Source organism: Lampris incognitus, chromosome 1 (genome assembly GCF_029633865.1).
Source record: "Lampris incognitus isolate fLamInc1 chromosome 1, fLamInc1.hap2, whole genome shotgun sequence".
Taxonomy (NCBI): domain Eukaryota; kingdom Metazoa; phylum Chordata; class Actinopteri; order Lampriformes; family Lampridae; genus Lampris; species Lampris incognitus.
Window position 1 is genome coordinate 14,301,796 of NC_079211.1, and position 144,179 is coordinate 14,445,974.

At 44.9% G+C, this 144,179-nt stretch overlaps 7 protein-coding genes and 1 pseudogene across 7 annotated transcripts in view; 5 read left to right on the plus strand and 3 right to left on the minus strand.

The window, feature by feature from the left end:
- slc7a2 (solute carrier family 7 member 2) overlaps positions 1-8,495 on the minus strand; it is a 17,375-nt gene extending 8,880 nt beyond the window's left edge. Inside the window, exons 1-4 of the mRNA XM_056282799.1 lie at positions 8,291-8,495; positions 6,310-6,704; positions 6,026-6,181; positions 2,703-2,868 (exon numbers count right to left, since the gene is read on the minus strand). Coding sequence (XP_056138774.1) covers positions 2,703-2,868; positions 6,026-6,181; positions 6,310-6,679 — 692 coding nt within the window. The 5' untranslated portion in view covers positions 6,680-6,704; positions 8,291-8,495. The remainder of the gene's footprint in view (positions 1-2,702; positions 2,869-6,025; positions 6,182-6,309; positions 6,705-8,290) is intronic.
- Positions 8,496-19,812: 11,317 nt separating this feature from the next.
- mtmr7a (myotubularin related protein 7a) lies at positions 19,813-32,542 on the plus strand. The gene is made up of 14 exons (XM_056282432.1): positions 19,813-19,990; positions 20,314-20,436; positions 20,820-20,982; positions 21,129-21,286; positions 23,344-23,472; positions 25,944-26,078; positions 26,401-26,533; positions 28,350-28,459; positions 28,796-28,921; positions 29,537-29,586; positions 29,684-29,884; positions 30,293-30,427; positions 30,692-30,818; positions 30,936-32,542. The coding sequence occupies exons 1-14, from the start codon at positions 19,967-19,969 to the stop codon at positions 31,281-31,283; spliced, it is 1,962 nt and encodes a 653-aa protein (XP_056138407.1). The 5' UTR covers positions 19,813-19,966; the 3' UTR covers positions 31,284-32,542.
- A 1,318-nt stretch (positions 32,543-33,860) lies between these two features.
- On the plus strand, positions 33,861-47,737 carry cnot7 (CCR4-NOT transcription complex, subunit 7). The gene is made up of 7 exons (XM_056287327.1): positions 33,861-34,016; positions 34,646-34,772; positions 35,041-35,234; positions 36,043-36,204; positions 43,221-43,365; positions 43,538-43,648; positions 45,897-47,737. The coding sequence occupies exons 2-7, from the start codon at positions 34,656-34,658 to the stop codon at positions 46,026-46,028; spliced, it is 861 nt and encodes a 286-aa protein (XP_056143302.1). The 5' UTR covers positions 33,861-34,016; positions 34,646-34,655; the 3' UTR covers positions 46,029-47,737.
- Positions 47,738-49,163: 1,426 nt separating this feature from the next.
- Positions 49,164-61,297, minus strand: zdhhc2 (zinc finger DHHC-type palmitoyltransferase 2). Its single transcript, XM_056284679.1, has 13 exons — positions 61,135-61,297; positions 56,975-57,001; positions 54,935-55,029; positions 54,001-54,121; positions 53,794-53,863; positions 53,649-53,681; positions 52,872-52,992; positions 52,340-52,472; positions 51,410-51,536; positions 50,035-50,127; positions 49,799-49,914; positions 49,570-49,648; positions 49,164-49,472 (listed from the first exon to the last, which is right to left on the minus strand). Exons 1-12 carry the CDS (start codon positions 61,259-61,261, stop codon positions 49,608-49,610), a joined length of 1,104 nt encoding a protein of 367 aa, XP_056140654.1. The 5' UTR covers positions 61,262-61,297; the 3' UTR covers positions 49,164-49,472; positions 49,570-49,607.
- A 1,022-nt stretch (positions 61,298-62,319) lies between these two features.
- Positions 62,320-78,977, minus strand: micu3b (mitochondrial calcium uptake family, member 3b). The gene is made up of 14 exons (XM_056285323.1): positions 78,745-78,977; positions 77,419-77,566; positions 75,662-75,693; positions 75,280-75,358; positions 72,888-72,935; positions 72,685-72,767; positions 72,521-72,592; positions 71,532-71,573; positions 68,525-68,613; positions 68,121-68,292; positions 66,134-66,242; positions 65,866-66,023; positions 64,851-64,919; positions 62,320-63,741 (listed from the first exon to the last, which is right to left on the minus strand). Exons 1-13 carry the CDS (start codon positions 78,820-78,822, stop codon positions 64,851-64,853), a joined length of 1,179 nt encoding a protein of 392 aa, XP_056141298.1. The 5' UTR covers positions 78,823-78,977; the 3' UTR covers positions 62,320-63,741.
- Positions 78,978-79,922: 945 nt separating this feature from the next.
- Positions 79,923-81,002, plus strand: fgf20b (fibroblast growth factor 20b; the record flags this gene model as incomplete). Its single annotated transcript, XM_056276343.1, has 3 exons — positions 79,923-80,199; positions 80,416-80,519; positions 80,757-81,002. Coding segments are annotated over 3 exons (627 nt in total), but the record flags the coding sequence as incomplete, so codon positions are not given.
- A 31,344-nt stretch (positions 81,003-112,346) lies between these two features.
- Positions 112,347-114,314, plus strand: LOC130109442 (adenylyl cyclase-associated protein 2-like; annotated as a pseudogene).
- Positions 114,315-142,470: 28,156 nt separating this feature from the next.
- hrh2a (histamine receptor H2a) overlaps positions 142,471-144,179 on the plus strand; it is a 19,994-nt gene continuing 18,285 nt past the window's right edge. The window contains exon 1 of the mRNA XM_056291050.1: positions 142,471-142,529. The gene's annotated coding sequence lies outside the window, so the exon portion shown is untranslated. The remainder of the gene's footprint in view (positions 142,530-144,179) is intronic.

Below are 144,179 nucleotides of genomic sequence, written 5' to 3' on the forward strand. Positions count from 1 at the left end.
TCCTCACCCAGCTGGAACAGAGCACTATGATCTTCATGCTGAGGGTGATGGCTGCCTCCAACATGTTAACATGGGCTCCCCAGCAGGTCAGCAGGTCCAGGCCAATGATGCGCTGGTCTTGGATGTTGGTGATCCAGAACTTGTGCACCAGCTCTTGGTCACCAGCCCGGACTTGCAGTGAATTCTTGCCTCTCATGCCAGTCTTTTCTCCTGTCACTGTCATCAGTTGGATGTTGATTGGTGACCATGCCACCAATAGAGGGCTGGTGGTGCCCGGGAGGACGCAAGGTCACCCAAGGGAAATGGTAGGATCAACTGTAAGGCAGTCAAGATACAATCCTTTGGTGTGACCTAGGTGGCCAACCAGTTTGCATCGGCCTTGAGGGGGGGCTGGAGACTGGAGTGGCAGTCCCGTCACTAGGCCACTCCGCCGTCATTTCCCTGCCAGCCGGGTGACTCTGGCTTTCGGTACTGGTGCTGGGCAGTCATGGGCTATGTGACCAGGCTCATCATACCGGTAACAGCAGTCAGTCGGCCAGTGTGGATGTCGCCTGGATGTTGGAGGCCATCACTGAGACAGCTGTGGTTGAAGCCGAACTTGGTAGACCCCTTCTTCCGCTTTGTCTTCATCGTCGTTGGCCAACCTGACGTGTGGTCAGAGAGCGGGGGCCCTCTGCTGGGTAAGCAGTACCACCTTGGCCTGTTCAGCTTCAAAGAGAGCCTCGCTGAGGGACTGGGGCATGGCGAGGCGTACATGCTGGCGCAACTGCTCTGGCGTGAGCCCCCGCAGGCAAGTGTGGAGGGCCAGTGCCTCTTGGGTGGCTGCGTTGAACTGCGGGTAACCGTGCTGGGCATATAGCTGCACATCTGCAGCAAAGTTACCCAGGCTCTCTCACTCCTGGCAGAGGCAGCTGACTAGCTGCTCCCTGCTCTCTCAGTGAAGGGTCGTTGCCCAAATCACCTTTCCAGAGCCATGGTCAGGGCTTGGAGGTCCCGCTGCTCTGCTGGGGCTAAGTCGAGGAGCACCTGCAAAGCTTTTCCCTCTAATGCCAGAGCCAGGTGGACGGCAGCTTCCTCGTTGCTCCATCCACTGTGCCATGCCGCAATTGGACTTGCGAGAGGTACGGCTCTAGCTGTGTCATCCCGTTGTACTTGGGCAGCTTGGCCAGTGTTCTATGTGCAGCATCCCTCCCGCTCACTAGGGTGCGATCGGTGGTGGTGGGCTGCAGGCGTTCCCTGATGCTGGTCCTCCTGGCCTCTGGGGGGCGGTGGTGCTGCGTTGTACTGGCGCCATCAGGATGGGCTGGAGAACGTCCATTTCTGGCAGGCTCCGTCTTTTGCCACGCCAGGTTTTCCAAGTGCCAACAGGTCTGCTCAATGTCCCACTTCAGTCTCTGGATCTCCCTCTCCATTCTTCAGCGAAATCCCACTGCTGACACCAACTTGGCGAGGCCGGCGTGGGAGAATGAGTCGAGCGGCAGGGATTTCTTTTTAATGGCAGCTCCCGTGTCCCCATACACTGCACAACCCCAGGAGTGCCCTTTTATTTACACACCGACCAGAACTAACATTACAACAATCTCCCCCTGAGGTCATCACTGGAGTCGTCAGTCCAAGTCACGGTCCTACAGTCAGTCAGTCAGTAAACAGTCCTCTCCCCAGTCCGAGTCAAACCCCCAACATGAGCCAAACATCTGAGCACATAAAATTCTAACATTTTCAACCCAAACATTAACAGTCCCATGAGCCCCTGCGCTCCCTCAGTGCAGAGCCGCCAACAGTCAGAGCGACTGCCTCCTCCAATAGCTAAGATACTTTAACTGTTCAACTCATAACATCACACTGTTGATGTCATTGCACATTTTTTATTTTGTATTGCTGATTTTCTGGAAGGTTTTCTACTGTTACTATCAGGTGAATGCACTGTATGTTGCAAATATTGCACTATAGCATATAGTATGACTTGCACCGCTGCTTTATGCTGGCCATGGGAAAATAATTTCCATTTAACACTGATATACACAACTAATCACTGGTTTGACCCATATAATTTGGTCATACTCCAGCTCATCTGAGAACTGGATAGAGAGATGGAAATCTTTGCCAATCACTTCAGCAGTAATATCATCTCTAATCCATTTCTATTTCGGGGCGTCCCAAGATCAGCATACCAACTGTGATGCAGAGCGTGCTTGCCTTCACTTTTCTGTTTGAAAGAGGCCTGATTTATACATTCTTTGTGGTAGCGTCTCCCTCACTATTGATGCTTCCACTGTTTCGCCATCCCCTTGCAACCTTGCGATCATCTTAGACCCAGCCTTTCACTGAAACTTCACATCAACCGCATGTTCAAATCTTCATGCAACGCCAACATGTCCTAAATGTAAAAACGTTTCATTCCCTTTTAAAAAGGGTAGAAATGGGCGTGTTACACTGCATCAAGTTTGAAAGAAAGATGAAGAAAAATGTCTCAGTAATAGTAGATCAGATAGTTTTGTAAGCCATTTTACCAAACTGATATATACTTTTGTGCTGAGAGAGGGATTTCTGAGAGATTTTGAGTGGTTGGGTGCAGGTGCTGGGTGTATACAGGATGGAAACTGGGTTACTGGTGATTTGCGTACTCAGCACCTCATGGACTCACTCCACAGTGTGGTGAATGAAAGCAGCAGAAATCTCCCGGCGGTGACGTGAACGGTTACCTCGTTACTATGGTGACGTTGATGAGAGATTCCTCTGGTATCTTCCAGTTGAGCGGGTCTCCTTTGACGAAGCCAGAGATGATGACGAACATGAGCACCAGCACGTTGATGGAGGTGAAGACTTTATTCACCCAGGCTGACTCCTTCACGCCGAACGACAGGAGTCCTGGCAGAGGGAGGGGAGGGCATCACAAAGTCATATTTTTAGAGTCTTGCACAAGGACACATCAGCAGAGCAGATTTTTTTTGCTGACACAGGGGCTGAAGAACAGGCTGTTTACTCTTGAAGTGCTGGCTGTAGTTTATGTGTACAGTATAATGGTGTTTCTGCACATTGAGACGGGTTTAAGCTGGTTTAAGACACCAGCATTTTACGTACGGGTATTCTACTTTTTAATGTACAGCACATTTTACTCAAAATTCATGCATCATCTTGCATTCTTTTTATAGTAACCCATTTTCTGAGTATTTTACTATCAAGGGAATCTGATAATGACCACTACACTATTACATTCTGTAGTCCTCGTGAGGCGCTTTGCCCTCGTCAACCCCTTTCTAGCAGAGGTGTAAAAACCAGGTCCAGAAAGTAAAAATTCAAACCATGTATTTGCTCCACTCATGCACTACACCAGCAGATTCCAGTCAACACCACCCCTCAACTAGTGAAATCAGCTGGTTTAGTAACATGGTTGGAGCAAATACACAGTTTGGACATTTACTTTCTTGACCTGGATTTTACACCTCTGCTTTCTAGTTGCACAGTTTTGTTATTTGTTATGATCATCAGCCCAGCATTCAACACAAAAGGGTTTTCACATAGGTTTCGGGACAACTTTGATTGACAGCCCCCAAAATGGACAAAACAAAAGCAGGACAGAACAGTGGTTCGCATTCATAATGGTGGTAGTTCTTCCTGTGTGCTGCCATCCTTGCCACGTCAGTGGCAGGATGGCAGCACATTAATGAGCAGTTCCTGCACCAGGTATCTTTAAATATTCAGTGTCCATTTTCTGCATTATTTTACAACATGTGACCCTAAGAAAAGGAAATAGGGGAGGGATGTCTCCGGGTCACACTGGTCTGAGTTAATCGCTGCATTGGCACACTTGCAGCTAAGACATATGACTTTTTTGTTTTATTTTTTTGCTTTGCTTGGAAAGCTGTTGTCTCTCTCCTCTATGGGAGTTTCATTCAAACTTTATTAATGTAGCACGAGCCATGCATCAAGTGCAACTCCACGTGCTGAACATAAAAAGTGGAAATAAGAGTTAGTTAAGAACATGAGTTTAAATAAAAAGCATGAAAATGATCTGTGTTACATACACATGGTGTCCTGAAAAAAAATGGCAAGTTCTATTGCCAGTTCCTGTCTCGGTATCCCTCCTTAATGCGTACAGAGACGCCCTCTTTTCCGCCTCTGTGATTTGGGCGAAGGGTCTTGCTACCCAGACCCTTCTCCACAGTTTGTGCAGGATGTGGTTGAAACCATTCCCGAACATGGATAATAAAAAATAAAATAAATAAAATGCTGGGATTGTTCTGCTTTGAAGGAACCAGTCACTATTCTGGTGGTCTGGACTTCAAGTGACTGCACTCCTTCAAAACGCTGACAAATTCCGTACACATGAATTCACGAGCAACATGTTGGTGATTTGGGGAAGTGAGCAATGAAGAAGTCTCTCGTCAAAATGCTAACAAAAAATGTTGACATTTGGCGGCGTCCGGGTGGCGTGGTGGTCTATTCCGTTGCCTACCAACATGGGGATATCGCCGGTTCAAATCCCCGTGTTACCTCCGGCTTGGTCGGTTGTCTCTACAGACACAACTGGCCGTGTCTGCAGGTGGGAAGCCGGATGTGGGTTTGTGTCCTGGTCACTGCACTACCGCCTCCTCTGGTCGGTCGGGGCGCCTGTTCGGGGGGAAGGGGAACTGGAGGGAATAGCGTGATCCTCTCACGCGCTACGTCCCCCCTGGCGAAACTCCTCACTGTCAGATGAAAAGAAGCGGCTGGCGACTCCACATGTATCAGAGGAGGCATGTGGTAGTCTGCAGCCCTCCCCGGCCCAGCAGAGGGGGTGGAGCAGCAACCGCGACGGCTCAGAAGAGTGGGGTAATTGGCCAAGTACAACTGGGAGAAAAAGGGGGGAAATCCCCCCCCCCAAAAAGTGGACATTTGTCGACTTCATGGTTGCCATTATAAAGATGAAAGGAACAAGTATAGTCTGTTTAATGGTACTGTAAAACAGCAATATGATTTAGATTTGGAAAAACTATACCAGCTAGCTTAAACACCTCCACTAGCTCTGTACAGATGAAGAGCGGTAGTTGCAAAACCAGGCTTCTGCCATAGCTGGTTGGCAAACAGGCGAGCACATCGCGGTTGGAAACTGGGTTCTTTGCAAAACTTTGACATTGCTGATGGAATGAGTCAAACATGCCTCGACGGGAGTGCAATCAAATTCTTTGTTTACATTATCCACAGAGAAATCAAACTGTTCCTGGTGCTGCTCGGGGGAGGTTGTCTGCAGCACAAGGGGTGTGGAGGATATAGGCTGGGTATGTCTGACCAGATTTGGTCGGCATGTATCAGAATACTGTAGAAGTTTATCCTGTCCCTTGGGCCAGCCATGGATATTATGTCAGCTATAGAGGCACACAGCATTTAAGCGAGTTGGGAGGACAACCTCGCCAACCATCCTTCCTTCAGTCGGGGTGCAATAGAGGAGCGGTCATTTCTCTGGCGAGAGGCCAGGCAGCAATAGCCTAGAGATCACTTCAGATTTCAATAGCCTAAAGATTACTTCACATGCACTAGACTGGAAGGTTGCCAGTTTGAAATCCCTGGACTGGTTACGACAATCTGAGCTGAAAAATAAATGAGTATCAACTCTAACTTTCATCAGCAGCTCCTTGAGAAAGGGACAGAATTATGAATTGCTGCTCAGTACTAAACAGTGGAGGGCTGTGGTTGGACTGGGGAGGCTCCTCGGTCTGAATGTTTGCAGCCGTATGAATGTGAAAGGGTGTTTCTGGGCAAAAGGTTAGAAAAGAGGGTGGGTAACCAAGGGTACTGCCGCTAGTGAACTGACACAAACCTGATATTCAAAGTGAAGCAGCCTGGCAAGAGTAGCACATGTGTCCTGCCTCTCATTAAGCACTTATCGCGAAACGTTCTGCCATCTCTTTATTGCATTAAGCCGAACGTCGCTCATATGAATTCATATTCTGAAAAATGTACCGCTAAAATTTTCCATTTTATTTTTTTGTGTGTTTTTTTTACCCCCCCCCCCCTCTCCCCATGCAGTTTTTATTGGGTGCTTTACCAGAGAGCAGTAGAATAAGGCAGACGGCGAAGAAGTCAGGATACTGGGCCAAACCAGGGGAGTTCATGCTGAAGTAGGTCTTACAGAACCTTTCTATGTGTCCTCCTATCAGCTCATCAAAGGTACCGCTCCACGCCCTGGCTACCGAGGATGTGCCTGATGAAAAACAGAAGCGCAGACAACATTAGGAGCCTGCAAGGATACAAAGGGCAATGCAATAATGTGAAGATACAAGCGTGATAACTTGGGGACAACATCTGCACACTGACAGGACACAAACGTACCAATCACATAGGAGAGGATGAGGTTCCATCCAGTTATGAAGGCCCAGATCTCCCCCACAGTGACGTAACTGTAAAGGTAGGCAGAACCGGTCTTGGGAACACGGGCGCCGAACTCGGCGTAGCAAAGGCCGGCCATGACGGAGGCCAGCGCCGCGATGAGGAAGGAGATGACGATGCTCGGGCCCGAGTTGCCCTTGGCCACTTCTCCGGCTAGGACGTAGACCCCTGCCCCCAGGGTGCTGCCAACTCCCAGGGCGATAAGGTCCATGGTGCTCAGGCAGCGACACAGCTTGGAGTCCTCCAGGCTGCTCATGTCAACCACTTTCCTGCGCACCAGGGAGCGGCCGAACGACAAAACCTGACCCAGCATGCTTCTAACTCCTGTCTTCTAACTCCTGTAGAAGCCAACAGACAGGGAGAGAGTGAGAAAAGCAACGGGGATTTGTGTATGTGTGTGTGTGTGTGTGTGTGTGTGTGTGTGTGTGTATGTGTGTGTGTGTTTGTGTATGTGAACATGTCTGTTCTATGACAAGTATGTGCTTGCACGGTTATGTCTGTCTGAGCGTATTTGACTGGGGGGGAGAGCTATGATTTAGCATTGTGGTATGTGCATTTATGTGTGTGCACACAAGTGCTACCAAGAAAGACACACACACACACACACACACACACACACACACAAAAAAAAAGGGAAAAATAACCTTATGAAGAGTGTAATCTTTCAAAAGAGTCAGACTTTAACGGAGGAAAAAAAATGAACCAGCTTCGCTCGGCACACTGGTTACTGCAAATATTGATGTTGGTATCAATATTTGTGTAGGGGCCCACATTTTAACGTTCGTAAAAAAAATGCACAAAACTTGTGAAACCATGTGCCTTTGTGCACATTATGTTCTGGTAAACACCTCTTTCAACGTTTGAACACCTCTTGCGACTCCAACCCTAAAAAAAAACTAAACAAAAAAAAAACAAACAAGCAAACCAATAAAAGCAGCAATTATATAACTTGAAAAGAAAAAGCAAAGGTGGGGTTTTGATAGTCCATTAACCCTACAACCCCAAGCATGCATGGGTCAGGAACACAACCCAGTTCGCCAAATCTACAGTGTGGTGAAGTTCTTAATTGCCCCATATTAACCCATTGTCTGGGGTTATGATGCAGATCCAAGTACTCACAAGGCTGCATTCATGCGAGGGCCGTGAATGTACCAATATGACACAATAAGGTCATTCCGGTAACCTTCTTCACTAATTACCGCATTTTCAATATACAGCGACAACAAAGAAGAATCTGCAGACATTCTCCCATATTTATCCCTTCACGAATGCACAACTGTCCACTTGCATTAGTATACTGTCTGGGGTGTGACCATATTTCCTTTCTAAGAAAATACTGAATTTCCATGAATTCAGTACAATCAATGAGCAAATAAATATCTCCTCTCTCGGGTGAACAGTGTTCGTTCTGCTTTCTGAAGCTTAATCCTCCCCTTTCAGCCGATACTTTTATTATCGTGGTATCAAACCGGCACTGACTACCGTTCAAATGTGCATTGATTTCCATTGAAGTGTGGATTTTCAAAGCGAGACGGATGCAAATGAGTTCTTGCTTCTTACAGCTCATTAACATGACAATTTCAGCTCCGGGATACAGTTGAGCTGCGCTACTTGCAGGGGAGCCACATGTTCAACTAGCTGGACATTAATGGGACACTACCACACCCGCTGTAAACCAGAGGGAAATGAAAATAGTTTGAAGAGACCTTCAGAGATCAAATTATTTCAATTTCATGGCAGCTTATGTCAAAGCAAGTGTAGCATTGCATCAAATCCCAAGTTTGAAGTTTAGTTGCAGTAACTTCATGTACAGCATTGTTGCTACTGTAATTGAAATTATCACTCAGTGTTAGTTTTTCTAATAAGATAAGACATCGACTAGTTGTTGGACCATCATGCATTAGCTCTTAAAGCAATAACCTACCTGGCACAATGTTGGCTGACGGGCACACAATGAGTTCTGATGACTGAACAGGAAAGTGATTAAAAGCTTCGGCGCGCCTCTTGCAGATCTGGGTTGTTGTATATATTGCAGGTAGCCTCACCAGACCAGATGAACAAGGAGCACAGGCAAAACTCAAAGTCAGTCTCAGGAGTGCATGGGCTGCAGCCTCAGTACTATGCCCTTCCAGTCTGCTCAACTCTTACTTACTCTACTGGCATGTACACTGTACAGAACGCAACTTTAACTCCTCCCCTCTGTCCCCAGTGCTCCTCCTCCGTAGGGTCTGCCCCCGTCATGCCCCTGGAGCCAGCCACCAGGCCTGCCCCAGCCACTGGAGTGACGTCCCATGGGCAGGGAAGAGAAAAGGGAGGAGGGGAGACAGATGGGAAAAGGTTGGGGGCATTTTTGCTCCATGACTGTGGCCCGGGGGAGCCAATAACTACACAATGAGCCTAATCTATCTAACGCCAAAGGAGGAGAATGAAAAGATCTCGCATTCTGTCTCTCCTCCGCTATAGAAATGGCAATTTCTAATGCATATGCAGGCCAAACAGATCCCAGCTGCCTAGGTACTTACTGACCACTGATAAATGGTTAGGCAACTGACGATGACAAACATTGAAACAGACACTTGTGTTTACCCAGTGCAGCCCGGAGGAGTGCTGCTAAAAGCATGTGTGCTGATTGGTCAATGAAGGGTGGACGAGCGACAGTACTGGGGGTGAGTCCTCTTAATGGAACACAGGTATTGCTCAATGTTCCCCCCGCGCTATTGGAGTCATGGACATGACAAAATCAATAGCACGAACTCACCGCGGTACAGCTCCAAAAAAAAAAAAAAACCCTGGCGTCTCCCGAGCAACTTCGCTTACAAGTTAGAAGATTTGGCTTCTTCCGTGCAGTCACCGTTCTCTGTCAAACGGTGCCTCGGAATTACAAATAAGCCTGCAAGTTGAGGGAATTTCTGCCGAGACCAGCTCAAACCAGCTTAAAACCTCAGTGGGAAGGTCGCAGCTGGCCCCCAGTAACTCTGCCCCGGCCCACAGACCAAAGACAAGAGAGCATAACATAAGCCAGCTCTATTCCTCTCCCAGCTTGTCTGTCCAATCAAGCAGCCAGCACTCCGAGTATCACGGCCAATCGCCCACCAAGCCTTGGCTTGCTGGGGCCAATTATCTGACCCGCATGCTGATGGGAAAGCAAATGCCATCTTTAACGGTAGGCAGACTGGGAATACCTCTGCCAATGCAAGCAATTTGTCTATCACAAACACCAGCAGGGACACAGAGGTACACAAACACACTTGCACAAACGTATGCGCACACACACAGTTAGTCTGAATATGAGCCTGTGAAATGTCTTCAGTAAGAATATAGATTAATATTCCGGTACAGTGAGGACCGCTGTTGGCATCAAGGAGTTGCAATGACGAAGAGACTACGTTTCTCATCTGCCGGAGGACGTGACTGTGAAAAGCGAAGCGCAGCGCAGCAAACCGCAAGGTAAGGGAATTGTGCGCATGTTAGAAAATGGGTTGAAAATATATTCCAAAAAAAAACAAAAACAAAACAACAACAACAGAATATCTATTTAACCTACTCCCACGTTCTGCTTTTAGCCTTGTATACCTATGTATCTGACAAGGTCCTGTGTACTTGGTGATTAACTTACTCATCATCCAGGAAAGTGCTCATGTACTCTATCTTGTACTTCACTGTATTGGTACACTATAGTCTCACAATAAAACCACATTATGTTGGCTGTGAATAATCATGGGTGAGATACCAGTGACGGCAATGCTAGACATGTGGGCTCAGATCATCAGCCTGTCACCCCAAATTAATGGCAAATGCCAACTAAAATGCACAGCTTTGGAGACTCCCTTTGTACTATCCAAAAACTACACTGCGTCTATACACGATTATGTGGAGCACCTGTTGAACTTGTTTTTTCAGTGAAATTGTTCACTTCTAATTTTCATGAAAAGCAGGAGAAAGATATGGAGGTAGACCATCAAGATGTTTACATGAAGGATTTCCTCAATACGATGATGATGCTTTTCTACTGCAGTCCACGGGCTCTACACAGTGCCGTCATCTTTCTTGCACACTTACTTTTTTGTTAAAAATGCTAGGAGAGGGGGAAAAGGGGTTTTCCTTTGGAATCGACAGTAAAAGTCATGCCATTTAAGGTGATTGTTGTAACCATGGCATGGATGGAAAAGAGTCCGTGGCTAGCCGCGTTTCATTGTTGACATGTACTAATTGTGTGAAGCCAATTGAATACATTTGTCCTCCAATAGCTGACTGACCCAGCTTCGAAAATGTGGATGTGGTCAACAGATTGAGTGTTGTTTGCCAGGGAGGCACTGGACTGCTCGCTCCACTTAGCACTAGTGTCACCAGGAAATGTTGGAGTGAACAATTACAGATAAGCCCGTCAACAGCTCAAAGTGGAAGCATTTAGAGACATCTGTTGGCCCACGGTGACTTAAAGTTCAAAAACAGCAACCTCCGGGTCATTATGAAGAACTCGAGTACTTTGAATGGACGTGTCCAAGTCATCTGGACTGTATACAGTAGGAAACGATACTTGGGCTAAAGGGCAATGGAGGTATCCAACCCCTTCTTGTGAACCACTGTCAAATGAAAGAAAAAGGCTAAAGCTGTTAAAAATAAGACAATGCAAAAGTGTAACACTAAAGTGCCCTGCAGGAGAGGTGCAATGCCCTGCACCCCCCGTGAGAGTATTCCAGAAAATGCTTAAGTTTAGGATGTGACTCAGCTCTTGCGATCATGTATTAAAACTGAAGTAACGAACTATGCCAGTTAAACAATTAACACTATAAACTCAACTTTTAAGAAGAATGATCAGTTTAATCTTTTGGATATATACTGTGTATTCCGTACGGATGTGGCAAAATATGTAGGGTCCGATTTGAACAGAGCAGAACTCTCACCATGTGTTCTGTGTCTACAACGTACAATGCCTCCTGAATTTAACATAGTCTACCAAAACAAAGCCACTAAATATTAAATTTTAAGAGCTGTCTGGGCACTGAACCCTAAAACATTGCCTGTCTTCAGTTTGACTTAATACCCTTTTTATTAGGTAGTAAGAAGCAGTATTATCTGTGGATGTATTCGACATAATTGAGGCCGATCCCCCCCCCCCACACCCCCACCCCCTACAGTAAAAGGGATTTCCTGTCTATCTAGGTCCATGTACAAGATTTGTAGTATATATATATATATATATATATATATATATATATTCCAGTGAGTCAAGTAAATTCTTTATGAGAGAGTACAAGCCTGTTTCATGCCATAAACAATCATCAACTGTATATATATATATATATATATATATATATATATATATATATATATATATAGCGGGTTGTTTTTTTCTTCTCAAAACCGTCAGTGGTGTTATTATAAGTGCAAAACTAATGAGGAGCAGAATATCAATACCGATGCAGGAAAAAATTTATTAAAATTTTTTTATTGCATCTGTATGCCCATGATTCAATGCCCCATACATGGTTACTTGAGTTTTTAGCACTATACAAAGCCAACAGGACACTAATAGCCTTCATTAAAAACTAAATGTGGCTGTGGAAAACAACACTACAGGCAACACACAGGTAACCATCAAATATGGCATATACCAAGGTGATGCACCATCCCCGCCGTTGTTCTGCATAGGCCTGAACCTCCTCAGTCATCCATCCATCCATTATCCAAGCCGCTTATCCTGAGTAGGGTCGCGCGATGCTGGAGCCTATCCCAGCAGCCACTGGGCAGCAGGCGGGGAAACACCCTGGACAGGCCGCCAGACCATCACAGGGCCGACACATTCACACCTAGGGACAATGTTAGTTTGGCCGGGTCACCTGACCTACATGTCTTCTGACTGTGGGAGGAGGAAACCCATGCAGACACGGGAAGAACATGCAAACTCCACACAGAGCATGACCTGGGATGACCCCCAAGGTTGGACAACCCCAAGGTTTGAACCCAGGACTTTTTAGCTGTGGGGCAACCGCGCTAACCACAGCACCACTGTGCCACTGGACAATGATAATAATAATAATAATAATAATAATAATAATAATATAATAGAGTCAGTCAGATCATCACAAAGAGTGGATATGGATACAGGTTCAGAAGTGGAGTTACCATCAGCCACCAACTATACATGGATGACATCAAGCTGTATGCCAGGAATGAGCGAGACATTGACTTGCTGAGCCACCTCACCAGGATCTACAGCAATGACATCGGGATGTCATTCAGACTGGAAAAGTGTGATCAAATGGTGGCCAAAAGAGGCATGGTGGCAAGGACTGAAGGGGCTGAATTGCCAGATGGCAGAACAGACATACAGGACAGTTACAAGTACCTGGTTCGTCGTCGTCATTGTTGGCATCTCTCGTGTCCCAGGATCCATTCCAAGAGATAGAAAAAAAAACTCTTGGAGCCATTCGCTAAAGCCTTGATTAAAGTAGTGATCAGGTCGCAACGCTGGTCCACACTGCTTGGCCTGGGAGGATCTAGTTCCATGGCAACACAAGAGTGAAGACGATGGGATCCACCACAGGTTGCACCCAAGTGATGATCGGACTGGGAGTCCGGACTGCCCACTTGTTAGGCACTTACGAGCCAGGGATGTGTGGGATTTTTATAACCGCCAGTCCGCTGTCCCGTTAGGCTTTAGCCAGCAGAGTGCTGCCCAGGTTACACCAACTCCACAAGTGAAGTCCGGTCAATACCGCGAGGAGGGGCCTATCCGGGGTTTGTCACGCATGCAGGAATCGGTAGCCTGAACCTTTCAGCCTACATCACATGATGCTTCAGCAACCCAAGTTCCTTCAGCAACCCAAGTTCCTGGTTATACCACAGGCAAATGGACGCCATGAGGAGGCAGCAAGGAGGTCAGCTACAGCCAAATACCTCCAGAGAGTGAGACAGGTCCTGAGGAGCCAGCTCAATGGGAAGAATAAGATCCAAGGCATCAACACATATGCCCAACCAGTGTTCACATGCCCAGCTGGAATAATGAGCTGGCCAAAGGAAGAGGTAAAAGCCACAAATATCAGGGCAGGGAAACTCCTCACAATGCACAGAGGGTTTCATCCGAAGTCCAACAGCCAGAGACTATACGATAAATGAAAAATTGGTGGCCAAGGGTTAGTGAGCGTCAGAGCCACTATCCAGGATGAAACAAGGAACATCAACGAGTACATCAGAAAGAGGGTACCCCAGAATGAACTGCTGAGTGAGCACCTTAGGCAGCAGAAGACAGAAAGTGGGGAGGAAGAAGAAGAAGAGGCGATATCATGGAAGAATGAGCCCTTCCATAGGATGTAATATAGACAGATAGAAGAAGTGGCTGATATCAAGAAATCCTACCAGTGGTGAGAAAAGGCTGGACTGAAGGACAGCACAGAGGCTCTGATCATAGCAGCACAAGAACAGGCACTCAGCACCAGATCAGTTGAAGCAAAGGTCTACCACACCAGACAAGACGTTAGATGCAGGCTGGGCAAAGACACCCCGAGACAGTTCAACACTTAGTAGCAGGGTGTAAAATTCTAGCTGAAAAAGCGTACGCTGAAAGGCATAACCAGGTGGCTGGGATAGTGTACAGGAACATCTGTACTGAATGCAGACTGGAAGTCCCCAAGTCCAAATGGAAGACATGCCAAAGGTGATTCAGAATGGCAGAGCTAAGATCCTGTGGGACTTCCCAAGTTCCAGACTGACAGGCAGGTGCTGGCTAACCAGCAATGCAGAGCAAAGTCAACATCAGGAAAAAAGACACAGACACTTTATTATTTGTCATTGTACATGCATACAATGAAATTCATTTTCTGCATTCAACCCATCCTATTGTATAGAAGCAGTGGGCAGCCACAGTGCAGCACCCGGGGACCAACTCCAGTTCTTTTTTTGCTATTGCCTTGGTCAGGGGCACAGGCAGGAGTATTAACCCTAACATGCACGTTATTGATGGTGGGAGGAAACTGGAGCATCCCGGAAGAAACCCACGCAAATGTGGGGAGAACACACAAACTCCACACAGACAGGACCTGGGACAGCCTGGGGTTCAAATCCAGGACCTTCTTGCTAACCAGTGCTAACCACTGGGCCGCTGTGCTGCCCACAGGGCCACCGCACTGCCAAGCATGAGAAGCTAGAGAAAGACCAAGGGCTGAAGGAAGACCTAGATCGGATGTGGAAAGTGAAATCCACAGTAGTCCCAGTGGTAATAGGAGCACTAGGGGCTATGACCCCCAAACTGGGAGAGTGGCTCCAGCAGATTCTAGGAACATCTGAGGTCTCTGTCCAGAGGAGTGCAAGTCCTACAAACAGCTAAGATACTGCACAGAACCCCTAAACTCCCAGGCTTCTGGTAGAGGACCCAAGCTTGAGGAAGACGCACACCAACAGAATATAACACAGTGGTTAATACCTTTCCAGTATAGAACAAATAGGACAATGGACACTGAGCAGCACATTTGTGTCTGAACATTAAAATCCTGCAATGAGCAAACACAGCTGACCTCATATGTGGCCTCAGTGTACAGAATCTTACAGCTCAGTGACTGTGGCCAAAGTTTGCAAGGGAGTCAGAGATCACAAATGTACAAAGAAATAAAAATCTTGAGTTTTCGGCTCTAGAACAAATTGCATAGAAACAGTTCCTTTTTATATTTCTAACTACAAAATGACAACACCGGCATAATGTTCCCAAATAAAATCTGTGATGTCCAAAGATTTTCTTCAGACTGTTGTTTGATTGCGGTCTCCAGTTGACCCTCCCCAATGTCCCATGAGATTGATGACTTCCAAAACCGAATTCCATAGTGATAGGGGTCCAAGATGTCCACTACATGCTGACAACCCCAAATGACTAAATGTTATCAATGCAGTAAAAATAGCAATGTTGCATTTTTCAAAAAGTTCCAGTTCAGGGACGACTAGAGCTTTTTCATTAGTGTATGAGCAAGTATTGGTTTTAAAATCAAAGGGGAGGGGGGCTTTACTTTGCATCTATCAAACATAGATGGGCACATAAAACTAGGTCATGTTTGTCATGGATCTCTTGTAAAAGGCAGGCTACTGCAAAAGTAAATGACACGCATCAGTGATTTCATGAGTATTTGGTTTGAAACCTCACTGCCACTATAGATTTACCACACAGTAGATGCAGTTGTACTATAAATAATTTTGCCATGACCCCCCCCCCCATTATGAGACTTGGTAAAAGTAATGGAGCATGCTAACATCGTGCTACATGTTGAACCATCAGATGCTTAACCAATCATGTACTCTGACAAACACATTTGTCAGTCCATCATAATTCATAAAAAAAATGACTTATTCCAGAGGCTCCTTCAGCAAACACCAAAATGTCCGTTTTATTTCATTTCATTTTGTTCAGAGTGGGTGACAGTGTATAATATCTCTGCAGGCCCCTCATTCATAAAGACGGTGCAATAGGCGAGAGAAGGCTGCCAAGCATCAGTAAGTAAATTGCTTCTGCTTAGTTTAACTGAGCAGTTTTATTGTTTCTACTTCTTTCTACTGTCCAGCAACAGATGGTGTCGCTCATTAAATTGGAAACAAATTAAAAAATAGGAAGAAAAAAAAACACACCTTACATCTCTGTGCGTCTTTGCTAAAACTAAGAAGACATTAGAAGAATTTCGTTATTGAGGCTAAAATAATACAGTAAATCTACTGCAGAGGTTTTCGAACTCAAACTATTGATCAGCTATTGACAATCCCTTCAACAAACTTTTTAACCCGGTCTATCTATAGTCTTGGAAACAGCAGCAGGTTGCCCCTAATAGGACTTCTATAGTGTCGTCTAAATGTTGGGGCTCTTGCACATGTGGGGGGGGGGTGTAAGCAAATAGTTAATTTGTAATAATTGAGGAAAAACATACATGTATGAAAACTGAGACAGGTAACGGCGCTGCATATGAGTCTAGTCTCTCAATAGGCCCTAATCACTGAGGCAGGAGCGGCTGAAAAAGGGAGCACTTCTTCCATATGACGTCCTGACAGCAACAGAGTGGAGAGGTGGGCGGTGTTACACCAGGGGGGCTTAGTTCCCCAGAAAAGACCTCGTTTATTTTTCCCATTCACAACGTCACATGACTGGCCGTTCAAGCGTTTCTGAGAGTTGGTTGTGAAACTCTCCCGGTTGAATTATCAGTATAATTAGCAACTGCACTGAAAAAAACCATCTGATTCCTTGGGGGGGGGGGGGGGGGTCAAAGGAAAAGACTTTCTATGCAACAGATGAGTCAACTGCGAGCCCCAAATGTACATTGTGCGACTGACTAACAACTCCTTTCTGTCTCTGCGTTGTGTAGCTGAGTGAGACACACACCGGAGGTGGGGACCTGTGGGGTTTATTTTCCTTCACAGAAAAAAGAAAAAAACACAGGTACCGTCAAATATCTTGTCCTCTGCATCTCCCCATACAGCTCCGAGCATACGTGCTCACTCACAGCATAAAAACATAAAAATATAACCATATGTAATAAACATAAAAACAGTATAAGATATAATGAAGGCACTGTATAAAACAATATCCAAAATAAAATAAACAAAAAGTGCAATGAAAACAGTGTAAAACACATTTGTCATAGTACAAATCATTAACTTTTACGCACATCAACCCATTTTCTTTAATAGTGCAAAAATATAAGAAACATATACTAAAGTAAATACTTTAAACCAGCAGACCTTCACGGGGGGGGGGGGGGGGGGCACGGGCATCAGTCACATATCTTGTCCTCTCCATCTCTCCATCCATCAATCCATTATCCGAACCGCTTATCCTGCTCTCAGGATCGCCATACTACAAAAAAAATAAAAAATAAAAATACAGCACTACAAAAATACAAAACTCACGTGAAACACTATACAAAACATCGCATCACCACGAGGAGACGCCATTAAAATCCAACCATTGCATGCTGTCTATTAACCCACGAGACCAGCGTGTACAAAACCCCGTTGATGCTAGTGTAGCGGGAACCCAGGGAGCAGGCGGGAATCGAACCTGGGTTCCCCGCACCACGGGCAACTATGCTAATTAGTCAACTAAAGGGCCCGACCTGTTAGCCAAGGGCTAGCAAGTCTACACAGCCGTGGTCGTACACTGTTAAACTAGCACGAGGCTAATTAAATTAGCCAAACACACATGAATAATACGGTCTAAATCAAAATTACAAGGCATTTATACAATGGAGGATAGACCAATAAATTCGTTAGCACCTCACATTACTGTGTGTATCACAGTAATGTGAAACCTTTATAATCAATGGCCATGATTTCGGCTGGTAAATGTTGATTTCGGAAAATCAGCTGGTACTGATTTTCAAGAATAAGGGTGATGTGCAGAGCTGTAGTAACTACAGAGGTATGAAGATTATCAGCCACACCATAAAGCTATGGGAAAGAGTTGTGGAAGCTAGGTTAAGAGCAGAGGTGATGATTAGTGAGCAGCAGTATGGTTTCATACCACGAAAGAGTACTACAGATCCGATGTTTGCTTTGAGTGTTGATGGGGAAGTATAGAGAAGGTCAGAAGTGTGGTATGGTATGAGGAAGTCGGGTGTGGCAGAGAAGTATGTAAGAGTAGTGCAGGATATGTATGTGGGCAGTGTGACAGTGGTGAGGTGTGGGGTAGGAAGGTGGTGGTGGGATGTAATCCTTTCTTGTTTGCAATGGTGATGGACAAGTTGACGGACGAGATAAGGCAGGAGTCTCCGTGGACTATGATGTTGGCGGATGACATTGTGATCTGTAGTGAGAGTAGGGAGCAGGTTGAGGAGAGCCTGGAGAGGTGGAGGTATGTACTGGAGAGAAAAGGAATGAAAGTCAGTATGAGCAAGACTGAATATACGTATATGCGTGAAGAAGAGGGAGCACGGTGGAATGGTGAAGATGCAAGGAGTAGAGGTGACTATAATATGCTGTGCCTGGGCACTATGTACGCATATACAGACCGACGACAGGCATGCTATTTTCTGTAACTTAATTCACCACGATGTCAATACAATATATCCGGCCCGTCCTCTAATAGCGTCCCTACATCAACCCCGCACTATATATATATATGTTCCCACACATATCCTATCAGTACATCTCCCCCTTTTAACTTAATGTCAGACTTTCTTAAAAGTGCTTTTCTTTCTTCACTAAGCATGTCACTTATCTTGAACAATAAACATGTTGATTGTGGACTTCAGGGGGCCTAGAAACTGCAGTCACTACCCCATACACATCAATGGGGTGGAAATGGAGGGTGCCTCCAGCTTTCAATTCCTCAGAGTCCACATCAACGAGGATCTTTCCTGGATATCAAACACCCAGGCCCTTGTGAAAAAGGCCCAACAATGCCTGCATTTCCTGAGGAGGCTGAAGAATGCCCGTCTATCCCCCAAAATTCTCACCAACTTCTACCACTGCACCATAGAGAGCATCCTGACCAGCTGCATCTCAGTGTGGTACACCAACTGCACATTAGTAGATCAGGAAGCTCTGCAGTGGGTCGTCAAGGCGGCCCAGCATATCACCGGTACCCAGCTCCCAGCCATAAAAGACATTTATCACAAACGCTACCATCGAAGGGGTCTCAGCATCAGCAGGGATCCCACCCACACCAACCATGGACTGTTCTCCCCCTGCATTCTGGGAGGTGTTACGGGAGCCTCAGAGCCCGCACTACCAGGCTCAAAAACAGCTTCTTTCCCCAAGCTGTTACCTACCTGAACCTGGCTACCCACTGAATGTCCGTAAATATGTTTATACTCGTGCTCCTTTTTTTAAACTTATCTTTAACTTTTAGTCTGCATCTGTATATATCTTGTTATCTTATACTGTTTGTCTATGTCTGTCTCGCACAGTTTGGCAAAGCCGCAGCCCTTATTTCGTTTTTAACATGTGCCTGCACATTGTTTATAATGACAATAAATACGTTGAAGTGAATTAAATGCTTTTTTTGTGCAGCAAATCAGCTCTTCGTCTCCATAATGGCAGACCCACTTTGAATTTGATAAACACTGTCAAAGATGATAACCAGTCACTTATTGTCTATCCTATCGTCCTCTTTTTTTAACGATGGCATTACCGTTTTAACTAAATTTCCAAAAATCCACCAAAAATTGTAGATTTACTCAAAGCAGTCCCAGTCCTCACAGTAACGTCAAACTGGGCCGCCCCCACCACGTGTCGCTGCTCCGATTTGTGGGTAGCAATTGAAAAGCAAGGCGAATGAACTAAATGCGGGGGGGGGGGAGTAGTATTTGTAAGATTTTTTTTTAGTCCTAAGCTATTCTTATAGAGCTTTAGACCGTGTCGATGCTATTTTGTTGAACATTTTTTAACAGACGCTGTAGGCTCTGTAATCGGGCAGGCTCTAGGACCATGAAGCGCCGTTTCGATGACGGCAGTCCAAAGGGATATTATGGCAGGAATCACCCCAGGTTCACCAAAGAATAATCGTAATGTCAGTCCATAAGGCCTGTTTTCGTACGAGAATCAACACTAGGTTGGGTTAAGTTTGCCACGTTTGTTTATACGATAGATTACGAAGTCGCTGGGTCATTCGTTCATCTGTCAGCTGGTTATGGAGCACATCAGACTACCCAAGGTAATAACCACGGGCTTCTGACAGCAGTGAATTACATCTTACATTTTACCCAGCCGACGATGTTGATACAGCTTGAAATCACCGCCCCCCCCTCCCTCCTCTTTTTCTTTCTTTCTTTCTTCCTTTCTTTCTTTCTTTCTTTTTAATTCAGACCATTAGGACAACATTCGCTCCATTATGGGCGTGTGGCTGGAAGCCACGTAGGCAGCCAGTTCCTTCCTCTTGTCCGTCATCATTATGCTCTGAGATTTCATGATAAGTTTTTTTTGCAAAGGGCACACGTGTCATTATCGCTTTCAAGGCTGTCCCGCTTCCTCCCCTAGGTGGAACATGTCAGACTCATTGACAGGATTTCGACCAGGAGGTCCAGTCTGGGCACGCTGTACCTGACAGCCACCCACACCATCTTTGTAGAGAACGAGACGGAGATGCGCAGTGAAACATGGGTAGGCAGCGGCTCGTAATCAGGGAGAGATGATGAAAAATATTTTTATGATCACTTAATTGGCCATGCAATCAGATTAATGCACACAGGTCTGTTTCAGTTGCATTGGTATAGAGGGATGTATCTGCAACTCATGTTACCACAGTGGTGATACAGTAACAGTACTCACATTCATTGCAGCAAAGTGCAAGAGCTATGACAGGCAGTAGACCATGTATTTTGCTTTAAAATATATATTTATCGTTCAAACTCTACATGTAGGTAGTATACTTTATTGTTGCAACGTAAGACCCTTGGTCTGAGAATGCCATAAGCATGATAAATTATGTAATCACAACACTGTAAGAATAAACGAGTATCACAGTATTCTTTTTATCTTATCAGGTGCTTCACAGTTTGGTGTGCAGCGTGGAAAAACAAGCCACCACAACCACTGGATGTCCACTGCTCATTCACTGCAAAAACTTCCAGAGTCTTCATTTTCTCCTTCCTTTGGAGAGGGATTGTCATGATGTGCAAGTGTCCCTGCAGCGACTCTCTCAGCCAGGTGACTTCTCATTGTGTTAAGATGATAGTGAAAGATGGGTTTCTTGGGTAAATTTGGTTTGTCTGCCCTCTGGACCGTACCATCTCCCAAATCAGAACACTTCTGTTGGTCAAACTCTTGACGTGAGACAGCTTTATGTCTTACAGAGCACTACGAGGAGCTGTATTGCTTCTCTTATAACCCCAACACAAACAAGGAAAAGAAACAGCAGGAGTGGGACTTCTTGGACCTCAAGGCTGATTACAACCGGCAGGGAATACCGAACTCTCTGTGGAAGCTGTCATCCGTTAATAAAGACTACAAGGTTAGTAGGCCTTCATCTACAACATGATGTGCCAGTATTTACCTAAACATCTGAAACAATTTTATTGTGCCAGGCCCCAGACCGAAAACACTCACAAGGAGCACCACTTCTGTTAACTGGCTAATGTGTTAGTCCATGTCCTATTCCCATATTACTGGCTGCATCACTCACTAAACTACCTAATACCTAATTTGACTGTTAAATGCTTGACCGCATGAGTGGAGTCATGTCACTGAGATTAGCAATTAGGCAATTGTCTTTTCTTTAATTTTGTTGAGTTAGGACCTCAGGAAGTCTTAGGAGTGCATTTCTGAAATCGTTGGCCTACCTCTCTAAACCCACCCTCAGGAGACTCAGCACAGCTATGCAAGCCTTTTTCATATTCGTACCTTAACATCTTGCGTATATTCACCTGCCATCTATCACCAACCTGATATCCACATTTAGATGTACATTACAGCTACACTGTCAGAAAGCTTAACATTGATATAAGGTCAGATATGTACTTCTCCCCACTATCCAGTATTTGATCTTACAGATGGAATACAAAACAACAACCGTTTAGTTGTAATTTTGCTATTCTAATATCTAATTTAGCCAGCAGTTATACTATACAGTGACATTGGAACTATTTTCTCAGAGGGGATGCTGCAATTGGGGGAGGGGGGCATGGACTACATCACCCCTTGCCCCTTCTCACTTCTTTCGTGATGCCCCAGCAGCCCTACCCTGGACAGCTCTGTCCAACACAGCAGTGCTGATTAGACTGATCTATTAATGAGCCTGACACAAGGCTTTAACGTCAAATAATTTGAGAAGTATACAGCTATTAAGACAACTAGAAAGTAAGATGTCTTTATGTATGCTCAATATGCTCAGGTAAGGAAATCACAGAAAGTTGAATCAGTTCATCTGGACACAGATGTTGTATCAACTCTCTGTGATGGAAAGTAAGATGTAGATGTTTGCAAAGCATCTTTATTATCATGACAATAAAAATGGTTCATATCAAAGAGGCATAGTCACGCATGCTCATATCAATTGTGAAACCTTAATAAAATCCTTTAGTAAACAGTGCAAAAATCAAAACTCGTAAGGCAGATCATAGGCTATTGAAGGTAAATATAGCCTACTTGAACAAGAGACCACTTCTGTATGAAGGCTGGCTACTCCATATAGTCATATATCTAAAAACAAATAGCTTGAAACAGAACATGAGGCCAAACTAAAATAGGCACAAATAGAAAAATAGGCACTTAGTTGGCTCAGAGGGAGGTTTTGAAAAGAAATCAAATATCCATTTTTGTGACACTAGCTTGACTTGTAGCTGAAAATTGTGCAAACACAACATTCATTGTACGTTGTCCGTCTTGGGAGAGAGATCTGTCCTCTGTTGCTCTCCCTGAGGTTTCGTCCTATTTTTTCTCCCTGTTAAAGGTTTTTTTTTTTTTTTTAGGGAGTTGTTCCTTATCCTACGTGAGGGTCTAAGGGCAGGATGTTGTGTTGCTGTAAAGCCCCCTGAGGCAAACTTGTAATTTGTGACATTGGGCTTTACAAATAAAATTGACTTGATTTGAACTGACTTGAGCCACTTGCTTAATTTGACCCCACTTGCTAGCTAACCAGGTCAACGTGTGCATGCAGCAAAAGTTCTAACATGCAAAAATTACTCTGACTGTATACGTCTATACGTCAGACTGCATATACTACATGCACTTCATGTTAGCATGTGCTGTTTACTGACTGCAGACGTTTTCATTCATTATTTTGTATTTTATGAATGCACACACATAGGCTGCAGCATGTGATGTATTAAACTTTATTAACATGGGTCAACAGTTTTTCTCCGTAGGTGGCCCAGGAGCCCTTCTTGGCTCAAGATGACATGATGCATGAAGTGCTTTGAGCAGGCGACAGGCTTATCATTTCTGACAGTCACGCAACTAGGCTATGAAATATTAAGACAAAAATGGAAGTCAGACATTTCAAGCACCAATTATTTCATTCTAATTTGGAAAACTATACCACTTTTTTTTTATCTCTGTTTGTTTTCCCAGGTGAGTGACACTTACCCTGCAGACCTCTACGTACCTAAATCGGCCACACGCCCGGTCATTGTTGGGAGCTCCAAATTTCGAAGCAGAGGCAGATTTCCCACCCTGTCGTACTACTGCAAGGACAAGCAAGTAAGTTGATCAGTTAGAGCATCACGTAAGTTATTCATATCCCTTTCCCATGCATTTCTTTCATCAAATGTACCCACTAGCATATTGACAAACCAGGACTTGCAACTAAGTCATATGTAAGTCATTTTGTGAATCAACATTAACACTCACCTTACATAGAGACCGAACCATGAAAGTGTAGTAAACCTTTATTCAGATTTTTTTTTTTGAGCTGAAAACATGTTGGTATGGGCCCAGGGAGGCAGAACTGATGATGAATTTAACAAAAAATGAGTCACATCACAAAAACACGTTGAGAGAGGGAATCTAGCCTGTTTTTTTTGTTGTTTTTTTTAATTATTGTTATTATTTTCTTTTCTTATTTCTGGACAAGACCATGTAATTGGTTCTCAAGTAACAAGTAAGTCTCAAGTCTTGACACTGAAGACCAAGTAAAGTCCCAAGTAAAGCTGTTTAAGTCTGAAGTCAAGTCACAAGTTATGCGAATCAGGTCAACTCAAGTCTAAAGTCCTTAAATTGAATTTTTCTAAACAAGTCCTTATTTGTTTTTGGTCAAATTTGAATTCATTTTAATTTCCTAAACCAACAATTGTTTTCCCTTGTAAAAGTGAAAATATTCAAGAGTTTTTTTTTTTATTTTGTCAAATATTTTTTTTATTACAATTTCAAATATACTACATGAAAATCCCGTAGATGTATGAGTTATGATTTTTGGCCACATGGTTACAACTCTCACAAGTCTCAAGTAAGTCAAGAATGAAAGCTGTTCAAATCCGAGTCAGGTCTAAGTCTTATTTTACTCTTTTTCAAGTCTTTGAAGTCATCAAATTAATGACCCGAGTCTGACTCGAGTTGAAGTCACAGTGACTCGAGTCCACAACTCTGGGGGAAAACACGCTTTACAATAAACCCACTTCGACTTGCCTACTTATAGGAGCATGAATGACACAGAGACTCACTGGCACACATGGAGTTCAGTATGTTAAATCAGTAAAATATGAAGTGTGGGGCAGCAAGGTGGCATGGCGGTCTATTCCGTTGCCTACCAACACGGGAATCGCCGGTTCGAATCCCTGTGTTACCTCCGGCTTGGTTGGGCGTCCCTACAGACACAATTGGCCGTGTCTGTGGGTGGGAAGCCGGATTTGGGTGTGTGTCCTGGTCGCTGCACTAGCGCCTCCTCTGGTCAGTCGGGGCGCCGGTTCGGGGGGGAGGAGGGGGACTGGGGGGAATAGTGTGATCCTCCCACCCTGGCAAAACTCCTCACTGTCAGGTGAAAAGAAGCGGCTGGTGACTCCACATGTATAAGAGGAGGCATGTGGTAGTCTGCAGCCGTCCCCGGCTCGGCAGAGGGGGTGGAGCAGCGACCGGGACAGCTTGGAAGAGTGGGGTAATTGGCCGAATGCAACGAGGGGGGAAAAGGGGGGGGAATCTCTCCCGAAAAAAAGAAGCGAGTAGAATGGCGACATGCTGGTGTTAGCCAACTCAACACTCTGGGTGAGAAGCTGGAGGGAGGTGTTCAATTACAACAGCAGCACCTTCAGTCTAACCCACACCACCACCACTGTCCTCTCTACCCCCACTCCCTTTGTTCACCTTTTCCACGTTGTGAGTCGGTGGAAACAGGCTAAAAACGAATGCTCTCTTACTCTTTAAATGTAATAATACAACTAGTAAGTTGTTAGTGAAGGTCACACCGGGCTGATGGATCCATTCCAGTTCAGATGAACTGACACCCAAGTTTACAGATTTTATTTGTTTGCCCAGGTCCCAATATCAAGGGTTCCCTTCTGACACATAAATGTTCTTTCCAGTGCTCTGACATTTGTAAAATAGCTGCAGTATAGGACTTTAAATTGCTTAAGCAGGAAAATAGAGAGGGACATAGAGCCGCTCTGTCATGCTCTCAAATAACTTATAACAAACCCCCTTTTAAAAGAGCGGTCATAATTTGTGTTTCTGAAAGGCCTTAAGATAAACTAGGAATAACCCAGATCATTCATTTGTCATTCTTTTCGTCCTTGATTGGACATTTGGGAGTGCTTTACTATATATGTTGAAGGTCAGCCTTCCAGGGCTGGGGATCCAGTGTGCGAAGCTCAGTTTGGGCAAACGGTCTCTACTCCACCGCTTGAGCCATACAGAGGAATCACAGAAGAGGGCTTTGCTCTTTCCTTGGCAAGTCACATAATGCAGTTATGAAGAATACACACTCCATCAATTCGGCTTCAAATCTAGAAGAAGAAAAAAGGCGAGGTTATGTTGTACTCTCGCTTCTAGAAGTGTGCTGGCCGGCCACCTCACTACTTTCCTTCCACATCCTCTTCAATTGTTGAGAATTTAGCAGCACTGTTGTCTGCAGTGCACACTTTGACTGAATTAAATGTGACTTTGTACGCTTGCATTGTGTGCTGCAGTGTACGTGCAGGGTCCGGGGCTAAAGCCTGCATCTCTCATCCCCTCCTCCCCAGGCTGCCATCTGCCGTAGCAGCCAGCCTCTGTCGGGCTTCAGCGCGCGCTGCCTGGAGGACGAACAGATGCTGGAGGCCATAATGAAGTCCAACCCCTGCAGCGACTTCATGTATGTGGTGGACACCAGACCCAAGGTGAGCTCTTTCGGGGCCGGGAACGGCCTTCGAAAGCTCCAGTCTTACAGTGCTGTGGTGTGTGCACAGGTGGGCCTCATTTTCTGTCCAGTGTTTTGCCAGCTTGGTGTGCTCACAACAAAAGCCTTGAAAAAACATCCTGCCTCCATGCTTGCTTAATACATGATCTATATTACGTAAGGAACATGTGGTTGTAACATGCCCTGTGATGAATTTTGGCATTTGCGTGTGGTATTTACATATCGGTAACTTTCAAGCTTGCTTAATTGTGTTTTTCTGCAAAAAATATCAAATGTAATTTCTAGCAAATGTAATGTTCTAGCTGAATGCGATGGCAAACCGGGCTGCAGGGAAAGGCTATGAAAACGAGGACAACTACTCCAACATCAAGTTTCAGTTCATCGCCATCGAGAACATCCATGTCATGAGGAACAGCCAACAAAAAATGATAGAAGGTAACATGGAGTCACACGAAGATCATCTCCCATAGTCCTGCTGGACTAAGATGGCATTATAAAGATACCAGTGTTACATGATTTTATCACATAGTTTCAGAGTTTGCAAAAAAAAAGCCTCATTTCTGTTTACATCTGTTATTCTTAACACCACTCAAACATGGCGGGAACTCGTGCTGCCCCTGTGGCGTTCGTATTTTTACTCATATAGACATCCTCTGCAATCAGGCCTCAGATGGGCCCATAGGAGAGTTTCTGGGTAATTGGCAGGGGTGTGCATAGGAAGACTTTGAATCCATCTGGATTTCATTCCTGAGCTATTTTGGTTTCCCGGAGTGGACGATCAAGGACCTTATCCCCCTAAGAGCGATTGAGGGCGTGAGAATGATGTGATTGAGAGTATGAAAAATTATAGCTGGACTTAGTTGTGATAACTTCTTGCCCCCTGGCAGCACAAATGAGGTCTGCCCCTTTAAGAGCGCTTGACACGGTGCCTGACATGCAATAATTCTCTTTCTTTCGTTCTTTCCTTTCTTTTTTGTCATTCTTTTTTTCATTCTTTCTGTCTCTCTCTCTCTCTCTCTCTCTCTCTCTCTCTCTCTCTCTCTCTCTCTCTCTCTCTCTCTCTCTGTCTCTCTTCCCTACCCCCAAAGGATTAGTTTAATATTTGTCAAGTCTTTTTTTTTCTCCCCAAGTTGTAATATTTTCCCAGTAGGTAGGCTGTGCTTAGCATTATAAAAAAAAACCCAAGGTTGACTGAACTCGTTCACCTGCTCGCACCCCCTTTGGCAGCCACACAGCTCACCCTCTCCGTCTTCAGATAGGCACTCACATGTCAGCGAACTGTGAGAAAGCGTCCCAGAAAAGAAAAACAAAACAAAACAAACCAAAGCAAAAAAAAATACACTCTCTGTCACATCTGTTAACCGACCTTCTGTCAACACCTTATTGTTGGGAGGGAGCAGATGTTTGTGTGCACAAAGTTATCTCCAGCGTGTGTGAAATGTGAGTGTTTATGCGAGAACTTGTCCTCCGTAAATGAAATGACAACCGCGGAGGAACACTTTGTCAGTTCACCACCGGATTAACTCGCAAATATTTATATTCAGCCCTTAAGATGGAAAATGTGTTTTTGTACCTTGTTTTTCAACAGAAAACAGATACAGAAATGCATTAAGCTTTGTAGTGCAGAGATGGATCTGTGTTTAATGGCCGTGCCCTTGTCATCGTCACTTGTCACGGCTTTGACAGGAATTCTTCAATATCCAGTCATCTTCAATATCTTCAATATCCAGGAATTCTTCTTCATCTTCAATATCTTCGTCTTCAATCTTCATCTACAGCTTCATCTTCAATATCTTCAATATCTAGGAATTCTTCTTCATCTTCAATATCTTCATCTACATCTTCATCTTCAATATCTTCAATATCCAGGAATTCTTCTTCATCTTCATTAGCTTCATCTTCATCTACATCTTCATCTTCGATATCTTCAATATCCATGAATTCTTCTTCATCTTCATTTTCAGTCTTCATCTACATCTTCATCTTCAATATCTTCAATATCCAGGAATTCTCCAATATCCAATATCCAATGAGCTCAGGGGGAAATGGAAAATCACAACACTTGAGCTCAGCTTGTTTGACAAATAAGGAATTGCAGTGACCTACATTTTAACATGTACAAAAATCCATATAAATTCATTTCCCCTGACAGTCTACAGTATTTTGGGAAAAAAATTTAGATTTAATAACGCTCTCTGATCCAGCGTGCTGCGTGTTTCCTGCCTTTGAGACAGCTGTGTTGTGGTTGCAGTGTGTGAGCTGCGTTCCCCCTCCATGTCGGACTTCCTAGAGGGCTTGGAGAGCTCAGGCTGGCTGAAACACATCAAAGCTGTCTTAGATGCTGGTATCTTTGTCACTAAGGTTAGTCTGGGGGGGTTAATCCCCCCTGTCTGCCCCTGCATTGCTCTCAATATTATATTAGTTCATGTTTTCTGTGTCACATCTTTGTGTGTGTGTGTGTGTGTGTATATATGTGTGTGTGTGTGTGCACGTGTATGTTAGCCCATGTAATATTTGCATACACTGGCTTTTCGTGTGAACATCCCCTCATAGCGTGCAGTGTGTGTGTGCATGGGAGTGTGTTACCCCATTTGATATTTGCGTACATTGGATTTTCGTGTGAACATCCCCTCATAGCGTGCACTGTGTGTTTGTGTGTGTGTGTGTGTGTGTGTGTGTGTGTGTGTGTGTGTCTAGGCTATTGCTGAGGAGGGTGTCAGTGTCCTGGTTCACTGCTCAGATGGTTGGGATCGTACTGCCCAGGTGTGTTCAGTGGCCTGTGTGCTGCTGGACCCTTACTACAGGACGCTCAAAGGCTTCATGGTAGTGTTCACACAGAACACGTCTTTCTACTGTTTAAAGCGACAGTCTCGGAAGATTTGCAGGCATTTCTGCACACACACACACACACACACACACACACACACACACACACACACACACACACACACACACACACACACACACACACACACACACACACACACATGCAACAGCATGGGTGACTCTTAAACCTCGAATGAATAGATTGTCATTTTCTGTGTGAATGGCACCTACTTAAAGTACCCGACATCATTTTCAGGCAGGTTTAGATTTTCTCTGTATATTTGAATGGAGCCACATCATTGCCGGCCCACTTTTTAGATAATGTTGGGATGATACCTGGTGGCATCCCTCTGAGAAGAGTCTTCAGCAGGCCCACGCTGTGTTAATCACCCTGGCCTTTTCAGTCATGGGGCTCTTCTAGAGGCACTTTGTGGAAAATAAAAGCAATAGAAATCCATGCTGCCCCCCACATGGGGGGGGGGGTTAAGGGGGTTCATATTTTCTGTAAGAATAAACAGTTTATGAAGCCTCATTCTCAAAAACAACACCACGCTGTACGAAACGACAGTCTTGCCCGTTCCTCACAATGCGAATGTCTCTTCCTGCATCCAGGTTCTCATTGAGAGGGACTGGGTCTCGTTCGGACACAAGTTCTCACACAGGTTTGACACCATGTTATTATTTTCCCATTAACTCAAGAGCGGCACCTGTGATGATTATCGTTACGTTTTGGCGCCTACGGTACGGTTGTCCCCGCAGATGTAACCACCTGGATGGAGACCCGAGGGAGGTGTCCCCCATCGTCGATCAGTTCCTAGAATGTGTGTGGCAGCTGACGGAGCAGTTCCCCTGCGCTTTTGAGTTCAACGAGAGGTTCCTCATCACCATTCACAACCACATCTACTCCTGCCAGTATGGCAACTTCATTGGCAACTGCCGGCGCGAGAGGATGGAGCTGGGGTAAGATTTAAGTGTGGAGACGCCATCCGTTTTTGGGGGTTTTTTTTTGTTCTTTTCAGGTCACAGACATCAAGTTAAAGCTATGGCTCTGAGAGAAGACAGACTCAAGTGAAAGGAAGCGGAATTCCTGTAATATATTACATTAATGGCCTAAGGCGACTATAGATCACACAAGAAACAATTCTTAAATGTTTTATCTTCTTTTTCCCTGTGCGATGAGGTGGGTTTAATCAAGGATGCCACCGAGCCCCGGTGTCGCCAGCCAGACCAATCTGGCAAACTGACCCCCCGTTGATCACAAGCATCAATCTGACCTACTTCCAAGGTTGCTCTGGCTCGCGAGGCTAACTAAAACCAGTCTTTACCCCTCGGCCAGAATGTGAAATGTATGCTGACCGGTTTTGACAGACTGAAAGAGAAGACCCATTCTCTGTGGACGTACCTGTGGAAGAAGCGGACCGACTACATCAACCCCCTGTACAGGCCCGACCAAAGCCAGACTCAAGGTGTTCTCCGTCCCTCTACTGCCCCCTACTGTTTCAAGTATGTTTTCACAAACTGAGGATTTCACCGCAGTTGTTACACTTTTTTTGTTTGAAGTTAGTTGTCAAAAAACATTTCCCGTTATTTTTAAAGACTAAATAGATATATTTTTTTCATAGAGCCAATACAAGTTGCCTCCCTTGAATTATTGTGAGACTAAATACAAAATAATGTAGGTGATTGTCTAAGTGAAGCTAAAGAATAATGAGATTTTAAGTGGTTGGTACGTTCGTTTTAGAGTCTTAGATGGTGTCGTGTGTGTAGGTTCTGGAGAGCACTGTACAACCGCTTTGACAGAGGGATGCATCCTCGCCAGTCTGTTGGAGATTACCTGATGGCCATCCAAGAGGAGACCCAGCAGCTAGAAGAGCAGCTGGCCTCCCACAAAGAGGTAGGACATGGCCGTTCTATTCAGACATCACGGAGGGTTGTTACCCGTGAAATCTTCTCTGAAAGGTGTATAAAAGATGATTGCTGCCATGTCTCATTAAATTCACATTGTCAACAGAAAATAACCAAGTTGGAGAAGGAGCAGGGGTGGAGGGCTGATGTGAAAGCAGCCACCTTCGATAGAAGCCCTGCTGGGTGGACCCCTCCCTCTGGTAACAGCCTGGCTTTGGCCAACACCCCTCAAGACTATGCCGGGGGATTCATTACCAGCAGCCCTTGTCAGCAGAGGGCACCAGAGAACAGCTTGCTCGTGCTACCCGAGGACCTGAGAAAAACCTCTGACCCCAACCTCTCCATCAATAGTGACCAAGAGTCCGGTGTTGCGGACCTCAGCTGCCGTTCGCCCCTCAGCGAGGATAGCTCCAGAGACCCAGACTCTGATGAAGCTGCCTACTCTGCTGCCTGAGTAAGGGTAGCGCTGATGAGACCAAAGGGTGAGGGGAGGTGTATAGCATCTGCAGCTGTCGAAAGGGCCATTGAACAATGAGTGAACTACTGAAACTTCTGGAAAACGATGAGCCATTTGAAAGTGTGTATGTGTGTGCGTGCATGCATGTGTGCATGTATGCATACATGTGTGAATGTGCTTTTTATTTCGGGTACTACTTAAAACTGATTAGTCTTTTGTACTCTGCAGACATTCATTTTGCCTTTTTTTTTCCAAGGTCATGCAAGGAAAATTGTTTTAGGTCTGCCACGCAGCGGCAGGCTGTTTGGGTTTAGCAATTGACCTGACTTGGCTTGCGCCACTCGCTCCATGTGACCACAAAAGTTGATTTTGTCCCGGTACAGTATATACAGTGCTCCACGTGAAAAGGATGCAGTTTCCAGCAGCAAAGAAGGCGTATTTAAACAGAAGGTTTAAATATTACACTGTGTCAACAACGAAATCAAGTAACCTGACTTGCCTCCATAGCTACCCCTTCTAGAGAGTTCAGTTATATTTCCCGAGTTATTGCATGCTGAACTGTAACTGAGGCTCACTGTTTTATAGCAGGGACTTTAGACTCCACACATCACGTCAGGTTACGAATGTAGACCAACGGTTAAAATGTGTGTTTACATGTCACACGTGTGCATATGATTTCAGATGTTCAAATCTCTCTATGCCTAAATATCTAGCACTTTTGATGGGACACCTTTGTCAAACCGAATTCATGGCAATGGGAACCCGTAGTCCTCTTGTACAACTGTTATAATCGTGCATCCTGTAAATAGCAGGACTCCTGTACGCCTAGACAGCAGAAAACAAGAGACAAGAACATGTGAGGACATAGACATACTTTTGCTTGGGGCAGCAGATAGTTGTTTGTCTTTCTGAATATCTGTAGCAACCATGCATTCTCGCTCTCTCTTTCTCTCTGTAACTGTAGAACAACACTAAAAGGCATGAAGAAGCTGGCCATTGGTCACATTCAATGTATTTCATGTATTCAGGTCACTAAGTAAAGCATGTTTAGGTATTTTTGTACGGTGTCCATATCCTCTTGCCGTTTGTAATCCGGCTGTACTGCATGTTACTTTATTTACATCTAGAGGGCCTTATGTTTTGTCATGAAAACATATATATTTTGAATGAAACAGTTATATGTGACTGAAATAATTTGTTCAAATGGTCGAGATGCCAAATTTGTTCTGAATGTGATATATTGCAAACCATGTAGGGTTGTCTTTGAAGTTATTAAATAAATCATATAATTGTGATTTTTATTCTCATTTAGCTTCTAACAATGATAATAATAGATTGCATTTGCTTAATGTTAATCTTCACTTATTTAGAGGAATTGCCAAAACCCTGTTTTCCTATTTCCAACAGCCCTCCTTGTCAGCAAAGTAAATGTTTGCCAAGTGATGGTTCGTTGTATATCAATAACTGATGCAGAACAAGCCCGAGTGGCATGATAGCAGAGTGTTTAAACTATAACCAATACCGATGACTAGCCAGATTCCGAGCGTTCATAGGGTAGCGTCTCTTCTTCAGACATAGCTGATGATAAGCCCTTGTATCATAAAACATCTGCTTAAGGGGGCGTCCGGGTAGCATGGCGGGCTATTCCGTTGCCTACCAACACGAGGGTTGTCGGTTCGAATCCCCGTAATGCATCAGGCTTAGTTGGGCGTCCCTGCGGACACAATTGGCCGTGTCTGCGGGTGGAAAACCGGATGTGGGTATGTGTCCTGGTCGCTGCACTAGCGCCTCCTCTGGTCGGTCGGTCGGTCGGTCGGTCGGTCGGTCGGTCGGGGCGCCTCTTCGCGTGATGCTCCCACGCTCTACGTCCCCCTGGTGAAACTCCTGACTGTCAGGTGAAAAGAGGCGGCCGGCGACTATCGGAATATCGGAGGAAACGTGATAGTCTGCAGTCCTCCCCGGATCGGCGGAGGGGGGTGGAGTAGCAACCGGGACGGCTCGGAAGAGAGGGGTAATCAATTGGCCGGATACAATTGGGGGGAAAACGGCGGGTGGGGAATCTCCCCAATAAATGAATTAACAAACAAAAAAATAAATAAACTGCTTAACATGAATCTACCTACCTATCTACTGCTCTATAGCTCATCCTGTGCTCAGGCCCCCCTGTGGAGAGAAGAGGGTTTCTTTATGGGGGAACTGTGTTGTTGTTATATTATGGAACACTTTAATCCTGTCACTGACATGATTTTACGTTAGGAGTTTATTATTTACTGGGTTCTGTCTCTCAAGTTTAATAATTGGCTTGTGCCCATTTAACATTTAGTATTGTGGCTTTTCTCCGTCTGGAGGACAGTTCAACTGTATCTAACATGTCAACTTGTGTGCTAAAACATGACAAGCGTACTGACGCAATATTACAAAATCGCACTGTACTTTTTTTATTGCCTTTTGTAAAAGGAATAATGAGCGAGTCACGCTCCAAGTACGGGGGGCGGTAGTGGACAAAACTCATTCGGGCCATACGCATAGACATGACGTTTCATCTTACGTAGTGACGTTGTAACGTAGGTCCCGCTATGATGGCAGCTGTGGGTTGATATCGATACGATACTGAATATAAAACTATTTAAAAGTTAGTTAAAGCCACCAACATAAGAAAGCCGGGATCAGACTTGTCGTTTCGAAATAGTTATCGTTCATACATACCCATTCATCTTGGGGAACGGTAAGGTAAATAAAGCCTATGTAAGCTTTGTGGTGTCCATGGTGCCTCCGCTCCGGTGGTGTTGCTGCTAACTTGCTTCATGCATGTCTGCACGTTTCTCCCCTCTCGGATGCCGGGCTAGCCGTCAACTTTGCATGGGATATTTCGTCAAAACTTCTCTTTACTCGCATATACCGGGTCTTTTTTTACCGTGATGCACTTGTCAACTAATGCTAGTTCTTTAGCAAGCTAATTGCTTGAGTCCACCTAGCTTGCCCTAACTGCTGCTGGGAATCGCTAATAGTGTAGGGCTAACGTGAGCAGCTAAGTAAACTAACATCAGTTGCACATCTAATACCGTCGCTAGACAGTTCTCGTGGCCTGTGTGGGTAGTTTTAATTTGACAGAGCAAGTATCCAGTTAGTAACTGGAGCAGCATGCCCCACAGAGAGGTGTATGCATCCACTGCAGTAGGTTTTATTTTCTGTTTCACAGGCACAGTGCTTTTTTCCATCAATGGTCACAAATCTAGAAATTACTTTTAAACTTGAAAACTCATTTGAAATATCACATGCTATAATGCCAAGTGCGTACCAGGATTGCACTGCCCCCCCCCCCTAAAGTGTTCTCTTTCTATTTACTGCTTTGTATGTAGAAGTGGCACTATGCCCGCAGCTACTGTGGATCACAGCCAAAGAATATGTGAGGTTTGGGCCAACAACCTGGATGAGGAGCTAAAGAGGATCCGTCATGTTATTCGAAAATACAACTATATTGCTATGGTGAGCAATAATCATGGACTGGCGGGATATACAGGACTCATATTCATACATGGGATAATATAATGGACATCCTGTTCTGCACACCTAACCTTCCTGTCAGCATAACAGGTTTTGTTGTCAATATTGTATTCCTATTATTGCACCTGTGTGATGTCAAGGTCTACTGTACTGTCTTGATAATATTGACTGTTACAAAACATTTCAATTCCTTTGTTCATCTGTGTGACAGAAATGGCAATAAACCTAACTAGATTTGTTTTGTTCACAGGACACAGAGTTTCCAGGTGTAGTTGCCAGACCAATTGGAGAGTTCAGAAGTAATGCTGACTATCAATACCAGTTACTGCGTTGCAATGTAGATTTGTTGAAGATTATCCAGCTGGGCCTCACATTTATGAATGAACAGGGTGAATACCCACCTGGAACTTCAACATGGCAGTTCAATTTTAAGTTTAACCTCACGTAAGGCCAATTTCGTGTCTCTGTTCATTATTTTGAGTTGTAGTAAAAACCATCTAGCCATTGCACTTGGTTGTGGAAGCCCTCACAGCTGGAAAAAAAAATTCCAATCCTTGTGTTATTGCTTCAACCCCCCCCCCGAAAAAAAAAAGATAACAAAGATAACATCTTAATTGTCTATACATATAAGAATGAGTGTGCAATGATGAGGATTTATTTCAGTCTTCAACACTAACTGAAACTAATCCTAGAATGGTCCCAAAAATAAATCAGAGTCTCAGAACCAAACTTAACTCTTCCCCCAAAACACATGCACACAAGTTAACACTGAAATATTTGAATTTGCAATCAATCAGACCTTCCCATTTGACACATGTGGAATAAACTAAGATTACAAATGTTACAAGTATAACAAATATTTCTGCATGCAGACCAATTTATTGAACATAAGTAGCTGAATGTTGGGATTGAATAGTTTTATCCAACCAAAAGGCAAAAGCATGTCTGCTAAATGATGCTTTACAATTAACTATAATTAGAGAGGTCTGTTTACTATATACTATAACCATTTGCATCCCTGCCAGATTCATTAGCAGTCCACACATTTTTTTTCTCTCTCTGTTGTATGTCTTAGGATTAGTTTAATCACTTTAAAGGTTATTTTCTGAACATTGAGCAACATTTACAACAGGTGGAATTCAACAGGCTGTAATATTTTTTTTGCTTTTGGAAACTTGCATGGCTGCAGTGAATGGTTGCTTGTTGTAAGTAAGACTGCAATGTAGAACCAGCTCTTTTTCTTTGTCACCAGAGAGGACATGTATGCACAGGACTCCATTGAGCTCCTGACGACTTCAGGGATTCAGTTCAAGAAGCATGAGGACGAAGGCATTGAGACGCTGTACTTTGCAGAGCTGCTGATGACATCGGGGGTGGTTCTCTGTGAGGGTGTCAAATGGCTGTCCTTCCACAGGTATTTTTTATTATTTTTTTTATATTTTGTGGACCTCAACAAAGTGATTTTTCAGGCCTTGAAAAAGTATGTAAAATGACATCAAAAAGATTTTAGAATTTTAAATTGGAGGAAACCCCCCCCCTCCCAAATTTGGCATGTCCAATTTCTTGTACTCTTTAAGTCCCCTATTGTACACCCCCCGCTCCCCATGGTGGTCGGGGAGGGCGTAAGCTACCACATAAATCTTAACTTGGAGTTGCAGACCGCCTCTTTTCACCTTCTCACTGCTGGTTTTTACAGGTGAATGTGACACGTGTAAAGGGTCATGCAATATTCCTCAGATCCCCCCACAACCGTACAGGCACCCCACCACCTGTAGGAGTCAGTAATTGTAATGGTGGGACACATTATAATTGTAATGGCGGGACACATTACCCCTACCTGCTCTCCACCCAGGAACATTGCTAAGTGTGTTGTCACCAACATTTGAGGTGCCAAACCTGAGGCAGTGCCGAGGTTTAAACCAGAAACCACAAAGGTTTTTTGGACGTACCAGAAGTCTCAGAAAGTTGAATCAGTTCCTCTGGGCACAAAACTTAGTGGGAGGAATGTTTCATCACTTATCTAAGCGACTTCATCAGTCTCAACTGACTGCAGGTATCCCCCAACCTTATAAACAGCACAGTTGTATAATAACCGAAATCAACGATCAGTTACATATGCAAATTGCCGTGACCATTAACTAGAGTTACAATGGCCATGTGTACTACTCACAGAGGATTGAGGAATAGTTGCAATCACAGCATTGCAACTATTCAGGACTGTGGAGTCCTGGCCTGATGTGTTAGCTCGTCTGTGTTGTGCCATCCTCTTTGCCGGTGACTGTTTAGATTCCCCGATGTACAAGTTACGGCAATCCTCCCGGCACTTAACAGCGTACACTATATTGCTCTGTTTGTGCCGGGGGACCCGATCCTTGGGGTGGACCAGTTTCTGGCGCAACATGTTTTGGGGTTTGAAAGCAACTGAGACGGGATATTTGGAAAATATGTGTCTCAACTGTTCCGACACTCCCACCACATACAGAATCACCACTTATTTATGCTTAGGCAGCTGTTGCCCTCTCTTCAATCGGTTGGTGCACTGTTTGGGCCTCTTCCTGGCTTTGACAAATGCCCAGTTAGGATAACCACACTTAACCAGGGCCTGTTTAATGTGAGATTTCTTCCCTTCCCCAGCTGCTGTGTTGGTGGGGACGTTGTCAGCTCGGTGGCACAGCGTCCTGATGACTCCTAGTTTGTGCTGCAGTGGATGATGAGAGTCAAACCTTAAGTACTGATCAGTATGTGTTGGTTTACAGTAAACATCAATAATCAAATGTCCCCCATCACGAATTGCACTTTCACAGTCTAAGAAGGCTAACCTGTCATTTTTCACATCCTCCCTGGTGAACTTGATGTGGTTGTCCACAGAGTTAATGTGGTTGGTGAAATGTAGTACCTCCTGAGATTTAATTTTAACCCAGGTGTCATCCACAAATCTGAACCAATGGCTAGGTGGTGGATAGGACATTAGAGCCCTCTTTTCCACTTCCACCATATGCGAGTTGGTTACTATAGGTGAAAATGGGGAACCCATACCACACCCTTGTTTCTGCCTATAGTACTGCCCCCTGTATGTGAAGTACATGGACTGAAGACACAGCTTCACGAGCAGACCCACTTGGTCAGTGTTAAGGGTGGTCCTATTGCTATGGGTGGGGTTGTCCTCCAATTTCATACGGACCACCTCCACTGCTTCATCAACAGGAACGCATGTGAATAGAGACGTAACACTATAAGAGACCACTGTTTCATCTGCCTCCATAATGATGTCTCTCACCTTATCCATAAAAATTCATAGTGTTCTGAATGTGATGTTCATTACTGCCTACCAACAGGTTAAGAACAGATGTCAGAAACTTAAGAGATGTTACAGATCACTGAGTTAATCATACTAACAATAGGCCGTAATGGCACCTCTTGTTTATGTATTTTAGGTAACCCATACAGACTAGGTGTAGCTTCCCCTGGATATAATCTGTGGTACAAAATTCTGTCAATGGGATTGTCCTGTTTTAACAGCTTCAGACAATCTATCACCTTTTTCTTGTAACCACTTTCTGGATCTCGTTTCAGGGACTCATAATTTTTTATGAGTGTGTTTATGTTGGTGAGTGATGTCATAACTTTGTCATGATAGTCTGTCCAGTTTAATGCAACAGTGCATCTGCCTTTGTCTGCTGGAAGGATGATGATGTTATTGTCCTTACTGAGAGTTGTGAGCGCATTCCTCTCGTCTCTGCTGATGTTGGATGGCAGCGGCTTCACATTGCTGAGGCAGGCTGAAACTTTCATCCGCAGATGCTCCGCTTCTGGGTCTATGATGTTGTTGTAATGGATCGCCGATTCTGTGGCTGTGATCAGCTCAACTAGTGGGATTTTCCTTGGCGTGGCAGCAAAATTCAGCCCCTTAGCAAGGATGTCGTTCTCCACCTGGTTGATTTGTCTGTCGGACAGATTCTTCACCCACTTTTCCACATCACCGGTTTGAGTCTGGCGTCCGTCTCTGTCTACTGTTGAGGACGCCGTCCGTTGTCTGACGATGTCTCTGGCAAAGAGGGCGAACTTCTTTTGCTGCCTGGTTTTTGATTTTCCATGTTGAGCTAGACAGGCCTTCTCCCTGAACTCAATCACATGTTGGAAAGTGGTCTCATCGAGACGTGACGTAAGTCTCTGTTGGATCTGCTCCTCTTTGGCTTTCAAAGTGTCGATGGTCAAATTAGTTTGTCTCAGCCGTTTGTTCAACAGCTGGCTCTGTGCCTTCTGGAGGATCTTGCTAGCTCGTTGGCCCTCGACAGAAGATTTCATTTTCAGGCTCTTAGGTGTAATCCCGCTCTGTCTACACCTGAGGCTGAATCTCAGGTCGTTCCTGTAGTCTGTCATCTTATGCACTGTTTGCTCATACTCACGTCAAAATTTCTACACCTGGAGTATTGAGCATGCATCAAGACAATGTACCAGAAAGTTGCTCATAATGTTTTGGGTTTTTTTTTTTTTTTAGCACTGATCAAGTATCTATAGTGGAGTAATTTACATTTTAAAGGTAAATTGAAAATTCTAAAGTGAAAGTTGTGGAAAACCAAAAAGATATGGGGTACAGTAAAGCTGCATTGAATGATATTTTTACATTAACAGTGAGTCAAATGACTCCCTGTAATGTGGAAGGATTGCTTGTCCTGCAGATTACATTGACAATCAATACGGCAGTCTAAAGTCATCCTTAACCAGAGACAGGCTTTGACTTCGATAGTACAAGCAATCCTTTCACATTACAGGGAGTCATTTGATTCACTGCTAATATCAAAACTTGCTTAATGCAGTTTTAAAATTATGTGATTTCTTTTTTTTAATTACAATTCAAGCAAAGATGCTGGAAGTCCCAACATTTGATTGGGGAAACTTGACTGGATTTTATCTTCTTTCTCTCATATATTAGAATAAGTGATATACGGTGAACGGAAATAAGGCCTTGTTGCCTTCATTGGGCTTTTTAAGCGTGATATTATTTAGTGTCTCTATGCTCACACTACTGTGGACATATGGATGATTTTTCCTCTTCGCTTTTTTCCTTGTCAGTGAGTTAACCAGATAGTGAGAACAGTTCCAGTTAAATCCAGTCGAATAGGCCATTTAAAGAAAGGCCTGTGCCTCTATTCAGGTGGTATGGAAATCTCACGTATTCATTCTGGTTTCATAGGCCGTCACATGACTGTGTTGGCCTCTCTTTTGAAAATTGACCGTGCACGCAGCCGAGAGTAGGAGTTAGGCTGTAAACGCACAGGGACGTATGCCTCACTGTAACAGGAAAGCTGATAGATGGGCAATAATGTGACCAAAATAACAAGTTATCTTTACCCTTTTGTCCTTATTTCTAGGTTTAGTGTTTATCTTTTCCTGTTGTTATGAGGAAAAAAAGGTGGTTTACCACATAAAAGATCTAGATGGTTACTAGAAAAACAGCCATGTTTCAGAAGAAGTCTTGTTGGTCTGCTGGGTTCATGTTTTGTCTTCAGTGATTTGGAAACTAATCAAACTATAGCCTATGGAGTAAATATTCATTCATTCATATTTTTTTTATGGAGTAAATAACTGGAGAGAAATATAAATTTGGCTATGTAGGTCTAGAAGATTTTTTTTTTCAGTGTGTCATACAGTTGTTCCCTGTAGACAACAACGGTTGTTCCCTGTAGACAACAACGGGAATTATGTCCTGCTTTTTTCATCATATGTGTCTGGTTTGAAAGTTATTATACATCTTGACTTTGCATGATATTGGTGTTCTGTATGTGAGAGCAGCGCTTTATTATAACGCTTGTAGTGTTTGATATGTGGCATATTAGACTATAGGCAAACTTCTCTCTGGTCTTGAGCTGATCAGAGTAATAATGGGGGTAGTATCTGACTGGCCCTTAAGTAGTAAATTAAAAGAGGAGCACCCTTTTTTTAAATAATGTAACAATCAGGCCTCCGGGTAGAATGGCGGTCTATGCCATTGCCTACCAACACGAGGATTGCTGGATCAAATCCCCATGTTACCTCCAGCTTGGTCGGGCGTCCTACAGACATAATTGGCCATGTCTGCAGGTGGGAAGTCAGATGTGGGTGTGTGTCTTGGTCGCTGCACTAGCGCCTCCTCTGGTCGGTCGGGATGCCTGTCTGGGGAACTGGGAGGAATAGCGTGATCCTCCCACGCGCTATGTCCCCCTGGTGAAACTCCTCACTGTCAGGTGAAAAGAAGCGGCTGGCGACTCCACATGTATCTGAGGAAGCGTGTTGTTGTCTGCAGCCCTCCCCAGATCAACAGAGGGGGGTGGAGCAGAGACCGGGACAGCTCGGAAGAGTGGCGTAATTGGCCTGGTACAACTGTGGAGAAAGGGGGGGCAGGGAATCCCCCCCAAAAAAATAATGTAACAATCAGGAATCAGGAACAATTTATTTGTCATTTACTCCCATGTACTACGTACACAAAAGAAGCAAAATTCCGTTTTCCCAGCCCACAGCAATGCAACACAAAAGGCAAACACACACACACACACACACACACATATATATATATAATTTTACTAACATTGAAAAATATAAAAACAAATTGCATTTTGGTAAATGCTGTTTCCTAGTAAAGGTGAGTTGTGCTGGGTGGTTTGTGCTATTTTTGTATTTTTATCTTACTGGCGTCATGTCCAACATCCGTAATGAAGCCTTATCTGTAGCATAATAAGCAAGATGGGTATTGCATGTCCTGCCTAATGGGTCAGAAAGTAGCCTGAGATTATCACACGGCAGCCTGCTTACCCTTCTCAAATCTAGCCTATAAACCAAAGGTAACCAGGCCCTTTCCTTCTGGGTCCATATGCACCAACATTTTTTTTTTTTTTGCAATCGTTCTTATTTATTTCTTGCTACTCTGATTACGATTACTTACGACATTGCTTTTATTCTTATTGTAGTCACCATTTTTTTATTTCAATATAATCATGTCTGGCATTTATGTATGTTGTTTTATTCATTAGTGTTGAATTTAGTAATAAGCTTCATGAAGCACTCTTATGCACAATAATAATAAACCATATTGAAATATAATCAGATTTTTTCATCCGGCAGGGGCATTGTGGCCCCAGGATAAAAAAACAAAAACATTTGAGCAGAGAATCATGACGGCTGGCAGAACATGTTTTTGGGAGACAAGAATATTTGCTGTTGCATGTGCAGGGAAGTATTGCAGATATGTCTTCATGCACATTATTATTATTCACCGACCACATTAACTCTGTGGACAGCCACATCAAGTTCACCAGGGAGGATGTGAAAAATGACAGGTTAGCCTTCTTAGACTGTGAAATTGCAATTGGTGATGGGGGACATTTGGTTGTTGATGTTTACCATAAACCAATACATACTGATCAGTACTTAAGGTTTGACTTCTCATCATCCACTGGAGCACAAACTAGGAGTCATCAGGACGCTGTACCACCAAGCTGACAACGTCCCCACTGACACAGCAGCCGGGGAAGGGGAGAAATCTCACATTAAACAGGCCCTGGTTAAGTGTGGTTATCCTAAATGGGCATTTGTCAAAGCCAGGAAGACGCCCAAACAGTGCACCAGCCGATCAAAGAGAGGAGAAGGAACACAGCTGTCTAAGTGTAAACCAGTGATGATTCCCTATCTTGTGGGAGTGTCGGAACAGTTGAGACGCGTATTTTCCAAACACCACGTCTCAGTTGCTTTCAAACCCCAAAATACACTGCGCCAGAAGTTAGTCCACCCCAAGGATCAGGTCACCTGGCACAAACAGAGCAATACAGTGTACGCTGTTAAGTGCCAGGAGGATTGCCGTGACTTGTACATTGGGGAAACCAAACAGACGCTGGCCAAGAGGAGGGTACAACACAGAAGAGCTAACACGTCAGGCCAGGACTCCACAGTCTAAACCCATCTACAGGCCAGTGGCCACTCTTTCAAGGATGAGGATGTGACCATCCTTGATGGGAAGGAACGCTGGTTTGAATGGGGAGTCAAAGAGGACATCTATGTGAAGTGGGAACGACCATCCCTGAACCGAGGGGGGCCGAAGATTACATCTGCCGCCGTCTTACGATGCTGTGATTGCAAACATTCTTAAATCCTCTGTGAATAGTACACATGGCCATTGAAACTCTAGGTAACGGTCACACCCATATTTGCATATGAAACTGTTCGTTGGTTTTGGTCTCATGCAACTGTATTGTTTATAAGGGTGGGATACCTGCAGTCAGTTTAGACTGAAGAGGTCACTTAGATGAGTGATGAAACGTTTCTGTCAATAAACGTTGAATCCAGATGAACGGATTCTACTTTATTTGATATATTCAAAATGGCAATAAAACACTTGTTTCGTGAATTTTGTAAAAGTAAGTGTGCATGTGTGTGTGTGTGTGTGTGTTTGTTCTGCAGTGGCTATGACTTTGGATACCTGATCAAGATTCTGTCCAACGCTAACCTGCCTGAGGAAGAGGTCGATTTCTTTGAGATCCTTCGCCTGTTCTTTCCGGTCATCTATGATGTCAAGTACCTCATGAAGAGTTGTAAAAACCTCAAGGTAAATTAACCATCAGACTGTCACTTCACAGTATTCATGAACAAAACACCTAGCCCATGCTCTAATAAACTCACATCTTAGCTTATGATTTGGTCTGTTTTGAGCCAGACGGTCACGTGATGTCCTTGTCCAGAGAAGAACTTGAGTGACTGTGTCGTCTGTTGTTTGGCAGGGTGGGCTACAGGAAGTGGCTGAGCAGCTGGAGCTGGAGAGGATTGGGCCTCAGCATCAGGCAGGCTCAGATTCTTTACTCACGGGTATGGCTTTCTTCAAGATGCGAGAGGTACGTTCTCCGGGTTTTGGAAAGAGGTTATATGTGATAGTAGATGCAGTAATGGAAAGGAGTGCACCTTTAAGTTTTAAAATACCTCTAGCTGAGCCACAATGCCAGTCACTTTATCACATCACTCTCATTTATGCTTGATGTTGGAGGCACTCTGTTGTCAGAGGGAATATATTTGTCTGTGGCTTCGTTTTCCCTTGTAGGGTTGGTTATCGAGCATTCATTAAAGGGGAAATTCACTGATTTTCAACTGTATCTCTGTCTATCTGCATCAGGGATATCGCATGAAAAACACCTGCAGTTGCTCCTGATCGTTTCTGCGTCTCTGAAGCAGCAGAGAAGCTGCAGCCTGTCAGGGTTTCTAATACTCTAATCTAGTCTAAACACACTGTCCAAAACCACATCCTCGTTTTCCCAACCAAGCTACTTTTCCTATGGTGGACATGACGTCCCGCAATACTAGTGCAGAGGGTTTTATGGACGGTGATAGTCTCATGTGCAATGTGTACACGCAACGTACTTGGGTTAACATGTTTTTAGCAGTTTGATAGATTTTTGTTTTATTATACATTGTGTGTTGAGCTCCAAGCCAAAGAATTTCATAGCCTATAACACTTGCTTCCATGCTCATGACAATAAAAACCTTAAATTTGAACCTGGATCAATGCATTCTGGTACATGTAGGCGCTGTGGGCAGGGGAATGCCAATTTCTGCATCAGTGAAGAACTGAATTGCTTCAGTCCGCTATATTACTCATCAGTACTGACTGCACGTACACAAAACCGTCGGTGAAATTTCCCTTTAAGAAATGTGATTTCTGATGCCACTTGTTGAATCCTGAAAGTGTATTTGCAGTGGCGTCTGCATCAGCGTTTACATCGGATGTCAACACAACAAATACTGTGATGTGTGGCTGAGCCTCACAGATACAGTGATAACAGCAAACTAATCACAGCAGTAAGGTAATTTCATGAAGGAGAGGGAGCGTCACTGATACGGTGGAACATTTACCGCAGCGTGATCTTAAACCTGAAAGAATGCACCAATTTCAGCATCTCTTTGTTCCAACCACAGTAAAGCCTTAGAGTCAGCCAGCGCCAGTGTCATCAGCAACTTGCAGTCAGGTACAACAGCAAAACAAACAGCAGGTGTCCAACTTTTATGGTGGAGATGAAGATATTTATATTGTGTTTCTCTAAGACACTAGTTTCTAGAGCAATATCAATCCTCAAGTTCATCCTAGAGGGCTCCTGGAAGGGAGACACTAGTCACCTTTGCATTGAAGGGGCAGATGAGCATGTAGAGAGTGAATGAACGTCACCAAGTGGTGATGAGATGTGTCGTGAAGTGGATTTTGTAGTCGTTCTCCAAAGTTGAGGCGCCTTCGTTTTAGGTAGGCAAAACACATGATTGATATCCTGCTATTTTAGAATATTCCTGCTATTATTCATGTAAACTTTTGTTTTGCAAATTCCTTGAGTTACGGACAATGTGCATTCTTTGTTGAACTCTTGTTTTTACCAAAAAAGATCCCTTTATGTCACTGCTGAAAATGTACTGGTTGAGGCAAACCCAGATCTGCTAAGAATAAAACGTGTCATTTTCGGTGTCCGGGTAGCATAGCGGTCTATTCCGTTGCCTACCAACATGGGGATCATCGGTTGGAATCCCCGTTTTACCTCCGGCTTGATTGGCTGTCCCTACAGACACAATTGGCCGTGTCTGCGGGTGGGAAGCTGGATATGGGTATGCATCCTGGTCGCTGCACTAGCGCCTCCTCTGATCGGTCGAGGCGCCTGTTCAGGGGGAGGGGAACTGGGGGGAATAGTGTGATCCTCCCACACGCTACGTCCCCCTGGCGAGACCCCTCTGTCAGGTGAAAAGAAGCGGCTGGCGACTCCACGTGTCGGAGGAGACGTGGTAGTCTGCAGCCCTCCCTGGATCGGTAGAGGGGGTGGAGCAGCGACCAGGATGCCTCGGAAGAGTGGGGTCAAGTACAATTGGGGAGAAAAAGGGGGGGGGTAGTCATTTTCTTTTGAAATATTTCGGTTTTTCCTACACAAGAAACGTAAGAATCAGAACTGGGCTTCAGTAAGAACCAGATTCAGTCAGTGGAAATGATCAAATCTAAACATTACCCAACCCGAGAGCCTTGAACTGTTATGACATCAGAAAACCTTTGAACGGTCGGGTGTGATGGTAGACTTCTGCCCGTGGTTGCTTATGTCTTTTATTTTTTTCTTCCAGATGTTCTTCGAGGATCATATTGATGATGCAAAGTACTGTGGCCACTTGTACGGCCTGGGCTCTGGTTCAGCATATGTCCAGAATGGAACAGGAAACGCTTACGAAGAAGAGGCTAACAAGCAGCAGTCGTGACATCATTGTGAAACTCTCATCCTATGGATCATATCCACAATCAGTGTGGCGCTGCAGCCAAGTCATGATGACAGTGGATGAACAAAACATGCACACATCTAGGAAGCTGTTTTTCATAGGCTCTGCTCACCTTAGACAAGTGAATATGACAGTCAATAGGTAATAGGTAAAGAAAATCACAGCTGTCCTCACACATACCACGTGTATGTGAGTTTAGTATTTTATTCCTATGAAGCAGCATTAAGGGATCTGGTTGGTTCGGATAGTTCTAACATGAAACGTTAAAAAAAAATGGGATTTTAGTTTTCCTAAAATTGTTCTGTAGAAATTTTGCACTTTAGAAGTTCTGACCAGATCCTGATTTTATATGGAAAGCTGAAAATGTTTCTGGTATCCTCCTCTTTGTTGCCTTCTGGAAGTTCCCGTTTTACATGTGACATATGTCTTTATTGTGAAAATAACCATCACCAAGCTCAGCCTTAATATTAGCTACCTTATTATGTTTTAAAACCTTAATTTATTGTGTTGGTTCTCATTGCCTACTACTGCATATACGACTTCTTCCACGTTAACGTACCGGTCAGCCACATGTTGACATGCTGTTCTGAAACCATAGGACTACGCTTTCTTGTCAGACCTAAATAATCGAAAGGGGGAGCCCCCGTTGAGTTTGTTTACATTGCACACCGTTGTCCCATTATTCAAAAGGGATACTCAACTACACACAGCATATTTTTTTTCTTTCATATGAGTCACGCAACGTTAACTTATACCCAACTTGAACATATATTTATGATAATCTGGACGAGCTCCAGCCATGAGAAACCTTAACTCTTTTTACTGAGACGTGTAGTCACCCTTTCAGATGTACATGTTTCCCCTTTATGCATTTGCTCAATTTCCACTAAAGTATTCAATTTGTTTCAAGCATACGAGCATATTTGGGACCAGGGTGAAGACGCATATAAACGGTTTATTCAGGGAAAACACCACAACCAGAATAAGCACTGTTACCTGGAGAGTTTTTGGCATGTAGGTACACTCATTGACTCGAAACACAATTTGAACACAGACGCTTTACAAGCCCACGAGGTCTTTGCACTGAGTTCATCTCCGAGCTGGGTGAGCACCGGTTTTACCAGACCTAAATAAAAGCAACAACAAAAAAAAAGAAAGAAAAGAGCCCACTGTAGGAAATGCCACATTAAGAGCCCAAACATCTCACTTCAAAGGATATTTAATGTTTTCATTTTAATTGAAATGAAGGTTTTGTGGAGTTTTAGTGTTGTAATAATAAAAAAAAAACTTTCCCCATTGGGAGACACAAAAAGGATCATTTCTTTTAAAAATAATTCTTAATTGACATGCAAACTTTCAGTGGAATTTCTTTTTTTTTTTTTTTGGAATTGCTTTACAGATTATTCATGCTGCCTAGAACAGCTGCATGTCCTCAACCGTTTAACTAAATGCTGTGTTGTTGAGTAGTATGTCGAGCTTCCATATAGAGGATTCTTCTAGTGTATAGTCCCAATTTATTAACCTAGCGTGGGATGATGAGACTTGTTTGAAACATTTCTCGTTGTTGCCCCACCTCACATCTTCCACACCGTGTAAAGAGGTGATATTTAAAAAGAAAAAATATGCAAAATGCAAAAGGGTTGTTTTCAGATTTTTTTTTTTTTTGTAAATAAAGGCTTGAAGCTTTTCTATTGTAACGTGTTCTTGACAATCACATCTTTGTACACGATTGAGTCACAATGACATGGGTGTGTATTGTAACGCCCTCCGCGTTAACACCGTGGGGGGCAGTCTTGAGAGCGATCGGCGCTCAGACAGGAAGTGACGTCGGTTTCGTCTCATATATATATATATATATATATATATATAAAGCATCGCATACGTACAGTACGTCGCCGCACGCCTCAGTGAAGTTGGCTCCGAGTGAGTCGTAAAGAGTCATAGAAAAATAGAGCTTGACGTGACTGTCACCAGCAAAAAGCATTTTTTAGACAGGCAAACATTCTTCCAGAAGAGCATCCACGTGTCGGCGACAACGCCCACACGACGACAGACATCTTTTCCCCGGAGAGGGGCCGATAAAGCGTCCCGACCGTTATTATTCGGTCTTTTTCTCTGCGTTACATCCATAACAGTCATGTTGTTTGGAGGGGGGGGCAGCAAAACAAAGCTTACAGGGTGTCTGCTGTTTTGAAGCAGATCGGGACAGTCCACTGAAATAGATGTTGTTAGTGGAAAATGCAGCATCAGAGCCAGGCTTGGCGTGGCAGCCATCGCTGGCCAGACTCCCGGCCTCCCTCCGGGGGGGGGGGCTCCTCGGCTGGCACTTTGACATGTATAAGCAAGCAGACAGCACTAAATATTAAACAGGGGAAGCACACCGTGGTCGTACAAAGGAACACCAGTTTGAAAGTACACTACGTGTTTTGATCTGACGACATTTTCCGCACCCATGCTTTCGTAACACAAGGATCGTCCTTAGTCATACAATAGAGCCCTTATTTATGTAACCTCTATGCAACTTTACACCATTTTTTTTGTTGTTGTTCCGAGCAAGAGAAAAACAACTTGTGGTACAGTATATACAACAACAAGGTATCGACATCCTGAGGTGAAGCATGCATCATTTTGATTTTCACACACTTAAAACGTGGTGGTGTAGTTGTGACAAATGCCTAACACCCCCGACCCAGCGTGTTTGACACTTGGTATAGAAATGCAAGGTATAGATTTCCAACGTGTCCTCTGTCACTGCTTTACCCATAATGAACAGCAACTGCGTCACACCAGCATTTGTAATCTACTGTACACTTGTCTACAGTGGTTTTTCAAAAGAAAAAAAAATATATACAACTACAATTTTTTTGCCCTAAGATATGAGAATGAGTGCAACAGGAAGATAAATTAAACTGACAAAGATAATTTGGGATTTTCAGCAAGAGTGCCCTTTACCTCGACAGTGACCGACCATTATCAGGGACAAACAAGGTATATACGACCATACAAAAGCAGCTTACTTAGACTGAGTTTAGTCTATATAAAGTGCAAAACTACTCCCTTAACGTGGCTGCAATGTGCTTATTCGTAAATAAACTTAGAAGAGAGGGGTTTCATTATTGGAATGCAGTTGGAATCCACATGTCAGAAGGCACACAGAAATTTGTATTTAATGTGGCGCCAAATAGGGTTGTTAAGAGTACATGTTGGTATTATAATAATAATAACTATTATTTCTTTAAGAATGAGTAAGTATGCTCCATAGTTTGTGTGTGTGATGTCAAGGGCCAAATACAGCAAAAAAGTGCACACCTCTGAAGCAGTGGCTAAGTATACAGCAAGCTGTACAACAAAAAACAACAGACACTGATGTCACCAGCACTTCACATTCTGATAGGCACAAAACGCTGGACGGGTGGCAGCGTCGACCTGTCGGACAAAATGAAATGCACAAATAACTGACATCATACTTAGCATGGTCACATATTGTATATATTTTTCTTATAGCATGCCATTATAAACTTACTTAATTGGGTGTGTGGTCATGATTCCTACTGCGGGCGGCTATGTCTCATTTTCTATCGTCATCCCTGGGTTGGTGGTACCTGGAAAAGAAGATGCAGATGAAGCACAAATCATCATCCGTACTCCATGTGTTGAGAATCCTGTCCAGAGACGAACGCTGCCCTCTTTTCACATAAGAACGTGAGCAAGCTGTCATGGATGCAAAACCATCGGTCACGCTGTACTCTCACCCTTCCTGTCTTTATCCGCCGCGGCATCGCTTTCGGTCCATGAAGGGGTGCTGGTGAGCAGCCGACTCTGAGATCCCCTAAGCGGCTTGGCTGGAAACTGGTGGCCCTCCGCTGCACTGGAGACATCACCCGTACAGACCGCAAAGGCGTTATCCCAAGATGATGAACACATACGACATAGTTTACATCATGTCTGTTCTCTAGAATATTTATTTGTAAGAGGGCTGACTGCTCACATTTTGCCGGCAGGGATGTGGCCAGTAGGAGAGGAGGGCTGCTCTGGGTCCTGGTTCACCAGACAGGTAGGGAAGGAGCATCCATCTCCTAGACTGAACAGCAGACATGCGACACATGAGACAGCCACTCGTTACTTATGGACTATAAACACAATTAGGTTCCCCTCAGGATCGTTATGGCAATATTTGGATTCAACAGCTTAAGATCAGTTGATTAACCATTAAAACATCCCCATGCAGTGGCACTGTATGTATGTGGGTGTGGGATGAGTCCAAGGGCCCCTGACTAAAACACGAGAACATATGATTGATAATTTTTATTCGTCGATGTGATTTCTTTTCATGGGGCAACAAAACTCCCCTGGCGGCACTGCCTGTCCCTGCGACTGGACATGCATGTGATCATTGACTTGTTTTGTATATGGAGGGTTGTTTTTAGTTTATCATTATTCAATTTTTTGTCTTGTTAAGGTGTTGATTTTTCATATCATTCAAGTTGGGCAGTAATGGATCACAGGAAACAGGAAATCGTAAATGAAATCACACAGCAAAACAACAGGAAAATAATTGCCCTCTCTATTTACTCGGGTTTAAATGGTGTCCTTCATTCGGTGTTACGGCCTTTGTAAGGTGTATGAATGTGGTGGCTCACTAGGGTAATCTGTTTTCCACAGCACCATGTTACAAGCTGCACTGGATCAGAGGAAAAGCTACTAGTTCTACTGTAAACTTAGATGTTAAACGTTAACTAACGTTAGTTTAGATATATGTGTTAATATGTTTGTTCTTGAAGTTTTTGAATATGTGTTTTTGTCTTTGTGTTGCACTGCTTTGGGCTGGGGGAAATTATATGTCATTTCATTTCATGTACTTCTGTACATGAAATGAAATGACAAATAAAGTGGTCCTGAGTCCTGATTCCTGAAAAGCAAAAGATGTATTCTGTCTCAGGAAAGATACTGTTTTTACAATGCACTATATTTTTGATCACCTGCTAACATTAGGGGAATGGAAAAGTATGCAGGTGACAATTTATCCTGCAATGATTTCATCCATCTTGAAATGACGGCTTGTCGAAGTTATTAATACTGTGCTATGCACAATAAAACAAAATCACAAGCAGTCAGTAAAGGATTACATTTTGACAATAACAGTCCAAATCTTAATTCATAAAACAGTAGTTTTGGGAGTCTTTTCCAAACAACTGAGCAAAACTGATTTGTGGGATCTAAGATTTGCGAAAAGGCTCGTTTTCATAAATACGTCCTGCTCTTTAAAAAAATCTACATGCAGCAGTTTGAACAGGTACGTCCATGAGGACGAAGATTGCAGAAAATGCGAGAGGCTTTAGAGAGAGAAAAAAAGAAGCACTTACCTGGAGAAAATGGGAAGGGGCCAGTATCTCATTTCATCACCAAAGACCTGGCGGAGGTTCTTACTGAAGCCCAGACTAAAGCCGTTCTTATCTGTGCCATGACGGAAAGCTGGGGCACGCACCGCCTCTGGAAGAGAAACGGAGGGTGGGAATGAGCCTGGCGTGACAATGATGTATCCATGATGACATGACTGTAGCACTTCCTGCAGGAACTCACTCTACAGAGGACGAATCCTGCCGTCTCCTAGCATTTCCAATTGTGTGCTATTCAAGAAATAATAAGAAGGGGGTTTGCCCAAACCTAGTCACTGAGCCTGATTTAGGCATCACTGAAACGAATTTCAGAGAAAGGGACTTTATACTCTGAAAGCAAAAATACATCCTAGTTGGTGGACTGTGCCACCAGATGTGACTTCTTCCCGAGGGGCCTATGAAGTAGGGCTGCCATAACGGGGTCCGTTGCTAAGCCTCTTACTGCTCTGAGCCTTGTGTCTTGGCTTTATACTGTAACATGCTCCCTGGATAATCCGCTCTCCTCAATCTGAGACAAAGTGCACCACTGTGCACATTTAATGAGAGACTGCCCTGTCTGATAATAGGCCAGACAAAGAATCTTATCAAAATGACTGCGCTGATGAGGATATAATTCTCAGTTCAGACCGACTGTGGGAAAAACTGGAATCGAACATCTCTCATCAGCAAGACAGTACAAAGGCTACCCCTTTGCAAGCAAATCTGTGCAGACACTTGACATTGCGAAACCAGAAACTCCACATGCACAACGATGATGATGCATTGCATACATACTGCATCTACTCCAGAGGAAATAAACACACACACACACACACACACACACACACGCAGTTACACATATTTGCACACACACATCCACAGACATACACACACGCACACATAGAGAATGCCACCTACCGAGAGTGGATCTGTTCTTGCAGACAAGCCAGCAATGATAGGCAAAAAGTGAAGCAAGGCTGACAGAAAACATGGACGCAGCAAAGAAGAGGAACATGATGTGGAATTTTGCCTGGGTGTCTGGTAGGCCATTCTGGGGGAGCAATAAACACATCAACACAAGTACTAGAGCACAGAGTTTATAGTGACCCTTACCTTTAAATGAATGAATGATAAGCTAGTGTCTACTAGATATTGAGTAGATTTTGATGGGTTACTACTAAACTAGTCTAAGGGGAGCTCGCTAAATCGGTGTTCATCATTCCTTTTTCAATGACACTGATTGTCTCATACCAGGTATTCTCTCAGGCGGTCATGTGCTCTACCTTCAGCCTTGCAAAAAAAAAATCAAAATACCACATCTATGACAAATTCATTTAGATATGGGTATAGGTATCATTTTTTGTATGTAGCTAGCATGAACTTGACATTTACAGTGAACATTGCACAGAATGAAGATTGATCAAAAGCGACAATCACTGATCATACTTACTGTCCAAAATTTGATGAAGTACTGAAGATCTGTAGCAGTGATAAAAAGGCAGTAGAATAAAGAGTATGCCAAGAAGAGCATGAAAAACTTATAATTGGAGAATCCCACACAGTTGTTCACCCTGCCAAAAGCCAAAACTACAGTCACATGAACCGGGTCAATCCTGTGAAATGTCTAGTTTTCAGTCGGGTACAATAACAGAAACTCAGAATTTTTGCAGTTTATTCCTGTGGGTCTATTTGTGCACAGAATATATGTATGGCAAATTTATATCTTGTCATTTACATGTATATTATTCAAGTGTATTCCCTTTTTATACAACTACGAGACTGTACTGTAAATACAAAATGACACCGGGACAACCCAGCGGTGGCACTTGGTGGGGACAATGTCCCTCTTTAATACATGACCTATTTTTGGATGCAATGATACAAGGCAGGAGGAGGGATTGTTGGTGAGAGAAAAGTGTAAAGACATTCATTTTTATAGGGAAAAAGAAACTAATTTTGCAGTAGATTTGTCAGTAGTTAATTCAACTATCCAATCTAAACATTTGGGCAACTCTTGAACACAGTATTATTTAAATGGTCTAAAATCTGCATCAACCCTTGGAATCACATTTCATAGTTGCCCTCTATAAACCACTGAGTGAATGTCTCATGCACACTTCACGAATTTGCAAACATGCAACAGCACAATGCAGAGTAAGGGGAAAAAATAGGGTGTTCTAAAAATACCTCTTCCTATCGCCTGATTAATTAGGGGGCTACTACATACCATGGGCAATGGTGATCCATCTTCAGGATGCATCTGTAACACAGCGGGGTAAAAACTCATTCAGTGTCAGTGAGTCTAATGGTGCCTGCCAGACAGTGTAAAATTGTACAGTCTTTAGTGTGTATTTGGATGAGCGGTGCCATACTTATCACAGACTGAACAATGGTGGCATCGATCTGGTTTCAGCAGCTGACAGCGGTCACAGAAACGGATTGCTGAGGAGAAACAGCCGAAGGGTTTGAATTAACATGGAAACTTCAGTCCTGTGTTGTTTAGTTTTGTGCCTTGAAAAGGTTGACCAGTGGTTAAAGTAGCACCGGGTTATCTTTCTAGTTGCCAGTGTGCGTTGTACCTCCAGAGTTGGTGCGAGTATAGATGGGTAGGTCCTTGGCAAGCCTCCTTAGGATCTCCTGCTGAGACTCTCCCCGGTCTTCACGCTCCAGCAGCTCCTTGTCAGAGTAGGACAGGTGAAACTTTTTTTGAAGGAGAGAGGAGGGAAAGAAGGAAAATAATGAAAAAAACATGAGAGCTCTAGCATCATGGCTTTGTGTAGACCCCCATCTGAACAGTGCTGTTTATGTCTCCTATGAATCACAAAATGAATTGCACCACAAGGTAATAAACATTTCTTTATATATATTTTAGCAAATGATCCGCATGCTGTGGTGGTTTGGATGATTGAGGCCTGTGGTAAAATCTGTCACGAAGCTTCTCCAACACAAAGGGCCAAGTCATGGGAATATCTCTTCCTCTCTGCCCTTTACTTTGGCTCTGATTCCTTCTGCGCCAGCAGGCAAATCAGAAGAGAGCCAGCACAGGGCTCTGTATTACTTTCAGCCTCTCGAGTGTTTCATGATTAAACAGAGATGACAAAGACGTTTGACAACAAAAAAGAGCAGGACACATGTGAGACGGCACTTTTATTACAACCTCAATGCCACAAGTGATCTAGCCCTCAAATTTCATAGAGGATAACATACATATCAGGCGAATATTGCCGGGGTGTATTTTGTGCCTCTGTTGCACAAATTAAATTGAAGTGCAAGAAGGCTTTTTTTCCGCAAATGTCATCTAAGATGTATGCATTCACCGAGCAGAGCTGAACTGCTGTGGTCAGGAAGAGAGCCATTAGAGAGCTCCTCCAGGCGCTTCAAGAGGAGAGTAACATTAATCTAAATGCAGCTCTCAATCAGGCATAGAGGATGTAACCCGCATCCACACTTGTACCACTGCCTCATCATCCTAGCCCCTGATAAAAACCCGCATTGGAGACCAAAGACACTCACCTCCTTCAAGGGGTTCATAGGCTTGGTGAAGATAGTTTGCCAGTATGCCCACACGAACATGATGAAAATGACATGGTACACCAGCAAATACACAACTGAAATCAGAACAAACACAAGCAACACACGTTGTCTATAATGTAGTGCATGGGGTTCTGTATGTACATCTCTAGTGTAATTTACGTTTGGAGCAACACAACAGTGAAACTGGGCACACATTTTTTGTAAAACTGCTTATTGATGAGTCCCCAGATTGACATGAATTTCGGTCTGTGTATTTTAAACGACTGTAGATTGGGTGATTCAAATACAGATGTTGGATTTCATGACTGTAATGTGCACTGGACAGATAGATAGATAGATAGATAGATAGATAGATAGATAGATAGATAGATAGATAGATAGATAGATAGATAGATAGATAGATAGATAGATAGATAGATAAGAGAAACAGAATTTGTGAGAACATAAGTCCAACAAAAAAATCACATTCCTAACTCGTAAAGCTCCGAAAGTGTGCTGCGAATACTTGAGTGTGTTTCTGAGTGGTGTGAAATTTATCATACAGACACACCCCGTGTCAGGACACTCAAAGTTTACAACCAAGTATGAAATGACCCTGAATTTAGCTTTTGTCATTTGGGATTGTACAGTCGTCTCTCCCACTGGATTAAAACGTGGCCTGAGTGCTATGTAGTTTGACTCAAACAAACTATATGAGAACATAAATTAAGGTTCAACCAACGGTAATTTGGGACGATATTCCTCCAATTTCACAGACGTACTTCCGGTCTGACAGCGCTGCTAAAGGCGCCTGGTCTGGGCTGTGCCTCTGCAAAGCTAATGCTATTGCTGTGGAGCAGGATTTCAACAACAGGCCCACAACTCCAGGCCTCAATCCCATAAATCATTTGGGCGGGGGGGAAATAGCTATGAAAAAAAATAAAATAAATAAATATAATGAATAAAATGAAATAAAAAAATGAAAAATAGCTATGAAAAGGGTATAAAACGGGTTAAAGAGTCAGTTCACCCCAAAATCAAACATACATGTTTTCCTCATACCTGTAGTTTGCTATTGTAAACTACTAATAAGACACGTTAGCCCCTAGCTAACGGGTCTGACCCTTTAGCCGAGCGGTTAGTGATGTCGCCTTGTGGTGCAGTACACTCCGTATCGAATCCCGCACCGGGCAAGAGAATAACCGGTTACATTGGTGGCAGCGGTGGGATCCGGAAGTGTGCATATCCTCAGAAGTCTCCTCGGAGCGCGGGAAGAACAAGCGCGAGGGCGCGCTTCCGGGGAGGGTGACGACTGTAAACTACTAAGATACGATAGTCCCTAGCCAACGGCTCTGACCCCCTTTAGCCGAGCGGTTAGTGATGTCGCCTTGTGGTGCAGTACACTCCGTATCGAATCCCGCACCGGGCAAGAAAATAACCAGTTACACTATTTATCCATCTAGATCGTTCTGGTGTGGGTTGTCGAGTTTGGGCGATATCGGCCATAGACATTTCTGCCTTCTCTCGAACAGAGCGGAACTGGGTGGCGCTCGGCTTTTGCTGCTGAAAGCGCCAGAAAAAAAAAGGCTCCATTTGTAAAACTCAGCAGCAATGCGTCTTTCCGGTTACTCGAGATAATCCACAGACCTTGCTGTGAGCAGTTTCACGTAGGAACTATTTTCTTAGACCGAACTACACCTGCGTGAAACTGATCACAATGAGGTCTGTGGATTATCTCGAGTAACTGGGTCATGATTTCTGGAAAGAGACGTTACTGTTCATTTTTACCAATTTTTTTCCCACCGCGCTTTGAGCAACTCAAGCCGAGTCTCTACGGCCGATATCTCCAAAACTCGGAAACTCGCACCAAAACGATGTAGACAGATAAATAACACACAACAGGGAAAACGCGTACTTTTGATTTTGGGGTGAACTGTCCCTTTAAATATCGTTCCACCCCACCCCCGGTCTGTTAATCGCTGACGTGAGCAAGTTTTGATGTCGTAAAGATGGCCGTCCTCGATGTCGAGCAGTACTTACTTTTCTCTCCTATGTCTTCAATGGACTCTGCAAGAATAAGATGACAAAGCAGAGTGAGATCCCATGTGAATTAAGTACGGCAAAGCATCATAATAAGCACCGAGGCTGCGTCAACGTGGATGAAAAACGGAGAGGGTTTTATTTTTATTTTTTATCTATTACACAAGGAATGCATGGCTTATTTCTCGTATGCCTCACACCTGTGTGCTGCGAGCTGACAAACAATTAATGTCAGCCAAACCAAAACTGATTAAAACACTGACTGTATATAAAGCACTAATGCAAGTCTTCCAACACCCGTCAATGTCATTAAAGAATGGAGGGAGCAGTATCACTCTGCTGGATACCCCCTAATTAAATATCCACCATCACTTGTGTGATTATATAACATTAGCGTACCAAAATGCATTCAAAACCTCAGCGGCATCCTGAACCATCTTTCTGTGAATGCTGACAGCTGCAACCGCTCCCTTGGTGGGAACCAGACAAAGCTGCTGACCGCATGCCAAGATCAGCACCCAAAAAACAAAAAACAACACACAAACATCACCCCAATGCCCGGGGTTCACAACGCAACACCTTGCAAACCTCACTATCACACTATCGCTTTAAAGAAACGCTGTGTATTCCTCACAATAGCTACACAAAACACACAGAATCACCCGTCTTCAGCAATTAGACCAAAAAGGAACACAAGAAACAGAAGTTGTAACACACACACACACACACACACACACACACACACACACACACACACACGTCACTCTATATTTGTGGGGACCCCTCATGGACTACATTTATTCCCTAGCCCTTAACCCTAACCATCATAACTACATGCCTAACTTGAACCTTTACCCTAACCTAATCCTAACTTTACCCAAAACCCAAACCCTAACATGGACAATTGTCCTCACGGGGACCCATAAAATGTCCCCGTAAGGTAGGTGGTTTCAGGTTTTTCTATCTTACTGAGGACCAAATGTCCCCATTAGGACAATAGGACAGAAAAACCTGGTGTGCGCCCACACACACACACACACACACACACACACACACACACACACACACACAGCGAGAAGTGAAGAAAGGTAAGCCAAGAAGCTGAATTAGGGCATGCAGCCAGGTAACCTGTACGTAACACCTTGCCACTCGGTGTGGGAGAGAAACACTATGGCGTGCAGGTCACAGTGTGTCATGCAGGGTTGGTTATCGGCATGTGCATGGCTGCTGATGAGTATTCTAGAAAACAAACGAAACCTGTATGACTTTACAAAAATACCGCATCCTCCTGTGACAACCCTGAGAAAAAAAATCTCTCTGTCAGAGGAGGATAAGGTATTACTCCTGACAATATGAGATAAAAATCAAACTAATTTTGTCATTTTGCCAACTTGGAAAGAACAACAGTGTGCTTAGGCTGTTATTGAGTGCTTTTAGATGGCAAAAAGTGGGTTAAGCACGGATTGCTTGGGGTGAATTAAGTGACTCAGACAAAGGGATTAACTGAGTCGCTGAATGAGAGGTCTCAGCTGACAACACTTTCACACGTTTATCGCTGCACTTATCTGAGCACATGTTGGCCCCGAGCAACCGCTGTCCCAGCCTGCTGTTTTCTACAGTAAACACATATTTCCATGTGACACGAAAACAACAAATCAGTTTGGTGTTTGCTGCACTGCACGCAACAACACGTGCGATACATCCACCGGAAATAACACAAATAAAGACGGTCCGTTACGTTCAAAAATGACTTGCAAGAACTATCAAGATCTGTGTTTTTTTGTTTGTTTTTGTTTTGTTAGGTCAACCTGCTGTAATCTAAAGTGCTTTTCACACATAGTTACTGGTAAATCGCTGGGGTAACCTTTCAGGCACCGCTAGTGAGTTCCACTGTTCACACGTGCAGCTACATTCTGGAACATTCTCGTCTTGCGCCTTTTCCCACATGCCGCGGCAATGCCGGGATAGTTGGGGCAAGGCAGAGTCCAGCAGATAATAATGTAACGTGCATGGATAAGTAGACACGTTGGTACTTGTCTAACGGGTCGGAGCCTTTAGTCGACTGGTTAACGTTGTCGCTTACGGAGCGGGAGACACTGGTTCGCGTCCCGGATGTGGCGACGGTCTCCCGGGCTGCCCCCCGAATTCGCTGCATTGGTGTCAGAAGTGGGATGGTGGGACCGTGAGGTCATCGGAAGCGCGTGCGGCCAGATGCGTGAGGGAGCTGATATGCCCGAAGGAGGAGAGGAGAAGAGAGGAGAGGGGGGTATTGCAACGCGCATGGATAAAGTAGACAAGTTGGTTCTTGACTAACGAGTTGGACCCTTTGGTTGACACTTGTGGCGTGGGAGACACGGGTTCGCCTCCCGGTTGTGGCTTACGGTTCCCGGGCTGCCCCCCAAATTCGCTATAATAATAAATGAATTGTATTCGTATAGCACTTTTCAAAAACAAGTTTAAAAAGTGCTTCATCGGCATAGAAACAGAACATACGGATGTGGATGGATTTCATCCTCTAGGTGAACTGAGAGGAGCTAGCTTAGTTCAGAATCTGCCCAGTTTCCAGCCATTCTTAAAAAAAGACAAGAAAAAGAAAAACTTGTACTGTCGCAGCGATCAAATCATCCGCGAGGCTAGGCAACCGTCGCGGATTCAAATACGTCATCAACGGAGTCTTGTGATTGGCTCGCTCGCGCCACGTGAAGCGTCTTACGTCAGACAGACGTAACGAAACGAAACAAAACAAAAAATGTTACTGCTTTCAATCACAACACAGCCTTACCGGCATTTCCCCTGGAATTGTACATATGGTCTTGAGGTGGGAAATCGGCGGTACAGATTTCCCTGAATATCGATCCCTGCTGCCACTCACTCGTGACCCCATGCAGGAGGCGTTCCTGAACATTTCGGGGAGAGACCGCGTGTGTGAACGAGGTCTCCTGTGACTGGCACGAGACACACCGAGGCTTGCTCCTCTACAACTGGGCCACGCCTGGACAAGAGAAATGTCCCCTCTCATCCGAACCACAACACTGCAGCTTTTTAGGTGTGCATTGAATATGCAATGGTCAAAATGGGGGGGGGGTGTTCCACATTAATCATCATAATTTTGAAGCAATAAACTTGGAAGTTTGCTGCTACGTTGTTCTAACAGTAATGGGGGCGTCATTTTACTGGTTAGTTTCATCCCTCACTAGGCGAGCAAAGGACAAGACGTGAGCACAAACAAACAAACAAGATGACCGTGGTCAAAATGGCTAATGCTCCATTCTTGTTATATCCAAGCCGTTTGGGCTCTCTCGTTCAACAGTCTCCCTTTCAGACCCTTTGAAATGGGAGATTTTCCCCCTTGGTGGTCTGACAAATGGAGCACAGAGTGGGCTGTCCAGATTCCTCCGACACATCCTGGAAACCATTACTCACTATCCAGGTCAATTCAGTGTTCACCATTTGGTAAGGCTCTCTGCTGGGCCATTCATTTCAGCCAGCAGCTTTAAAGCCGGAGGGGGGGGCATGGGGGCAGATCTGACCTAAAACGAATACACCAAGTTCTCCCGTGGAAGGATAACGCTCACATGGTAGCAGCAGCGGATGTGAATGCAGACAATGAACCTCCCCATCCAAACGCATGTCTCTGGCGTGGTCCACCCAAGACAATATGCTGTCAATCGCATAAATATAGCCAAAGGAGGTCTTTTTTTAAATTATGAGATAACTTAAACAAGTAGATTTTGATTTGCATAGTCTTAAAGATGTTAATCTGCCTCCTATCTCATGGAGCATTTAAAAAAACGCGTGGGCAATTCAACTCGATGGAGACATTGTCATGTGTTATATGTTATACGTTCTCCCGAAATGTAGGTTTAAATGGCGCTGGACTCATATAAGGGTACTCCTGTCAATAATCACGGCTATGATTCATTCATTGGCTGTGACAAAACTGCCCTGTACAAAACCACTCAGCCGCCAGTCATGCGTCTCGTTACAACTGTCACGTGCCACAGACATTTGTCAAGCCCTGCGTAAACAAGCCGGGGCTCTGCATCCAACATCAAACTGGACCCCAATGACCGAAATAAAGAGCCACGGCGGAAAACACACGCACGCACGCACGCACCACCCAGCAATTCTGTCAGCGACTCCAGCAACTGAGTTCTTACCTATGCAAAGCTGCAAGACATAGGCGTAGTATGACCAAGCCACTATGAGGGTGATGAAGAGAACCGGGATCCAATACAAAACTCTCTGACAGCCCCGTTTGACATTACGCGAGCCCGACGGTGCCATATTCTAAGATAATGTCATTTCTTGTGCATTCGTCTTCTTTTTACCCCCCCCTCGGACCGGATCTGTTACTGCATCGTTGCTTCTGGTCGCGACTGATCACTCCCGGCTCAGACGCAACACTCTCCCACCCGCCTCTCCCTCGGTTTCCGAGCGCGGTGTCGCGACAGATTTTGTATCCTAGGAGTAAATTTAACCGTGGCGTCGCGCAAGTGCGCACGCATTCAGTTAAAGCGGGACCTTCGTTGTTACCTTTCCATTTCATGCGAGGACGTGAAAAACAGCAACGTGTAGATTGTTTTAATTACCCCCCCCCAACTATTTTTAGATTATCGACACGGGTTCACAAAGTAGGCCTATACCGAAAGCGCAAAAAGTTTTTCCCAGTTCCAATTCGCCCGCTTTCCGTATGCTGCCTACCTACTTTGTTTGTAAAACGATCGATAATCTAAGAAATGAAAAAGATCAGCTAAAAATTTGTGGAGAAAGGACTGTTTCCGTGACGCTACGGATATATGGGAATCACATTCTTTCGCGGATGCAAAATATGACATGACAGCGGGACTGTGTTCGTCGTCGCACCGGGCGCTGCAAAACATCAGGCGGCGCCACCCTTTCTCCACAAAGTTGCCATGACGTCCGTAGGATGCTGCAAACCTCGCACCGTTTTCACCCGAACGGATGGGTCGCTAGTCCAGATTCACCGCCCAAAATGCATTTAAAAGTGAGACAGCTCTTAATGCAAACACTTGGGGACCCACGGGAGAATTAATTAATTAATGGAGGCACCTGACTCCCAGTAAGCCCCGCCCCCGTCTGTGTGGTAGCCTGGTGTAGCAACTGTAGTGCGGCATTCAGTGCACAGCAGCCTCCGAACCAGACGTTGTTAAATGCATTGCACATGCCTACTTTGTCTGGCATGTGTGATGCAGTATAATAAACGTCATATTATATTACACTTGTGTTAAACCATTATTGCAACTGAACAACCGCGTGTGTGTGTGTGTGTGTGTGTGTGTGAGACAGAGAGAAAATGGAAAAACAAGACCCCATAATAACTTGTCTTCATTTATTGCACTCTCAGTATAAATGTAACAGACTTATGATATTGTGAGTCTGACCTTCAACTATGTAAACAATGATATACTATACATATATGATAGAGATGTTTTCAAAACTTTTACTAGCTTAGCTTAACACATTTTAATCATCCACTTCACATCGCCTGCACAAATGGTTACCCATTTCGTGCAAATTGAGTTGACAAACAAATAAATCACTCTGAGTGATACCCAGCAGACGGTCAAAACACAATAGCCACGATTCAAATCTTTAACATAATGTATAACTATTGCACTAAGATACTTATCAAGTAGCCTTTAACATGTGACAAGCAGAAATGTGTGTGAAGAAGAAAATATTTCTTTAAGGTTTATAAATATGGTAAGCTATGCTATTCCTTGGGGTGGGGTTTGGGCCAAGCAAAAAAAAAAAAAGAAGGCCATTAATGCATTACTCCAAAACCAACGGTTACATAATTTCAATGCCCTGCAGATAGCATTCATTTATAGCTTCAGTGTTTTGCATATTTATCAAGAAGTCAATCCTGCCAGTGGTAAGAAAAAAAAGCATTCTGTTCACATGTCCCCATTAACCAACATTTGACATCTTCGGCTGTACTGTGAAAATGATTAATTAATGTTAGCTGCCGGTAGGTAATCAACGAAAGCCACTGATACAACCCTGTTATAGGCCCTCTGGCTCTGGGGGTTACTGTGCAATCTTAGCTGCAGCCCTTCGGGAGGGAGAAGGGAGGAAGGAGGTGGGGAGGCGCTGTTCCTGCGTAAGCTGATCTGTGCAGGGGGCTACAGAGCCAAAAGAGCCAAGAAAAAAAAAAGGCATGTTTGCAATGTTACCACTGTGCAGAAAGCTTATCAGGCATGGAGCAGGACGGGAACCAAATTGAAAATATATATACATTGGCAGAGCAGTGGCAAACCACTAAAATCACTTGACCTTTAAGGGAAATAAATAAGATCAGAAATAAGAAACCAAATAAAAATCTGCGAATGAATTCTTAAATAGAGGTAATAAACAGTTTGATATCACTGGACCAGGGATATGCTGGTATAGATAAACAACTAAACTATACAACTATGAAATTAGTGCAGTGATTACAGTTTACCCCTCTGCAGCCTGCAATCCCGTGTGACTGAAGATGCCTATAAGGTTAAACAAATTTCAAAAATTTTTCTTTGACCCTTTGCTTTGGCTTCACTTTCGGTTCACCGTCTTCTATTTTGTACCACATCCTATTTTTAAGAGTTCTGAGGCTGTGCAACATGACACCTCGTGCAGTTGCAGCAGGCGTGCACTGCTCCTTGTCCCCTGATTGCACCTGTATAAAATACATTTCTGTTTAGTCCTCTTTGAGGCGAGGGGGCTCATCCAGATAAGAGGTCCAGCGATGCAGACATTTTAACCTGACAACACAGAAGGAAAATATTCTGACAGTACAGTTCCAGTTGGGATGAATGTGTATGGCGTGAGTTAATGGCATTTTCTTTTGACTTACAAGCAATGACAAGGAAAACAGAATGGGGGGGGGGGGGCAACATCCATTTGTCCTGCAATAGTACTGCAGAAAATTCTTTGAACAGCATGCAGCAGAACCAAATTACAGTATTGTGGTAGAAAACACTAGTGTCGCAGTCTGCAGGCTACCAGACCATCAACTGCAACTACAGACAGCTGCAAAGAGAGCAAATCCTGACATCGCTGTACAATTTCTCTGCAAGTTGGAGCACAAGTGCCACAGTGGCTCAGCAAGCATTTAGTAAAGCTCGGACTTCTGTGATGACCACATCTATACGTAAAACATTTTCACTTCTTCTTGCAAATTGATCCCCACATGAATCCTAGACAGTCAGCTACCAGTAACGGCTTCCCTTGACACCTGTTGATGAATTCAAGTGAATGTATGCAGGTTTGCTTTACATATAGATGCTCTTGAAAGTTATATTTTGCCTTAATTATTCAGAGTCCGTTCATCTAAAGATCCAAAGTGTACAATACTGCGAGAGCAAACAAAGAGTAGCATCCTCTATTTCTGTAGACAGAACAGTAGACAACATATTCTTATTTTATGAATGCCAGCACTGTTTGGAGACACATGTGTGTCAAACGAACATCATAAATGCACCCTAAAGTTGTATCAGGGTAGACTATCAAGTCCTTGTTTGAGAGGAGAGGTGTATTTCCTTTGAAACATTCATCGGGTCTTAAACTGCCCTGCTCGCTGTTCATGTATGCAGACTTAAGCCGGTATCTGGTGGCAGTTGATCGGGCGTTAATATTACAGTGTAACTCAATGCTGAGTCGAGCGTGGACCTCAAACACATCTGAAACATCCAACCATACTGTCACACCGTGTCTGTGCAACGCCGGCTAAGCAATGATAATTAAAACTTACTGTGAGGTGATTTAATTTCAAAAGAGTGATCTCTAAAGAGGGTCACCATGGACCCTCGCCCCTGTAATAGTACGGTCTTCTGATGGCGTACAAGGCTGACGATGTGGGATTATAGTATACCTATTTCCCGGAAAGTTGCTTCTTCAAACAGCTCTTGAAAGATGTGAACTTCTCCTCCACTCGGACGCCCTGCAAATGTGTGTGAGAGAGAGATGGAGAGCGAAAGAGAGACAGAGAGAGACAGAGCAAGAGAGACACAGAGAGAGAGACCCCCCCCACACACACACAGACACAGAGCGAGAGAGAGGCAGAGACAGACACAGAGAGAGACAGAGACACAGAGAGGGAGAGAGACAGAGACACAAGAGAGACACAGAGAGAGAGAGACACACAGGGAGAGAGAGTGACGGTGAGACAGAGAGAGACAGACAGAGAGAGAGAGAGAGCGAGAGAGAGAAGAGGAGCAATAAAGTAGGGATGAGTGCCACATCGTGTCACTAGGTGGCAGCACAATTTCATACTATTCAACAAATCACCGCTGCAGAGGTGAGATGAGTTTATTTTATAGAAACTGACAAGGGGGTAATTGAGACACGGTGTTCAGGAGGTATTTCTATGTACCGGTAACCAGCGTGAGACAACCTAAGCCATTATGTGCTTACTCAGATTTCTGATTAAACAGGAATGCTGATGTTTGTTTGTTTAAGCAGTGCCATCCTGATGAGTCTGACACGCGCTCTGGTAATCACATATAAGCAACTTGTTTTGATAACAAACAAGGATCTCCGTGCTCAGCATCCACCCATATTTGTCTGTCACCAAATTACATTTGACTAGAATTAGCACACGTCCATCTGCGAGCCTTCTCCCGACGGCTCCCACATATAAAATTGACCTAGGGAAAATGACATGTTGTGAGTATAGTGAATATCACACTGACTGGTAACCCCGGGTCCATCAGACACCTGAAACACGGGCTCCTGGGAGTACGCCGTACTCCATTTCACCATGACTGGCACCTGCTCTCAGACTGGCGAGGGAGGGGTAAAGGGGCTGGCTGGGTATTTGGTCCCTGTCCCCCGTCAGTGTCATAAAAGAGAAGTGAATTGTGTTTAAACATCATGGGCTGTCTTACCCTCCTTCCACGATGCAGCCGGTCCTTCATGACGCCGATAAACTCCTTATAGCTGAGCTTATCGTCATGATCCTCATCAAAGATCCTGAAGACCGTGTTGACCACATGCTGGGTCAGCTTGAGGCCTGTAGCCACATAGACAGCACGAGTGAACTCATCTAAAACGAAGTGAAACCAGCACAAAATTTGACAAAATGAGAACTGGGCTGTGAGGGTTTCATCAGTAGACTAAAAACCCATTTAGATTAAAAGAGACTGCGACGCTTACCTTGCCCAACAGAGCGGCTGGCAAAGTTGTACATCTGCATGGCAATGGTAAAGTCCTCCAGGTTGTTCAGGAACTGGAAGAAGGACCTGAACTCCTCAAAGGTGATTCCCTGCAAGATGAGAAATGTCTTTAAAAAAAAAAAACCTAGTATGTGTGTCGGAGAAAGGAACATGGTTGTATGAAATCAGAATCATTTCTATCAGCCAGGTAGATTTACACATACATGGAATTTGACTCCGGTTTCGTGGCTATCTCAGTGTACTTAACATAGAATATCAACACTACAAAACAACTATCTTCAGATATATACACAAGGATCGACTATAAACAGGCGAAATAAGAGGTGATGAAGTGCAACGGTGCAGGGAATATATCAGAGATGCTGAAATAAATGTTAGCAGGGCAATAATGTGATGTGTAACACGAGATATCATAAAGAGGTGTCACGCAAAACAAACGGCCGTACATCTCAACACTCCAACAAAGCACAGTCACACAATACATAAACCTGCCTCACTTCATCCTGGGGAGGGGGGGGGTCTTTTGGTGTCTGTGAGACCTTGAAGACGTCAGACAGATAAGACATCTAAACAGACTAAGTATACATTGCTGGATTTTCCCTCCGCGGTATGGACACGCTGAGCTGTCAACAGAAGTGGGTGGGTGGGGGGTGGGGTGGGATGGGATGGGTTGGGGGGGGGCTTGTAGCTTTTGGGAAGAGGTCAGCCCGTTTGCGGACTTTTCTAAAGCCGATTAACCCGATACTTAAATAAACAAAAACAAAAGAGATGAATCCCTAAACATCTCAGGTTGGGCTGATGACTCAAACACTGCTCCCATTGATCTCCACTCAACCATCCCGCCGCTACTAGCTTCTTCTCCTCTCGCCGGGCCGGGGCGCCCCCCCCCCCCCTGCCAAAGAGGCGACACACAGGGCTTAACAAATGAGGTAATGAGTAATCTGTGACGCTTTGCTGTTTTAACGTGGTGAGTGCCGCATAATATCTCTCAGGCTAATGAGACCCACTTGATTATCAATGGAGATCTAGCAACACGCTACTCGAGGTGGCTGAGGAGCCGCTAGCCTCTTCTCATGTGGGTCAGCGTGCAGGAGAGAAAACAAATTAAAGCTAAAATGAGCAGGCTTCACTCATCACTTCGTTCCCAGTCTCTAAAAAAAAAAAAAAAGGGAGCGGGTTTTTTTTAGAGACTGGGAATGAAGTTTTCAGCAAGCAACAGAGTACAATCTGGTGAACTGTCATGTTTGAACTGCATATGTGTTATATTTGAGTAAATCCTAGGGGTCAGAACACAGATGGAGAAAACTGAATGAAAAAATAAAACACCTTTTGTGGAGACGCCATGTTAAATATGTACTCGGACATTAAATGCTACGCTAGTCAATACAAGAAAACAAAGCTTTTCAGTGTGTTGTGTGAAAAAAAGATGGTCATGTAGCTGTGTTTGGCTGAAGAGCTGCAGATGGAAGGGCAGAGATAAGATAAGATAAGATAAGATAAAGGTAAGATAAGATAAAGATAAGACAAGATAAACTTTTATTAATCCTAATCCTTGGAGGGAAATTCAGGTCTCATAGCAGCAAAAGCAATGGGAATGAAACACAGGAGAGGTGCAGGTAAGAGCAAAAGTCCAGAACCAAACACACACACACACACACACTCTTATATATATATATATATATATATATATATATATATATATATATATATATATATATAGAGAGAGAGAGAGAGAGAGAGAGAGAGAGAGAGAGAGAGGGGGGGGGGGTACAGAGACAGACAGACAGAGAGAGATAGGGACGATCAGGGTGGAGTCTCGGAGCTAAAAGGACAAAGTGAGGGATTGTGGGATAAAAAGGTATGGGTGGTGGTGGGGGGGGTACTCTGAGAGGAGCATGGGGAGTGATGAGGTATAATGTACAGTTACAGAATGAGCGCGGGGGGGGATATAGAGAGCAACAGCACACCTTATCATCCGGTGTGCTCTGTTGCAGGTTTTCCAAGTATCCGCTGATGTCGTCCACGTTGGTATAGCGAAGGAGGATACGAGCAAAGTCTTCCTCGCTAATGGTGGGCATGCCTTTAGAGTAGGAGAGAAACTCTATCTCGAGCACCTCTGTCTGCAGGTTGTCCATGAATCTGGAGGAGAGGCAGAAACAGTTACTGTTGACAGGAAATGCCAACACTAGTTCGCACACAGAAACACGCAAAGGGAACACTTCAGCACACTGACAAAAGCCACCCGCCTCTGCATTGGAGTGTGTGATGGAAATGAAGGGAGATAAATGTTCCACACAACAACAAAAAAATCAGTGCCAATTTTACACAGTGAAATATTTCCTAACTCCCCAATTGATTTTTTAAAACTTACTTATAAAAATCTTCAAAGTTCAACTCTGCCTTTCCTTTTTTGCCAAAGAAATGCACCAACAGCGTAGTCTCTGTCAAACGTTCATCCACCTGCCACGAGGAAAGAAAACACGTGATTTAGTGGCAGCACGCCGCACCACACAATTTTCCATAATTATCCAAAATCATGTGACATAGAAAAGTTGAAAAATTAAAAACAAGCAAACCACAATGCAATGCAATATGTCTCTGAAAACGTTGTGCACGTTGTGTATTTAAATCAGCATGGGCGATATTTCAGCTTCAGCCATTTGGCTTTGCTGCACTTTGATCACATTTGTATTTCCAGAGCTGAGCATAGCTGGACCAGGTAACCATTAGCAATGACTTTTATTCAACCATGCTGAAAGCTTGTAAGTAAAGTTTTTTTTAGTTAATAACAATACCATTAACTGCCTAAAGTTAATGGTTAATATCTGGCTGTGTCTGAAACGGGAGTGGAGTGAAGGACCTGTATTTCCCATTTGTCCACTGAGCAAACGTGCCATGCAGCGGGCTCAAGTAACATGCAAATCTCTATTTGCAGACACTGCCTCTGCTTAAAATAAGCATCCTCACAAATAAGGAGCGCAGCGGTATAAATCAACCACTCCGTTCCATTGTGTTTGCTTCAACAACACGTGCTCAAGAGCCTGTTGCAACTTTTGAGAGAGGAAAAATTAGCAGCGTTCAGACAGTACAGCAGGACCTGTTCAATAAGGCTCGTGATAGCAACTGGGATCAGTAAATGGAGGGATGTGTTCTGTAGGAGACAGCTACCTCTGACGGATCAGAGAACAGAGCTTGACTTGTACCACGTCTGAGAACGTCCCACATGCCCCTGGACTCTACATGCGGATAGTCTTTTTTAAGGACCTGTGGCAGCAGTTGAAGCAAAGCTGTTAGAAGATATAATACATCTGGCAAATGCTACCAAGTTATAGCGCACGCACGCACACACACACACACACACACACGCACGCACACACACACACACACACAAAACGAGACGGACGGGCAAACACAAACAGCATGCATGACGGCGGCAGGCCGAAAGACTGAGCTGCACAGGCAGAGCAGCAGGAAAAACAAAAGGAAAGAAATGGCAGACATTTTGACAGTCACGCCAAAAGACAGAGAGACAGGTTAACATACAGTCACTATGGGGATGACACCAATATTTCAGAGACGTGCTACGTCTGAGAGTCCGTCAACCATGAAGAGTGCCGGCTTTGCAGTGGCGTGTGCAGGCTTTTGGCAGGAGATTCAGCCAGCGATACAAGGCACGGAAAGCTGCACGGTGATTTATTCCAGGTTAACTAAGTAACTGAATCCATCCAATACATCATCATTTGATACCGAGCTGTTCAGCCAACTGCAGGTTAAGATGCACCTTTCAACCGCTCTTGTGCAAGAGCATCTAACTTTGATTATATAAACTTTCTTGAATAAGATCGTTCTTTGTTCATTGCTAGTAAGCAACCCAACCCCCCACCCCCCCCCCCGGGCCCGTATTCCAGCGGTTGCTGCAGGTTATAGCCTTTCTGATATGTCGCATCAGGGGTGCCGTAGAATCGTGGGAAATCGAAATCTCTCACATCAAAAAACTTGCGGTGTACGGTTCTCGACACATACTGCTGCGGCGCTCGGTGGATTTTGTGACCAAACGGAGGAGCCGCCATACGCTGAATTTCTCAACGAGGTCATAACTCGGCACTCACGCTCGGCAGTAGCTACTCCGAGCTCTCCTCTCCCCGTCCTCTGCGGACGTGAAACTAGAAACTTTACAGCCCCACTGAATCAGAACAGTCAACAACAATTTACTTGTAATGGCCGTCATGCGCACTAAAAAGATCACAGGGCCGTTTGTGTTCTGCGCAGTTTAGCAACGCTATGATTCCTCACTCCCAATTATAAACCAACCTGTGTTGATGTGTGTTGCTTGGGCAAAATCAACACACAACCCAACCAGAACCGGCTGTTGGCTAAAGAGTAGCTTATTTCATAATATTTATTTATCTCATTAGTTTTTTTTTCACCTTCTATGCCTGGAGGGGAAATGTGAGACGGCCGATGAAACAGCTCTTCCTCTGTGCTTCATCACTTTTCGCAAGAGAAATTTATGGCCCGATCCCACAGCTAATTACGGAGAAGGCTTTAATGTGCCGTGCGCTACTCCGATCCCGTCCCATGAAAAGATCCCGATACGCTTGTAATTAGGATATGTTGGGGAAAGCCCAACCACAGGTTTGAAGACATGCTTCTTACGTGAATTTGAAAAGATTCGACTTTTGAACTGTTGCTGCAGGGATACCTTGAGTAGTGCAAAGCGAATCAAAACAAAAAAAAAAAAAGACATACTTGAAGCCCGAGTCTTCAAACAGTAACTGAAAAGCTGAGGGTGTCCCTCTCTGTTAGCTGTAGGCCTAGCCTGTGTGTGTGTGTGTGCGTGCCTGTCTGTTTTGAGAGCCTCGCACAGCACTCTCACTCTGCCCGCCATGGCAATCTTCATGGTCAGAACGCCCCACAAAAGGTAACCTGAGCCCAAATACCACTCTTGAAGAAACTGTAAAAATAAAACATGGGGGTCCGAGAGAAACGCTGTCAGTCTTCAGGTAAGAGCTTTTTGAAGTGGAATCTCCACACCCAAAGTTTGCCCAACTCTGACAAAAGGCCAGTGCATAAATCATCTGTGCTGCTGGGGCGGTCCAAAATATCCTTCACCTACCCTAGCCCCCCAGGTCCCAGGACCACCCAACACACACAAATCTCGACATTGTATTTCAGTTTCAGCCAATGTGAATTAAGTCACACACTGACAAATGCAGATGGTATCATTCCCAGTGACATACTAATTTTTTTTTTTTTTTTTTAGGGAGCAGCACATAAAAGATTTTCTAAAGTAAATAAGACAGCATATTGCAAGGGGGGGATCACATGCAAGGAGCAACATGGCATATTTTCCTTGGGAGCAGAAGGACAATACATACACTGTGTGCGTAAGATTTCCGATGACCATACAGCTGCAGGCTCTAAAATGCAAACAGGGACAGGGTGAGCACGCCGGAGACAGAGCAGAGAAAGAACAGTATTAGATTATCCCAGCCAAGGACCACACCGAACTCATAAAATATGCTGGCGCAGGCGTTTCAAGTGAAAATCACTTTGCAAGCTACCGACTGATGCTGAAGTTTAACGGTGAGCTTTGTATATATGCGACTTGAAAGTGATCCCCCATCGTTATTCCTATTCTTGAGCTTTATGAATAGGCCGAGAGTAGGCCGAGAGTATCCACATTAATCAGCACCATTGTGTCCTCTTCAAATGCATCATCACGTTTCGAAATCTAGAGTACTCATTCTAATGATCTTATGACGGTCATATGGGCTTCGGCTTAATGTAAGACCGCTCAGAGACATCTGCGTTGCTCCCCGGCGTACAGAGTAAGCTTTTCTGCATTTGTGTGATAAGACCTCAAAGAGTCTCCCTTATCGTTTCGCTGAAACCTCCCTGTTTTACATCCACCTGCATGCTGCGTAAGATGAGGCTGGAGAGATGAAAGCCTCAGGCATGTTATACCCTGTACACGCCACATCCAACGCAGCGCAGACCCATACACACACTTTCTCTGGAGGAGAAACGCCTCTTGTGTTTGTGCTCAGGCCTTTTGCAACCCTTTAAGCCCAGGAACTTAATGTCCTTTTAATCTTTGAAACAGGCCAAGGTCCAACCTGCAGTATCGTAGTGGCGAGTATAAAGCTGGCTAAACTATGCCCTCCCGTCAGCATTGATTCTGACACCAACGCCAATATGAATTTGTAAATGGAAACCAGTGGCAAAGGGAAGGATTTTAGGCTTAGGCGCCGGTGCATTTCACATTTCTTCAAACACAACGTTTGGTGAACTCAGCGGGTCCCCTCGCACCCCGTGCGTACCTCTCCTAATGTCACGCCAAGGCGGCGGTCTGTCTAATGCCCACCTGATGATCAGATCGCTGCACGTCCTCTGCACTTTCCTTTCTGTCCTTTTGCTTGCGGAAAATCTCCTCCAGCTAATAAAAAGATATAAAACATTGTGCACGCTGTCACTGGGTAAGGGCTTTTTTTTCTTTTTTCAATTTCCTTAAAAAGATGGGAATCTCACCACCAAGAACTCCCTTTTGTCCACCATCTGATTTCCATCTGCGTCAAACATGTTGAAAGCGATCTTAAAGCCGGCATGGGGCTCTGAAAGACAGAAAGCAGGTGTGTGTATTTATATTTCGTAGATACTTCTACACATAAAGTGTGAATGAGCACTTTTTTCTTTTTTTTGGGGGGGGGGGATATGATGAAATGCATACTGACTTGTTAAGATGCAGAGCAGGAAGAGGTACTCTGTGTAACTGATGACACCTGAAACGCAGAGGAAAAACACACCGGACAAAAACCTTAATCTCTACCATTTTATCCGTAAGACAGCATCAAAAGGTGTTAAGCCGTCGGTTCAAAGTGTTTACACACGTTCAAAGCCGTGCCCCGGAGATGAATAAGCGCCCCAAAGAAACAGTGCCCGCCTTCCGACGAGAAAGGAGAAGAAATCTTCTCCGAGAAGAAGAACTCTTCTCCTTTTCCATTGATAACATCTTAAAAGGTGCCGTTTCCTTCATGCCTGGTGTTCCCCTCGCACAAACGGGGGCTTCACCGCCGAGCTGACCTATCTGAACACAAACCCAAACAAATTTAAAGCCTGCGGCTTCTGATCGTCCTCTGTTTGGATAACACGGCGTAATACATTCTCAAGTGATCTGTCACTGATGGAGGACGCCTGATTTGCCGGGTTTGTGTTGGTCTTTGTGTCCTACAACTCCTTTTGTTGTACGACACAGAGAGAGAGGAAGACTAACTGTCAGGGCCCATCTCAACATACTCAGGAGTGTTGTCCCTTCGCCTCTGAAAGCATTCCCAAGCCTTTGTCTGCCGGAGAAGATAGTGAATTGAGCGCAGATAGTTCTGGGTGACTGGTCCGGGTGTTATGGGAAAAGAATCCAGGCACGGGGTTTTTCTGCAGGTAAGTTTCCAGGCCGAAAAAAGGGGATTCTGAAAGCAACACTTTGTGAACAAACAAGGGTGATAAAGTAAGGTTTAATTGCCACACGTCTACAATTTGCCAGTAGTGTATTGCTGGATAAATGAATAAATAACTAAGAAGATGATTTTTTCCCCCCCGTGTTATTATTTATCATATATTGCAAAAAGCTACAGCCATGCAGCCAGACAAGGGAGGATGTACGAGCGAGAGGCACCCAAGCAGAATCTGGCACTGATGTATGAAAAGGGTATTACACAAGTTCCGCAAAGGAAACCAATCGAAAAAGCCCATTTAAAAATTACCGGAGACAAAGTGCATGATCCCCCCCCGCCCCCTTCACGGTCCTCTCTGTTTGACATGTACGGCCTTATAATGACAACAGATCCCTAGCTTCAAAAAACCTTTTAAGCTTAAATGGATTGAAGAGTGGGGGGGGGGGGGGACTTTCAGGATTCCAGCCATGTTTCACCAATACCACACACCTTAACTCCAGGAGGGAGCACCCACCACCCCCTACACCTACTCCCCCCCACCCCCGCCCCCGCTCCTCCCTCCAATCCTGCCTCTCAGCTCAAATAGATGTTGTTAGACAATACAAAGAATTCCTCAGAAACACTTCATACAGAGTGGCAGTCCGGGAGATGTAATCCAACGCCATTCTTGGGCTTCATAATGTCCATGGTGATCAGGGGGGGTGGCCAGGGGGACGTGCCTCGACATAGCTGGGTTCAAACAGCTCCCTCATTCTCCAAAGCAAGGCTTTGTTCACAGATCAATCCAGCCCTTCTTTTTTTTTTCCCCTCTCGACAAGGCCGCCGACGTTTAACAGCAGGATTAAAAGCCCCAAATCTCAGCATTGGCACTTAGCTAAAGCAACAGAAGGGAATGCAGGACGGGGTGAACAGATGCAGCCACCGGGCGAGTCGGGGACTCTCCAGGGCCACGTCAGACACCAGACACAGGCCGTTTTCTTCATGCTCACATGCGCTTGTGTTCTTTTATGTAGCGTTATTATGGACAGGCATCCTTGAAATACTGTAAACCCTTAAAATTTCACACCCTGCATTTAACGGCAGCTGATTTTTCTTGGGTTTTACGATGCTAAAAAGTTTTAGAAATCCACGGTGACCCTGAATAAGTGCACTTCTATCCATAAGCATGCATTGGCTTGAGGCACTATGTAAAAATGTCCTGTATTTGCATATCAGCAGACTTGGTGATAGCAATCTCCCATCCCTCCCTGTGCGAGTAAAGCTCGGTCACTATTCAGTGAACAGACATTGTTTAGCAATACGCCAACACATATCAACTCATACCAACCCACGGATCTACTGAATTTCAACTGGTACATGGCAACAGATCCATTTATTTAAATTCTTTTGTTTTGTTAGTGACACGATTGGCAGGAAATATTTTCCTCATCTTCCATCTCCAGATTACCCGAGAGCAAATTTACAATATCACTAAACCGACGGAGCGATAAGATAAAATGTGCACCCTGTGGCTGCCCTAGGATATAAAGCGGAAATGATGGAAGGCCCACATGACAAACAAGCAGTTGATGGGAACTTTAGGGAAAAAAAGAAAAGAAAAAAAAACTGAAAAGCTCGAGCTATGTGTACAGCTGCGTTGCATCGTGTTGGCGGATGAAGCAGTGGGTCATCTCACCTCGTTCACGAAGGTTTCTAAACAAATTAGATGAGCCTTTCCAAACAGGCGGGGTATCAACCAGAGTCTTCTCCAATTCCTTTGAGAAAAGAAGAAAATACTGAATTTCTGAAATATTCATACAAAATCACCATGTGGGGTAATTACTTGTCAGTGTTATATTCTGATTTATCAGATCACATAGGAGGTTTTACCCTGATAAAGAGCAGCCTTGCCTTAGGTTTAACAGATTTGAGGGATTGTGGTGGTCTTTGTTGGTCTGTGTTTTTTTTTTTTTTTTTTTGCATTTTAGCATTTATTTACCCGGGGCTCCTTTTTGAGATAAATGTTTTAATGAGAGACATAAAACACCATGCAATGCTATGAGTGAAGAACTACCCACCTTTTTTGTGAGGGACTTCCATTTCCTTTTAGCTAAAAATAGTAAGGTTAATGGTTAGTAGCTGATAGTGTTTATGACTCGGACTTATAAGCGATTCTCAATTCTGATGTTAAATTTCAATGATGAATCCGAAAAGCCATGTGAAACAACCAAACAAAACAAAAACAAAAGTGAAAACAGGTGTGTGTGTGTGTGTGTGTGTGTGTGTGTGTGTGTGTGTGTGTGTGGACAGCCAGACAGGGAAGTGGACAGCAACATAAAAGGTCTGCATCACCGGGATCGCATTGCAATAGTCAATAAAACAGATTAGTCATGAGATAACCTGGAGGCATCGTAAAAACACTGGGTAAATCACATCGCCCTATCGCAGCGCTGCCACGGTAACGATGACAGCAGCAATCCACCGACACGTTTCAAACCCCTGTCCCTAAAGCAAGGATTATTACTGCCTTATGATTGCTTGCTCCTGAGCAAAGTGAGGCACTTAAAATGAACAAGTCAACAAGAAAAGACGATTTCCTCCTCAATGCACTTGTGCATGCGATTCCCCGAGCTGGAGGCATAGGTGTTATATATCGTTTATATCACAGCAAACTGCAGATTTAAGGGAGCGGGTGTGATTCATGCGAGTGAAATTAGCTTTTATTAGCTAGACAGCAATGTTGAGGATAAAGGGGTTAAAGCCAATGTCAGTTCTCGGTTTGGTTCCCAGTGGAATTGGGATCCAATCCAGTTGGGCACAGAACCACACTGGTGTCATTCCCCACAGACCCTGTAGTTGCCACTCGGCAACTTAATTGAGCTCATTGCTTAATAACAATAACTGGTCCCTTGTCTGTCAGCAGTCCTGTCGCAGACCCCATCTCCCGAATGCCTCCTCTTGATGTGTCATTTCCAAACATTAAACTATCATGACCATCAGTGATGTATAATGGTCCTGTCCAAGGCCTCCCTAAACAATCCCTTGGTATGAAAAAAAGCAAAAAAAACCTCTTTATGACCATAATATACCCATAAAAAGGCACCACTATTTCACAACGCATTTGCCATTAGCAACTAGATAAAGATGATGCAATGCAAGGTATTTACATTTATGTTTGGCATTTATTATTCCTCAGTACAGACCAATCTAGGTCACAAGATACAAAATGTAATCAATCAGTAATCACAGTGCCAAACCATCACAGTTACGAGACGATGCCAAGTTGTTTAGTCTGTGTGTCTGTGTGTTTCTGTGAGTTTGTTGCCACATAAATGAGCCATAAAAGTGGTGCAGCTGGTAAAGATATCTATCTTTATGCAGGTGTTATGACTTCATGCCAATCACACCTTAATCTGTGACACTTTGTTCCAGATAAACAAAACTGGCACCTCGCAGATCTCAGGTAACCAGACAACACAGGATCTGGGGCTCATCTGATGACTCCTGTTGTGTTGTCAAGCAAACGGTGGCAATCTAACCTGGTTCATTTCTCCAGAGAGCTATAACTATCATCCAACACAATACGTGTCCTGGAGTTTAACTGGCAAATATGATATCCAGGAAGAAAAGATACACAGAAAATTATTGGTAGCACACATTTAAAACAAATTATGGTACTTTCTAACATGATAGCAGATGATTTAAGGTCATCATTGAAATAAAACTTTTTACTCAGTCATCTATATTTGGAAACATAACTGACCTTAAGGCGGTGATTGATTTATTTTTACTAAATGGATGTTTTGCATTATTTAATTGATAGGAATGTACTCACTCTTGGGCTCAGTCAGGGTGACTGACTCGATGAAATTGAGAGGGGTCATGTAGAGCTGGCCCTCGTATTCCACCGAACTGAACAAGCGGAATCTGTTCTCATAGGATGACATGTATACGTCTCCATCATCTAAATCGTATGGCCTGGGCTGTAACCACACGCACACAGAGTCCAAGCACATGTACACACACACACACACACACGCACACATGAACACAGCTTCGTGAAATAATACTCAAAAGCGATGATACAGTCTGAAAGATGGACTCTGTTATGAAATCCAGCAGAGGCTTCTCTTGTCAGAAAAAAAGCCTTGGTCAGGGGGAACAACAAAGAGGTTCATGCTTTAATTCAGTAATAGGGCACATGTTATGTCAGCCCTATTTTTCATCCCTGCACACCAGATAATGTCCCTACAAATGTTCGAGGCAAGCCAGATCAGAAGGCAGGACTGGTGAGGACGGAGTAGATCTCTCTGTCAGGTGGCTAAGTGCCAGGTCCACTGGGCACAGAGCAAACACCCAGGGAATGCGTGCCCCCCTCCGCTTAACCATTAATCCCCACCCCACCCCATCCAACTCCCCAACCCCTCATCAAATGTCAGCCCCTCTGCCAAAGCGTCGTGTCCAGTTTCCTGTGTCCATGGATTCCTGTGTCTCTAGCCACCAGTCAAGGTTACCTCCCTTCCACCCTGTGGTAGCTAGGAGGGCAGTGATAAAAGGAGTCCAGTGTGAGTGAAAGCTTGCAAAATAGACCCGGTTTACAGATCCTGTAATCCGTAAAAGGCTTTTTCAACAATGTCAGCGCGCACGTCAGAGTCAAATAGACGGGTGTAATACGTGCAATAATGTGCATAGCGTGTCACTACAAATGCCCATCTCTGGATGACAAAGTTATCGTCTGAAGGTGTTTGCGTGCGATAACGTCTAGTATGACAGTGCAATGTATACCATAACACCACATAACTCAAGTCAGCTGTATCTGCGCTTGATTGTGCAAAATTCAAAATGAACAGCATGATAAACGTTCACGTGCATAGCTAATATGATTATGTCACGTGATCTTAGAACGGCCGCCTTCGACCGTTTGTCTCTCCAGCACCAAAGGTCGCGGATAGCGCCCATATGACGACAATATGCACACCGGAATACATCGCAACTGGGACATGAACTCATAATTTCCTCGATGCACTGATATGCTTTGAACAAACGGTTCTGCACAACGTATTCCTATGTACTCGTCGTTACCCCCACCCCCACCCCGATTTATATCTAATTGCCCCGTCCTTATAAACGGCATTAAAGCTCGATGATTGTCCCACTGTACCTTGTCGATCGCGGAGACTGACGGCAACGCCAGATGTAAAACTGTAGCCTCGGCGTGGCTTGCCAGGTCGCCGGGCATACCCCGAAATGAACACGAATAATACGCTATGCCAGCCCCGGTAGCGACGCATGCCCCCGCCGCGGCAAGAAGTTTTAGCGTCTGCGTCGCTTTGGACGTCCGAGATCCGACCGCAAATGTTCCCGCTTTTGACACGCGGAGGAACGGAGGGACGAGCCGACGCAGGGCGGCCATGGTTGTTTATGTTGAGAGACGTGGTAAGCGGAACCCTGCGAGTGGGTCGCCCGGGCCCTGGTTTTCTCGCGAGAAATGCCGTGAGTTCAAAGAACCGTGGCGTGCCAACCGGAGGGACCGAGCCGGTTCTCGCATTAGATCTTCCATTTGCGGGGACTGAGGAAATTGTAGGTCTTTGAAATGCAAGTAGTTGTATTATGGCTAAGTCACCGTGAGTGGGGTTTTCGTTTCGGTGAAACTCTTGTTTGGATAATTTGTTGAACATTTTAAGTGAGTCATTAACTCCCTGCATAAACCTGCCACAGTTCAATCCACTCTCGTATAGAGCGCAGAATAGCGTCTCTCTCTCTCCCCCCCCCCCCTCGTTTTATGCCTTGGGAGGAGGAAAAAAAAATCTCTGCCAGGGCACGTCTTAACTGTGACAGCCCCGCCCATCCTGTGGTTTTGCACCTGCCTCACCACTCCTGCGACTTTGAGCGCAAAACCCTCCAGCAGCTCCTTACCTGCACTGCAGTGATCCGACGCTGGTTATCTCCCCCTTCACCAAACACAGCTGGACCCCCAGACAGGCATCCATCTCTGCTGAACAGGTACGCAACACAAGGATCATCCGAAACGCCGTGGGTTTTACATGACCAGTCGCTGAAGGCTGCTTGAGCTGATGAGGACACAGCAATAGGTAGATTTAGGCAACATTTTTTTATTTTTATTTTTTATTTTTTGAACGATAGAGATTCGCGACGCTGTATGTATGTTACATATCAAGGGGAACACATGTCTTGTCCGTCTGTCTGTGTACAACGGGGTATATGATGTGGACGTAAACATGCAATAGGTGACAGCAGTAGCCAGGTACGACGCAGCTGCACCTCCCTCCGGACCTCCTCGCTGAACTTTACCCGCTGCGGCGCTGACGCGCCGGGACACTTAACGCGATGGCTGAAGTTGGAGGTTTCTTGCACGGCGTGGATGGGGTCGGACACGTCGGGTCCCACTTCCTCCTCACCCCACTTGGGGAAAGTCCAACCCTGCTGGGGGAGCACCTGGTACCAGGGGAGAGGCTCTCCCGGAGCGCTGCCACGGATTTAACTCACCTAAAGGGAATTCTGAGGAGGAGACAGTTGTATTGCAGGACTGGGTTTCATCTGGAAATACTTCCGGATGGTACCGTGCAAGGGACGAGGAAAGACCACAGTCGCTTTGGTAAATATTGACTTACACACTGTGCCATGTACATTCTGGTAGCCCACAAGTATAAACAAGTGGATACATTTGCATATAACGGATACGAATCTTGTTATTAAAGAGGCAGCAGTGGTGGTTTTTATTCTTTTAGTAGATGATTATTATCTCCTAGGTCATAATCTTTCATCTTTGTGAAGTTATGTGAGTAGGACAACATGTGTTATTCCTTCCCAGGTATTTTGGAGTTCATAAGCCTTGCTGTTGGGATGATTAGCATTCGAGGGGTGGACAGCGGACTCTATTTGGGGATGAACGACAAAGGAGAGTTGTACGGCTCTGTAAGTATCAAGCTCACCTGTGTCTGCTTATTCATAGGGCAGCGTCTTCAATTCTGACACACCATATAAGTTTACCAGCAAGCGACACTTATTTCACACCTACCGATCACATTAACTGGAGAATGTTTGATGGGTCACACACTGTCGGATTGTTCCTAAATATCCCGTGCCCCCCTAATTTAAGATTAAAACAGTTCCAGATTATGATGTCCACTTTTTTTCCCCCCCACCATTCAGGAAAAGCTTACCGCCGAGTGCGTCTTTAGGGAGCAGTTTGAGGAGAACTGGTATAACACATACTCCTCGAACCTCTACAAACACGGGGACAAAGGGACACGTTACTTTGTGGCGTTAAACAAGGATGGCACACCAAGGGACGGGACCAAATCCAGGCGACATCAGAAATTCACCCATTTCTTGCCCAGGCCTGTGGACCCGGACCGTGTGCCAGAGCTGTACAGAGACATCCTGGGCCACAGCTGAGACTGGGCAGCATCCCGCCAGACCAGGAATAGCTGCTAGTTGCTGCAGCCCTCACAGGGAGCAGATACGAGGGGTCCAGGGGTGCAGCCGGCCCGGGCTGGTAGACAGTGGAGCCAGCGGCCCGGCCGGTGGGACAGCCCACGCTATGGAGAGAGGCACCAGGGCCTCACCCCCGGAATGCATGGCCCATCTCTCAGCGGCCAGGAAGACAGTCTACAATGTCTGACTTTGTCAATCTGCACACCAAGCATGAGGGGGGCCATTTGTTTCAGAGGCCAGAGTAAAAGTACCTGCATGGGAAAGGTGAAAAGCACCCAGAGGAGTACACAGAGACCAAAAGCAAGAGAAAGAGGCGAAATGGTGCAGGAGCATCTCCTCTGTCTTTCGGGCGGGATGTGTCTGTAGGACACAGAGACGCCATTTGGCACGGAGTCTATGGGAATCTGTACCATCACGAGAATGGCATTTTTACATGGTCACCTGTTTCAGAGAGCCTTAGCTTGTTCAGAAGGACTTTGAAGGAATTCAGTTTATTTTCACCTGTGACAAGACTTATTTGAAAAAAAGAAAAGAAAAGAGCAAAATGTAAAATTTTATTTATTTGTTTTTAGATATGTATATTTATGCAATATATTTATTTATTTGAGATTATATTTTTACAGTTAGATACACACGGCATAGACAAAAACCACTAGAAACTGTATCGATTACATGTAAAGACTGAAACACTGTACGTCTTTTATTCTGAGAAAAGAAAATTCTCCTATTGTGTTCTCAATGGTGAGTTATCATGACTGTAACGAGAAGGAGGGCCGAAAAATCGGTACGAGCCCCGAAACTGTGGAGACGGTTAAGCCGGCAATTGAAATCAGGAATTTGCATGAGTCTGCTTGGTCATCCTAATGAGGAAAGGTCACGGCTGATGATGACTGTTACATGTTATGTAAGAACAGGCTCAGAAGTGCGCCAGCTGAGGACAGACTTAGATCGTTCTTGTCAAAAAATAAAATAAAAACCTCTCAAAACACACCCTAAAAATTTTTTTCCCTCGTTCCTCGTGAGTTTAAACAAACAGTGTGCCTTTTTTTTTCTAAAAGTCCCCAGATTTATTGAGTTTGCAGTGATCAATATTTGGCCGGCTCTGTCTCCCAAATTGGGGCGAGTCTAAACCTATAAACCCACTTACGAGCCCACTGTTGTCCTTCTTTTATGATCGCCATTACGCCGAGGGACCAGATACAGCGTTCCCATGCGTGTATAAAACTTCAAAGCCTCTCCGCCGACTCCTCCGGACGTCCCGGCCCCCCGCCACCACGCGATCAGGGCCAAATAAAAACTGACCTTTAGCTCAGGGCCTGGCGGCTCGGCCCGCCGTGTAGCACCGGAGGTCACAGCGATAAGGATTAAGTAACCTCCGTTGACAGTTTTTTTTTTGGGGGGGGGGGGGGGGATTATAGCCTCGCTGAAAAGTGTGATCGAACAATGGAAACCGAAGGTGGGCCAAGACATCTCCATAAACTGAAACCTTCTGCGGCCCTCGAAAAAAATTTCTCTTTCTGCATCGCTTAATCCCCTCACCTGCCGACAGCTTCAGCACAGTAGAGAGCAGCTCCGTGAAAGCGTTGCATATTTCTTTGGGTTAAAAAAAGAAGAAAAAATGTCTGACGGAGAGATTGTCTTACAATATCCCCTCCTCCTCATTGATGGTTCAATGTATTTATAGGGGCCTGTCTTCAAAGAGAAAAGAGATATGCAACTCTAAGTGCCTGCATTTAGCTAGACACCTAACCGAAAATATGCTATGAAGGAAACGTTGCCGTGCAGGGATACTGGGGTTACAAGGCATATGATCGTTAAACAATAGCTGAACTAGTGATAGCTTTGGGGAAGAAAAAGAAGAAGAAGAAGAAGAAGAGCCACTATCTCATATCTCTGTACTGTTTCCTTTCTGGTTGAGGGGAGATCTGTGTTGAAGCATGAAAGCTAAGCCTGTGATCTCAGCATCCGATTGATGGCAAGCCAGCCGGTGTCTTGATATGGGGAGTCTGCCCCGCTGCCAACTCTCTCGTCTGCGATACTATGGGACTTTCCCATCTGCACACCTTGAACATCAATGCGTCTCTCACCTCAATTAATGACCCGTATCCAGCTTGTATTATAACCTATGTGCGCGTGGACATCCCCCGTCCACCACGTTTCCTTTTACAGTGTGCAAAAGAATCGCTGCGGTGGGTTCCCCCACCCCCACCCCCCGCCGCCCCCCATTTTGAAAAGCCCATTTTGGTTTTTATCGTTTTTATTCTTCGGCTTCAGCGCCGCTCCCGATATCACCGTATTCTCGCTTGAAAGTGTACGAAGTCGTAAAAGTGTCCCAATTCAAGTAATAGGTGTCTTCTTCCAGCTAAAGGAAAGACTTAAGAGATAATCAAGCTATTCTCTGCGTCTGACTGGCAGCATATCTTCTCTTGTTTCCATCAGCTGACAACTAGCCGTCTGTCAATCTAACAGTCGGTGGTTGTACCATTCTGCATGAACTAACATTTCAAGGCAGGGCTCGCCGCCATTACCTTCTCAGGTCAGGAAAAACAAGACTTTGTGTATGTGTAAGAGAACCCCCCCCCCTCTGCCTCCCCCCCCCCTTGACATTCTGAAGGTCATCACTCCGAACCTGCTGGAAATACGGACTTGTGATACCTGATGCCCAGAAGTGCTCTTTGGCACTTGTTTAACTGATGTTTTGGAGTCTACCTGGCCTTAGACAGATGCCTTTGTTTCCCTACTCCGCCTCCACCAGGTGGTCTGTGGCTTCTCGCTGAAAACACTTAAACCCCTCATCCGTACCCACTCTGGGGGCTGTTTCACACACTTAATGGACGCTCCCTGACTTTCATCACCTCCTCAGCAGCGGCCCTGAAGGGCTCTCCAGGAAACCCAATCGAGTGCGAGCGTGCGTGTTTGTGTTTGCGTGTGCGCGCGCGTGCGCGCGTGCATATGTGTGGCACGGGTCCACAAGCAGGTGTGGAAGTTAGTGATCTCCCTCGTCTATCTTCGCAGTCCAGTCAGACGGTGCAGGTGTTCCCTCGGCGCTGAAGCTCTCACGCTCTGATCTCGGCCCCTCCGCTTGTCAGCTGGGGTCCTGGGGATACAGGAGGTGAGTTCGCAGGAGGAGGATTGGAAATATTGCCGGCTTTGTCGTCTGCCGCCAATTATCAGACAGCATAATTTCTATATTTAGAAGGCTGGGTTGTGGAAGACGGGGGGGGGGGGTGTTGCCGAGGGCTCACCTGTCGCTCTAAAAGCCGTGGCCACTTCTGAAGGCGTGTTTGCTGAAGGATGGAGGAGTCTGCGGCTTTGTGTCATTTGAATCCCACAGCTATTGATTCGGGAGCTCTTTGTTGTTTGTTTATCCCTTAGTAAATTGCTATGCTCACAAATTATGAGCTGCCTGCATGTTTATAGGGATTACATCAGCGGTGTAAGCATAGCAGTATCCACTTGATATTTTTTGCACTTTGGTCCTTGAAAGATTTGTCTCCAGCAAGACACTCTTGACAAAAATAAAATAAAATAAAAAACAAGAAAATAATGATTCAGGAGATGCACGAGCATTGATTCATCCCCGTATGATCCGTCCGTCCGTCTGCTATTAGCTGATTAAAGTCACCGTGGCTCTTGCTGTGTTGCACTCCCTTTTGAGTTTCAATCATTTTCAGCGTCACAGCGAAGAGGATTTTGCGGTCCACCTTCCGCAAACGGCAATTAGGCCTGCATACCTGATTTACTGACACTCCATATCCCGAGCTGTCAGCTCCAGTGGAAAATATGCTCTTCTGTTTGCGTCTCCATGGAGACATTCGTTGGAAACAACAATGTTCAGGTATTGCTGGAACAAAAAAAAGAAAGAAAGCGGCACAGGGATTTCCACAGCTTTTTGTGTCTCGGTTTTAACAAGGCCCACATAGTACACAGTGCAACACAACTTCCAATTACAGTCCCTGTCTCCCCCGAAGTGTTTTGTTAATCTTTAAGGCATCGGAGTGTACCTGGGGGAGGCTTCGCTGATGAAAACTGTGCTGGTTCAACAAACAGACCATCTTTGGCATCTGCACAACGCCGCACAGCTACAGTCAAGGACGGTGGAGACTCTAAATCTGAACTGTAACTCATACTAAGTGAATCACTATAATTATAACTACTTCAGCACTATAGCTCGGGCTGTAAATGGGCATTAAATGGGCATTATGGCTGTTTTATTGTGGAAAAAGACACTGATTATTTAGATAAAAACTGACAATCAAACAAAAAGACTAACAATCTAAGAGAAGTTAGTGTAGTTAGTGAATTTAAGGTGCCCCCCAACAATGCATTAAAGTAACATTGTGGAACTGAACACATCATATAAGCATCCCAGCCTGGCTACCTCTCGTACATCTGTAGCTCCTCCAGCATCCAGCATCACAACCCCATACTTCTCTCCATACAAATACCCTCACTTCAATACCCTCCTGCAGTAACCCCCTGCCCCTCACATCTGCTGACCAAACCAGTCTTCGAGTCCCCATGGAACAGCCTTGTCACCCCTACCCCTTGGCCCATGTGTCCACATTACAAAGCCACAAATTAGGTCTTGACATTTGGGCGCTATAATTGCCCCCTGAAAAGCATGAGGCATCAATTAGGCTCTCAGCACTGTGACAGGTTATCCCTACAGGACATAATCACCTCGCCGGACTCCTCGGCTGGATTCCCCTGCCTGGACGCGTGCGCGCGCACACACACACACACACACACACACGCGCACACACACGAGACAGATTTTTCAACATAGATAAGTGATGTTTTGGTTTTTTTAGGAAAACAAAAAAATTCAACGATGCATTTTACCAGCAGTATTGTCTGAAAGAAATAGTTTGACAGGGTCAATAAAATCCATTATCACTACAACATGATAAATGTGCGGTGGCCGTGCAGCAGCGGTGGGTCTCGGGGTGTTGCTGCGGCGTAATAGCCGCATAGATTCCTTTGATTTTCAGACTCCGGTGCCGGCTGACAGTTTTTTTTTTCTCCCCCCATAGGGCTCAGAGATCTTTAAGGTCAGCCAAAAGGTCAATTGGTTCATTTCCATACGTACCACTTAAAACATTCTTCCAGGCTTTGGAAGCAATTCAATCAGCAGTGAAAACACCAGTTAGCGGCGTGGAATTACCAACAGTCATTAAGGATGCCCTCGTATTCATAAACAAGATGAATGTATCTCATATAGAGACGCATAATGAGGAGCCGTGTGCACCCCTGCAAGATAACCGGATGAGGTTTTATGAGTTACCTATTAGATACTTTGAGAGATATTAGTTTCCAGAGGTAATATTTCACGTAGCTAAATTTTATAGGTAGAAGCTTTGTGCATTGATACTAATAACCCGGTACGATGTGCTTGTCAGTGATCCTTGAGATGATGTGTAGCGTTAGATAGTGACGATTCAGAATTTTCTTTGGATTTTCAAGGTGGACAAACAGAAAATGTTTATTGCATTAAACAACATGCATGCAAATAAATGAACGCAATATGATAAGCAGAACATTGAGTAAAATGGATTTTTAGATTTCACATAATACACTCAGACATGATGGATAATCTTCACAGATAGTATGCACAATATCATCCCCATTGTGATCTGCCAAAACCAAAAAAAACCCCCGTCCATACGTATGATGTTGTTGTATTTAACCCGAGGACATGGTAGGAGAGGTCACGAGATAGACTAGACTACTCTCGCTACCTGCCGGTGAAAGTGGAAATGTGCTTTGTTGCCCCTAAGTCAGGCGGAAAATTGCTAACCCATTTGTCATTGTGTGCCAAGATGTAGAGGTCAGTCGATGGATTCCTGCATGACAAGCTTACGGAATCGAATGTTTTTCCACGGCCTCACCCCTTCACACCTGCACCGCCAGGTAAAATAACAAAACACGGGGGGGGGGGGGGCGGAAAGAGAGAAAGGACGGCTTAGAGCGAGAGGCAGACTTAAAGGCAGGGGAGGGAAAAACGATACGTGAGAAGAATTTGCCGTGAAACCTTGCACGTTTTATTGGCCATTTCGGATCATTTGAACCCAATATTTCGCTCACGGTGGCAGAAGAAGTGCCCACATCCGGCCCTGCAGGATACCACTAAATTATTCATGCCTGTGACCACAGAACCTCTTTTCGCAGGCCTGAAGGGCTGTTTGTTTGTTATCCGCCAGGTCAAAACAGTAATTGGTTGATTTGAGACCAATTTCTCTTCCCTGTCCATGTTATTAAAGTTGATTTAACCTTGTTAAAACTCTTCCACCGCATGATTGACTTGTTTCATCCCGCTTTAAACACCAGAAAAGAAGAATAGAATAACCCTTTATTAGTCATTTTGTACATACATACAAATGAAATTTACTCTCTGCATTTAGCCCATCCTAGCTGTGCTAGGAGTAGCGGGCAGCCGTCGTGCAGCACCCGGGACCAGCTCCACTTATTTCTTCCTATCGCCTTGCTCAGGGGCACAGACAGGAGTATTAACCCTAACATGCTTGTCTTTTTTGATGGTGGGAGGGAACCGGAGTGCCTGGAGGAAACCCACGCAGACATGGGGAGAAAGGACCTGGGACGGCCTGGGGTTCGAACCCAGGACTTTCTTGCTGTGAGGCAACAGTGCTAACCGCTGGGCCCCCGTGCCATAGGTATTCCCTATGGCCCCCAAAACACATGAATCATCAGAGATACTGAGGCGAATCAGCTTTCCACGCCATCATTCATTAGGTGCACTGTAACGCACACCTCCGTGTACACAGCGCCAAGCCTCATATTGAGGTAAAGTTGTGTCAGCAAAGAGTTGGTAGAGTTCACTATCGATGGTTTTAACAGTTTTTCAGCGTATTCCCTTTTCAGATTTGACAGTGAACGACACACGAGGTTAAAGCTATCCCCAGAAACAACACATCTGATGTTTAAGCGCCAATGATTACCTCCCACGTGGAGAAAATATAGTCCTGGTCATAACAAGAGGACCATAACAGTGCCAGTCAAAAACTAAAGATGATTTTCTTTTGGGTGGTTTTTACAAGAACGTGTGAAAATATTTTTGCACAGCACCTCACCAACCAATTCTTAAACCAAACAGATACCCTTACTGTGTAAACAAAATAAAGACTCGTTTTTTTTTCCTGCACAGAAAAACATAAGTGGCTTGTAATTGTGGATGGGAGATCTCCGTTTACGAGACCGCTGTGTACACAAAGTAGAACTGGGTTTGTTTTTTTGCTTTTTTTTTTTTTTTTTTTTACTGTGCAGCGCATTAATGTGCGCCTCTTACATAGTAACACAGGATAAATCACAGGGCTAAACATGAACAAGCCCCGGCGAGTCACACGGCACGAGGGATCCAAGAGGGCCGCTCAGGTCCCAGTTGTTTTGGAGAGGAGGGCGCCGTCACAGCCAAAACAGAAAACCACTTCAGAGGAATCCGCGTGGATCAATAAAGCCCCGTAACTCCTCACACCTCGCCTGCTTTATCTAAGCCCCGGTTATATCACTCATAAGAAGAAAAAGAAGAGAAAAAGAACCACACACAACCAGCGTAGCGTACTTCTAATCCCTCTAGAACAGTGTTTCTCAACCGGGGGTCCGCGGACCCCTAGTGGTCCGTGGTGTAATTGCAAGGGGTCCGTGAAAATAAAATATCTTTAAAAAAAAGATCCTATAACATTTATAGAAATAGGATTATTTTACTCAAATGTGACTGAGACCTTTATCTACCTAAACTATAAAGGGTAACAGGACTTTTTTCTCTAACTACATCTGTTTCACAAGTGTAATTTATTGTATTTTAATAAGAGATCTTGCTCCCGTTTGCATTGTTAAACGTTACTGCATAAAAATTCTGTTGTTACATATATCTGAAAGTTACTGAATACATATTCTGTTTTGTTACATATATCTGAAAGTTACTGCATAAGAATTCTGTTTTGTTAACTATATCTAAGTTATAACTGAAAGCTCTTATTTTTGCCCCAAAGAGTGAATAAATGCTATAATGCAATTTAAAATGCAGTTTCTACTGTTTCCATCAAATTGCAACCCCCCTCCCCCAAGATCAGGTGGAGGGGTCCTCAGGGTAGATCAAAAATACGCAGGGGGTCCAGGACGCCAAAAAGGTTGAGAACCACTGGTCTAGAAGACGTCTCGTTAAAATGGGCCTTAAAAAGGACCGTGGATGAATGCGGCCCCAGCGCAGTGAAACGAGGAATCTGTTAATGACCGTAGCCTCGGGTACTGAAATATAACATTTATAAAGAAAAAGGGAGGGGAGTATGTGATTCATTTTTGGCTCATTCTCGTTTTGCTGCTGTCGCTGTGATCTCCGGGAGTGTTAGCAATACGAAATATTGTTGGGAACTTCAAACAAAGATTGCAGCACAGCTCGGATCCTCCTCCACAGTAATAATTCCTGCAGGGAGGAAATCCCCCTGGCCGGGAAAGACACATCACTCCACTACCTGGAGGAGAAAGCTGTGCCGGCTAACACAGCCCAGCCTTGCAGACTTTACCTTGAATTAGCAAGTCCAAAAAGCCCGTCAAGTTGGATGACATTACAAACCGCAATGTTACAGCAACATAGGCCACGTTAATCTAACAATGAAAGTAAATACTACATAAATCCAAGATCTCTCCGCTCGGCTGATTCAACTTCCCCACCTTGCTAATCCTGTGCTAAGATCATAGCCTGGGGGAGTGCTGCTCCTTATTCATGTTGTGCTATGACAAATTGAAATGGCAAGAAATCAAGTGCCGACCAACAACGGAGAGCATTATTATCCCCTTGGCAAAACCACTTCGCTTCTATGTTGGATTTTCGGCGGAATAACACCAAACGCTGCCTTCTTGGCATTTACAGAATGGGACGGCCATGTCCTTTTATACTGAAGCCCACAAAACAAGAGTTTGCCCTAACCTACATAAGAGTAGACACACAAGAATTACCTGCACACAGCCTCGAGTGAGCTTTTTATTCAAACTGCAAAATCAGTAAAAAAAAAAGAAGAAAATATTGATGATATAATGGACCCATTGCAATATCATATCAGTCTTAACCCGTCCCAGTATGCCGCCTACTAGGAGTGCTGAGTTTTATCAGTTTATCACGCACACATACAGGAGTTAATCAGCAAAGCACACAGCAGGGCCTTTATTTTTCCAAAGCCTGTATGTGCTCGGGCATCAAACATCAACATGAAACACTGCAGCAAGACACACCGCAGCAGGTGATAAGGCCGGACCCGGCAGAGGGTTTGGGGAGAAGTGGATGAATGTGGAAGAAGAAGAAAGAAACTCCCTCACCCATTTTGTGTTGTGTTATGTGATGCAGACTGACTGAAATCCAGAGAACTCCGTTCAGATGTTGCACCCATGTCTATGATTGCAGCAGATATGACAGGAGGAAGACTATGCTGGGCATCTAGAGAGGACTCGGGACATCGAATCCTACCATGCAAAATGCATAGATTGCTGTTAGGGGGATTAATAATAATTAGACACTGACAGAGAAGAAATCGAGCAAATGTGGCCCCAGTAAAGGATAAAATCCCCTGTTAAAAGACACAGAAACATTATTTAATGGCGGTTCTGCAGAGGACGTTAGCTATATCATTGCTGTTGCAAGATATGAGTGAAATCTTATATATCTCATTACCTATGCCAATGCATCAGCATGGGAAATGCAGTTTTCCCTCCAAAATGACCATGAATGACCATGAAGCTCTCATTTGCAGTATGAGAACACATCACCAAGTGGTAAACACACGACTGCATAACTCATTAGTTGTTGTTTGAAGTTTTTGTTTTAATATTTTATTTTTCAGTAGATTCCTTGATTCCGGGGTCCTGCTGTCCTTATAAATCATGTGTGCATACTTTTACACATCTAATCATCATACAAATCTAGCCAGGAAAGGAGTAGGTGATCTCAAAGGAAGTATCATATTTAGCCATACAAGGAAAAAAAATAACATGGTGCTTCCCAATTTCTCCAACCATGACCAAGCGGAAGACAGTATTTTCTCGTTAGGTGGGCTGAAACAGTACTTCAGATCCTTAAATGTCTTATCTGTTTGAGCGGGGTATCGACTTTTTGCTCGAAAACAACATATATGTTACTGAAACTTACTCTAACAGACCGATCCAACTTGTATCGCTTGACTCCGTTTGGCTCGGGCGCAGCGCTGCCTCTAAGCAGGTGCGATCCTTTTGGATCCATAATTACCAGTGAGGCGATCAGAACCCTGCTGCCAGCTGAGGAGGTCATCTTCTCAGCGTTATGAAACTGGAAACACACTTCTAAAAACTGCAAAAGCCAGCACGGTGTCTGACTGGGCAGAAGGAGAGAGCGAATTGCTCATATTTCAACATGATTCAAGCGGAAGACTTGAGGTTAGGGTAAGAAAATATCACGCCGCAGAGGGTAAGAAAATATCAAACCCAGGTCACTAGTGCCAGCGGAAAGAGTTGTTGTTTTGGCTGAACACCCGTCTCTGCTCTCTCCACGCGCCGAGATGATGAAGTGCTTAGTGATGAAGCTGTGTTCAGTAATATAAAAGTGTTTTCCTTAGAAGCAAGGTGGGCTCTGTGCTACTCAAACGTCATCCAGCCAACTGGAAATGAACTGTGTTTTTGCTTTAGAAGTTGATCCAGCTTCAAGAAATCGATGAAAGTTACCCCTGATGCGAAATGAGCCGGGAATAAGCCGCATCCCCATCTCTGGGCCGCTTTAAGCCTACCTGCGAGGGCAGATCAAAGCGCCTGGCGGTGCACATTAGGAAAATACAGGGACTCATTTTGAGTGCTCAAAGTGCCACATGGATGCTTAGCCGTACATTCCCCCTGTCAGAGGCAAACAAAGACAGTTTTCTCGGAGGAGAAAGGCATGCAGTTTCTCTAACATGCCTCACCTGTGGTGACCAATCACAATGGTAGGTACAATCCCAAGCCCCGAAGGAAGATATATGAGGGTTTATGTTGTCATTGGTGGATGTTTTACAATCTGGTGTTATGCATCTTGCAGCTAATGTTTATTTTCTCTGGGACCACCTCATTCCTTTACGCTGACCTATGACGATGCTATGTGTAATCACAACAACCCAGAAAGGCACGTTTTTGTTTTTTTTTTAATGTCAGGGGAGACGCAGACTCTACTCTACACAACTCATTTGACTTCAGTTGTGCCAGCAGCCAACTTTTTCATCCTCTGAAGTCTGAGGGAGGTAGTTATCTTCATTTTCATTGTAGTGAATACAGGTACGCATCAGCAAAAAAACCAAAACAAAACACACACACACACACACCATGAAAACCAACATGGCTGTTAATACATTAGCTCTAACAGGGCAGTCCTATTCATACTAATATGGAGGCAATATGTGAGCACAAGGAAAACTGATAGTGTTGAACACAAGCATCGACTGTTGAACAGCCAAACTGGCGATTCAGCCAAAAGGAGTCAGAATCAGAACCAGAATCAGAATACTTTATCCATCCCCGAGGGGAAATCGGGTTCTATTACAGACACTCGCGCTCTGGTAAGAAAAAACTAACAAAATACAGGGTAACAAGAAAATAGAAACAACTAGAAACAAGGAAACGGTTGTGCCGGAAAGTCAGGGGTGGCTACACAAAGAGGCCCGTATTGTGTTCCTTGATCCACCATGGTCGGTACACCTGAATGGAAAAAATGTGAGACTTATTGGTCCGGACGAAAGATTCCTTCATTGCAGGGGACCACTGAGGGGTTTGGCATTTGCAACATTGGTATTCACACAGATAAATAACATGCTGTCCTCAGGAAATAGCCCTCCATTTCTGACAAGATGCTCACTTCCAATCCGTCTTTGAAGAAATGCTGCAAAGAGAGTGAAGTTGGAGGGCGTAAATGTGCGCGGGGCTCTGGTGCGGGCGCTCCATGGGATAAATCATGGCCGGTCTGGCAGGGGAATTCAGACCCTCCCGAAATCACTCATGATCCGACATAGCACCAGATCAATAGGGAAACATTATCGATAGCCCCGAGCTTGGAGTTGTCAAGAGGCCGTGCAGCGCAGGATGTGCACGAGTACGTGGATATGATGGATAAGAGGACCGCGGGTTCACTGAGGTAGATAATTATGGGCACGGATCCCTGACCAGCCGATCTGAAATCTCTCTCAAGTGCATTTGAAGCCAGTGTCTTTCAATCCGCCCCCACCCCCACCAGCTGAAGAGCAGAATCTCGTTTTGATATGTCGCCAAATGCTCCGTCTCGAACGGGCTTCGCCCTGCTGTGTTGTTGTAGTGCAGAAGAAACGGCTAGAAGAAAAAAAAAGCCGATGACAGGGTACTTTCATGTTACTTATCGTGAAACACTATCAAACCCATCTAGATGGGCCAGACAAAGTACCACCAGGTCCCCCAGCTTTCATCTATTTCAGCACAGTGAGATGAGCCATATCTCCAGAGCTTGGTGGTCCACTCAAATAGACCACAGTTGGGGGGGGGGGGGCCTCAGTGACATGCGATAAGTCTAGACTTAATCAAGCGGAGATATCTGCTTTTTGAGAAGAACTTACAAATGCAGAGCCGGATAAAAGAGAAAAAGAGCTTCTGATAGCTGCACCACTCCGTCTCACGCAACACCTCATGCGAGTTTTGGAGATTATATGCAAGGCTGTCTGCGTCAGGAGTGAGAGGACCTTGGCAAGCTGAACAGAAAAGAAGCATTAAGACTATAGCATATTTTTTGTTGGTCGTGTATTTAAACTATTGTTGTACAATTCTGCAAATATGGGCACAGAGATAGTATATCATGATATATAGTAGTAGTATAGTAGTATAGTATATCCTGATAAATACAATGAGAGCGGTAAGCCAGTGTGCCAGTCCTTGGCTCCTTTGTACTACTGTGTCGACCGTGTTGACGTTGCACCAGTAGAGATAAAACTAGATGTATATCACAGACAAATGGGGGAGAGATGGAGGTGACTGCACAGGCGGACAAGCCATGCTCGGCCTCAGGACTTCAACCCTCGTGTTCTCTTCGGGGTTAAACGGACCTGTTTTGAATAATATCCGTTACCCAAAAAATGTTACCAATATTATTCATAATTGAGGTGAGGATAAGTTATATTTGGTCATTTTGAATACATTTTACATTTGTATTGCTATAAAATCCAAAGGTGGTCATGTGATGTGACTGGCAAACGACATCCATGGCTAATTAGGGACCGGGGTGCGAGGGTTAAATTAGTGTAGTGTAGAGCATAGGTTGGTCACCGGATGGGTAGGGAACCAAAAAAAAGAGGGGGGGGGGTTAAAAACGAGGAATATCTGAAAATCTTCATCTACTCCCCCCCCCCCTTTTCTCCCCAATTGTACTTGCCAATTACCCCGTCGCTGCACCACCCCTTCAGCCGAGCCGGGGAGGTTCTGCAGACTATCACGTGCCTCCTCCGATACATGTGGAGTCACCAGCCGCTTCTTTTCACCTGGCAGTGAAGAGTTTCCTCAGGGGTACGTAGCACATGGGAGGATCACACTATTCTCCCCAGTTCCCCTCCCCCCGAACAGGCACCCCCACCGACCAGAGGAGGCGCTAGTTCAGCAACCAGGACACATACCCACATCCGGCTTCCCACCCACAGACACGGTCAATTGTGTCTGTAGGGGCGCCCGACCAAGCCGGAGGTAACACGGGGATTCGAACCAGCGATCCACATGTTGGTAGGCAACGGAATAGACTGCCATAACCAGTCGCCATATTTGGTCATTTTGAATACATTTTACATTTGTACTGCTATAAAATCCAAAGGTGGTCATGTGATGTGAATGGCAAACTACATCCATTGCTAGTTAGGGACCGGAGTGCGAGGGCTAAATTAGTGTAGTGTAGAGCATAGGTGGGTCACCGGATGGGTAGGGAACAAAAAAAAAGGATTAAAACAGGAAAATCAGAAAATCTTCATCTACCCCCCCCCCCTTTTTATTCTCCCCAATTGTATCCGGCCAGTTTCCCCACCCTTCTGAGCCGTCCCGGTGTGGGATCCATTTCTGCTTGGGTACAATATCGACTCAGGGTCCTTCGACTACATATGACGTCATGTTGTTTAATGCTGACATAGAGTTGGTTAGTAAAGGTGCGAGTGCCGAAGGCCCGATCTTCGTCTAAGGAGCGAGGCTGCAGGATCTGGACCCCTAGGGGGTCCTGGATGAGCGAACGTGCGCGAGGGTTGAAGGCCTGAGCTGCGTCTAACGTCAATCTACTGTTTCCCGCTGTTCCTAAACTGAACTAGCCCCTACCCAAGCCCCTATCCAATCATAATGCGTGAGATAGTGATGTCATCTGTAGTCGCAGGACCCTGAGCACATCCGGTAGGGCGAGTAGATCAAGTACTCACACGGGTCGCTGCTCCACCCCCTCCGCCGAGCCGGGGAGGGCTGCAGACAACCACATGCCTCCTTCGATACATGTGGAGTCACCAGCCGCTTCTTTTCACCTGACAGTGAGGAGTTTCGCCAGGGGGACGTAGCGTGTGGGAGGACCACGCTATTCCCTTCAGTCCCCCCCCCCACACACACACACACAGGCTCCCCCACCACCCAGATGAGGCGCTAGTTCAGCGACCAGGACACATACCCACATCTGACTTCCCACCCAGACACGGCCAATTGTGTCTGTAGGGGCGCCTGATCAAGCTGGAGGTAACACAGGGATTCGAACCGGCAATCCACATGTTGATAGGCAACGGAACAGACCGCTATAACCGGACACCATGTTTGGTAATTTTGAATACATTTTACATTTGTACTGCTATAAAATCCAAAGGTGGTCATGTGATGTGAATGGCAAACTATATCCATTGCTCGTTAGGGACCGGAGTGCGAGGGTTAAATTAGGGTAGTGTAGAGCATAGGTGGGTCACCGGATGGGTAGGGAACAACAACAAAAAAAAGGCTTAAAACTGAAGAAAATCAGAAAATCTTCATCTGGTGGTGGGAGAAATCTCCCTTCTTTTTTCAGACACAGTAAACTGAAAGGCCTGCAAAAATTTTTCTCTGTGTAGTAATGTAAGAGAAGTGTGCAGGCTTTGACCGGTGAGGCATCGACCAGCAGAAGACCACTAAGACCTCATAGTATTCCTAAAAAAAAAACAACAAAAAAAACAAAACAAACCACAATGGAACGTGCAGCTATTTGGCACAGCGAAGGCGTGTAATTTCCTCCTTCACAGTAACGCCAGCTCCGAGCTTGTTCCTGCACGGAGGCACTCGCTGCACCGGGAAACCCCAGCTCCTCGCCAGAGACCATCGTATTAAAGTGCATGCTTTACTCATTCCCAGCAACGCTGCCAGGTGTCAGCTTGTGACTTCACCATAAAACAGCACATTTTTTCCACGCCGGTAATGCCCAGGTGACTCTTTAACGGCACATACGTAGCCCTGATAAGATCTGTCATCCGTTTTAGTTTAAGTCCTGTCCAGAAGGTACAGCATGTAGATGTTCTGTGCATTTAACCTGTTAAGTCCGTGTTGGTTACAGTGCGTTACATTTGCAGACTGCAGACTGGTGAAGTGTGCGGCTGGTTGAATTGGTTCAGCCAGTGATCCCGGGGTTCTCTGGCACCTCCGGCGCTGCTGGTTTTCTCTTCTGTCGGATGTTTTGGATGGAAAATGTAAAGTAAAAACATGCATGGGTTGTAAGCTTGTAATACTGATTACCTGCAACGAAGGTGTGATGGCGTCCGGGTAGCGTAGCGGTCTATTCCGTTGCCTACCAACACGGGGATCGCGGGTTCAAATCCCCGTGTTACCTCCGGCTTGGTCGGGCGTCCCTACAGACACAACTGGCCGTGTCTGCGGGTAGGGAGCCGGATGTGGTTGCGTGTCCTGGTCGCTGCACTAGCGCCTCCTCTGGTCGGTTGGGGCGCCTGTTCGGGGGGGGGGGGATAGCATGATCCTCCCACGCGCTATGTCCTCCTGAAACTCCTCACTGTCAGGTGAAAAGAAGCGGCTGGCGACGCCACATGTATCGGAGGAGGCATGCGGTAGTCTGCGGCCCTCCCCGGATCGGCAGAGGTGGGTGGAGCAGCGACCGGGACGGCTCGGAAGAGTGGAGTAATTGACCGGATACAACTGGGGAGAAAAAGGGGGGAAAAGCCAAAAAAAGAAAAGAAAGGTGTGATGCATGTTTGACCATTTAATAAGATAACGTGATTCTACTGCTGCTAGGCTGCTCCATGCGGCCTGCTGGAGGAGCGATGCGTGCATCAGTTCTCACTCCCCTTATGAGAGCGGGTGGAGGGATTTCTTCGAGCGGCTGGAAGAGTTTCGATGGAGTCATTCGTGAAATCGTCAGCGTTGAGGGAATTCTGCTTCAAAACCAACTTTCAGAAACAGGGCTCTCTTTTTTTTCCCAAACATGTGCATGAATTGTTAGCTTATACATATAATCTTGCTAACTCTTTTGTCACCGCCATACCCTTTCCCCCGTCTTCCCTGCCTCTCTACCAAACAGAGCTTCAGTGCTATAAAGAAATCCGATATTACGAGAGGCGAAACTGGCAATATGATTTAATATGCTTCATATAATTTGAAAATTTCAACTTCAAAAGGCTGCGGAGTCGGCGGCATGGGCGGACTCTCACACGGCAGAGATAAGGAAAGACTGCTCTATTTGTCAGTGCAAGGGGCCCTGCAAGGGCCCAAAGAATCTGTGTCCACACACTCCTTCTTCTGCACCCTGACATTTTCTCAGCAGTATGAGGTTACAGACAAAGAAAAAAGACATCTACATCACCGAGCCGCTCTCTCTCTCTCTCTCTCTCTCTCTCTCTCTCTCTCTCTCTCTCTCTCTCTCTCTCTCTCTCTCTCTCTCTCTCTCTCTCTCTGCCGTTGTGAACAAACGGCCTTTTGCTCTTGTTCTTGGTGACATCAGAGACAAAAGTCAAAACTTCCCAAAAGGTTGGCAACAAAATGGAGCGTTCCCCGAATTGGAGTGGACAAGTCCTCCGTATTTTTAGACGACCTATGAATCACTTGCTATTTTTAACGGCGAGCTCCCGTTTAGTAAGACGACCTTTGACCCGTTAAGTTCTTCCTGATTTTTTTGGAAAGGAGCACAGAGCTCAAAGTGTACCGAAGTATACATCCCCCGGATTACAAGTGCTCCGGTGTAAGACCTGTAACCCGTGGTGGCTGCAGGCTAGCCGGGTCACAGCCCACCCATTGGGGGGGAGGGTGGTCAGGGTCACCAAAGGCTGGGGAGAATACGTGTTCCCAGACAAGATGCAGACAGCCTCACAGACAAAACTCCAAAACCACAGGAAAACTCTCGCAGGCTCCCTGGAACGCTTTCAAACGGGGAAAACCTCTCCTTAGGGTTTGTGAAGTCCCTGTTGCCGCGTGAGATTCGAAAAATCAGGTCTGCGCGAGCCAACCTGGGTTTCACCTCCGGGGAAATAATAAAACACGATCGATAAACAGTTTTAACACCGGGGTGAATCATGTTAGCAGCTGATTGTACTTTGAATCAAGGGACGTGTCCTGGAGGTCCGGGAAGGATTAAAGTTAGGGCGGCACGGGCAAAACCACTGACAGGATGCACTTGCATGCTAGATTGCTGCACACCGCAGAGGTTCCCCGGGAGGGGGGGGGGGTTAAAAGGATCTGTAAAAAGGTAGTCATTGTTCATCATGTCCAGCAAATGACTTGGTAAAATGGAGAGGGGGCGGGGGTGGGGGGGGGGAAGAAAGGCGAAGCGGAGGACCTCTGTGCGATAGCGGGCCCTGAAAGAAGAGAGCGCTGATGCATGAGTGGAAAGCGCCTTATGTCGAATGTAATTGTCCTGCCTTGAAAAACAAGCCACCGATGTCTGATTCGATTCCCTCCCGTTGGGCTCAGGTTACTTCCTGTGCGCTTTAAAAGACGTTTTCCTTGACAATGAAGCTCCCGGGGAGTTCTCGGGATGCTCTGATTTTCTTGTCCAACCCAAAGACGAGAATTGAATGACCTCTCAATTTCCGGCCTTTTCCCCCCTTTGTTTCCCCCGTTCAAAAGACCACTGGAGGTTTCTTCTGACTTGACGTGTTAGATGACACAAAAAAAAACAACAATTGCATTGTGAAATGCTGTAATGAATGTCTCCCAGTCTTGAATCTTTAATAATATAAATAATTAAGATTATTTTTAGATGCCACATTTTAAAACAATGTCACACGACGATTCCCAGCCAAGGAAACGGGCAGTCCGCCTACTAAAAGGGATCTTTCTTCCCGGAAAGACGAGTCCACCAGACTTTATGATACACTAAAACTTGTAATTTAATGGAAGGAGCGCCAAATAATGGACGATTCAGACTGGAAAGCATCATATGGTAAACACCATGCACTTATTATGTTCCTCAGGCTTTTAATTGAATACACTTTAGCTGGAGTTTTGGACCCTTCGTTTTTTTTGTTTTTGTTTTTGGTTGTAGGTTGCATGACCCACACTGACCCCTCCTTGGCTACACCCATGACAACATGAGAATTTAAAAGAGGCTTTAACCCCCTGGAAAAAAACCCCCAAAACTCATTTGCCCTGATAATGACTATTCCAATACAATCCATCATTGCACAGAGTGACTCACGGCAGTATGACCGACGGTTAGTCATGCCGCTGAAACAGAGAGGAGGAAATGGATTTCTGCAGAAGTCCCCCGCTCAACCTCCATATTGTCCGCGCGTCTGTGCCAGGGGGACGATCCCCTGCCGCCGCCGGCCGGCCCCGTAGTGAGATGTCTGTGGCGGCCCTTCTCCGCGGTGCGCTTTGTCCGTCTCCGCTGCCCTGGAAGTGTGTCCAGCTGTCCCATCACTCTGTCAACGCCGCCGTCTCCCACAGGCCCAGATTAAACGTGCCAAAGGGGCCGCCGGGAAAAGGGGCTCGCCCCGTCTCTCAGGACTTATGTCAAAAATGTTTCAGTCCTCAGGTAATTTGCTACAGTCAGGGATCCTTTTGCTATTTACTTCAAAGAGGCTTGCAAGAGGAGAAAGAGAGCGAGAGAGAGACAGAGACAGAGATGAGGAGGGGGGAAAAAAAACGAAATGAAAGAGAGGAAAAATGATATTTACTTGTGGGTAGTGACAGATCTACATTCTTGAGGATTGACATGTGATGTGAGACGTGTCCTCCTTGCAGACAGAGACGCTGACCGGCTTTTCGGTTCACCGCCGTCCTCGAGTCTGATGCACAGGGTCCTTCTGCACCATCCTCAGAGATGTGGTCGAGCAGTGCAAAGCGATGTGACTTCAGCAGAGTGCAGCATAGAAATAACCTATAAACCCGTAGACAACCAGATTGGGGGGTGGGGGGGGCATCTCTATTCCTGTCTTACTGAGCACCTCACACGGACACTTCCTGTGTTGACATCCCGAGGTACGAATGACCTTTACATGCATAGCACACGGTGCCATGTAAGATGGTTATTCGCTGGTATTTACATCCCGTCTTTCTGCTCGGGCTCACAAACTGAAATCAATCGGTTTACTTTTCGTCAGATTAGGAAGTCAAAGGGAGAGGGCGGTTTCTTAAGCTCTCTCAGATGAAATTCAGCCCCGGGGCCTTCGCCCTTGATCAGAAACTGGGCAAACAATCCAACCAATCCAACATGTCAACACTGCCCCTCGGGTTGAAATGGCACCGCGATAACACACTCAGACCCTTTATTTGAATGTTGGCGAGGGAGGTTTGTTCTCCTCTTTGAGAAAGCTAATCCTCCCGTGTTGGACTTGAACACAAACTGATCAGCGCCTGTGGAATGAGGAAGAGAAAGCGGAAACGTCAGCTCAATTAAATCCCGTCTTGGCACGCTTCACGGCGAGTTCTGAATCATTAATACGGATCTACAGAGGGCTGGTTTACATAAGAGCCGCTGAATCAGACTACACCGGTGGTATTCAGCAAGGTGGATCCAAAACAGACCTGACAGATATGTCACACCCAGCCCGCAAAACCTTTGCCCTCAGAAGGGGTCTGTTTGACTCTTTCGGGGGGGGGGGGGGGACAATGTCTCGATAAGCACCTGTCCCCGTGTAGTTGCCGAACCGCATACCAGCCCAGTACAGTGTGTGTCCTTACCGTTTAGTGTCTGCCCCTCCAATGTGTGCAAGTGTGCACATGCGTGAGGGAAATGTTGGACACCAGCACCGTCTCAGCGATTTGGATTTTTGAAACGTGCCAACGCCAAGGAATTTGCCGAGCCTCGGCGCACCATTAAGCATGGCAGGCCCGTGGATACTACACGCTACTATATCTCCCTTGTGTTTCCCTCAGCCGGTTTTGGCCAAACCAGGAATGCGTCGGGTGCATTCATGGCAAGCTGAACAGTGATTACAGAGGCTAACAGGATCAGCTCTAATCAGCGTGCTCGGAGAAAACGCAAAGGGGGTTCTCAGCCGTTGTCAGGTCACTCCAAGAAGTGAGCTCTTCCCCCCTTTTAATTATGTGCCACGCCGCGGCGAATGTCCTCAACGGCCCGCGAGGCCCTTCCCTCCTTTCATACGGCTCCGCATAATGATCAAAACACGCAGAGAGACGGTGTGGAAAATCAAACTCGAGATGATGTGCCTGCCCTCTCATTTCTCTGACAATGAACAATGGCCACCTTATAACTAAGAGCTTCTTTGGTGTGATGTGGAGCAAGGAGGGAGGTGGGGGGTGAGGGTGGCGGTGGTGGTGGTGGGGGGGATAACCATTATCCAAAGACATGTTGTATCATGTGATAAATTCTGTTTTCTCTAGCCAAATCCCTCAGTGCCTCCCTGCAGAAAATATTCAGACCTTGTAATAGAGATCTGAACAACAGATAACGAGCAGGTTGAGCATTTATCAGAGGCTGACGCGGAGTGGGGGAGAGAAGAATGATGAGCTGGGGACTCATGCATCTTGGACTTATCGTTGATGGAATAGCACGAAACAATGACATCCTCTATTTAGCCTAACTGACAGCCCCTGCTATTATCCCCGGTGAGAGGAGAGGTCAGGCGGGGATGGAGGGCTCCGTCCCGCCAGCTAAACTATGTCAACAGTGCCCTCTGTTGATCAAATGGGAAACAACACCCTACCTATTTCGTCTTTATGCATGCTCAATAACCCAGGTAAGTAATCTACCTATTTCATTTGATCACAGAACTGATTCGTTGTTTTTATCATCTATCTATCTATCTATCTATCTATCTATCTGTCTGTCTGTCTGTCTGTCTGTCTGTCTGTCTGTCTGTCTGTCTGGTCTTTAAATTCAACTTTTAATTTTGCAAAAATGAGATTGAAATTCGTGGAATTTAAACATTTATATTCATTACATTTTAAATACATGGATTTGAATGCTATTTGTAAGCATGTGGACTCGGAGGCTTTTTGCCCATGTGCCGTTTTCCAGGAGGCGCGTCCTTCACAGTGACCCTAAATCCACAGCTGATACCGCTGCTGTGCTGTCTGAGGAGCTAGTCTACTGTGTACAGGAGTCTGTTCCCTCCTTCCACCAGATGGCACTCTAACTCTGTTTCATGGTGGGGGCTCCTATGCCCGTGAACACCCTGCTCATGATGCCCACTGGTCTTCCAAACAGCGCACTCGCAGGTGGTGGTTCCTACGCCTCTCTCTGCCTCTCTCTCGCTCTCTCTCTCTCTCTCACACACACACACACACACACACACACACACACACACACACACACACACACACACACACACACACACACACACACACTCTGTCACTCTCTTTTCTCTCACTCTCTGTCTCGCTGTCTGTCTGCCTGTCTCTCTCTCTCGCACTCTCACTCTCTCAATTCAGTGATGCTTCATTGGCATGACTGCATTAATTACAATGTTGCCAAAGCAAAACAGGTCAACAGAATACTAAACAAAACAACAACAAAAAAGGAATAAGGGATACGTAGATCTGGCAGAAACATAGAACAGCACTTGAACAGCACCTGACAGTAACTGACAGTGTTTTGGTCACCCACTGACCCTTAGGCTATGGCATTCTGACACATATTGTGCCGCAAGGTGTGACCTTTGGCCCTCTCCTAAAATAAGTGGCCATTGTTCTTTCACATCCAGGAGTAGAAAATTTGGAATCTAGTTTTCAATTTTGTCCTGGTATTTTTTTTCCTATGTTCCAGAATTTCTCCCAACTTAGGAGGAAGTGCATCTCTGTCTCGACCTCGCCTGCCGTACAGTGACCACATATTTGCTCTTTTGGTAGCCAAGATTTTTTTGTGTCTGCCCTTTGGTCAGTGAGCCTGTACTTTGTAAGGATGGGTCTCTGCTAACTATCTCTGACAGTGGACAGATAGTCAGCCAGTTTGTAATCTCTTTTTAGGGTCCGATAACATTCTAATTTGTGTTGTAATTTGGTTTCTATGTCCCAATGTTCCAAACATGAGTTTTTGCATTGTGTGATGATGTGGTTTACTCTAATCTGTGGTTGGTTAGCAGTGCTAGTCTGAAACTCATCTATGCTAGTGGTTACGGGGTTAGTTAGTTTCAGAACCAGCTGACTGAGGGGACTCTTTCTTGGCTCTTGGAATTGGAATGCTTTAAATTGCAATGTGTCGTGGGACTTGATTTAAGGTGCATCCAGAATTTAAGGGATCTTTTTCGGATATTTGTCATCAATGGGAAACGGCCTAATTCTGCCCTGCATGCATTTGTTGGTGTTTTTCTTTTTACATTTAGCAATTTTCAGCAGAATTCTGCATGCGGGGCTTCTACTGGCTGTTTGTCCCATCTAGTGTAGTCTTGCTGACTGAGGGGACCCCATACTTCACTTCCATATACTGCAATGGGGAGGATGACACTCTCAGAGATTTTGAACCAGACTTTAATTGGGATATCTATTTTATAGAATTTTCTTTTTATTGCATAGAAAGCTCTTCGGGCTTTCTCTTTAAGTGCATTCACTGCCAGATCAAAGTTTCCCGAGGCACTGATTTTCAGCCCCATGTAATCACCGCTCTGGGGCGGTGTTACCTAGAGCAGTGGTTCTCAACCTTTTTGGGGGAGTTCTGGACCCCCTGCGTATTTTAGATCTACCCTGAGGACCCCTCCACCTGATCTTGGGGGAGGGGGGTTGCAATTTGATAGAAACAGTAGAAACTGCATTTTAAATTGAATTATAGCATTTATTCACTCTTTGGGGCAAAAATAAGAGCTTTCAGTTGCAACTTAGATATAGTTAACAAAACAGAATTCTTATGCAGTAACTTTCAGATATATGTAACAAAACAGAATATGTATTCAGTAACTTTCAGATATATGTAACAACAGAATTTTTATGCAGTAACTTTTAACAATGCAAACGGGAGCGAGATCTCTTATTAAAATACAATAAATTACACTTGTGAAACAGATGTAATTAGAGAAAAAAGTCCTGTTACCCTTTATAGTTTAGGTAGATAAAGGTCTCAGTCACATTTGAGTAAAATAATCCTATTTCTATAAATGTCATAGGATCTTTTTTTTAAAGATATTTTATTTTCACGGACCCCTTGCAATTACACCACGGACCACTAGGGGTCCGCGGACCCCCGGTTGAGAAACACTGACCTAGAGCACACGTTAAATTCTCTCTCTCTTGCTCTCTCTGTCACTCTGTCTTTCTATGTCTTTCTATCTCTCTCTCTCTCTCTCTCTCTCTCTCTCTCTCGAACAGAAGTGCGAGTGAGTGAACGGAGTGACAGCGTTCGGTACGAGTGAAAATTCTGTGCTTTCTCTTTATCCGTCTGTTCTGTGTGTATTTTCGTGTTTGGTTTGTTGTTATTAGGTGGTAGTGGTTAAGTTTTGGGTTTAGTTGGGGTTGTGCGGTTGGCAGCCGGGCACTATGGCCGTTTTCAGTATTAGTGCAGAGCTGGAGAAGCTGACACGCTGCCAGTGGAGGCCAGGCCTGGCCAGCTATGCTGTCGGAGAGGTTGTCGGTTTTGAAAGTGTGAAGTCTGCTTCCCGCATGAACAAAGCTGTCTTCATTTTCCTAGACGATGTGGCCAAAGTCGAAAAAGGTCGTCGAAAATGGCGTAGTGATCCCTGATTCTCTCACTCCTGTTCTCCCGTCGGTGAACCTGGCAAAGAAGATAACGATTCAAACGCACCACCGTTTATCAAAAATGAAGTGTTGGCCACGGAGCTGCCACGTTTCGGGCAGCTGGTGTCCCCCATCAAACTGGTTCTGCTGGGGGTCTACATCGCCAAAGCTAAGACACGTTGTGTGTCACACAAGACAGGTCTTTGTGATCCTCAAGGATAGCGACTTCTGAAAGGATGAAACGCTTCGTTCACGGGGCAGAAGGACATTTGGGTTCCGTCTTGCCCTGAGGCCGGAGAGCAGGCCAGCTCCAGCCCGCCCGAAGCACCGCAGCCTGCAGCCGAGTCGGACTCGCCCGGTCTGCAGCAGTCTGCAGAGAAAGTAAAGGAGACCCAGGCAGACACACAGGGCAGGGAGCAGACTGTGGAACAGGACCAAGCCAAGAGTGGAAATGAAGGCCATAATACCCAGACTAGAGAGAAACCAGAAAAACGCAAGCTGACAGAGGAAAGGAAGAGTAACAAAGATAAAAAAAGCTGCAAAATGTGGAAAGTGTGGTCAGTGATGAACTGATAGACGAAAACATGTGTACGGAGGAGAATGGTCCAATTAAACGTAGTAAAAGGAAAATGTCTGACAAAGAACAGGGTGGTGCCAAGGCTAACCAAGTGTTGGAAGATTCATCTGATGAGGAATGTGAGTGGACGCCATCACAAGAGGATGAAACCATTTTTTTATCCCCTTAAGAAAAAAAAAACAACTGGAACTAAAGGGCAAAGGGCAGTTAAAACTGAAAAGTTCCCCCCTGATTTAAGATCTTTTGTCAGGTCTGTGGCACGGCCGAGGAAGGGGGGGGGGGGGCTTTTAGTGACCAAGAGATTTAGCAGCTTGAGAAAATTACGACAAAAGTCAAAGCACAACTAACTGATGATGATTAAGACAAAAATGATTATCCACATATTGTTTGTATGTTTTTTTCTTGTTGTAGAGACAACTTTGTTCCTTTTCATGGCTGATTTTCATGTATCCGAGGATACTTGACCTGATGATGATGATGAGGAGGAGGAGGAGGAGGAGGAGGATGATGGCTGATTTGAAACTAGGGTCATTAAACATAAACGGAGCAAGGAGTGATGCAAAAAGAGCTTCTCTTTTCAAATTGGTAGGACTGAAAAGGTGAGATGTGGTTTTTCTACAAGAGACTGACGCCGTGGCTGGAAGGAGGAGTGGTCTGGGGCCTGGGGAGGTCATTGTAAGCCATAAATTAGCTAACAGTGGTGGTGTTGGTGTGCTTTTTTCAGAGTTTTGGTCCCCGTTTGAGGTGGAAGAAATAATGTGTGGTCATATTTTAAAGGTCAAAGTACAATATGAAGGTGTGAAAATTATTTTTGTAAATGTCTATGCTCCAGTTCCGGGCATTGAGAGAATGAGACTGTTGGACATCTTATATGATGTGTTTCACAATTCGACTGGTGTTTTGTTTGTTTGTTTTGTTTCTGGGAGGGGATTTTAACTGTACAGAAAATGCCAAACTAGACAGGAATCATCTAGAACCTCATCCCGCCTCATCTGCCAAACCCAAGCGGTTGATTGAAACCCATGACCCAAAAGAAGTTGGGAGAGGTTTTAACAGGGATGGCAGGCAGTACCCCTGGAGTCCCTCCAAGGACAATGCGTCATCTTTGGCCAGACTTGATCGTTTTATTGTTTTAAGCCTCATTTTGGTGTCTTTAAAACATGTCAAATAGTTCCTGTTGGTTTTTCTGACCATTGTCTTGTTCAGTGTTCCTTTTTCATTCAAAATGTTAAGGTACAGAGCGCATATTGGCATTTTAATACTGGCCTTTTACATGATAGTAGGTCTTTCAGAGAGGCTTTTGAATTTTTACTTTACATAGAAAAAAAAGCAAATCTACTTTTTCTTCAGTACAGCAATGGTGGGATGGATATACGAAAGAGCAAAATAAAACTATTATGTCAGCAGTATACTCGCAATTTCACCAAGCACATCACCGGGTCTCTTATCGGACTAGAGACAGGAAGTAGTAGAATTACAGAGTTCAGTGGTTTCTACAGGAAATCAGAGGCAGATTGAAGCCCTTAAAGCTTAAAAGGCTGCCTTAGCCAACCTGTTGGGGCACTACAGCACAGGGAGCTCTGGTCCGCTCACGTTTCATGAATGTGTCTCAAATGGATGCCCCATCACAGTTGTTTTTTTTTTTTTGAGGGGGGGGGGGGTTGGGGCGAAAAAATGTTCAGAGGAAGATCATCCACTCTTTACGCTCCGAAGATGGAACCACCACAATGGGAACCCCTGAGATCCGCCACCGCCTCCTACGATGAACTCTTTAAAAGTGAACATGTGGAGGATTCAGAGTTGGCGAGATGTTTTGATGCTGGGCTGCCTCAGGTGGGCACTGATACTAATGCGAAGAAGAGGGAAGAAGAAGAGGAAGGCCAAAGAGGAGCTTTATAGATGTGGTGAGGGAGGACATGCAGGCAGGTGGCTGGTGCGACAGAAGAAGATGCTGAGGACAGGAAGGAATGGAAACGGATGATCCGCTGTGGCGACCCCTATTGGGAGCAGCTGAAAGTAGTAGTAATAGTAGCAGTAGAAGTAGTAGTAATAGTAATAGTAGTAGTAGTAGAGATAAAATAAAATGTACTTTCTTTAAAATATCGAAAGTCTTTATAGCTTTTTTTTGTTTTTCCCATTTTCAGGTAAGGTGCCATGCTGCTGGAGTTCAACATCAAACCGATGAAAGCGGAGTCTGGACGGAGACCATTTTGATTTGTGGATGTGGAATTTATCAAGAATAACCAAAAGCTGAATCATATAGGTGAAATTGCTGTCCATCCCATAAAACACAAAATATAACATCACATCAAATACATTAATCTGGACATTAGTACCCATTTTTCCCTTTCCAAAATAACTTTGAATTGGCACATGCAGTGAAAAAAACAAATGAAATATAGTTTCTCTATCTGAATTACAAAAACAAAAACTAAAAGGTATATTCTATATTTGGCTTAAATCGTCCCAAGACTTCTTTAGCAGGGTAAAGTCAATGTAAGATCTTGAAGGATACTTCTTTCACTTTGTTATGAATACAATAATTGTTTAGAATACAACAAGTCCTTTTCCACTGTAAACCCCTCATGATAGACGACTAGAAGAATCTCGCTGCAGGAGGAGAAGCAGCCCAAAGCGTTTCTGATGTGTCTGTTACTGCATGATTTATTGCGAATATCACTATCTCCAATAACAATTTGCTTAAAACTAATAACGTTCATTTCGGTGAGGTTACAGCTCTTTAAAAACTGAAGAAAGCTCATGGGAACTGCATCAAAAGCAACAGCATAATCTTTGGCTGTGACTGGTATCTTCATTTTATTTATTTATTTATTTACTTACTTACTTGTGGATATCTCCCCCTTTTTCTCCCCAATTGTACCCGTCCAATTACCCCCACTCTTCCGAGCCATCCCGGTCGCTGCTCCACCCCCTCTGCTGATCCGGGGGGGGGGGGGGGGCTGCAGACTACCACATGCCTCCTCCCATACATGCGGAGTCGCCAGCCGCTTCTTTTCACCTGACAGTGAGGAGTTTTGCCGAGGGGACGTAGCGTGTGGGAGGATCATGCTATTCCCCCCAATTCCCCCTCCTCCCTGAACAGGCGCCCCGACCGACCAGAAACCCCAATGGTCCGAAAAACTGTCCCGCTGGACCGAAGGCCCGTTTGTCTGACAGCCCGTTATCCCAACAGCAAAGCCCACTGCTTACTGGACCTGTTTTGATGTGCAAACGCGAAGACACCGTTCACTACTAAGTCGCGTGAATAGGAGGTTTAACGTTAAAAGCGCTTGTGAGTATGTCAGCTACTTCACAAGACATACCAGCTTCCTTGTCTCTATCTCTGGCCAGCTCAGAGTCAAGATTCTTTATTTGTTACGTCTCAATATACAAGTACAACAAACGTACAATTCTTGTGTTTTGGCTCCTCAACACTGCAGCAACAATAGTAATAAATAAATAACAACAAAACAGAACAAAGAAGCAGTGATAAAGATGAATGATTAGCAGCTTGCCTGAGTTGCATCCAATTGTTTCCCGGTAGCAATCGGTCAGGAGCAGGCTAATGTGAGCATTAGGTTGAGGTTGACGTTAAATTGAGGTTAGATTTGACCACAGTTTGTGACGCATAGCCCACGGCGGCACTTGTGCGGCGCCGTGGGGAAAAGGTTAAAATAATTACGGGTTTGAATCAATCAAGTTGCATTTTATATAGCGCTTTTCTAGCCGAACAGCCACTCAAAGCGCTTTACAATTAATTAATTCACACACACACACACACACACACACACACACACACACACACACACACACACACATTATACAATGCTATGTCTCCCAGCCACAGTTTATAGGCCCACACAAACACCCTTTTCATTCTGAGATGTATGACTGATATCAGATGCTTTCCAAACAAGAAGCCACGGATGACAAGGGATGCTAAGCTGCTGCCGAGGGACCGCGGCATGGCCTACAGGTCTGGCAATGCTGAACTATGCAGCGTTACCAGGTCCAACCTGAAGAGAGCCACCAAGGAGGCAAAAGTAGCTTACAGGCAGAAAATTGAAGGACGCTTCAGTAAGGGGGACCCCCCGGCATGTATGGCAAGGCAGTCAGCACATCACAAACTACAAAGGCAGCAGAGACCCAACTAGCACCAGCAGCAGCGACTCGCTAGCTGAGGAACTCAACCACTTCTTTGCCCGTTTTGAGGTGAATGAGGTGTATGAGGCGGAGACTGAGACTGCACTGACACCAACCACAAACTGCCTGGCACTTCATGTGAGCACAGATGATGTCAGGAGGGAGCGCCGCAGTGTCAATTCCAGGAAGGCCACTGGCACAGATGGTGTTCCAGGGAGGGCACTCAGATACTGTTCGGCTCAGCTGGCGGAGGTTTTCAGCAACATCTTTAACCTCTCCATGCCATTATATATACTGTCCCCAAATGCTTTAAGTCTGCCACTGTTGTGCCTGTCCCTAAGAAAACATATATCAGCAGCCTTGATGACTACAGACCTGTGGCACTCACCTCCACTGTAATGAAGTGTTTTGAGAGGCTGGTCCTAAAACACATTAAATCTGCACTCCCACCCACTCCGGACCAACACCAATTTGCCTACAGAGCCAACCGGTCAACAGAGGACGCCATTAACACATCTCTCCATACTGCAGTGACACATCTGGAACACCCAGGAACAAATGTGAGGATGTTGTTCATAGACTTTAGCTCTGCATTCAACATAATAATCCCCAACAGAATGGTGATCGAGCTGCTCTAGCTGGGTGTCAGCCAGTCCACATGCAGATGGATAAAATACTTCTTATCTCGACAGCTTGACATGACGATTGGGATCCCACTGAACACTGTCCATATAAAAAATATGTAATTTCCCACTCTGTAGTACATGGTATTGTTATGAGTATATACACTCACTGGCCACTTTATTAGGTACACCTTGCTAGTACCGGATTGGACCCCCTTTTGCCTTCAGAACTGCCTTAATCCTTCGTGGCATAGATTCAACAAGGAACTGGAAACATTCCTCAGAGAGTTTGGTCAATATTGACATGATAGCATCACGCAGTTGCTGCAGATTTGTCGGCTGCACATCCATGATGCGAATCTCCCGGTCCACCACATCCCAAAGGTGCTCTATTGGATTGAGATCTGGTGACTGTGGAGGCCATTTGAGTACATTGAACTCATTGTCATGTTCAAGAAACCAGTCTGAGATGATTCGAGCTTTATGACATGGCGCGTTATCCTGCTGGAAGTAGCCATCAGAAGATGGGAACACTGTGGTCATAAAGGGATGGACATGGTCAGCAACAATACTCAGGTAGGCTGTGGCGTTGACACGATGCTCAATTGGTACTAAGGGGCCCAAAGTGTGCCAAGAAAATATCCCCCACACCATTACACCACCACCACCAGCCTGAATCGTTGATACAAGGCAGGATGGATCCATGCTTTCATGTTGTTGACGCCAAATTCTGACCCTACCATCCGAATGTCGCAGCAGAAATCGAGACTCATCAGACCAGGCAACGTTTTTCCAATCTTCTATTGTCCAATTTTGGTGAGCCTGTGCGAATTGTAGCCTCAGTTTCCTGTTCTTAGCTGACAGGAGTGGCACCCGGTGTGGTCTTCTGCTGCTGTAGCCCATCTGCCTCAAGGTTCGATGTGTTGTGCATTCAGAGATGCTCTTCTGCATACCTCGGTTGTAATGAGTGGTTATTTGAGTTACTGTTGCCTTTCTATCAGCTCGAACCAGTCTGGCCATTCTCCTCTGACCTCTGGCATCAACAAGGCATTTTCGCCCACAGAACTGCCGCTCACTGGATATTTTCTCTTTTTCGGACCATTCTCTGTAAACCCTAGAGATGGTTGTGCGTGAAAATACCAGTAGATCAGCAGTTTCTGAAATACTCAGACCAGCCCGTCTGGCACCAACAACCATGCCACGTTCAAAGTTACTTAAATCACCTTTCTTCCCCATTCTGATGCTCGGTTTGAACTGCAGCAGATCGTCTTGACCATGTCTACATGCCTAAATGCATTGAGTTGCTGCCATGTGATTGGCTGATTAGAAATTTGCGTTAATGAGCAGTTGGACAGGTGTGCCTAATAAAGTGGCCGGTGAGTGTATGTTGCGATATGAGTGTGTAATATTATTCATGTGTCCCCAGCTCCAGTACCTTGTCCCCGGGTGCAAATGTGTGGGAGGTGGCATTGAGCAACAGGCCGGCATTGTCAGCGCTCTTACCTGGCCAGAGGGGCTCATCCTTAGGCGTAGAAATGTGCATGAAGGGGGGCTTAAAGAATGGCATTTGTTATTAGTATATAATGATTTGAGCGTGCCATATTATATGTGTATCCCCAGCGACAGTGCCGCGTCGGTGGGTACACCTGTATGGCCTGGTACACATGCAAGCGCGTTATCAGCGCTCTTACCCAGCCAGAGGGGCTCATTCTAGACCTAGGGTGTAGAAATGTGTATGAAGGGCTTTAAGTGCCAAATTGTGTGTGTGTGTGTGTGTGTGTGTGTGTGTGTGTCTGTGTGGCGCTCCAGTGTGCAAACTTCTCCATTATGGCCTGTTTCCCATTGATGCAACATAATACTAATAGTGAGGTGAAGTCAACTGAAATTTAAATGCCAACCTGGACCAACCTGGACTGTTCCAATGGCATCGGCAGAGGTTTGTTACCGAGTGTCAATGCATTTGACCTGCTACTGAGGAGACCAGTATCAGACTACCTGAAGAACAGCCGGGACATAGGCGGGGATGTGGAGAAACACGCGGAATCGGTGATCAGTGGCCCACAGACCCAGAGATCATTCCTGGAAATGGCCGCCACACACCAGGAACCTGCAGAGATTGAATTGTGTGAACTGCTGAAGCCCATTTTCCAACACATTGAGGAGATCCCGGGTTTCTGCAAGCGAAATCATGGCAGCAGCCTCTTCAACCACCTGTCCGCCATCAGCGAGAGCATCTCCGCGCTGGCCTGGGTCACTGTGACTCAGAAGCCAGGCCCTTATGGGAAGGAGATGAGAGACATAACCATGTATTACACCAACAGAGTGCTGAAGAACCTCGAGGAAACTGACAGACACCATGTTGACTGGGTTCATTCCTATCTGTCAATTTGGACTGAAGTCCAGACATACATCAAACAGCACCACCCACTGGACTGGTCTGGAGTAAGACAGGTCCCATTGCACCACCGACCTTCTTTGAGCCTGTCCTGAGTTCTCCCTGCCCTCCTCCCCGGCCTCCCCCTCCTCCTCCTGGCCCTCCTCCGGTCTTCACAGACAATGTACCACAAGCCAGGGCGGGCAGCTCGGTGAGACAGCATGCAGCCCTCTTCACCCAGCTAAACCAGGGCAAGGACATCACTACAGGTCTGAAGCACATATCAGACAACCAGAAGAACTACAAAAACCCAAACCTATGTTTACCAGGATGCCCCGTGCAGTCGTCCCAGGCTAGAAGCAAGATCCTTGTGGACAGGGGCTCACTGCAATCACCGCCCCCCCCCCCCCCAGAAAATACCTCCTGTGCTGGAACTGGAGGGAAAGAAATGGAGGGTGGAGAACTTTGAGCAGAAACATGACCTGTTGATTGAGGAGACGGAGCTAAAACAAGTTGTGTACATCTGTGACTGTAACAGTTCCACTTTGCAGGTCAGGGGCAAAATCCACTCCATCATCATCATAGAAAACTGTAAGAAACTGGGTCTGGTGTTTGAGGATGTGATTGGCATTGTGGAGATCATCAACTCCAAAGCCATTCTGTCACGAAAGTAGCAGGGAGAGGACCCAAGGGCAGACGGTGGGGGCATCTCTTTTATTACAAGAAATAGACAAATAGCAGGTACAGACAGCGGGGAGAGCACACAGCAGGAACGTGGCAAAACTTACACACTGCAGGTACAAAACGGCAGGGACAGACAACAGGGAAAGCTGACAACAGACACTGCACTGTGGCGATAAAAGTCTGTGTGTGTGTGTGTGTGTGTGTGTGTGTGTGTGTGTGTGTGTGTGTGTGTGTGTATGTGTGAGATGAACCGACCAAGAGCAGAGCAACCAAGGGGCATATATACCCAGTGGCACTCTGGCGACAAAAGTCTCTGTGTGTCTCAGTGTGTGTCTCATTGTGTGTGTGTGTGTGTGTGAGAAGAATCGGCCAAGAGCAGGGCATATACCCAGTGGAGGCCAAACAGGGAGATGGGGCGCAGGTTCACAGGGCAGGGCAGAAACCAGACAGCCAATTGGACAAAGAGGAGGTGAATGAAGCCGGGCAATCAGGGTCATTCAGGCACACGGACGCAGGTGAACTAAACCACCAATCAGGGGGTGGGAGAGCCCAGATCACATGCCATGACACATTCAGCTGCAGGTGTTGGGGAATGTTCCTACCATCTCCATCAATAAGACGGAGGGCTGTCAGGTCTACCTGAGTAAGACCTCTCTGGACTGTAACATTATCAGTGCCATGAGCTCTTCCTGGTACCAAAGGGAGACAACGACTACATGGAGTTTCCGGTGCCAGAGCAGTTCAAGACAATTTGGGATGGAAAAAAGCTGGAGACCGAACCCACAGAGATCGCTGGCTGACCGCTGCCATCCCATTACCAAGAAGAGCAAGACAGAAAAGTGAAGATGAAGAAAAAAGAAGAAAGGAAGAGAGAAAAAAAGAGCAAGAAAGGAGAGCAAGTAGAGCAAGAAACTGAAGGCCATATTTGACACTAAAGATGGCCGTCTTCAGTGAGGAACCACTGACGGAGAATCCTCTTAACGGGAGTGTGTGAGTTGTCCAGATCCATCTCTTCCACACTGTGAGGATATGGGGCATGTTTTTGACCTCAGCTCCCAACCTGTTATTGCTATGAGGAGTCAACAGGACCCAGCTGACTTTTTTTTCCAGACGTCCTTGTCAGGTGTCTGTCCACCAAGGCACCAAAGGACAAGAAGAAGAAGGGATAACCTTTCTTCAGGAGACTGTTGAATAAGTTAATAAGAGCCTCTACGTGCCTGGAGATGAGCCCAGAATGCAGCAAGGACTCTTGTGTTATTGACAGTTTCATCTTTCCTGTCAATGCTTTAAAAAGATAAAAATAAACTGTCCGGCATTTAATTTACTCTGTCTTTTCTATCAAGAGTCAAGTCACAAAGTAAGGTTGTGCTGCGAAGATCAGGACTTCTGACTTCTTTTGCCAGTAAAAATATTTATTTCCTATGAAAATACGTTTCTAAAATCAACGGGGAAAGGGAGTGGAACAGTGTTTATTTGAATGGCAGGAGTCTTTCTTACCATTCAAATCAACTGGGAAGGGGAGGGGGAACAGTGTTTGCTTGAATAGCAAGGGTCTTTCTCCCGTATAGTGGCTCAGGTGCGCGAAGTCAGCCTTAACGAGGCCTTGACGCGCCGCTGCTGCGGTGGCGGAGCTGTCCGTGGTGCTGAAATGCCCTGTCGCACCGCTGGCCACTGTGGCGGCGCTGTCCCCGGTGCTGAAAGGTCACGGCAGGTTAACGTGACATTAAACCGCAACAAAGGTCAATTCAAGAAGAAATTAATTTCCAATGTGTACATGGAATCTTGAACTTTGAGCTTCTTACTATTTTTAACTTCTAATCAAGTGAAATTCTTATTACTATAATAAGGTACACCTGAGAGAAAATATGGCACAAACAATCTATAGCGTATGGTCTAAAGCGCATGGCACAGGTGCATTTAGGACAGGGGTGTGAAACTCCAGGCCTCGAGGGCCGCAGTGTCTGCAGGTATTTGTTGCAACCGTGCACTACACCACCTGATTTCAGTAATTAGCTCACCTCCTGGATCAAGGAGGGAAAGGCACTAGTTTAATCAGGTGGTGTAGTACATAGTTGCAACAAATATCTGCAGACACTGCGGCCCTCGAGGCCTGGAGTTTCACACCCCTGATTTAGGGTGTGTCCAAATCCACTTTCGCTGGTTAAACGGCGCATAATCTGGGCACAAAATAAGGCGCGAGACGCAACGGGGTTGTTCTTAGTCTCTTAATTAATCATAGGTGTGTTTTGGATGTAACATGAATTACATTGTGTTTATTAGACTGTTTTAGTAGCCACACGACCAAGGCTGGTAGAATTTGTTTTCGGTACACATTAAACTCTGCAGCACAATTCATACATGGACAACAGCAGACACTCCACAAATCATCACGAACAACACGGTTACACAACAAGAGAGATAAACATATTACGCACAATTAGCTGAGTAATAGTATGCATGCCGATGGTGTGTGAGGAGCGGACTATGGGGAGGAATTCAGAGTCCTAATAGCTAGGGAGGAAACTGTTTGTGAAGCGTTTCGTGTTAGTGGATAGTGACCTGTAGCGCCTCCCTGAGGGAAGGAGCTGCAAGAGGTGATGGGCAGGACGTGAGGGGTCGCAGATTATCTTTGCTCGCTTTACAGTCCAGTGAGTAAGTAGAGATTCAACTGAGGGGAGTGGCTTGCCTATGGTTTTGGATGCCTTGTTGACAATCTGCTGCAAATTGTATCCGTGTTTAACTGTCCATGCCGCCGGACCATACTGAAACAGCGTGTGGTACTAAACCAGAGCGTCATCTCCCGTTCCCTTTCAAAGCCAGGTGCGCTCGCACCTTTTTGCATCGCTAATTAGTGGCAGATTCAGCAAGTTGGAGAAAAGTGTGGTTTTCTGCCGAGGAAAGGATTGAGTTATGCATGAAGTGAAGACGCAAGCATCTACGGAAGCAGCAGGAATCCACCAAACCTCGGACTCCATTTTGACATTTATTTTTTTAAATATGACGTACACAATAATAATCTTTCACCGTTGTATTGTTTTAGTTGTAATCTTTTGCATGTGTGTGCTGCTGCGCCACCCCGTGTGTGTAGCAAGCAGAGTGCACGCTCGTTGTGTTACCTCCTATGGTGGGGCATCTTACATAGTGCGCCATCTAAATAGCAGGAAAATACTGCACCATTAATTTTAGACCAGGACCAGGTTTTTGCTGGTCAGTCTTGAGAATAAAAGTTGAGACCTGCAGGCCTCTCGAACGTCCGGTTCTTGTTCACAAAGCCGCCATTTCCTTTGTTTGTTTGGCGATGGAGGCGTGCTCTGTTGTGATCGCGGCCATCTTTTAAATATAATAATAATAGTAATATCTCCTAGACCTGCCTAGATGTCAACGTGCTCCCCTGAGTATAACCCCCTTCTTACCTCGACAGCTTGAAACGGAGATTGCAGGGGAGCTTTCCATAAGACAACAGGTGAAGCAGTGCTTCACCAAAAAAAAAAACCCTCGTGTAGTAGCCCTGCACTGTAGGCTAACGCTAGTTGTTCTAACTAGCTTAGCTAGCTAGCTACTAGCCTAGCTAGCTCCTGTCCTGTCTTTCGCAATTTTTGCAAAGAAGAATTACGACGGCTGCAAACATCGTGGACCGGAACCTACGGGAATCTTTTCACACTTTCTCCTCTGAGGGAAAACTAGGAGTGAAGGCACAGGAGAGACCAACACCCACCCCCCACCCCCCATCAAGCTGGTGCAGAGAGTGGGCTCGGTAAGCCGGAGTTTTAGATGTTCTAGGTATGACAAGGTGGAGTGGCTAATGGGGAGTGTGCTAACAACCCGCTTGTAGTGCTGGCCTTGCGTGATGTGTAAGTGTGCTGCTGCAGGAGATGGGTGTTCTTCAAAGTTTGCAAGCGATGGATTTGTTAAACTTCGTGAAGAAAATCTAAATATTCTCACTCCCAACTCGTCACATATGGACGCTTGTTGAGGACAACCTCTTTGCCACTGTTCAACGCTCTCGGTACCCCTTTAACGTCAGCTTTCAACGTGGAGGGGAGTTGTAGGCACACACACAAAAAACCCCAACAACAAAACCAAAAACAGTCGAGATTATCCCGGATGTTCTTTTTTATAGAAGTACAGAGTCTGAATCTATCTTTTCTCTGTGTGCATTCATCAACATGATCTCACAGACGTAATGTGTTGCGTTAAAATTACGTGCCAGCACCAGGAACAATTTTTTTTGTTCTCTAAAAACACTGATTTGTGTGTGATATAACTCGTTTTGATGTAATGAGGTTAGGGTTAGAGTTGTTTTTTTGTTTTGTTTTTGTGCCTATAGGAGGGTTTCCAAGCAACATCATCACAGAGATGCGTGCGCAACTAGGATGCAGAAAGCAGCTATAGCGCAGAGATTTTAACCAAGACAGAGCTCAGATGCAGCAGAGATGATGCGCGGTTGTTGTGCAATAAACTGCACAACCCGCCAAAAGGATGGGTGGAAAAATGTTCAACATTTTCATTGTTGAAGCGCTTTGGTAGCCCTCAAAAGATTATGCATCTCATAATCTTTTGAGAGCTACTAAAGCGGTTTTGCCCCTGGCTGTGCACGCACCCAGTCATGTTTGTAAACAGGAAACCCGTCTATGAGCGATCTCAATCCTTCCATGCTGATAGCTGACGTGTGTATATATAGTGGGGGGGGGGTTTCGAAACCGTCATTGGTGTTGTTATAAGTGCTCAACTAATGAGGAGCAGAATATCAATACAGATACAGGAAAAAAAAGTTTTTTGTTTTTTTTCCTGTATGTTTTTTTCCCTTTTTTTCCCTTTTTTAAAAACTGTTCAAAAACTATTTTAAAATGTTTTCCCCTGTATCTGTGTATATATATATATATATACACTACCGTTCAAAAGTTTGGGGTCACATTGAAATGTCCATATTTTTGAAGGAAAAGCCCTGTACTTTTCAATGAAGATAACTTTAAACTAGTCTTAACTTTAAAGAAATACACTCTATACATTGCTAATGTGGTAAATGACTATTCTAGCTGCAAATGTCTGGTTTTTGGTTCAATATCTACATAGGTGTATAGAGGCCCATTTCAAGCAACTATCACTCCAGTGTTCTAATGGTACAATGTGTTTGCTCATTGGCTCAGAAGGCTAATTGATGATTAGAAAACCCTTGTGCAATCATGTTCACACATCTGAAAACAGTTTAGCTCGTTACAGAAGCTACAAAACTGACCTTCCTTTGAGCAGATTGAGTTTCTGGAGCATCACATTTGTGGGGTCAATTAAACGCTCAAAATGGCCAGAAAAAGAGAACTTTCATCTGAAACTCGACAGTCTATTCTTGTTCTTAGAAATGAAGGCTATTCCATGCGAGAAATTGCTAAGAAATTGAAGATTTCCTACACCGGTGTGTACTACTCCCTTCAGAGGACAGCACAAACAGGCTCTAACCAGAGTAGAAAAAGAAGTGGGAGGCCGCGTTGCACAACTGAGCAAGAAGATAAGTACATTAGAGTCTCTAGTTTGAGAAACAGACGCCTCACAGGTCCCCAACTGGCATCTTCATTAAATAGTACCCGCAAAACACCAGTGTCAACATCTACAGTGAAGAGGCGGCTGCGGGATTCTGGGCTTCAGGGCAGAGTGGCAAAGAAAAAGCCATATCTGAGACTGACCAATAAAAGAAAAAGATTAAGATGGGCAAAAGAACACAGACATTGGACAGAGGAAGACTGGAAAAAAGTGTTGTGGACGGATGAATCCAAGTTTGAGGTGTTTGGATCACAAAGAAGAACGTTTGTGAGACGCAGAACAAATGAAAAGATGCTGGAAGAATGCCTGACGCCATCTGTTAAGCATGGTGGAGGTAATGTGATGGTCTGGGGTTGCTTTGGTGCTGGTAAGGTGGGAGATTTGTACAGGGTAAAAGGGATTCTGAATAAGGAAGGCTATCACTCCATTTTGCAACGCCATGCCATACCCAGTGGACAGCGCTTGATTGGAGCCAATTTCATCCTACAACAGGACAATGACCCTAAACACACCTCCAAATTGTGCAAGAACTATTTAGAGCAGAAGCAGGCAGCTGGTATTCTATCGGTAATGGAGTGGCCAGCGCAGTCACCAGATCTGAACCCCATTGAGCTGTTGTGGGAGCAGCTTGACCGTATGGTACGCAAGAAGTGCCCATCCAACCAATCCAACTTGTGGGAGCTGCTTCTGGAAGCGTGGGGTGCAATTTCTCCAGATTACCTCAACAAATTAACAGCTAGAATGCCAAAGGTCTGCAATGCTGTAATTGCTGCAAATGGAGGATTCTTTGACGAAAGCAAAGTTTGATGTAAAAAAAATCTTATTTCAAATACAAATCATTATTTCTAACCTTGTCAATGTCTTGACTCTATTTTCTATTCATTTCACAACATATGGTGGTGAATAAGTGTGACTTTTCATGGAAAACACAAAATTGTTTGGGTGATCCCAAACTTTTGAACGGTAGTGTATATATACATACATCCAATGTCTTAACAGCTTATCCTGCTCTCGGGGTCACTGGGATCCTGGAGCCTATTCCAGCAGTCATTGGGTGGCAGCCGGGGAGACACCGTGGACAGGCCGCCATATGTATATATATATATGTATATATGTATGTATGTATGTATGTATGTATATATATATATATATATATGCTTCTGATTTGGACTCTTTATGGGAAATGCAAAGATTTCATGCGTGTCTAAAATGTAGATAGACAGATAGATAGATAGATAGATAGATAGATAGATAGATAGATAGATAGATAGATAGATAGATAGATAGATAGATAATGTAGAGGGGTCACACCTATCAAACAACTCACTTTCCCCCCATAGACTTCAACCAGTCACCAGTTAGACTTTTTACTGCTTGACAGAATTGTCCTCTGCAAGCAATTACACTTCCCATGTGTTAGCACAATATAACTCTCATTTAGTGATAAAGGAAATGGTTTATTTATCAGATGCTTCTCACCATCGCAGGCCTACTGGATGTGGACCGTGTCTCCTATCACCAGTGACAGCTGTTTCTCCCTTCCGCCAACAAAATTCCATTTTATTGCACAACAAGATGGAAGCCAGAGGAAGAGCTATTTACTGAAGAGGGCCGGTGCAGCAACAAGTCTCTCTGAGCGTATTTTAGACTGTCTTACTGAACGAATCACAAGCAATCTTTTGATGCTGCAGCCTTCACCCAGATGCTCATGTGTTTTACGTCACTATTAAACTAAAATGAGATCAATAGTAGGGTTTCATGTGTCCTCTGTGCATAAAACTACATCTCCAAGACTACATCAGAAAAAGAGAGAAGCATCCTTAAATGTCATTATATCCTATTTTGAAATATCATACAGTTCAGATGTTCTATTTCAGATGGCATTTGTTTATGAGTGGACATTTTTTATTGTGTAAATAAAACAATGGTTTCATAGCTTAACACTTGTGTCCTTTTCTCTGCTTCATGGTCACTTAGATAGCTTCAACAGTGTTCAAATGAACCTCACACCGACTTCCTCTCTCCTCCACTTCCTGTCTTGTCAATCTAACCCAGTGCTAAGTGGATATGCAGCCTTGAAAGAGCAGCAGCCATCCAGTGATTATCAGACTTTCATGCGAATGTGAAATCTCAGTTTCAGTTCTTAATAACTGTGATAAGGGATATGCTAAAGTGTTCGTGTGACGAAGACCACAATACCCAATGTTATTCACCGAAGTCCATCCATTATCCAAACCACTTATCCTACTCAGGGTCACAGGGAAGCTGGAGCCGATCAGAGCAGTCAATGGGCGGCAGGCGGGGAGACACCCTGGACAGGCCGCCAGTCCATCACAGGGCCGACACACACACACACACACACACACACACACACACACACACACACATTCACACCTAGGGGCAATTTAGTACGGCCGACTCACATGACCTACATGTCTTTGGACTGTGGGAGGAAACCGGAGCACCCGGAGGAAACCCACACAGACACAGGGAGAACATGCAAACTCCACACAGAGGAGGACCGGGGACGAGGTTGGACTACCCCGGGGCTCAAACCCAGGACCTTGCTTTGAGGCGACCATGCTAACCTCTGCACCACCATGCAGCCCTTCACCAAAGTAGTTATCCAGAAAAAGATCTACGCAGTTTATACTTGTGTGTGTGTGTTGGAGAAGCTGATGATTTATTTCACCTTCTCAACAGATGATAAGAGAGAGCCGGTGTCCCTAATCGGAGACTTTTAACTGCTAGGCAGAACGGCGGGGCGGGCTTGACAGAAGGTGTGGATTGTAAAAACTTTTAACAGGTGACAGTGAACATTTCATGAGTGCAACAAGCCATTTTAATGCCATGTATGGCAACAAGCAATACAGTCCACGCTTTGTCTAACACACGTACAACCAAGGTGATAGTGCCCTCTAGTGGTCACTTACAGTAAAGACAACCTTCAAGTTGAGCACGTAAATCTCCTTGGGGAAGCCTTTGCTGCCCCACCGCGCCAGGTAGTTCTCACTGCACAAATGTAAATGTAATGTGTAAGACTTAATAGACATCACCCAACAATCCTCTTCTGAGGATTATTAAAATGGGCCTCCTCATTATTTCTGTTACACTGGCCTAGTTACCACATAGGGCACTGCTAGAATACTACTGACATGTTCTGTCAGGATCCTTCTGCTCCGCACACGGACAGATCGACAGACAGACAGACAGCTCAGTCTCTACGGCTGCAGATGGGGGACTCAAGCCAGACAAAGCAGACACCGTCCTGGAAACGCATCTGTCAAGATGCTCAAATGGCTGCGAGGACTTCAGACAGCGAAACAGCCGTGACGGTAGTAAGTGGGTAAGGAACGAAGGGAGTGAGAAAGAAAAGAAGAATGATACACAAACACACAAAAACAAAGGCAAACAAATAAAATAGGTGAGCGACAGACAAACAAGGAGAGGCGGCTAGACATGATGGACAGGAAGATGGCGAGAAAGAGAAAGGCTATCAACTGATGGTAAATATAAACGGCAGACTTAATACAAATAAAGATATGTATTTTAAAGTGTATTAAAATAATTTACATCATATGCCCCTATGTGTACATATATATACTATTTACAGGTGTGTGCAAGTGTAAGCACTCATACTCGCCCCCCCCCCCTCTGAACAGCAGGGCAGACACCTTTCTGAGGGTGAATTAGCATATCAGACCAGTGGCACGGCTGACAGCTCCCACGGGTTCCTTTCTATAGACAAAACAGGAGCATCACCCACGGGACAAAATGAAAAGCAAGTAGAAAGAACGAGTTTGGGGGAACGGTAGAGTCATTCAAGACTTGAAGGAAGGAATCTTTGAAACAGCTCTTCTGAACCCCATAGTCCATGTACTTTTTCGGTGAGTCTTACTTAAAAAAAAAATTGTGTACTGCAGTAATATTCTGTATAGTTACTGTAGACAAAATATGGTAGGTTGACTCTGGGTTTTAGCTACTTATATTGTACTGATGTTGTATGTTTATTTATTTATTTATTTATTTATTTTGACGTCGGTCTCTTTGTAGGCCCAGCAAACTGCTACCTGATAGTAACAATTAAAATGAAATACTCCAAAAGTGTTTCTTGATTTGGATGTTCATGAATTAGCTATTGTCTTAAGCAGACCAGGGGTAAGAGGAAACAGCGAGGGCGGTCTGACAGGGCACGGAAGTGTGGCAGGCTAAGCTAACTGCTAGCCCATGCAGACCGGCAGTTCTGACAGAAATGCCAAGAATGCTGAAAAAAGCAAAGATGGCTGCCAGGCAAGACACCTACATGGAGCGCCTCCTTTGACCACATGTCAAAGGCCGAATTTGCTGAGTAAACGGAGCACGCTCTAATTCTCCTTAAATGAATATCAGTGTCTTGACCAAACCCATTTAGAGATCAGTCAGGATCTTAATCCCTCTCTCTGGCCTGTGTGTTTGCATCTTTCTTCTGCCCCCTCTAACGTTTCAGGGGGGGGGGGTAATTTGTATGCAACTATCACACTATAACATAAACATAAACACATGGTGGTTTATCCTCCTTTGCAACATTAACAGAAATAAACTCAGATCAACTGAACTCCATTCACCAGCTGGAGATTCAACAATGTTGGACAAACTTAAAGTGTTTTCAGCCTCACAAAGAGAAACAAAACACAGTAATGGTTTAACAGAAACTATTTCCCTCACATCTGGCCATTTAGCTGAAGAAATCAATAATGGTGGACAAACTTAATGGTGGACACATGTCAGAAATGCTTTCAGCCTCATAAGGAAAAACTATACAGGTAGCTTGAGATGCTTTTCAGCAAGGCAGCAATGTCTGGATGCGTAATGCTTAACAAAAGGTATCCAACCATAAATAGGTTAACAAAATACTCCAAGGCTAGCTTATCTCTGCCCAGTGACCTACATGTCACACCTTAGACTTCTGTTCTTACATTACACACTAACCTTCTCTCGGTGAAATTGTTGTGGGTGTGTGTCTTTCTCTGGCTGTCTGTGAATGTTCTCATTCATCCAGGTCATGGTTTTCCAAAGGAGGTGAATCAAGTGCAACTGGATATATACCAAGTCCAGTTGCAACTTTCTCTGGTTGTTTTTGGTCTCTTTAGTCTTAAGTCCAGCAGGGGCAATGTTCATGTACTCCCTCTCTCTCCGCCTCTCTCAAAATATCCATCATATCAGTATTTTTTCCCTACAAAAAGACAACTTTGTGGATTGCAGCGGGAAGTTTTCCAAGCTCCTCAACATCCTAGCCCTCAAACCAACGACTGCACCTCAAGAGGAGAAGCTTCTCAAACTTCTGATCTGATAGCCTGTTCCTCTTTGGAGAGAGAACCAGGTTTCCCAGCTTAAGAGTCTTTCTGCTGGGGCACTGGAGGGCATGGCTGCATGATGTTTAAGAGATTTTTTCTTTATCATTGGAAATTGATTCAGAGGGTCTATCCCTGTCACTCCTGATTTGAGGTAATCAGCTACTTCAGTTTCAGCAGTGGAATAGATGTCTTCATCCAATTCAGAGGAAGAGAACTCCTCCTCTGTGGTAGAACCTGTGCTGTGGTGCTGTGTTGGGTTTGTTTTACCTGGTTGCTGCTCTTGCTCCGGGACATGTTTTCGGTACTCTGCTACCAGACTTGCCTTTTCCTGGTCCTTCCTCCCCTGGTCATGCAACCAATGAAGCCTGAACTTCAGTAGTATCACAGCAGCCAGGACAGCATCTTCACTTTCAAGAACACGCACAAATCTTGTTTTGACTGCCTGAAATGACACATACATAACAACAGCATTGTATATTATGAGCATAGTTTAACAAATATTGCATTATACATTACATAGTTTCATAACGTATTTTAATTCCATGCAAAAAAAGTGTAGGCTTAGCCTATAATGTTGTATTTATTACAGCTATAAGGCTTTGCAGGTTGATTATCACAAAAGTGTCTCAAGACAGCATCCACCTGTAGGCTACATATCAATCACACATAGCCTATACCAGTGTTTCCCAACCCAGTCCTCAAGGAACCCCTATCCTGCAGATTTTCTTTCAAACCCTGAATAGGTACCTGTTTGTAGTTAGTCAACCAATCAGCAACAAACTATGTCAGATGTTGCACACCTTGCCTCATGCGATGGCCTCACGGTCTCACCATCCCACTTCTGACACCAATGTAGCGGAGTCGGAGGGGGGGGGCAGCTGGGAATCGCCAGAGCCCGGATGCGAACCCGTATCTCCCGCATCGCAGGAGACATCGCTAACCGCTTGACTAAAGGGTCCGACCTAACGGGTCTACTTATCCGTGCACGTTACAATAGAAAGCTCACGCCTGAACGATCACCAGCCATTATGTGCAACGTGTGGGCTTACTGCTCGCGATATTTCCCCCAGAATGCCACAGTGTTGACGTTAAGGTCTCGCCCACCAAGTCGAACGATAATAAACCTTAATCCTCTGAAGTTGTCGGTTATTCTCACAAAAAATAACCGAGTAACGAGCCCATTTAAATTTCAGTACTCGTAACGCCGTTACTGAATTTGAAAAGTTATTAGTTACACTACTAGTTACCGCAAAAAGTAGTGGAGCTACAGTAACGCGTTATTCCCAACAGTGATTAGGACTAGAGATACAAGGCTTCCTTTGTTCCCACTGCCATTCAATTGTTAAATGGTAGACGGTGTTCATCTGTTGTCTGCAGATCTCCATGGTCTGTATATTTCAACTCCTTTGGTTCTTCTTGTCCGCTGTGTCCTGTTGTTGTTTGTTGTCCGTCAGTGATGTGTCAGTTCTGCCTTGGTGTTTGTATGTTTTGTTTGTGTGAGAGTTTTATGTAAATACCGGCTGCAAACTAATTTCCCTGTAAGGAACAATAAAGACACTTTGACTTGACTTTGGTCCTCTGTGAATCGTACACACGGCCATTGTCATTTTATGTAATGGTCGCGGCAATTTGCATATGAAACCAATTGTTTTCGGTCATTATGCAACTTCTGGTTTATAAGGGCGGGGATGCCCGCAGTCAGTCGAGACTGAAGAGATCACTTAGATGAGTGGTGAAACGTTTTTCTCAATAAACGTTGTGTCCGGGTGTCCTGATGCAACCCTCTGGGGTCAATGGTGGCGGGTCGAAGAAGGGTAAGTAGTAAGTATGTGCGTGTGCGTGCGCGCGCACGTGCGCCCTAGATAAAAAGGCGAGAGAAAAAAACGTGTGCTAAAAATGGAAATTAACAAATTAATATGGAGTTTATGAAGAACAGAGTAGCAGAGGTGAACGCTGAGCTCCGAAAGTGTTTGTACAGCAGACTTTCTTAATAATGATGAAGTTCACGTGTTCAACATTATTTAAAGTCAAAGTCAACGCAGGTTTTTATTTGCGCCCAGAGGGGCAAGTTGGTCTGGTCCGTTGGCAGACAGAGAGACGGACGCCAGACACACGCCGACGACGCGGGGAAGAATCGGTCCGACAGACAACTCGCTTCGGGGGAGAAAGACCTCCACGATACGGGGCTGGATTTTGCAAATCCCGGTAGCGGATCTGATCACAGCCGCGGAATCAGCGATCCGTAACATCAGCACCACGGACCCGGAAGCGGAGCAACTGCGGGACGGAAGTTTCGGCCCTCCAGCAGCGCGAGGGCTCCGCCGTCCCCCATCAGCCGGCAGAGACGAGAGAGACGCACTCACGACTCCCAGCGAGGACAACGTCGCAATCCCTCCAGCGGACAAAGGTAGATGCCATGTCTTATTACACCAGACAGACCGTCATGACAACGTTATGACGTTACCTAGCGACATGAATACTTATGAGCCCCTGAAATGAGATCCAGGCAGTGGTCACAAGGAAAATGGGATGGATTGTCTGAAGCTGTTAGAACAGTATAATTACTGGATTTTGTAGCATAGTTTATACCCGGGGGAAGCGACACCTAGACGGTACGGTTTACCTAAGATACGTAAACAGGATGTGCCATTACGCCCAATGGACGCAGTAAGAGCTCTTAAATTGAGACTGAAGAGGTCACTTAGATGAGTGATGAAACGTTTCTCCCGCTAAACGTTGTGCCCAGATGGACTGATTCACCTCTCTGGGATAACTGGTTTTACCATTCTTTGTTTTATATTGAAGTGAGATTTGAGTCTGGCCCTGTGATGGCCTGGCTGCCTGTCCAGGGTGTCTCCCCGCCCGCCGCCCAATGACTGCTGTGATAGGCTCCAGCATCCCTTGCGACCCTGAGAGCTGGATAAGCGGTTTGGATAATGGGTGGATTGATTTGAGTCTAAACTCTACCAGGAGTGTTCACCCCTACCTGTCGGGCCTTGTGCTCCTGACCGGATAGACTTTGTACCGACCCGAAAGACAAAATATTCAATCTGCTAAAACAAACACACTGAAAAACACCAAAACGTTGGTTCTGTAGTGATCAGATCTTGCCCTTAACAGGTGCCAAATGTTCACTGTACAATGGTAAGCCATACCACAGGGGTGCAGGTCAAACATATCTATTTGCTGTATTTGGTGATGAATTGTATTTAGAATATTTAATAACATTAGTCGGATCCAAACATGGTTTTGAAATATGCAACAACAAAAAAATGCCAATTTCTTATTGAACACAATGTGTTGTGAAATTATGTGTCTGATATGGACTCTTTAAAGGAAATGCAAAGATTTCACGTGTGTCTAAAATGTTGACAGTGTTGAGCACAATGTATTGTAAGCTTATATCTTTATGCATGCTCAATAAGTTGTGGGAAAATCGAGCAAAGTTGAATCAGCTCATCTGGACACAACGTTTATTGAGGCGTTTCTCTCAATAAATGTGTCCAGGTGAGCTGATTCAACTTTCCTGATTGTAAAATTATGCTTCTGATTTGGACTCTTTACAAGGAATGCAAAGATTTCACGTGTCTAACACGTTGACAGACCGATAGATACTACATAGATAGACAGATAGATGGAGATCACACCTATCAAACAACTCACTTCCCCCCATAGACTTCAACCGGTCACCAGTTAGACTTTTTACTGCTTGACAGAATTGTCCTCTGCAAGCAATTACACTTCCCATGTGTTAGCACAATATAACTCTCGTTTAGCGATAAAGGAAATGGTTTATTTATCAGATGCTTCTCACCATTGCATGCCTACTGGGTGTGGACCGTGTCTCCTATCACCAGTGACAGCTGTTTCTCCCCTCCGCCAACAAAATTCCATTTTATTGCACAACAAGATGGAAGCCAGAGGAAGAGCTATTTACTGAAGAGGGCCGGTGCAGCAACAAGTCTCTCTGAGCGTATTTTAGACTGTCTTACTGAACGCATCACAAACAGTCTTTTGATGCTGCAGCTTTCATCCAGATGCTCATGTGTTTTGCATCACTATTAAACTAAAATGAGATCAATAGTAGGGTTTCATGTGTCCTCTGTGCATAAAACTACATCTCCAAGACTACATCAGAAAAAGAGAGAAGCGTCCTTAAATGTCATATCCTATTTTGAAATATCATACAATTGAGATGCTCCATTTCAGCTGTTTATCAGTGTACATTCTTTCTTTTGTAAATAAAACAATGGTTTCATAGCTTAACACTTGTTTCATTTTCTCTGCTTTGTAGTCACTTAGATAGCTTCAACCGTTCTAATGCACAAAATGAACCTAACACTGACTTCCTCCCTCCTCCACTTCCTGTGTTGTCAATCTAAACAAAATATCCGTGCAGTGTTATCAAGAATAATCGTTACAAATTGACAGATTTTCTGCAACAGAACCTCTGCAAAATATGAAAAAGTGAATTTAACAGATGTGTGTCAGGTGTGATGTTTAATTGTATCCACTTTGAGTTTAGAGCTTTTCATTTTATATATAAATATATATATGTGTGTATGTGTGTATAAATACAACTTCGTTATACACCCAATGGTAGGGAAAGTGCTCAACCAACAAGGAGCAAAAGAATCCAGTGATTCAATTAATTCTTTAATTGACAGTACAAGCCTGTGTCATGCCATATGCAATCATCAGCTGTCAGTAAAGCAAAACAGTAAAGAACATAACATATTAACTGCCTCGTCATGCACATCACATGCACAACATCCACGGTTGTTAATGGAGTTGCTCTCATCTCAACTATGGAAGGTTTGTCCCTGCTGTGCAAGATATCCTGTCAGATCAATTAAACTGACCAGGGTTTCTCTATTCTTCTGCCTCTCTCGCTCTCTAACTTCCACCCCCTTTACACCTGATCCATTAAATGAAGAACGTTGTGCCTATTATTTTTTTTTTTTGGTAATTGGTCCATCTCACCATCCTTGTCATGTACATCCCTGTGACTGAGTGTTGCTTGTTTTTTTTCAAGAGCAGTGTTCCACTTTCTTCTGCCGATCCTCTATGCTCTTCTGCTTTTATACTTCTCTTCAGAGAGGAAAAGCTGACAACTGAAACAATGAATTGAATCAGCAGTAGGCGAGTACTCCAGCCACACGTTTCCAGAGAACCACTGTTTTTGGAATGACCGCCCCTCAGCATTTTTGGGATATACTATATCTTGGTGACAGGGGCCTACACTACAGCACATGCAAATGTAGCTGTCATTGTATCTGATGTGAAATGTCTCAACATGGGAAGGATCTGTAGAGTATTGCATAATAGCTATGTCTGCAATTACTTCCTCTGTTTCATTAACAGCTGATTCTTACTCACACCCTTCCTGTGCAATAGAGGAGCCCCCCCTCCATCTATCTCCCCACCATCTTGATCGTCAGAGAGCATTGTTGCTGTAGCTGTCCCTGAATGTGACTGGGCTGGACTCTGACATTTCTGCTTCATCTGTGGTATGTTCTGGCACTACATCCCCCTCATCCTCCTTACTGGTAGATGCCTGTTGCGGAATGGCAGAGAGCTGCTTCCCTGGGCTGCCTGCTGTATCTCCCAACAATACGATATCGTATGATGTCTATTTGCGTAAGACTGCTTGGTGAGAGAGTCGATGCATTACAGCAGTAAGCCTCACCAGCCTGTAACTGTCATGGCCCAGCTTCAATACCCTACCACATATAGCTACTTTTTCTGAAGACAACTTTTAACGGGCTATTTGTCATTTGGTAATATTTTAATAATATTTAAGGTAAATACAAGATTACTGCAAGTGTTGTAGTGTAGACTTAACTTATAAAAGTTAAGTACAAAATGGCCTACTAATATTCAGCTAAAGTAGCTTCATGTCTGATTTAGAATCTCAAAACCACTTTGTGTAGTTAAAATTAATTGTGGACCTGTAATAAGAGATTTCAATAAAATTAGATGAGCTTGTAAAGGGACAGTTGTCCCTGAACATGGACTCTGACCTTTCTTCTTCATCTGTGACGATGGGTTCTGTATCAGGTGGCAATACATCTCCTTCATCCTCCTTGCTGGTAGATGGCCTGATCCAGGATAGCAGAGAGCTGCCTCCATGGGCTGCCTGCTGTAGCACCCTTTCTTTTTGTTTTCTTACCCTGTCTTTTCTTGGCATTATGCCTGCTGCAATTGGTAAATGAGCAACAAAAAAAATCAATGTTTTACAAGATAATTAAGGGTTAATCTCCCAAAAAATAGACAGAGTAAAATATGATGTTCATTTGGGTAGGACTGTTGGAAATTTTTCGCCTATCAGTGCCCACGTTCATCAAATAAAAAAAACTTTAATTTGTTAAATACTAAGCGTGCTGCAATCAATTTTGTTCACTAGTGTTAGCTAGTTAGCCAGCTGGCCCATTTCACTTCAGGAACTTTGGCTAGCTAGCTCTCTAATTTGGTGTATACCAAGTGTGTTCCAGTCAGTAAGACTGCTCGGTGAGAGAGTCGATGCATTTCAACAGTAAACCTCACCAGACTAACTGTCATGGCCCAGCTTCAATACCCTTCCACATACACTCACCGGCCACTTTATTAGGCAGCCAATCACATGGCAGCAACTCAATGCATTTAGGCATGTAGACATGGTCAAGACGATCTGCTGCAGTTCAAACCGAGCATCAGAATGGGGAAGAAAGGTGATTTAAGTGACTTTGAACGTGGCATGGTTGTTGGTGCCAGACGGGCTGGTCTGAGTATTTCAGAAACTGCTGATCTACTGGGATTTTCACGCACAACCATCTCTAGGGTTTACAGAGAATGGTCCGAAAAAGAGAAAATATCCAGTGAACGGCAGTTCTGTGGGCGAAAATGCCTTGTTGATGCCAGAGGTCGGAGGAGAATGGCCAGACTGGTTCGAGCTGATAGAAAGGCAACATTAACTCAAATAACCACTCATTACAACCGAGGTATGCAGAAGAGCATCTCTGAACGCACAATACGTCGAACCTTGAGGCAGATGGGCTACAGCAGCAGAAGACCACACCGGGTGCCACTCCTGTCAGCTAAGAACAGGAAACTGAGGCTACAATTCGCACAGGCTCACCAAAATTGGACAATAGAAGATTGGAAAAACGTTGCCTGGTCTGAAGAGTCTCGATTTCTGCTGCGACATTCGGATGGTAGGGTCAGAATTTGGCGTCAACAACATGAAAGCATGGATCCATCCTGCCTTGTATCAACGGTTCAGGCTGGTGGTGGTGGTGTAATGGTATGGGGGATATTTTCTTGGCACACTTTGGGCCCCTTAGTACCAATTGAGCATCGTGTCAACGCCACAGCCTACCTGAGTATTGTTGCTGACCATGTCCATCCCTTTATGACCACAGTGTTCCCATCTTCTGATGGCTACTTCCAGCAGGATAACGCGCCATGTCATAAAGCTCGAATCATCTCAGACTGGTTTCTTGAACATGACAATGAGTTCACTGTACTCAAATGGCCTCCACAGTCACCAGATCTCAATCCAATAGAGCACCTTTGGGATGTGGTGGACCAGGAGATTCGCATCATGGATGTGCAGCCGACAAATCTGCAGCAACTGCGTGATGCTATCATGTCAATATGGACCAAACTCTCTGAGGAATGTTTCCAGTACCTTGTTGAATCTATGCCACGAAGGATTAAGGCAGTTCTGAAGGCAAAAGGGGGTCCAACCCGGTACTAGCAAGGTGTACCTAATAAAGTGGCCAGTGAGTGTATAGCTACTTTTTCTGAAGATAACTTTTAATGGGCTATTTGTCATTTGGTAATATTTAAGGTAAATACAAGATTACTGCAAGTGTTGTAGTGTAGACTTAACTTACAAAAGTTTAGTACAAAATGGCCTACTAATATTCAGCTAAAGTAGCTTCATGTCTGATTTAGAATCTCAAAACCACTTTGTGTAGTTAAAATTAATTGTGGACCTGTAATAAGAGATTTCAATAAAATTAGATGAGCTTGTAAAGGGACAGTTGTCCCTGAACATGGACTCTGACCTTTCTTCTTCATCTGTGACGATGAGTTCTATATCAGGTGGCAATATATCTCCCTCATCTTCCTTGCTGGTAGATGGCCTGATCCAGGATAGCAGAGAGCTGCTTCCATGGGCTGCCTGCTGTAGCGCCCTTTCTTTTTGTTTTCTTACCCTGTCTTTTCTTGGCATTATGCCTGCTGAAATTGGCAAATGAGCAGAAAAATCCATGTTTTACAAGATAATTAAGGGTTATTCTCCCAAAAAATAGACAGAGTATGATGTGATGTTTATTTGGGTAAGACTGCTTGAAGATTTTTGCCTATCAGTGCCCACATTCATCAAATAAAAAAACTTTAATTTGTTAAATACTAAGCGTGCTGCAGTCAATTTTGTTCACTAGTGTTAGCTAGTTAGCTAGCAAGCCCATTTCACTTCAGGAACCTTGGCTAGTTAGCTCTCTAATTTGGTGTATACCAAAGCATGTTGCAGTCAGTAAGACTGCTCAGTGAGAGAGTCAATGCATTTCAACAGTAAGCCTCACCAGACTCTAACTGTCAGTGGCCCTCAGTTTCCCGCGCCAAAATTTAGCTAAACTTTTAAGCGTTATTTAGCCCCCTTCCCGACAAGCAGGCATAACAGGGTTGATACCAATGGATGCCTTAGGTCCCTCTGCAGCCTCTGACAGTAATGTTACCTGGTTGGCTGTCATGTCACCAAAAGGCAGGGAGAAGTGGATGCTGTGTGTGTGGCAGCTGCGTCACAGGATAGTTGGAGAGGGAGGGGCGGGGGGGAACCACAGAGTGCGGTCTTGCAGAATTACTCAAATGCAATTTTCAGACATTATTACATGCTTTTAATTGAGAATTGATACCATGGGCCACTTTTTTTTTAAATGTCTTTCAAAAAAGGGCACTTATTTGGTCAGGGGGCAAAAGGGCAAGTGCTTGAGCACTACCTGGAGTCTATCTGTGCAGCTCCCTGCTTTCGAAAGATCCTGGGGATCCAGCTGGAAGGACAGATGCACCAACATCAGCGTTCTGGAAGAAGCCAACATGACTAGCATCACCACCGCAATAATGCAGCACCAACTACGACGGACAGGCCATGTCATCCGCATGTTCAACACACGTCTCCCCAAACAGATCCTTTACTCCCAGCTGAGGGAAGGTCAGCAAGCTCCCGGTGGGCAAAAGAAGTGTTTCAAGGACAATATCAAGACCAGTCTGAAGAAATTCAACACACACACACACACACACACACACACACACACACACACACACACACACACACACACACACACACACACACACACACACACACACACATTGCGCACTCACATTGAGCAAGTGGGAACACATTGCACTGGATAGGCGCTCCTGGAAGAAATCCATGCAGGAAGGAGCTGCACGTCATGAAATGGAACTCTACTGTGCCACAGAGAAAAAGTGACAGCACCGCAAAGAGAGAGAGAAAAAGGCTCAACCACCACCACCACCAACCACCACCACTTTCCCCTGTCCAAATTGCGCCAAAGTATGTAGATCGCGGTTCGGCCTCTACAGCCATCTGAAGACCCACAAATAGACAACCCAATGGAGAGGACAGTCATACTCGCTTCGATGTGACTGATGATGGTGTGTGTGTGTGTGTGTGTGTGTTTGTTGGAGAGGTTGATAGATTGATTTGAACCCCTCTACAGATGATGAGAGGTGTCCCTAATTGGAGACTGCTAGACAGAATTGTCCCCTGTAAGCCTACTGATTAAAGTTTAGCTCCCATCCACCAGTGCCAATCCTACTGGTTGAATTTATCACATAGTGGAATGGATGGATTCCTTCTTCTTCAGAGGGAAAGCGATCAGTGGTAGTAAACTGCTGCCTTCTGGGTGCTGGAGTCGCCCTAACTCATGCCCTAAAGTGCAGAGCTTCAAATGGCTGCAAAACAAGTTTCACTAGAGATGTCATTAACTTATAATTCCACACAAGGACGATAGAGACGTGAATGTATTTTCTTGTGTCACTTTTAAATTGTGCTTCGCTAATATTATCAAGATGTAATCTAAACAACGTGTCGACCAAGAATAGAAGCTGTGGTTTTAATCCCCATGGTAGGAAAATGACATTATAATGCGGATGGCATTTTCAAAACCACTGCCAAATGCCACATTATGCAATGCCAATGGTATGAATCCCCACCCCCCCCCACCCAATTTTTTTGCATGGGAACACTGGACCCCTAAGGGCACCTAAGAACAAACCATATGCAACTAAGTTCTCAGCTATGACAAGTATCAAAGCCAGATGACAGTAAATTCATTGTGAGTTTGGAGTGTAGAGCATGTATCCTCCATCACATCAGCCATCTGGCACTATGCACATTCCAAGTCCTGTTGTTATGGAAACGTGAGGAGGAGAGAGGTTTATTGTAGCCAGGCACGGCCCATTCATATGGGCAGGTGGGGCAGTGCCCCAGTAAAAAAACAAAAAAATCATGCACCCAAAAACGTAGTTCCTCCTCATACACAAATTTTCTGCGTTAATACGTCATAATTTACATTGCAATAAGTTTTTGTGAAATCAAACCAGTCAACAACTTTTGATCTTTGAAGGTTAACATCGTCATTTCAGTGATTCGGTCTCAATTTAGTGCGTTGCGCAATATTGGGGCAGGAGACCTCAGCGCCCCGCTTTTGCTGGCCGATTTATTACAGCGCCTTGTGGTCGAAGATGGGAACCGCAATAAGCGCCAATAGAGGCTCATTGGGGCAGAAATGAGTCTGTCCTACCCCCGTACTCTGCAGCCTTCTACCGTTTTCTTGAGTTAGTCCGCATGTTTAGACTACTGCAGAAATGGCGACCAACATTGATGCACCTGCCGTGTCTAACGGTGTAGTTTATTTTATTCCACCGATTTCAACGGCTACAGTTACAAGACAAGTTCTTAAGTAAGCAGCTTGGCCCTGATAGACCAGACATTAACATTATTCATTGAACAAAGGGAAAACCTACAACAGGACATTTTCGCAAAGAGAAAGCATGGCTATGTGGCTGCTCAACATGGAATACAGTCTTCTGTTTCCCGTGCCGGTTGTTCCGGTCATCCGTAGCAGGGTCAGGGGAGGGGGATGCATGGACTAACACAGGGCTGAGGGATCTGAAGCACCTTTCAGAAGAAACACGAGTCAAGCAAAGCACATTTACATTGTGCTATGAAACTAGCCATGCTCGGTCAAGCTAACATAGCAGCACAGCTTGGCGAGAGCTACCACGTGAAAACCGGCAGATTCTGTCAAAGACTGCATAAAATTCTGTGGCGCATTTGAACTAGCCCTTAGAGCAGGGGTTCCCAAACTTTTCCATGCCAAGGACCCCTTAATAGCCGTAGCCTCTGGCTGGGGCCCCCCTATTGCGACATGGCTTAAAAAATGTAAATTACACTGGCAAATATAAAGAAATCAAACATACAGCTTCTTAATGTTTCCTTATTTTTACGAATGCAATATTAATTTAATTTACATTTCAAATAATTTCTCAGTTGTATTACATTCAATATTCTTTCTTTTATTAACCAAACTTTCATTGTCATTTGTGCTTTACAATATTCATCATATTTTTTTCTTATTTTTTTATATATTTAATTTTATTTTTATCATTAGTTTTTTTAAATGCATTTTTCCATTTTCCTCTCCCGGACCCCCTAGCGCCTCCTGGCGGCCCCCACTTTGAAAACCCGGGCCTTAGAGGACACGACGAGACCGAATCATCCGGTAACCCTGGCGTCTTCCGTGGCCTTGTGGATTTAGTTTCGCCGTTGGATACTGTAATGCGGGAGCACCTAGGAAAGACAAAGGTACGTCCAAAGGTACCCAGAATGAGCTACTCGATTGCATGCTAGACGTCATGTAACTATCATGTCCTTCTCATAATTATGAAAAATTGGGGTAAGCTATTTTTAGACACTGCTTTAGTTGATCGTGGGTGAGGTTTTTGGTGCTTAAACTCGGGTTAAAGGATAGCCTATTGTTCATCTTTGAAGTGTGTTGGCTATTGCGGCTTTATGTGGGCTGCTGCCAGGTATGTTTACACGTATGTACCGTGTATTCTCTAATATAGGAATTATTATACTTTTTTTTGGATTTTTTGGATTTTTTCCCCCCCGCCTTTTCTCCCCAATTGTACCCAGGGATTAAAGTGGGATTTGGTAAGTGGGGGATCTCTGTGTCAGAGAGGTGGGAAAAAGTGCGGGAGTGATAGCATTGTTAGCTAATAATAGCTACCGGTAGCTAACGTTTGCTAGCTAGTTAGTTATTTGAATGAAAATATTGCATGGCCAGAGCTAAGGTTGGACAAACATAACTAGCTAGCTACCGGTAACGTTACCAGACGCTACCGATAGTTAGCTTGCCTAGCAGCATTCAAACAACTAGCCAGCAACGTCAGAAACTAGCAGTTACCGGGTGGAAGATAGCTAGTTAGCTAGCTAGCTAACGTTACGTTCGCTAACGTTAGTTGCTTGAATGAAAACCACAGCAGAGCTAGACAATACTATCGGAAATACACTGAAGATACTCACTCTTTATGCCCCCCAATCCAAGATAATAGTGCAGGTAGCAGGTTGACGCTCTCTCGAGTCTTGTCTGCCTGGTGCGGTGAACTGACCCTGACCCGTGAGTGTGAAGCCAGTCTCTTCTGATGTCAAGTCTGGTGAAGCCACACAGCAGGCAGGTGCGGGTCACGTGAGGACGCGATATCATTCAAACTTAGAAAAAGTAAAGTAGTATAAAAATAGAAGAACGACTTTATTTGCGATTTATTTTGTAATGCTTGTGAATTGGCTGCATCATGTTTTTTGTTTTAAATTTTACTGACAAAAAGGTTGATATTACTCCTGTCTACAGAGTGCTGGATCTCAGCTCCGGTTGACTTGGGGGAGGAGGGGAAGTGCCGGTGTCGGGATCCTGGTAGCTCCGGCCCACTTTAATCACTGATTGTACCTGGCCAATCACCCCGCTCTCCGAGCCGTCCCGGTCGCTGCTCCACCCCGTCTGCCAATCCGGGAGCGCTGCAGACTCTCACACGCCTCCTCTGATACACGTGGAGTCGCCAGCCGCTTCTTTTCACCTGACAGCGAGGGGTCTTGCCAGGGGGACGCAGCGCGCGCGCCCGCGGAAGGACCACGCTACTCCCCCCAGTTCCCCCTCCCCACCGAACAGACGCCCCGACCGACCAAAGGAGGCGCCGGTGCAGCGACCAGGACACATACCCACATCCGGCTTCCAACCCGCAGACACGGCCAATCGCGTCCGCAGGGACGCCCGACCAAGCCGGAGGCAACGCAGGGATTCGAACCGGCGATCCGCGTGTTGGTAAGCAACGAAATAGACCGCTACGCCACCCGGACGCCCCATTAAACATTATACTTAATTGATATAAGTATTTAATATACTTAATTATTAAAATAACGATATCAAAAGTGGGCGTGGCCAGCGATTCAGGAGCTGCAGCCACTGTCCACCCCACTAGTATTTATGGCCACGGGCTGCTACTGATTGTAGCTATCTGGATTTCCCTCTGATGGACATCCATCCATCCATTATCTGAACCGCTTATCCTGCTCTCAGGGTCGCGGGGATGCTGGAGCCTGTCCCAGCAGTCATTGGGCGGCAGGTGGGGAACCACCCTGGACAGGCCGCCAGGCCATCACAGGACACACACACACACACACACACACACACACACACACACACACACACACACACACACACACACACACACACACACACACACACACACCTGCTTGCTTGCTGGTTGTCCATCGTGCCCCATGATGACCATCTTCTTCTATTCGTGGGTCCTTTGAGGACTCAGATAGCAAAAGATACCTGCGCAGAGATGGTTTTTAAAGTGGCATGGGGGGTGCGCTTCTCCCAACGCCACATGACTTGATTGTAGAGGAGATGGTTCCGATGGCAAGGGGGATCCCTAGACGACCGGCACCTCCACACAACTGCAGGGGGCTGCCGGAAATCCAGTTTTTCGGAAACCGCCTCGAAGCGTGCCGCCACAGCTTGCTTTTCTGTTGGGGTAAGCTCCCTTAGCCTTATGTCTTCCAGACTCACCCACAAGGCAGCGGGGCAGTGGTTGATAGGTGCCAGGGCCTGCACACCATATCTCTGGGGCCCACTGCTGCTCCGAGATCCCCTGCCAAGTTAGCCTGGGGCCGCAAGACCCCAGTTACCACGTGTGGCCACGGGGAGGCCTGGCAGGAGTCTTGGTGAAGGAGAGGCTATGTACTGGCAAGGGAAGGCTTACACGCTAGGATGCTTCCCTATTCGCCACAAAGGCTAGCCAGCGGCAGCAAGCTAAGGGCAGGAGGGACACAAGCGGGTTGGAAGAACACATGCACCTTCCCTCCAACTACACACTGCTGCACTAGACGCATCACAACACCCTGTGTGTATGTACACACACACACACACACACACACACACACACACACACACACACACACACACACACACACACACACACACACACATTCATACCTAGGGACAATTTAGTACGGCCAGTTCACCTGACTTACATGTCTTTGGACTGTGGGAGGAAACCGGAGCCCCCGGGGGAAACCCAGGCAGACACGGAGAGAACATGCAAACTCCACACAGAGGACAACAGTTTGGACAAAAAGCAAACAGCCGTGTTTTTAAACACGAGGCATGCTTAGTCATCATGCTTAGACAGCTTGACAAGTAGGTGTGTGAGCATCACTTGAAGAATTAGTTGTAAATGACTGATTGAGACCGAGTTGGTGTGTGTGTGTGTGTGTGTGTGTGTGTGTGTGTGTGTCAGGCAGAGGGAACACGAGAGAGAGAGAGAGAGAGAGAGAGAGAGAGAGAGAGAGAGAGAGAGAGAGAGAGAGAGAGAGAGAGAAATACAGAAAGACAGAGGGAGCAAGTAAAAGATAACAGTGGAGATATCGCTTATCGCGTAGCGCTGATAAGCAGTACAAAACTAGAACATGGCCTTGTGACTCACAAGGAGAAAAGAAGGTGGAGTTCCCGGGGTGTATGTAATATCTTGAGAGACGTCAAAAGGTGAAGGATGGAAAGAAAAACATAGAAAAAGGAGGTCAAAGAGAAGGACAGACGGAGAGACGGGACCAAAATAACGATGACTAGAGAGAAAGAGAAAACATAAGATAGCGTTAAAGGTAGAACGAGAAGGGATGTCGGTTGCGGCTTGTAAACACAACATTCAAAGTTGTGTGTGTACAGGCCAACTCCGCTTCACTCTTAATTCAGAATCATCCATCCATCCATTTTCCGATCCGCTTATCCTGCTCTCAGGGTCGCGGGGATGCTGGAGCTTATCCCAGCAGTCATTGGGCGGCAGGCGGGGCGACACCCTGGACAGGCCGCCAGGCCATCACACAGGGCCGACATACACACACACACAGACACACACACACACACACACACACACACACACACATATTCATACCTAGGGACAATTTGTACGGCCGATTCAGCTGACTTACATGTCTTTGGACTGTGGGAGGAAACCGGAGCCCCTGGAGGAAACCCACACAGACATGGGCAAACTCCACACAGTATGACCTGGGACGACCCCCAAGGTTGGACTACCCCGGGGCTCGAACCCAGGACCTACTTGCGGTGAGGCGACCGCGCTAACCACAGTGCCACCGTGCCGCTCTCATTCAGAATCAGAAACACTTTACTTTTCGTTTCCCCCAGCCTACAGCAGTGCAACACAAAGACAAAAACACATCCAAAAACTGCTAGAACACATATCCAAACTAACACATATATCTAAACTAAACTAAATAAATACATAAATAAATCACTGTCCAGGAGAACGTATTCCAAGCAGGATGACTGTCGGAATTGCCGGTCTGCGTGAGCTAGCAGTTAGCTTAGCCTGCCCTGCTTCTGCGTCCTGTCAGACCGCCCTCGGTGTTACCTCTTCGGGCACAGCTCCGGTCAGGGCCGTGGTGGTCCCTGGGCCCACAGGACATGGCAGACCAAGCTCTCCCAGCCGATCCAGCGCCAGCTCTCCCAGCCATCAAACGAAGACAAACTTAGATGCAGACGTGGACAAAGACACTGCATGGAAGGTACTGGGTGAGGCCGCCGCAAACATGAATTAGCGCCGCCATCTTCCCACACCGGTACTGGGTGAGGCCACTGCAAACTCGAATTTGTGCCACCATGTTCCCACACCCATTCCCATTCTCTCCTTCAGTGCTCGTGTGAAAGCCAACCCCAGATTCACGCTCATTACGGAACGAGCTTTGTCCACATTTCACCTCTACTGGGATGGTGGCCACAAAGGAGCCATTACTCAAAAGGTGCCATCTCAAAACACATCAAGTTCACCAGAAAGCATGTCGCTAACCCAGCTAAGATGTGTGGGAACAGTTTTGTCATCCATTGGCTCTCTGGCCAAAGTTGCTATATTTGCATCTTTTCAATGCTGTTCCACCATAGTTATAGCTTCCTCTTGAATGTGTGCTTACGATCTCGATCCGCCACCTGGTCTCTACGTTTTTACAGAGTCCCTCTGTCCAAAGGTTAACGCCCAGAAACGTCCCGCACACTACAAAGTAAGAAAATACAGGCGGAGGACAGAGTCTCTGCAGATACAGACACCGCCACACATGTCTAGTGGGTCATAAGTGGTGACTGAGAGGGATTATATTAGGAAAATTCTACTTGTTCTTACCTTTAAAGGCCAGCATCATCTGCATTATTTTCTGGTGTGTACTTCGACCAAAATTTCCATTTTCGGATTTGAATCCATTGGGAAGACTAATGGGAAGCCACAGAATGATATAAAAACCTCAAACACACACACACACACACACACACATAATGGACCCCTCCCCCCCTTTAATAACTCTCAGCCAGAGTTGTATAGAATAAGATCAAGTTGGGTTCATGGGTATGGCCCTCTATCAGACTAACGGTCTCAGAGAGCTTTACATTGACGCTGAGCAACAACGGCCAACAGTGGATGTCATCCTTCATCCGTAGGCAGATAAGGATAGAGAAACAGACAGATGCAGTTAACAACACTGGATGTCAACCCCTAACCTCAGACAGATGAATGAAGAGACAAAGACACAGGCCAAGAGAAAACTGTGGAAAAAGATGACAAGAAAATCAACACAGCTATGGAACGGGAACCGGGTACAGAGCGAAAGACTGACAGACACAAGACGGATAAAGTAGTCCAAGGCAGACGTGAGCTTTGAAGAGAGGAGTGAGGATGAGTTATGGAACATTAGCCTGAAGCTGACAAGATCTATTGGCATTCAGAAGGGGGAAGAGAGCCACCCCAGGAGCCAAAGACACATGAAAAATAGATAAGCAAGCAGCGTAGAGGCATTAGGCCAGATATAGAGTTAGATTAATAAGTGTGTCTGACCCATCAGGTCATTCACATCACTCTGGTCCAGCCAGTGCCAGTTCTCAGAGATTCATCCAAAAGCTAGCCACCATTAGAACTATAAACATATTAAACACTTATAGGTCTGGACCTGATCCCTGTGTGTGCATGCATGTTTTTGTCTGAATGTTCAGAGTTTGGCTGTATGCATGCTCTGCAAAACAGCATGTGGGAGTTGGACTTGGACTTGCCGCCTCAACGGTTTGCTGAATGCAGCAGGTTTCGTAGGTGCCTCGGGTAATATGAACCAGTTTCCAAAGGCAGAAGCTGGTAGACTTATCAGGGCTGGCAGCTGCCACTGAAAAAGTGTGAACCACATGAAAAGAGAATGAAAGAGCGATTGAAACGATTACAGATGCAAGTGACCCCGGAGAGACGGTGAGATAATAAGAGGAATCAAGAGAAAGAGAAATGCACATTTGAGTCACTGGTGCAGCTCCCTCTTTCCCACACTCTCTCTCTCTCTCTCTCTCGCTCCCACACACACACACATACACACACACACACACACACACACATGCGCCCATGCACACAAACGTGCACACCTCCGTGCACAAATACGCACACATTGAGCAAGTCTGTGGTTCCCCTGGGCTCTTCGGAGGCAGAGCAGAGTTGAGTAGCGGAGGCAGTCGACGAGAGAGAAAAGTGGTGAGTGGATAAAATATGCTTACATATGTCAGAAACTTACTTACGTTTACATCAGACTTACGTTTACATCCGAATCCTGTTGGCGGCGGATTCGCTGAGTTTGTGATTGAGCTACATGTTGAAATTGTGTGCGTAAGAGTCGTCCTTCCTTGACACCGATTTGTCCGAATTTTAGTAGAATACATGTAATTAACCACATCACTAAATATTGATTGAAAAAATACTCTTTTTTTCTTACCATGTTGCCTTTTTAACAACCACATCATATATAGAGATATATATATCTCTATATATGACAGCTGATGATTGCTTATAGCATGAAACAGGCTTGTACTGTCTCATAGAAAATTTACTTCACTAACTGGATTATATATATATATATATATATATATATATATACCTTTTTTGGAAAACATCAATGGTGTTGATAAAAGTGTTCAACAAACGAGGAACAGAATATCAATATAGATGTAGGGGAAAAAATTTAGACATAGCAGCTCTGTATTAAACTATATTGTATTATATTGTATTAATTTACTGCTATGTATTAAAAGTTATATATATATATATATATATATATATATATATATATATATATATATATATATATATATGTCATCATCTATTTACCATCTGACCCTTGTGTGAACATGTGAACTCCCTGCAATGACAGAAAGGTCATTTGCTGCTGTGAATGAGGAATGAGGAAGTGAGATTGGAGTATTTGTGTGTGCCGAATGAAGGAAGTTTATCTGCTACCAGTTGCCATGACTGCAGCTATTTCGTATTGGGGAGTGGGTTTCAAAGACAAACTTCTCTTTATCTTATCTTATGACCGCTTTTTGATATTTGTTTTTATTCATAATGTTCCTAATTTTACTCTTACCTATTTGGTGTATTATTAGTGTGAATACCCAGCATTCACACTACTGCTTTGCAGTTCTTTATTTATTTATTTTTCTTCCGCCCATTTTTTGACACTTTGTAGCTCCTTCATACTTTTAGCTACTGAAACCATTCAGCTATCAAAATGTTCAACTCATTAAGGACACTAGTGCTCCTCTTTCAGATTTTTCATACCTTTTGAACTTTTTGAAATAGTCAACTTTTTTTCAGCCATTTTTTGAATGGGAGTCAATGGGGGACTTTTGCAACCTTTCCACCTCTTTTACTCCTTCATACTTTTAGCCACTGAAACCATTCAGTTATCAAAATGTTCACCTCTTTAAGCCCATTAGGGCTCACATTTCGGTTTTTTGAAATCTTTTATACTTTTAGACATATTAAGCTTTTTCTACTTTTTCAAAACACTGGAAGACTATGAGGAAAGGTTGAAACCCTCATCGCCTTTGAACTGTATCTCCTCCTTCATTTTTTTGAGCTAGACACCCCATTTAAAGCTTAAACAGTTCAGGACATTCAGCTCTTTCAGAATCCTATTCGGGTTTTAAAAATATTTTATAGTTTTTGAACAATTCAGCTCTAAAGTTTAGCAATTCTGCCATACACTTTGCCTGTTAGAATGTTCAGTCCTATTGTAACATCACATATCAACTTGAAACTCAACTGCCAGCCTTCACACTAGGTTCTTTATTAGTGGCACCACTTCCACTTTTTCATACTTTAAACTACAGAAACCATTCAACAATA

Coding starts and splice junctions, on each gene's coding strand:
- zdhhc2 (XM_056284679.1), bottom strand. CDS start 61,261: ATGGCACCGTCGGGCTCGCGTAATGTCAAACGGGGCTGTCAGAGAGTT. Junction 55,030..56,974: donor TGAAGACATAGGAGAGAAAA/GTAAGTACTGCT, acceptor TTCTGATTTCAG/TTGTGTATTTGCTGGTGTAC. Junction 49,649..49,798: donor GGCGGATAAAGACAGGAAGG/GTGAGAGTACAG, acceptor CTTCTTTTCCAG/GTACCACCAACCCAGGGATG.
- mtmr7a (XM_056282432.1), top strand. CDS start 19,967: ATGGAGCACATCAGACTACCCAAG. Junction 28,922..29,536: donor GGACGCTCAAAGGCTTCATG/GTAGTGTTCACA, acceptor TCCTGCATCCAG/GTTCTCATTGAGAGGGACTG. Junction 30,428..30,691: donor ACTGCCCCCTACTGTTTCAA/GTATGTTTTCAC, acceptor TCGTGTGTGTAG/GTTCTGGAGAGCACTGTACA.
- cnot7 (XM_056287327.1), top strand. CDS start 34,656: ATGCCCGCAGCTACTGTGGATCACAGCCAAAGAATATGTGAGGTTTGG. Junction 43,366..43,537: donor AGAGTTGTAAAAACCTCAAG/GTAAATTAACCA, acceptor GTTGTTTGGCAG/GGTGGGCTACAGGAAGTGGC. Junction 43,649..45,896: donor CTTTCTTCAAGATGCGAGAG/GTACGTTCTCCG, acceptor TTTTTCTTCCAG/ATGTTCTTCGAGGATCATAT.
- micu3b (XM_056285323.1), bottom strand. CDS start 78,822: ATGCCCGGCGACCTGGCAAGCCACGCCGAGGCTACAGTTTTACATCTG. Junction 72,768..72,887: donor CCTGCTCTGCATCTTAACAA/GTCAGTATGCAT, acceptor TCTGTCTTTCAG/AGCCCCATGCCGGCTTTAAG. Junction 64,920..65,865: donor GGCTGCATCGTGGAAGGAGG/GTAAGACAGCCC, acceptor ACACATTTGCAG/GGCGTCCGAGTGGAGGAGAA.